This window comes from Phallusia mammillata, chromosome 3 (genome assembly GCF_965637545.1).
Source record: "Phallusia mammillata chromosome 3, kaPhaMamm4.hap1.1, whole genome shotgun sequence".
NCBI lineage: Eukaryota > Metazoa > Chordata > Ascidiacea > Phlebobranchia > Ascidiidae > Phallusia > Phallusia mammillata.
Window position 1 is genome coordinate 19,387,260 of NC_137254.1, and position 143,600 is coordinate 19,530,859.

At 36.7% G+C, this 143,600-nt stretch overlaps 10 protein-coding genes, 1 long non-coding RNA gene and 2 other non-coding genes across 22 annotated transcripts in view; 7 read left to right on the top strand and 6 right to left on the bottom strand.

The window, feature by feature from the left end:
- Nucleotides 1-2,218: 2,218 nt before the first annotated feature.
- LOC145220663 (uncharacterized) lies at nt 2,219-30,366 on the top strand. Its single transcript, XM_080087876.1, has 21 exons — nt 2,219-2,397; nt 2,470-2,525; nt 10,416-10,558; nt 15,723-15,800; nt 15,950-16,057; nt 16,127-16,829; nt 17,019-17,082; nt 17,442-17,670; nt 17,970-18,086; nt 19,568-19,667; nt 19,845-19,911; nt 20,315-20,592; nt 21,590-21,676; nt 21,949-22,191; nt 24,238-24,408; nt 26,703-26,787; nt 27,104-27,277; nt 28,729-28,806; nt 28,891-29,022; nt 29,166-29,271; nt 29,499-30,366. The coding sequence occupies exons 1-21, from the start codon at nt 2,358-2,360 to the stop codon at nt 29,683-29,685; spliced, it is 3,246 nt and encodes a 1,081-aa protein (XP_079944002.1). The 5' UTR covers nt 2,219-2,357; the 3' UTR covers nt 29,686-30,366.
- Nucleotides 30,367-34,087: 3,721 nt separating this feature from the next.
- LOC145220664 (polyhomeotic-like protein 3) lies at nt 34,088-38,125 on the bottom strand. 3 transcript variants are annotated; one of them, XM_080087878.1, is made up of 6 exons: nt 38,057-38,125; nt 37,470-37,580; nt 35,818-35,899; nt 35,090-35,412; nt 34,795-35,011; nt 34,088-34,650 (listed from the first exon to the last, which is right to left on the bottom strand). In XM_080087878.1, the coding sequence occupies exons 1-6, from the start codon at nt 38,117-38,119 to the stop codon at nt 34,493-34,495; spliced, it is 954 nt and encodes a 317-aa protein (XP_079944004.1). In that variant the 5' UTR covers nt 38,120-38,125; the 3' UTR covers nt 34,088-34,492. The 3 variants fall into 3 exon arrangements, with proteins under 3 accessions (XP_079944004.1, XP_079944003.1, XP_079944006.1); XM_080087877.1 differs by having other exon boundaries at nt 37,470-37,583; XM_080087880.1 differs by lacking the exon at nt 37,470-37,580.
- A 50-nt stretch (nt 38,126-38,175) lies between these two features.
- Nucleotides 38,176-39,569, bottom strand: LOC145220665 (enolase-phosphatase E1-like). The gene has a single exon (XM_080087881.1). It carries the CDS (start codon nt 39,519-39,521, stop codon nt 38,721-38,723), a length of 801 nt encoding a protein of 266 aa, XP_079944007.1. The 5' UTR covers nt 39,522-39,569; the 3' UTR covers nt 38,176-38,720.
- A 4,915-nt stretch (nt 39,570-44,484) lies between these two features.
- LOC145218691 (cytochrome P450 2C41-like) lies at nt 44,485-57,308 on the top strand. The gene is made up of 9 exons (XM_080086100.1): nt 44,485-44,835; nt 51,016-51,161; nt 51,571-51,673; nt 53,627-53,730; nt 54,325-54,446; nt 54,682-54,806; nt 55,292-55,436; nt 55,638-55,801; nt 56,441-57,308. Exons 1-9 carry the CDS (start codon nt 44,566-44,568, stop codon nt 56,753-56,755), a joined length of 1,494 nt encoding a protein of 497 aa, XP_079942226.1. The 5' UTR covers nt 44,485-44,565; the 3' UTR covers nt 56,756-57,308.
- Nucleotides 57,309-64,063: 6,755 nt separating this feature from the next.
- Nucleotides 64,064-65,258, bottom strand: LOC145218045 (uncharacterized). The gene is made up of 2 exons (XR_013857538.1): nt 64,995-65,258; nt 64,064-64,928 (listed from the first exon to the last, which is right to left on the bottom strand). It is a non-coding gene; the product is annotated as an uncharacterized LOC145218045 (long non-coding RNA).
- Nucleotides 65,259-65,301: 43 nt separating this feature from the next.
- Nucleotides 65,302-75,907, top strand: LOC145218044 (serine/threonine-protein phosphatase 2A catalytic subunit beta isoform-like). 2 transcript variants are annotated; one of them, XM_080085439.1, is made up of 8 exons: nt 65,302-65,468; nt 65,551-65,669; nt 72,831-73,040; nt 73,370-73,543; nt 73,621-73,710; nt 74,277-74,438; nt 74,702-74,820; nt 75,482-75,907. In XM_080085439.1, the coding sequence occupies exons 2-8, from the start codon at nt 65,553-65,555 to the stop codon at nt 75,552-75,554; spliced, it is 945 nt and encodes a 314-aa protein (XP_079941565.1). In that variant the 5' UTR covers nt 65,302-65,468; nt 65,551-65,552; the 3' UTR covers nt 75,555-75,907. The 2 variants fall into 2 exon arrangements, with proteins under 2 accessions (XP_079941565.1, XP_079941564.1); XM_080085438.1 differs by having other exon boundaries at nt 65,466-65,669.
- Nucleotides 75,908-80,634: 4,727 nt separating this feature from the next.
- Nucleotides 80,635-101,271, top strand: LOC145217810 (cilia- and flagella-associated protein 251-like). 3 transcript variants are annotated; one of them, XM_080085145.1, is made up of 25 exons: nt 80,635-80,863; nt 81,658-81,756; nt 81,949-82,020; nt 82,550-82,657; nt 84,306-84,395; nt 87,307-87,479; nt 87,692-88,003; nt 88,122-88,225; nt 88,741-88,852; nt 89,074-89,226; nt 89,463-89,552; nt 89,665-89,749; nt 89,819-90,041; nt 90,099-90,278; nt 90,492-90,551; nt 90,896-90,975; nt 91,030-91,163; nt 91,552-91,716; nt 91,923-92,149; nt 93,134-93,367; nt 93,706-93,940; nt 94,279-94,369; nt 94,656-94,790; nt 97,701-97,886; nt 101,037-101,271. In XM_080085145.1, the coding sequence occupies exons 1-25, from the start codon at nt 80,653-80,655 to the stop codon at nt 101,150-101,152; spliced, it is 3,675 nt and encodes a 1,224-aa protein (XP_079941271.1). In that variant the 5' UTR covers nt 80,635-80,652; the 3' UTR covers nt 101,153-101,271. The 3 variants fall into 3 exon arrangements, with proteins under 3 accessions (XP_079941271.1, XP_079941272.1, XP_079941273.1); XM_080085146.1 differs by lacking the exons at nt 97,701-97,886; nt 101,037-101,271 and adding an exon at nt 94,972-95,170; XM_080085147.1 differs by lacking the exons at nt 97,701-97,886; nt 101,037-101,271 and having other exon boundaries at nt 94,656-94,807.
- Nucleotides 92,614-92,687, bottom strand: Trnas-gga (transfer RNA serine (anticodon GGA)). The gene has a single exon. It is a non-coding gene; the product is annotated as a tRNA-Ser (tRNA).
- On the top strand, nt 92,921-92,994 carry Trnas-gga (transfer RNA serine (anticodon GGA)). The gene has a single exon. It is a non-coding gene; the product is annotated as a tRNA-Ser (tRNA).
- LOC145217812 (small ribosomal subunit protein RACK1-like) lies at nt 99,448-105,358 on the bottom strand. Its single transcript, XM_080085148.1, has 7 exons — nt 105,147-105,358; nt 104,516-104,687; nt 102,907-103,054; nt 102,462-102,557; nt 100,309-100,453; nt 99,704-99,924; nt 99,448-99,542 (listed from the first exon to the last, which is right to left on the bottom strand). The coding sequence occupies exons 1-7, from the start codon at nt 105,256-105,258 to the stop codon at nt 99,465-99,467; spliced, it is 972 nt and encodes a 323-aa protein (XP_079941274.1). The 5' UTR covers nt 105,259-105,358; the 3' UTR covers nt 99,448-99,464.
- Nucleotides 105,359-106,299: 941 nt separating this feature from the next.
- LOC145219222 (THO complex subunit 6-like) lies at nt 106,300-108,756 on the top strand. Of its 3 annotated transcripts, none has more exons than XM_080086615.1 (4): nt 106,300-106,572; nt 107,111-107,627; nt 107,696-107,890; nt 108,138-108,310. In XM_080086615.1, the coding sequence occupies exons 2-4, from the start codon at nt 107,124-107,126 to the stop codon at nt 108,231-108,233; spliced, it is 795 nt and encodes a 264-aa protein (XP_079942741.1). In that variant the 5' UTR covers nt 106,300-106,572; nt 107,111-107,123; the 3' UTR covers nt 108,234-108,310. The 3 variants fall into 3 exon arrangements, with proteins under 3 accessions (XP_079942741.1, XP_079942739.1, XP_079942740.1); XM_080086613.1 differs by having other exon boundaries at nt 106,309-106,572; nt 108,077-108,756; XM_080086614.1 differs by lacking the exon at nt 106,300-106,572 and adding an exon at nt 106,607-106,909 and having other exon boundaries at nt 108,077-108,756.
- An 8,373-nt stretch (nt 108,757-117,129) lies between these two features.
- LOC145219220 (solute carrier family 12 member 8-like) lies at nt 117,130-138,516 on the top strand. 3 transcript variants are annotated; one of them, XM_080086609.1, is made up of 18 exons: nt 117,131-117,307; nt 126,721-126,858; nt 128,824-129,018; nt 130,478-130,610; nt 130,754-130,852; nt 130,911-131,112; nt 132,684-132,771; nt 133,131-133,197; nt 133,275-133,354; nt 133,440-133,640; nt 133,832-133,954; nt 134,254-134,299; nt 135,153-135,253; nt 135,756-135,818; nt 135,920-135,985; nt 136,521-136,616; nt 136,692-136,870; nt 137,712-138,516. In XM_080086609.1, exons 1-18 carry the CDS (start codon nt 117,212-117,214, stop codon nt 137,905-137,907), a joined length of 2,169 nt encoding a protein of 722 aa, XP_079942735.1. In that variant the 5' UTR covers nt 117,131-117,211; the 3' UTR covers nt 137,908-138,516. The 3 variants fall into 3 exon arrangements, with proteins under 3 accessions (XP_079942736.1, XP_079942737.1, XP_079942735.1); XM_080086610.1 differs by lacking the exon at nt 135,920-135,985 and having other exon boundaries at nt 117,130-117,307; XM_080086611.1 differs by lacking the exon at nt 133,440-133,640 and having other exon boundaries at nt 117,130-117,307.
- Nucleotides 138,517-139,498: 982 nt separating this feature from the next.
- The window catches only part of LOC145219221 (tetratricopeptide repeat protein 19, mitochondrial-like), a gene marked incomplete at its 5' end in the record, with an annotated part of 5,653 nt that continues 1,551 nt past the window's right edge, over nt 139,499-143,600 (bottom strand). Inside the window, 2 exon segments of the mRNA XM_080086612.1 lie at nt 139,499-140,695; nt 140,754-140,928. Of these exon segments, the coding sequence (XP_079942738.1) occupies nt 140,565-140,695; nt 140,754-140,928 (306 nt within the window).

A 143,600-nucleotide genomic window follows, 5' to 3' on the forward strand; every position in this document is an offset into this window, starting at 1 on the left:
GCCTATAGTGAATTGTTGTTCAAGCACGATACTTTAACGATCGAAATCGAATAAAACAACTCCACCGATATTGCTCACAATGTCCACATTGTTGCGCTGAAGAGCTTTAATGTTTTGTTCAGCGAAGTCTGAGACGAGACATGCTGTAGGTTTTGTATTCATTGAATAATCTTTTGTCTGAGACAATTTGTCTCTAATGTCTTAGTCGTAGTCACATAAATTTTACATCTCTGTGACAATGGTAAAAAATCCCAGCAAACCTACCAGATTTTGTCATAGGAATGTCGGTTTTAGCGTACGTAATAATAACAGAGCTGAAAAGATTAAGAACGATGCAGAATATGTATTTGGGTTTATTAAGGTTTAAACATCGCAGTTTTTTAATTGTCAATGCTCTCGACGTATTACTAAATCTATTCAGTTGTATGAAACATCAGTGTGAGATTTTAATTTAGAAAGCACGTGGTTGCAGTTTTGAACCCCTGTCACATCTTATGAAAAGCGAGTTTTTGAAACGTCAGGTCGCGTTCCCTTCCACTTGAACGTGATACCTTACGTTCGACACTGGAAGCACCTTTCAGCAAAATCACAGCCGAGTGAAAGAGAGCACTGGAGAAAGGGGAAAAAGGGAGCGACGGCAAATCGTCGTGTTTCGACACCACGCGCACTTCGCAGGAGCGCTGTCTGGCCAGTCTTGTTGCAGATGGCCGAAAGAGTGTTGATCAATAACCTTCAGTTTTATCGACGTGTTGCCTAGATAAGAGTCAGGTAAAATGCGCATGCATCTGCAGTTTTTGGTTAAGAACACAGGGCTACTTATGCTTGTGTTTTACATAACATTAATAAACTAGCAAGTGGCAGGTTTGGGTTATTTTTGTTAGGTAGCAAGAAATACCAGGTAAAACTTTATCCATTTAACATTCAGTCGGTGTCAAGTTGCCGAACAATCGCCATGAAATCGTTTAATAGACCGACTGTTCATTCACACAAACTCCTAAAAGTTAAAGATTTAGGTCATACATTACAAACACACGATGGAGGCGACATATAAGACAGGTTGCACTTGCTTTTAGTCTAAAAAGTGACCGAATGTAGTTAGGTTTGAGTCTTTAAATTGCATGCTTGAACTTGCCGCCACCAAAAGTAGGTTTAAAGTGTAACTGGAAAATGCTTCTACTGGTAAACAAACATCGCTAAACAAACGCGATTTACTTCTTATTCGTCTGGAATTAAACCGTTGGTGCGTGACGGAGAATGTGCAACTATCGGTCGTAATTACTGTTCCGCTTGTTCCTCTGAATAGTTTCGAACGACGTAATATTAACAGTCTTTTGTTCGCAATTGTCGACGTGCAAAATCGAAGTGTCAGTTACCGTTTGCATTTACAGCAAGTAGAGTGTCAAAAAGCGTTGAACATTGTTTTGATATAGCCTAAGGCGCCAGGTTATTTAGTAATTAAACTGCTATAAAGTAGACACAATGTTTCGCTTAAGATCTGTGATTATACCCACGAGACAACAAGATTGTGCCGTGTGGTAGATTTTCTGCAGCATGGAATATGTAAAACAGTGGTAGAAGCAAACAAAAAAGAGAGTTGAGACTTGAGAGTTCGCCCTCTCCGCTAGCTTGGTGACGTCCTTGGATTTTTCATCCACAGTGACCGAGTCTTTTTTAAAGTTTCGCAACAAAGTTCAACATTTCGATTTGTAGTCAAATTATGAAAGACAAGAAAAGTACATACTTCAAACTTGGGCAGTCGTTGGCAATCCTGCGTAATTGTACCAAATTGTTCTCACTCAAAGGAAATGCAAACATTGATGTGGATTTTATTCAGCCTATGTTTTGTGCGGAAGAGATATCATGTAAATTATCGTTTCAGCCAGGCGGCAAATTGTTACATACACATCCGCTATGTAACACTTAAGCCAACCTTAAGTGCTAGTGCGTTGTGGACTGTTATCCGCAATTCAAGAATAAAAGTCCAAGTGAATTTTTCTTGAACTTTAAGGTTGCTTTTACCCAAATAGGTTTTCAACGTAGGGCGGTGTAGCTAAATTATGAATAATGATGATGTCGTGCGTTCTTAATACAGCTTTGAGCTCTGACGAGGAATAAATAATTTAGCACCAGTTTGTTTAACCACTGTAGTTCGTCTTTGTCAGTGTTAAGTATGCTGCGGTATACGCCTTTACGATCCTTGTTAATCTATGTGCTTTTGTGTTTGTGCAGAATGTACTGTGGTATAATGAACAAGAAAAACGCTAGAAAGTTTGCAATTTAGTAATACTGAGGTACTGCAAAAGATTTTGGACGGCTCAGGATTTTTTTAATAAAGAAAAAGTTGGATTTAATAAGCCATGAAGAGTCAAGACAATTACCCAACCTGGAAAGGATACTGTAAGTTGTAATATAACAATTTCTGTTGGAAGATGTTTTCGTACTAATTACATTTTACTGCCCATTTTGTAGTGTTTCGACTACAACAAGAGGCACCAAAACCGAAACCAGTTTATTCCCCCCAAGAGGTAAGACATATTTAATTAAACTACCGTTGTAGAGTTCCTTGCTTTACGGGATCAAATGGTTTAAAACTTTAAATAGGTAAATTTGAATAGTTGGGATTGGGCACAATTCTCAATAGTCAGTAGTTCTTGTCGTTCTGCCAGACGACCGCGGCCACCTATCTCATAGATTGCTCATCTCCGCAACGGCCGGGTGCTATTCTTATCGCACATTTGCCGCCGTACGACATTTAACAGCTAATGACTCACTGGTCACATCGTAAGTTTTATTTTGGTCATCGTTGTAGGATAGTTGGGTTCAGGCGTCAGAGTTTTGCCCTACCAGTTTGGGCCAAGTAATGCCCAGTAGCAACTCTGTGTCGGTCACTGTAGTCATCATTGATGCTTGCCTATAACTTCACCGCTAACAATGGCGTGGCAAACCGATTCATCACGGTAACGACGTCGGCCAGACACGCGTGCGGTCGGTTGCTTAGCTTTGATTTGGCTACTAACTAGAACACACCCATTTACATAGCTTCTATTCCTGCTCGCTCAATTAATTTTGATTAATGACACGTGCTTTGCGAGTTGCGGGTGCCCTTGGAACTTGACTTAACGTTTTTAGCAAGTAGTCACAGCAAAGCTCCGGTTAATGCGTTAAAACGTGGTGTGCAAGCTGATTAGTGACTCGCCTGATTGCGAAGTGTCTTTAACACTGAATTTGAAGTGAGACGTAGAGCTTTTATTCGGTTTATGATTGTTTTTCGTCCATATGTGATCTCAGCAGTTTTCTTTTTACTTTTTTTGCTTTAATCTGTGTTTAGAAATGATGTTTAATATTTAACCAAGCAATAACTGAATGTGATCGTTTTGGCAATGACGTGTGTGTTGTGACCTCAAATTTCGAGTGCAAAATGTGCAGTAAACATATACACTACGTCGTGCAAGTCAAAACCTGGTGACCACCTATTACTCATTACCACAAAAAAACCTGTTAACCTGGTTCATTTTACCTCTAAAATATTATAAAACTGTTTGGACCAAACAAATCATCCTAAATTTGAAAAAACAGCCGTTCAAGGTTTATTCTGTTTGCGCTGCTTGTGAGATGAAATCAGTCAACTGTTTTATGAAAGCATACATCTTCATTGCAAAAAACGTAGATTTTGACGTTTTTATTGTTTGCACTTGTCCTGTTCCACGCGAAGATATTTGCGAACACATTGTTAAATGGAAAATTATTTCCAACGGACTTTGGAGATTTGGCTGTGGTCCTTTGACGAGTGATGATCAGTGCAAATATCTACGGCCCATTGCCATACAATATATGCTGTACGTAAACTTACCACCTTTGTTTGACGATGTTGGGCACTCGTTCATTGTTCAGTCACGCCTCCTTATTACGTCTACGTTGGGAGAAAATAAATGTTTAATCAAACAACATGACCCTTAATAAGTCGCTGGATTTTAAGGCGTACTGTCTATTTGTCAAACTGTTAAACTGTGATAATGTCCCATTGGGTTAATTTCTTGAAAGTTTTTGTTGTTGTCAGTAAACAGGCATGTGCCCAACACAGGTTCCACGCACTAGCTGTTCCTCCCTAAGGCTAACTTCTGATTTTTTGCGCCGTGTGGTCGCTATGATCGGAGACGTTTGGAATTTTGCGGTTTCGGCGCGGGCTTTATGCCGGCAGTCTCAGTAATTCGCTCTAAACTTCGACTTTGCTCCCAATCTGCAAACAACAAATTTGGATCGCGATGTGCTTGTGGTACCAAACACACTACTTTGTCCAAGAGATTTTCACTAAAGCTTTTGCCGCACGAGATGCTTAGAAATTGCAGCAAACACGTGCAGGGCAACAGTATGAGAAGTGGCCACGATAATGTCAACACCTCACTACTGAGCTCTGTAATCCCGAGCCAAAGCTTTTGATCCGAAGTCAACAGACGTAAGCTAGGCACGATTCGCGCGATATTTTTGCGGAAAACGGAAACTTTATCAGGCTTTACCTTGAAATACGTTTTTAATGTGCCGGTGGTTGTTTTACGTTTGCCATGCACGTTTCTCAACAGGCATTCCCTCCGAACTACGTTATCAATCAATGGCGAGATTACTGACATATGTCATATCGACGTTTTCGCTTAACGTTGAGTCAGAGGCCAGCGTGCGTCGATCTCTGCGTGTGGGACTTACCGTGATTACCATAAGCCCGAAATATTGCTCTTCAAACGTGCCCAAACCATCGGAGATTCGTTGCCGCGTTAAATGCTAAACTGTGACATTTTTGTGGAAACAAGTGACAGAAACCTCCTTTACTGCTTGTGAATACTTGGAAAACATGTCGCAACTTGTCGCGTTAGGATTTCTTTACGGTTTCGTATCCTTTGTTCAATTAGCTGGTTAGTTGGGATCTGAATTGCTCGCTTTGACTCGAAAATGCTTAGCTTTGGGGAAAATGAGCATATTGCGCAACGTTGGGTTTGGGAACATAAATGTGCGTTGCTTGGCAACTTTATTGGTCTAGAATTTCCTGCAATAAATCGCCCGCGGACGACTGTTTAATATTTGAAAGAGAAATGAGGATGTTTGCATTCCTTGAAGCCGTTCAAGTTCTGTTTGAATTGTGAATTCCGACCCTAAGTAAGGAGTATGAAACGACAATTGGGGCCAGTGAACGACTGGCAAACAGTCGAATAACATCACGGTAGGTCCTCCTGCGCCTTTTAATAAAACTCCACTAATCGTTGTTTAGTTACTGTATCGGTGTCGAACAGCCCTTTCATAAAGCAATGATTTGGCGGCGATGGGGCGACGCTGTAAAGTAAATAAAGTCGCGACGCCTGTCGCATCAAAGTTCCACACTTCGTCTGTGGTAGATAAGACGAGTTTTAATCTGACGAAGTATGCTCATGGTGCAATGTATGACCATCCCCAACAAAGGACGATATGCCTCGCACTTATTTAAACACACTTTACCAACCGAACAATAGCAACTCTCCCGGGGTCACGTCTGTTGTATAAGACCGCGTCGCAACTCGTGAAAAAGCGCGTTGTCGTAGATAATGGCAAGGCAAACAAACGGGTTGAAAAGCTGCGCACATCACAAAGTAAAAGTACGACCTGCTGTAAGCTTTGTACCATCAGGACCACAATATCTCATTTTAGAGATTTGAATCCCAAACTGTTCGAATCTAAATATTTGTGAGCTGTAATTTCGGCACCAATTATATATTGTTATTTAATGCGTTTTGTTGTTTGGCTTATTTTTCTTGCCCATTCCCATATGTGCACAATTACTCAAATATTCTAGCATTAAACTTTGGTTTCAGGAATGCGCGTTGTGATTTTCAGGTCGCAACCGTCACTGAGCCTGCAGGGTTTAAAGTTTTGGATTTGGATTGCGCTTAAGTCGGCTGATATCTTCTCAGCATCGCCAGCGCGTACCTGTTATCAACGCCCAGATCTGTTGATGTGACACACAGTTCGTAGACCGCAAGCACGAACGGCCAATACACTCACTGCGCGCCTCGATACCCTGCTTTGTCGCATCGTATTACACCAGAGATTTATAGCCGTCGGCAAATCTAAACGAGGCTATATCCGACCGAAAAAATTGCAAGTTGCTGTTTTTTGTACAGCCTGCTAAGCGGAAAAAAATTTAGCAGTTTGGTGGCAAACAGCCAATGAGCTGACATGGGTTCCACTTGCGTGTTGCTTACGATGTAAATATCAAAAACAACTGTTGCAAAAAAGCGTTAAATCCCCAATTAAAGCGTGATTTAAATTATAAGCTGTAACCTGTCTCGTTTGTTTCAAAAGTTGCCCTCGTGGAATTGAAATTCGAATCATAAATCACTTAAACTGTAATTGCCAAGTTGCTAAATAATATACAATCGAAACAAGGCACAAATTCACAGAACACGGTTTTCTGTCACAAAACTCTAGCAGCAAACAGGTGTTAATGCGAGCACAAGTGGAATTATACTAATGCCAAGGGCTGTTGTGATCGTGGATCAGCAGTTAAACGTAGTGACGGAAAAGCAATAAGATTATTGTGGGATCACAAGAGTAGATTGACGTGCGGTCATAATCATCTTACGTCTCACCAAATTGATATCTTCTTGCCCAACCGGGTTGTGTTGCTTTAATATGTTTGGTGGTTCGATAACGTTGGAACAAGAACGCTATTTTGCCATTGAATCTTAAATACTGTTCTATTTTAGAGTTACAATAATTCTTTAAAGTTGTATTATGTTTCGGCCACTGTTTGTTGCTTGCACCGGGTAGTTCGTGAATTTTCACAATTTTCTTTCCGCTCCAGAGAAGTCACTGTATTATTTAAAGGCGTTGAAATGTGGAAACTGAAAACATTATGTCGGTAATGCGCAAGGGATTGTTGGCCGTGCGGGACGACCTTTACGAGTGCACATAGCGAAACGAATAAAAGCGAAAAGTATTTCGAGATAGAAACTCTCTTCTGTAAATATTCTCCCCTGGCGGCAGGCGAATGATGTCATCATTACTAAACTCGACGCGTGTCTGTTCATTCCAGTGCTTTGTTCTGTCACGAGATCGTCTTACCTATTTTGAATAGTTACTAGGCATAGAGAACAATCGGTCTCACCTCTAATGAAAAGCTTATTCATGTAATCCCTTAATTCCCTTAATTCCCACGTGTGTTAGCACCGCTCGTCTGTGAAAACTTGGTGAGGCGAGATCTGGTTTCGTCATGCTATTAACTGTAACTAGTGTGTTGCGACGTGTTCCATTGTCTTTAGTTGTCGCACAGGAAGTGTGAGGTGAGATGATTTCAATTCCCCGTGCCCACTCTGGCGTGTGAAACAGCAACGTTGAAACATTTTGCGTTTGTGGCGTAAACCTGCGATGCTGGATTTCGCCAGCATGTGTAATAAACATTGTCTGCGAATTTTATTGCTGTCTGCCCGCAACTGCATTTGACCCAGCTAGAACAATTTAGAGGATATATGGTGGCGATCCCGCTGTATGCAAATAGGTATATATATATATACACTGTAAACGTCCACATAGTTAAATTTAGAACCCTGTTTAGTATTAACGCCTTCGTAAAAAGACATTGTTGTACAATTTAGAAAACTAACTACCATGTTAATGTGCATAGCTCGTGGTAGTAAATAATGTTGTGTATTCTTTAAAGTTCTTGTTAACTGCTTGCTGTACCATGAAGTGTTGTTGAATACACACGATAATTCCACGGCATGCGTTAAGCAGTCGAACTTTTTGTTGACTCGACTCTACAGAACAATGCTGCAAACTGTTTGAAACTTCCAACGCGGCATCTTAGCTCCTTGTTTCCACAACATAATACGCGTGTGCGCATTTTTTGCCCTAGATAGTGAAAGTCAGTGCAAACGGCCCCACGTCTGAAATTGCGGCGCTTGTGATGGCATCAGAAACTCCGAAATGGGCCACAAGAATTTCGACCCCTTGACACGAAGCTTGCACACTCGCGACAACCTGTCGACTGTGCAAAGCTTTCTAACCCTGGGTTACGACACCGAGTGGCCAAGGCCAAACGTAGATAATAGGATTGAACTAGGCTTTCATCGCAGTTAAATGTAAACAGCAAGCGACGGGTTCGTAATCCTCGCGTTTCGTGCTCATCGCGACGCCTTCACCATAAACATGAGCTAATCCACGCTGTTGTGCTCGCGAATGCTGCGCCAGCGCGATTTTGCAAATATTTACTGTCTACTTACAACTTTCCCTGCACGGTTTGCTTTGCGATGAAGCTACTTGGCATTGGCTCTCATGCCCAAGCATGTGATCAAAAATGTTCTCTACTTTATATTTATATCCGGAGCCTAAAATGCAAAATCGTAATGGTTTTCCGCGCCCTAGAGGTTACACAGTTTTCTTAACAACCGAACATTAAAGAAATTTTAATTTGCTATTATAATTGTTGTAAAATTTGGGTTTTCTCAGTTTGAAGTGATCAAATCCGTTGAAACCGAGAGGGTAGGAAAGTTGGCGTCAGATGTCCAAACAGTGTAAGGACATACCTATAGTTTCACAACACGCGACGAAATGAAACTATTTGAAGCCGCTGACCCGGTGTTGTAATGTCAGAAGGTCACACCAACGTTTTCATCCGTCATATCGCTAGCAAAACAACAACTTTAGAAATGTCCATACTACTGTCTCTTATCCTGTCATCTCAAGTGCATGCTTATATGTGCTGTGTTTTCGGTTTCATGGGTTCAATGTTGGTTGGCACTTCACATCCTGGGTTATATTTAGAAGTAACAAACCTTTCGGACGAGGAAACTTTTATTTTTTTAAATGCGCTTAAGCGTATCGGTGTTTCGAGGTTTTTGGTCTTGCCCTTTCAAACCTGATCAAATGCGCGGTCGAGTTGAGAACATCATTCAGGAAATTCCTTTCAAGCTCTCTCAACTAGTGTAGCCGTAAATCCTCAACGGTGTGCTTCGCGCGTAACCTCCAAGTGCAGATGGCCATTTGCGGGTGGTCAAACGTATCGTGTGTCGTGGTTTTGTGGACAGTCAGCTCATCGCCTTGTTTTGACTCGCTATAGAGGTTGGACGCACCCGGCTTAAACGTAATTCCTCGTTTGTCTCAAGCCGACTGATTTTCTGACCTCAATTGCAGCCGACGTCAACTGTCAATGTTTTAGCTGATTTTCTTGGTGGGTATTTTGCATCAGACGCTGTGCAGCGATAATTTAATCCCCCTATGAAACGTTTTGTCCTATATAAGCCTATTGTTATCGGCCCGTGTCACCCTATCGCCGTCACTACTATGTAGCCGTCGTGTGTATGCAATATTGTTTTGGTCATGGTAAATTTACAGAACAAACCGCCTTGTGCTTCAAAAGTTGGTGTCTTATATTGCGTCAGTAACTTGAACTAAAATCGATACGTGCTTCGAAGGCGAAGCAAAAATTGGTTTTGTACAACAAATGTCATAAAATGGCTTGTGGTTTCCTGAAGCGTCCTACAGAGCATAGGTGTTCCAACGTTATGATAAGATTCTGTCCCCGCGACGAACCTACCTCACTAATCAATCACAATCTTCGGGAAAGTCGGTGTCAATTTTCTGCGATTTCGGACTTCGTTGATTCGGTTGTCAGTTTGTTGGAACTCATCTGACATTAAATAAGATGGTTTTACATCGATTGCTGTATTGATTTCATGTCAGCTTGCTGCTTTCCAAAGATAGTTAATTAAAGCGCATCTCTTTAAAATCTCTTTTAAATCGCTTCTTGATGCTAACCTGAGCTAGCCATCTGGTCAGTGACGTAATTCGTTCAAATTCGTTGTTGTGTAGCACAAATGTAAAGCGTTTTGCAAGAACATAAACTATGCATAATTAAAAATGGAGCTAAAAATAAAGTGTAAATTTAATCATGTTTCGTGTTATGTGTTGTATATCAAAAAATAAATGCACAAACTTAAAAAAAATCATAATTCCGTCAGCACACACTCTAGTTATATCACAGAAAATACATCCTGATTTTGGGGTAATCGCAGAAAAATAGTTGTGTTTTAAATTTCCAACCACTTATGCTGTTTCCGTGAAAAGGAATTGCCAAAATCAATAAGGATGTATTAGGTTGCGACCGTCGTATGAATTTTGTGATTGGCCGCATCGATTGCTTGTCTTAAACCTGGCACCCGTGTGCTAGTTAAGGTGACACCATATGCCAATTTTATCAAGGTTTATTAGTTTACCTTTTCCTCTTGGCAAGCCGATCGATACACTTTTAATGTATTTCGTGTTGAAGGGAAACCACAAACCCACTGTGTTTTAACAGATATTATGCGAGCCATTTAAAGCGAAATTTTAAACTGTCACCTATATGTAGTTGAAGATGACATCAATAATCCTATTTTATCTTTTTACGTTTTTAGATTGCAAACCGTCCTTACTTCTATGGCGGGGAATACCACGGCCTAATCACCAGGGAAGACGGGGAGAGATTATGTTTGGAAGAGGGAAACTTCCTTATTAGGGGATCGCAGACGGAACGAGGGCGATTCACTTTGGTTTTAAGGTTTGTACTCTTTTCTATTCCTGCCCCGAGAAAAAGCGTGATGACTCGCCCAATAATTATAGACTTAATTATCAGAAATTGACTTTGTAAGAGCAGTTTGTGTTAAGTGCAGATTACCTATGACTAGAAACTGATTCGAGTCCATCTTGTTTCGAGAATAGGAAACGTCTCTTTTACTTCATACGCATACAAGTGGTTTTAATGTAAAATGTGATTACGAGGTGTTTAATTCATTCGTAAGGCTTGTGGAATGTAGTTACAGTTTTCGCGTAAAGAAAAACAATACAATCCCACGTTGTGACCCCCGCAATGGTCAAATTACAAGCATGTGCATTCCTGCGACTTGATTGACGCATAACGCGCTGTGGACGTAAAGTTTGAATCACTCAAGCATGGCAGGAATTTGGATGTGACCGGTCTTGTGTGGCCTGCAAGACGAAATCATTACGTTATATCCGCGAATAACAACGAAACCTACCACAAATGTAACCGGATAGGGGATTGAGGCTAGGAAGGAAGTTTGCTTGGGAGTTGGGGGCGGTGTTACCCTGCCCCCATTTTATGTTACGTCATGCAAACAAGGGGTTAAACGTGAATCACTACGGGGAGTGCAGTGAGGGCGTGTGAATGAACTCAACTCGTTTCAACTTCACTAAGCGAACAATCTGTTTTCGTCCGGTGTAGTGATTTGTCTGTTTAGTTCAAGTGATTAAGTGGATTGGCATTTTTTACCTTCGCGTTGCTTACATTGAAAACTATTCGTAAGGTAGCTATTGATTTCATCATGTACGCTTATCGTTGGAAAACGGTTTGATCTTGTGTATAGTATGTATATGCAAATTTGAAAGCCTTGGAGTCGAAATGAAAATTGCTATTCGCGTGTTCTTTTAGGAAATATTACACCCAACTTCCTGCCTTCTAAACCCTTACCCCACACATCACACACACACGCTGCACCACCACCTGTTTTACCCACATTTTTTCTCTCGACCCAAAACGTTAAATGATTGCGTCTGAGATATCGTAGGTACTTGACTCGTTTCCGCTTCACTGGGCACACTCATTTCAACATTTCAGATTTTCATTATGCCACAGTTTTGTGTGACCACCTGCGCACCGCACAGAATAAGTCGCTTTATTGAAATCAGGGCCGTCTGATGGATTTATATTTTTTGTCTTTGTGTTGATAGAAAAACTTTTTTAAAACTTTGTGCGTACAAACAAACTTTATTTCCATCCACAAAAATCTAAAATTTGTAATATTATTTACAAAGACTTGGTTGTACCTACTCGGGTCCAAATGGCCAAAACTCGAAAGGTGTTTTTGCCCGTGCGGTTTAAAATAACTTGGCATGTCGAAAATGAGATGAACCTGCAAGTCGAGGTCAACTGACACAACAAACTTTATCCATGTCCAAGTTCACTACATATTTCGATTCCGCACTTTCAATCACTGTTGCATAAAATTATCTTTGGGTTTTCTTAACTTTGGTTCAAGCACCTTATGAATACCTATCAACAGAAAACGATAGGCATTTGAAAATCGCGTTTTGTTTCTCACGTGCTTTACATTTCGGCAACACTTACGATTTGAAATGTTTGAACAATCGGCACTCGACCGTGTCTGTTTTGAAACTGGCTCAAGTGCGTTTTTGAAAATAAACCAGACAATGGCATTGGAGGTATGTGGAGCACACATTGTCTGTCCTCTAAAAACGACGAGAACCGGTTGAAGTGAGTTGATCCTTTAATTAATGATTCCAAACTCATTCAAATGAGACCCCCATGACCTGTGAGTTCAAGCTAAGCACCAACAGCAAGTTAAATATATCCAGTTCCTCGGCAAACTGAAAAAGTATCAACTTCAATGTTGCTTGTTGCTGGGCCAACTTGTTGTACTCGCAAAGTAAATCAAAGTGTCAGCTTAAGTCGTTCAAAGAGCCGCACCGTGTTTTAGTTTAATTTAGCCAAACCCGCCGAGATTTGGGGACCCACAAGAGCCCAGCAACTGCCGGTTATTAGGTTACCTCCGTCTGTCGCCAGAAAAACTTGTAAAGGAAAACCTTGTTATAAACGAGTCGCCTGCCACCGCCGCTGTCAGTCTTTACATTCTTAACATCCAACACAGCTGTGCCCGATGTCGACAGTGTTGTTTTAGGCCGGGCCATGTATGTGACAACCAAAAAGCGATCATTTATAACAATCAAAATTCGCTTGGCGTGTGGTCCACACTGGCACCGCCGTATTCCATTGCTTTGTGATTGCCTATCAATCGCATTTGATTTTCCTGTTATTGCCACCTGTAATATTCTGACAATTGGTAGGTACACAATCCAATCAGCTCAATAACTTGAAAACATACGGTCGTGGGAAACTAAAAATATAGCAAAACATGCCTGTAACGACAAATTGAATAGGTTGTTTAAAGCAAAGTCGTAGCGAAAATATTTTTTGGGAATTCAAACAATTTCTCGTGTCCCAGCACCAGGTTTTAACCAATTTCCAGTTTTATTTTCACAAAGAATTCACTGAAACATACGAGACTTTGAACCTTAGTTTTAATGTTTGTACGTCACTGCCAACACATTAGTCACACTGGGGACAAAACGAAGTGGCGTCATAATGGTTTTCATTTCTTTGTCGTCGTTGCCCAAGTGGCAAGTAGTAAACGGATAAAACGTGCCGACGCTTACCACATAAGTACTAGTAGAAACCGTAAGAGCGAAACACGATTTTGATGGTGTCACAACGAGCCGGTCTTCAAATACACCACATTTTTGGTGATTCATTATTTTTCTAACCCCTTTCAGCGATTCCCAGGAATGTTGTGGTTTGAGCTTCAGAGCGGCGCAGAAAATAAAAATGTTTTATGTGTACTGCGTTGTTAGAGAAATGCAGAGACCTTTAAGGTTGCTTTTGTTCCTATCGTTAAATAGTAATTATATTCAGATATAAGGACAAACACTTGCAGCAACATCGATGTTATTATTACATATCTAACACGATTTTCGCAATCTATGTTTCGTGTAGTCCAAAATGGCACATCGGCTTAAGATCGGTGAACGTGTGTGGCACACATCACTCTAAATATACTTTATTTTCATGTTGAGGTCTGCGAAACTTGCTTGCATATGTCGTGTCTGGTCAATGTGTATCCGTATTACCTGAAAACCTATGTGAAGTTGTGTAGTAATTCCGGAAGGCACGATCGCCAAGCTATGTTCTGCGTGTCACAAATCTCTTCACACTTAACCGCTCGCAGTTTTACGACAGCCGCAATTTTCGCTGGTGGCTGGAAAAATTCCCTCCCAAACTCGCTATTAATTGTAATCCACCAGGTTTAACGTGACAAAGCGACACTTGTTGTGCAGCGCCAATTACAATGCATTTCATAGATAATTATGACGATAGACAATAACCTGAACACGAACCTGCCGTTTGGTTGGCATTCACCGGTATTCCCTGGTCATTCACATACCTTGAGAGGGTTTGCGTTTCTGTGAATTTACTTTGATGCGATTATTTTGTGGCAAACTTCATTCATTTAGTCGCGACGAGTTTTCAGCATTGAAAAGATTACCTACATCTTGTATCGGGTTGAAAAATGAACTACTATTTGACGTGGAAGTCAACTTCAGGTAATTGCCAGTGGGGTTTCGGCAAGCCCATCAATCACGTGATCTATTGCTAGTTGGCACCATGTTGCAGGGCTTTTATGTCGTAACAAGCCCAGCAATTTCTTTGCTGTACATTTGTTTACGTTAGTAGGTAAATTGCCCGATACGTGCCAGCCTTTATTTAGAGGTATGCGAGAATGCTACTTTGTGCTTTTTGGCCCTTTTTCGCCATCTGTCTTAATTACATACTTACCGTTGGCCGCAAGGGATTTTACGCGGAACAGTCTGTTTTCCCAAGCCACTTCTCCTGTTCATCAGTGTCACTGTTTCGAGTTAATGTTTGTTCTGTGACGGTTTATCTTGTCACATTGCTACAACCGCCGCACAATCGTTTTGTCATAATATACCGCTTTTCAAGTGCCAATACATGTTGGTAATCCACTAACAATTTGGTGTTTACAATACAACAGTGTGGTTTGGTGAACAAGTTACGGATCCAATAAGTACCTTGGACAACATCCTAATTTTATTATTTTACTGATGAGAAAAGTTGTTTTATCGAAAAGTTTGAGTTATAGAAAGTCATGTTAAAGGCTTTTCCAGTGGCAATTTTTGTGCAATTTTAATCCTTGCTCAACGTCCGAACATCAAAGCAAGCAAGCGGGCGGTGAAATGTTGTAGTGTGGTGTCTGCGGTCTCGACCACGGAGACATTATCGCACCCGGCAATTATTCTTTGACAGAGTGAGACTCTACTTTGCGTGTGGCGCCATTGCGCAATTCGGACCACTTGCAACGCTTAGATTGTACCCTAATGAACCGTTTGTTATGAAACGATATTATATACTCTTCTATCTGCCCAGTTTTTACACAACCCAATACCAATATTTTTTAGCCAAAACGTTTCGTTCAATTGCTGTCAAATAGCTTTTTATGGATGCCATAACCTTCCAATTTTCATTAATATGCCCAACCCGCATTAAAGTGGGGTAAAGCATACACTTGCTTCGTCCGGGTCTCTTTTTCGTTTTCGAATACCTCACATCGCGTGCAGTGTAGCATTCAATTGTTGAACGCGACAGGCGTGTTTGCCTAAAGCTGGCATGCGCTATTTGAGAACAAAGCAAATCCAGATTTAATCGTTTACGCGTGCTACTCCCGAACAGTGAGTCTATTGACACAAAGCTTGTGCTAAAATTTGAAGAAACGTCAGTGAAAGGTAACTGCTCCTCGTACGCGTTCACTGATCCCAAGTAAATGTACTTAATGTTCTTTACAAATCGACGTATTGCTTTCAAAGTGTACCGAATACCTCTGATATCCTAATATCTCTGTTTCGCTTAATTTCAAGTAAAATGTGAAATTGTACGGTTTTGTGTATGTTATTTATATATCCGTTGCAGTGATATGTTTCAACACAACAACGTTACGAACAGGGTAACTTATTAAATAGTAATCTAATGGTAAATTTATAAACAAGGCCTAAACAGTGATACCAAACGCTGTTGTTGCATGCAAATTGACAGCGACTTATCATTGTGTTTACAGAGTTCTGGGAGGAGTGAAAAACTTCAAGTTGTATTTTGATGATGGAAAGCATTACGTTGGCGAGAAAAGGTTTGACAGGTAATTGTGAGGCGACCGTAAACGAATTGACCCCCTTTAAGTTAGCTTGGCCACAACAAACAACAGCGGCGTTAGACTCCTTTGCTTTAAGCTTGCCAAGAATCCATGTAATTTTTTTAATCTAAAATGTGAAATTTATTTTGATCCAGCGTGTATGCATTGGCGGAAGATGGTTTGATCACAATGTATGTGGAACATCATGCTCAAAATTACATACCCAACATGGCTAGGGAACCAGTGTACAACAGTTTAAGCAGGTTTGTTTTAAATTATAGTAATATTCTAAATTAGACATAATGTAGGTAAACAATATTTTTCCATTAAAGATACTCATCCATTGGAAACCGTCGATCCGCTGAAGGGCGCCATCACCAACGCAGAAAAGGTAGTCACTCTCCGCAAAGTGACAACCTAATCGATGCTGGAGATGCTGTTGTGCCAAACATTTATCCCAACAACACTGGTCACTATGACCCGAAAGACAGCTCCCCTGTTCATTTTCATAATCCTATTTTTGAACAAAAAATTCAACAAGCGCACCACTCATCGGATCTCGACTACGGCTTGGGTTACGTCCCACCCGATGTTCATGCACCCGAATATTTGACCACACAGTACGGGCACATGGAGATAATGGACCCTTACAGTTGCTACCACGATGATGCTAAAGAACAGAGCGGAAGAAGGGTAGAGATTGGCAGCAAGAAAAACCTGACCCCAACATCATCCGATGAGCGCAAACGTACAAAGAAGCGGGTTGCCACTGAAGGCCACGTGCTTCGCAACAACGATCAGCAGGATTTGCGTCAGGATAAACTTTATTTGGATTTGGCCAACTCGATTGAGTCATCACAAGCGAATTTGGCGAAACCTCGTCGACCAAGTTATGAACAATACGGGCGTCAGGTGAGCCCCGATCCACCAGCCCGACGTCTGAATTCAGCAAATCAAAGACCAACTCCAGCGCCCAGACAAAATACGATGGCACATGTCAAACAGTTAAGCAGCGGAGCACTGGTAACATTACAGGTACAACACGTATGTTAATACATTTCGGATTCAAATCAAACATATAAATTTTAACCCGCGAGTTTGAAACGACAAAGACTAATTTTATAATGTTTACAACTCAAAATGTGTTAGTTAGTTGTGACATGGGCCAGTTAATACACGATGATGATATTGAAATCGGTCGTTTGAACCCTTTTTTCTATTTAGGATTGTTCGTATTCTATTCAGGGAGAAGCGCTTTCGGATAGTTCCTCCACATTTGGCTTTCAAGGTATTTCCCACATCTACATAAAAGTCTTGACGAAACCTATGTTACTCATGACTTATCATCTATTATGGTTCTTGTCATACATTTCCTAATCCTACAGCATTTTCTGTTTGCTGCGAAATAAGTCTTAAACTTACGGGCTTTGTTTGAATAAGCAAGTAATTAAATCGGCCAAATTGCAAAATATGTCGTATTGAACTGCTTAACTTAGGTTTATATACTCAGAAAATTGCATGTTTTATAGTTTTATAGTTTAAAATTTAAATTGCTGATATAATCTACGCTAACCGCCGGGAAAGAAAAATTACCAGTTATTTTTAAATAAATTAAAAAAAAACTATAAAAATCACGTTGTAATGCAGTTCCCACAACAACCGATGAAATGAGCCCATACAAAGGAGCTTACAATAAACTTACAAACGCATCATCGAATGAGGGTACAAGCCTGGAACAACTCATGGCCGTCCACAAGCACCTAGAAGAAAACCCTGACGACTTCGACCATGACGCACCAGTGACGTCATCAGTAGTGAGCCACGTCCGACAGAGTTCGGAGCCGGTCGAGTGGATGTATCATCACTCTCGGGGCAGGTAAGCATCAATTTTCGAAACGAGGGATTAGTTTATTTAGAGTCTGTGATCATTTTTGTTGAGCTCTATAATTAAAATTTATCAGAAAAGTCAATTAAGTATCTACTCCAAAAATAACTTTCTTTTTTAATCACATTCTTTAATTACAGAGGTTGCCCTTTTTGTTTACATTGACTCTCTCTGTGACTTATTTTGTGCAGTTTTTCATATTGTTTAGCGGCGTTCAATAATTTCTGACATTGTACGAAAACACTTGAAAATATTAAAATACGGCCAAAATCAGTAATATGTTTTTGTAGCTCAATGGATGGAAGCGAACCCCGCGAGAATCCGGTCTACCGTGACGGACACGGATCACGTGATCCACTATTTCAGGTCAAACATAAACAACAGCGCAAGCAGACGTACATCGATCGGTAAGACATGCCTGTCAACTCAGCAAATAATAACATTCACAAAATTGCGTTTAACACAATTAAAATCCTGGTATAGACTACGCTTGGCTGCCTGTCCCAGTCTTTATGTGAATTATGTATGCGCAGCAGCTGACTTATGCCCGAGAGTTGTAGGATGGTTGAGATTGCATCACATATGATAAATGGCATAAAATCGATTTACAGAATTAAAATTATATTCCCAATACAGTTACATATTCTGATGTCGGGTAAAGCAAACGGAGTAAGCGATTTTGTCGTTAGTGTAAATACTGCTCTCTCCCAAACGAGGCATCAATATCTGCTGCTCTTAAAGTCCTGTAAAATAAAATTATTCAGCAATTTTTAAGTAGTGTTATAGCGTCTCTGCTTGCAATAATCGAACTGTATACATGTGAGTGACCTGTTCTGATGACCTCGCGAATTTGATGCCCGTAGAAAGAATGATGAGACGGTATCGGATATCAAAATGTTGACGTCTGGCGCCCGGGTCGATACAAACAACGGTTGAATCGCTGGCACTCGCTTTTAGCGCCTAGCAAGATCAGACACGCTACCTATGAGACGGTTCAATTCCCTTGCATAGCTGCGTGGTGTCGAGCGTCGGCGTTTGCCACTGATGTTTTTTGTTGTGTTACCGACCGTCATCGACTTACTGCACGCTTGGAATAATTTCGAGCCCAAGGGATAGCAATGTGCCAGCGACGAAACAATAATAGTTTGTTGTTCTTCATTTGAGCGAAGTATATGAGGAAATATGCTAGAAATAATGTAAAACCCACAGGAGAACTTCACACGCCAGGTGCCACGGTTTCAAATCTTTTAAAAACGTTTTCTTGCAAATGGCTTAAAAAGAACACATTTTGTCACACTTGTTCGCATAGGTAATTAATTAAGCCTGCCAACAAACCATTACACACTCTTGCATGTAATCGCTCATGCAATCCAAGGGTTAGGGCGTTAGAGGATTCGTTTTTTTTGGTGGTGGTGGGGGGGGAGGGATAATGATGCCTTACGGGTCCAGCGCAAGAGTATACATCCTTTAATAGGACGTTTGAAATGACTATTTGTCGTTTAACTTTTGCAATGACATGCGGAAAGAATGCACCAGGTTTAGTTGCATCGCTACTATATTTGTATGCATTGCTGCCCAAGCGTTGTGTTGTGTCTGCCATGTTACGATAACATCAAATACTTACAAGATAAGATGGACCTTAGACGGGCAGATAACCACAATTCGTTTCAGCTTTTAGCCTTTGTCGCTCCAGCGACACCTGATAGCGCCTTGGCATTAGCTGTAATTGAAACCAAATGTGTCGACCTAGTTTTTATTGATATACCGCCATACAGTCTCATTCTGTTACTGTAAATATTGGATCTGTTAAAAACCGTTTCTTCATACTTTAGCACTCATACGAATTAAAATGTCGAGCATATTGACAATTATTCATATTTTAAAATAGATCTGGAAGCTTGGGATCATGTGAATCGGAGATGAGCAACGTTTCAAGTGTAAGCAGTGCAAATACTGGTCCCAGTCATGACACGGCAAGCAGTTGCACGGTAGGTAACCGTCTTGGAATATTATTTTGCCAACAAACTTTATGAAAACTTTGAAACTGTTTTAAATTGCCGTTGTGCCTTCTACCCGTAAATAATGAACTGTATATATATAAAAATATATATCGATACTGTATATCGATATATCGACCGTAGCATAAACGAGCTATTTTTGTGTAGCATGAGTCGATGAGTCGCTTGTCTTCGGAGGATGACAGAAACACGCCGTCGCCACGTCATATGTCTGGTAAGCAAATTACATGCAGACCCTTATTCATTGCTAATGTTAGATGTGGTAATACCATAGTAATCTGCGCCCGACTACCCCACTCGACTGACATAAGGCAAAACCAATGCTGGTCACTGTTTTGCTTATGCAACATTGACTTTTTGCCATACAATTAAGATGTTATAGGCTCACATATTTATCCTGTCAAGAAACTGTCATATTTCTCGGGACCAAAACTGCATTATGTGTTTCAAAAACTAAAAACAAAACCTAATTGTTTTCGGACAACGCTCTGTAACCAATATACGCATACAGGATTTTTTTCAGCCGGAAAGATTTTTGTAAAGAGTCGAAACTTGGTTGTCCTTGGACGCTGACTCCAGAATCTTGTTCTTAAATGTTTAGATTTGATTTTTTTTAGGATTGTTGAGGCGAGCTAGTGAATCCCCCATCCGTGCTTGCTCGTCCTACAATGCGGGTGAATCGCAACACCGGGTCTACCCCAACCTAGCGATTTTACACGACGAGTCGCCATGGAAACCACGACGCGAGATGAAAGAAGAACAAAAACATTCCCGAAGTCGGTCCCCTTCAGCTGCACGCAAGAGGGCGCCCTTGTCATTGTTAAATGCAAATAATAACGACAATCAGAATGGAGACGAAGTTGTTCCTAAACCGCGAATGGAAAAACAGCGAGAGGTAAAACAATAATTTATTTTAATTGATGGTTTGAGATGAGGTAAATAAAAGATAACAACTTGCAATACAATGAAATAAAAGGTACAATCATCAACGTTTAAGCGCGATGTTTGTGTGGAAATATTTAGCTTTGAGTCATTATTAGCTTAAAGCGAAGGTCACAGTATGTTTGAAGAGCAATGTTTGATCACGGGGCGTTTATACGATGTTCAGGACAATAAATCAAATAGCAATCATATTCCCCTGTGTAAGTTCAAAACAGATAATTTGTATTCCAGCACTTATTTTAGTGTATAATTTTGACAGTTTGGCTCTATCCTGTAATGTCAATTTGTCCAGACCACTAACACTTATGCGTCAGTTTGTAAACGTTATTGGGTTTTGTCACTGATCAACGCAGTCCTACAAGAGAACTGCCAGTCTGCGTTGCTTTCAAGTCGTTTGCTTTCATTTTCATTACTTTTAAAAATCAGCATGTACTCAATTTAGGATTATAAAGGAAAGTTAATTTTTCAGTGGATCTATGTTTTAAATAATTGATCAGAATGTGCATTGCCTAAATAAACCAGGCAGGAACAAAGAGTGAAAAAGCATTCAAGTTCATTTTTTGTGTTTGTGGAAACTTGATAGGATATACGGTATTGCGATTTTCAACACGTCACGTAAATTTTCAACACGTCACGTAATATTAGGTCATGCGCATTGCGGTCTATATACAAGCCATTTCCCAAACTATACTCATTCTTTTTAGTTGTTTATTTTGTATATCGATTTTTTGTCATTCCTCGTTCATTGTCGCCGTCTGAGTGGTAATACGTTTGTGACAAGCCAGATCCGTGAAAAAGAGTTTAAATTTAAAAGTGTTTTTCTTCTTTTAAATACTATCAAGGGAGAAACCTTTACGCCCCTCCCAGTGTTGTCTCTGACATTAAAGTCTGTTTAATGGCAGAAGGTTTGCAGTCCACATAGTTCCTACAACCTGTCATTGTTTTCGCAGCCCAACAAGGAAAGGAGAAAGAGTGGTGAGACCGCACCAACCCTAGCCGAAGTGAAAGAAACGGAAATCGGCTCGCTATCTCCCGCGGTAAGTTGCCACTGACTTTTAACACTTGTTCTCCGCTGAATGTCAAGTGCCAATTAACCGACTTATCAACCCACCATTAGTGACGTCTTCTAATTTCACTGAAGCGCGGAAATAAAATCGTTTCAACTTTAAACAACAAAAAATGAATTTATTTGGCGACAGATGAAGGAATTTACACATTTTATTCGCCTCTGTGACAAAATGCAAAAAAATTATACAACGGCTCAATGGGAGTCTTGAGTTAAATATTTACTCAAATATGTCACACGCAGGTACGTCACAAGTCAGAAAGCGCCATGCGTGACCATGATCACGTGAGAGCCGATGAAACAAATTTGCGAGTCTCTCGCACGCCACCTACTGCCCGTCGTTCCGTCACTGCCTTTAACAGCGCGAGTGACGTCACCAAGCCGAAAGTATTACAACGGAGAGCTACGACAGGTGACGTCATGAAGCAGAGAAACGGTGCAGTGCCATCTCGTTCCAAAAGCAATGCAAAGGAACGTTCACCAGTGGTAAGTAAAAAATAACATTTGCCAGAAGAGCTTTATAAGCGGGGTTGCCATCGACATGGACGCCAAAATAAGGACTACCAAAAATTAAATTTTCATACATAACGAAACAAACGTTTTTGAACAAATCTTTGCATTTATACGAGCCATATTGCTATATTTTTTGTGTTCTAGCAACTCCTTGTTCGTAGAAAATACTTTGTGCATCTCACGACAGCTCAGGTCTAGGTTTACTTTTCCCTGTAGCAGGGATTTGACTGTCATTTCACTAAGTTGTTCCTTGTAATTGTTGAAAATAAGACAAAATTAGGACGCAGGTCACAAAAGGACATTTCTTAGAAATAAGGACAAAACTTTTACTGAGACATTGCCCTTCAAAATAAGGACAAATCTTAGAAATAAAATATGGCAACCCTGTCAATAAGGTTTAAATTATGCCTGGCAGCAACAGCTTTATGTGCGTGTAGAGCATGGATTTGATACATAGAATAATTATGGGTCCCCTTCCCTGAAGGGGACACATATTGATTTTACTCAAATTGTTTTTTTGTTTTTTCTTTTTTTTTCTTTTTTTTTCTTCCTTTTTTTTTCTCCCCAAAGTTTGTCCGACTCGTTTTTCCATCAAATGTTTGATGGATTTGGCTGAAATTTACAGAGATGGTAGATATAGTTATGTAGATGTGCATCCCACTTTGTTTTTGTTGATAACCCCAGTATTTACCCCGCTAGCCCCCTAAAATGGGTATTTTTTCCCCGAAGTTTGTCCGACTCGTTTTTCCATCAAATGTTTGATGGATTTGGCTGAAATTTACACAGATGGTAGATATAGTTATGTAGATGTGCATCCCACTTTGTATTTGTTGATAACCCCAGTATTTACCCCGCTAGCCCCCTAAAATGGGTGTTTTCACCCGAAGTTTGTCCGACTCGTTTTGCCATCAAATGTTTGATGGATTTGGCTGAAATTTACACAGATGGTAGATATAGTTATGTAGATGTGCATCCCACTTTGTTTTTGTTGATAACCCCAGTATTTACCCCGCTAGCCCCCTAAAATGGGTGTTTTCACCCAAAGTTTGTCCGACTCGTTTTTCCATCAAATGTTTGATGGATTTGGCTGAAATTTACATAGATGGTAGATATATTCATGTAGATGTGCATCCCACTTTGTTTTTGTTGATAATCCCAGTATTTACCCGGCTAGCCCCCTAAAATGGGTGAGTTTTTAAACAGTGTCAGAATTGGCTGAAATTTGGATTTCTTGTGTAGTATGTCATTTATAGGTGTCAATTGTTGTGTTCAACCCTGTAGTCCTAACATTTACCCCACAAGCCCCTAAAGTGTAAAACGTATTTGGATGGTACTGGGCACCACAAACGAAAGATTTCTTTGGAGCAATAGTGTTACAAGGGCAACTAGTTGTTTGTTGCTCGTTGGTGGGTTACTTGGTGGTCGTTTTTGCGCCATGGCAGTTAGGGGCTTGTTAACAGCCCTATGACGTCAGAAACATTATCGGTTGTTGCTCAAAACACCTCTAGTGGTCAAAATTTTAAACATTGGCGGATTGGGCTGAAATTTTGCAGTACTATTGATTGAGTCATTGTGGTTTTTATATATTTTTTAGTTTGTGTGTCGAACCCAATTAGTTACCCTACTAGCCCCCTAAAATGGGTCAGTTTTTTTTAAAACGGTAAATAGGACATACTTCAACCAATATCTGGGGTGAATCTAATTTTATAGTTTGTATTCTACATAGTATTATTATTTAAGCCCAGTGCCGATCACTGATCACCTTACAACACCCGACTTTTGCATGGTTATCTCTTGAAATGCATTATCTACAACTTTGCATGTGTCGGGACCCATGAGTTTTTGCCTGCAGAAACAACTAAAGTTATAAAAGGCGGTGACTAATATGGGACCCAAGACAAAATAAGCACAGGAAATATATTTATGTTTTAAAATAGGTTATAGTGCATATGCAAGGGCAATATGTGCTAAGCCACCCTTCTAGTTACATCTAAATTTTGCATGTATTTTTTTGTTCAGAATGAACCATCATCGCCGGTAAAATCCATTAAGATGCCTGGTACACCAGCATTAAGACCTCGCAACGTGACGTCACCATCCACTCGTCATCGCAACTTGACGTCACCGTCGAAGTCATCACGTGGCAAGTGCGCGGTCGCCCAGCAGTACGACAAGGAACACCATTACAAAGTAATTGCATGAAAAAGATATACCGAAAACATAATGATTATTATGGGTCCCCTTCCCTGAAGGGGACACATATTGTTTTTGTCTATATTTTTTTTTTCTTTTTTTCTTTTTTTCTTTTTTCTTTTTTTCTTTTTTTCTTTTTTTCTTTCTAACGCAGATTTGTTCCCACGTTTTGGTCAACAAAGAATGGTTCAATCTTTTTCAAATTTACACACATTGTAGATATTGGTCTAAAGATGGTCCATGTAAATTTTGACCCCGTTTGATCCCTCGGTTCACCCACAGCCCCCCAAAACGTGAAATTTTTAGCGCGGCTATTGTTCCCACGTTTTGGTCAAGAAAGAATGGTTCAAACTTTTTCAAATTTACACACATTACAGATATTGGTCTAAAGATGGTCCATGTTAATTTTGACCCCGTATGACCCAGAGGTTCACCCACAGGCCCCCGAAACGTAAATGTGTCTAACGCTCGTTTGGTCAAGAAAGACACTGTAGGCAGAAGTACCAAGAGAGTAACTCACTGGTTTACGATAGCGGGAGGGCTCAGCTTGACGTCGGACAGATGTTTTACGAGACGTCGTTTCAGTGATTAGCAATCAGCTGTTTTGCACAGCAATGCTATTTCGTTTTATTAAGTTATCACTCACATTTTTAGTTTTGGCGAAGGTTTTACACCTATGACGTGATTTAAACCTAATAACCATGCTTCGGTTTTGTATATGTCAAGAAAAACTTTGTTAATCAAAGTTAAGATGAAAAAATTAACTTGACTTTATTGCCAAATAAATATTTTTTTAAATGCTCGTTGTCAGGTTGGCCGCCGCATGATCACGGGTTACTTAAGGTCAACTAGTCGGTATTACAAATACAGCTCAGAACTTTCTTCATAACTTAGCGTTTTTTTGACATTTAATTTAGGAGTCAATACTCAAGGCATGTATAAAATAGGCTTAACAGTATTGTTGAACACGAATGACGGCGAGCTTTTGAAAACGGTGTCAAAAGGTCAAACAGTCGTTTGGCGTGTGCACCCTGAGAGGTTACTACAGGTCAATGGTACTCGTTTTGCAAAACAAAGTTAAATGAAAAACAATTTGTTATGTATACACTTGTAGCAAGTTGCTTTTTAATTTAAAATCTCTGCAAAACAACTGTTACAGCTTTCTAAAAAAATTGTGTTCAAAACCCGACCTTGGAGGACTATATCAGGGTCAAAGCAAGAGATTAGATTTAAGTCTTTGTTACGTTTTTTTAATGTTTTTGTAATTACATGACAAAAAAAATGCAAAAAGAATACGAACAATTTTTGTTGTTGTTGGGTTAATGCTTTCTAAAAATTTGTCCTTAAGAATCTAAAAATCACCGCAACATTTGTTTACTGTAAATCCGCACAAACGCGCGTGTGGGGACCCATTAGTTTTTGTTTACAAAAACAATCATATGTGTAGATCAAATGATGTGTATAGTAAATTGGTAAATATCGTTTAGAATATATAAAATGGAAGTATATCAGAAAGCCACTCTTCTAGTTAATATCAGAGTGACTTTAAACTTTGAAATATCATCAGCATTCAGTTTTATATGCAAGAATCGTACACAGTCTATGCAGTCTAAAATATTATTCGGGTTATTGTATCCGTAAAAGGAGAGGCTTAAGTCGGTCGAGGTGTGGCCGTTCGGCAAATCACGTGTTGTCAGATATTACATGCCGCGCATGTCAAGAAACCAGTAATTGCAACCTGTGACACCGTAACTATTCAATGCGAACAACTGTCTTTGCCTGGTGGGCATCCGGCTGTCTTTGTTAACAGACTTGTTGCAATTTCAGCGACATTATAGATCCAATTAAGGCTTAACAATCTGAATTTTGAGCTATTTAAGATATGTGATACGTGTATTGCCGTGATTAATAAATTGATAAAATCTACGAGCAGAAACTAACATAATTGGATTTTTTTGGAAAAAAACTACATTAATTTTATAGCATGTGTTGACGTTTCAATACAAGTGATAAATTGAAGACTTCATGAAAGTCTTGCAAGATTTTGTTATGTGATAGTCCACGGCCTTCAAAGGGAGTTTAATGAAAAAAGTGTTAATGTTGAAAACAAATTTCTCAAAGAAAAGTTTTATACGAAGTCTGAAATTTATTTGCATGATTCTCATGAAGTTAATCACGTTTTGTGAGGTTAGCAACTGGATTTCCAATAAAACTTGGTGCAAATATTTCACTTTCCCATTTGTTTATTATGGCCCTCTCTTCTCACCTGTTTGCAATTTATATATTTACAGTCGCATACATACCGTGGTCTCCAGTGGTGCGAATATTGCGGTAACTTTATGTGGGGAATCATACTGCAAGGCGTCCAATGCATTGGTATGTATTTATGCATTTTTAGTTGTAAATGTACATAATTGTTTCAAAGACATTTTATGACATAAAATCGAAATAGGCTTGAAAACATTAATAAACCTGAGCGCTTTATGATATTTCAAAAAATATGCACTCTGTTTTACCAACCTGATTGAGACCACACTGAACAGTCAGTTCTTTAAAGTGAGAAGTGAGTCATGGATTAGACGACGTGTTTATGTCACAAACAACTTGTTTTCTGCGTAAAGCACCAATCTTCAAAGACCTTTGTAGTCCGCAAACCGTAGCCTACAGTTTATGGATGTGTTTTGTTGATCAGATTGTGGATTGAATGTACACAAGCAATGTGCCAAGTTGGTACCCAACGACTGTCAACCGGCATTAAAACACGTCAAACACGTGTACGGCGTTGACCTTACCACACTTGTCAAGCTGCATGGCACACAGAGACCGGTGGTGGTTGATATGTGCATTGCTGAAATCGAAAAACGAGGTGAGTGGCATAAAAACGATCACATGTAAATACAGCGTCATCGTGTATAGTTTCAACACGCAGTTTGGTGACATATTTGTGTTCATAACTACGTCGCTTGTGTTTTCTGACACTGCATTTTACTCGATTTTAAAAGATTTAATTTCTTCCTCCCTCTGTATTGGTTGTTAGACAGCAGTATAATTTGTATGATGAAGTAACGTAGTCCAAAGTGCACCAAAGAGTCGGCGCAATGACGCATACCTGTGAAGTCAAAAATGTAGCAAATTTGCGATTAGGCACTCTCCAAAGTGTATTGCAGATAATAAACAAAACACCAAATTCTGTTATTATTGCAACAAATAACAACTAATGTTACGGATTTGAGTCGGAACGTTTGTTTTAGTGGTGACTTAACTATGATCAGCATGTGATTTACATCAATATGCGTTTGTAATTTGATCCACTCAATTCGTTACAATTTTCCATAACATTAAACCATTAACAACAAATAGCAAAAGCCAGAGTTATGACGTCGGCATATTGGTTACGACTGGTCAAAGGCGCGTGCGCACTCGGCTTAAGCGTGTTATTGTGGCAACAGTACTTAAGTGATTAAACGCTGGTGGATTAAAATATGCCTCACAGGTTTAACTTTGAGTGACGTAGTTTACTGAACTTTGGTGCGATTTTAAGATTGATGAATCCCAAATTCACACTATAATCCGCTCCACACAGTAATAGGACTGTTTATGGAAGTATAGATTTTAGGAGGTTACCCACCAAGTGATGTCATACATGTGTGACGTCGTTTAAAATTTACTAACAATCGCCTTCTTTCAAAGTTGTAGTTACGTTTTTAAACTACTGTGACCTATTTGAGAAGTTGTAGGTGGTAAAACGGTACAAACCATACCGTGAAAAGTACAATTCACAAGTGCTAGAAATGTAACGTTTGCAGTTTGTTCACACTTACACTTACATGACACCTCAAAACACAATACGATTGATTTGCCCTTTGACAAATATAGTGCACAATCATGCCATATAACTCAAGTGGAATAGGCCACTAAAAGGTGGGTCTTGGTAGAAGTCCATCAAGTCATGTTTGTTTGCATTTACTACGATTAGTGTGACGTCAATCAAGTCGGAGTGAGATGAGCGAGTTGTGCCACCGCATCTACCCACTACTTAATAATCCGCATTTAATTACTGTTGCGCCTGAAACCTGCGTCGCTTGCATTTTGACATCTTATGTCACAACCACAAAAAAAGTCTGTTGATTTTGCAAGTTACACCCTTTTTCTGTTTTAAAAAATGTGTAAAAATCAATTTCGCAACAAAATATATTTACATATTTTTGTATAGGTTAGCTGAATTTGTGTTGAAGAGAAAATATTACTAAAAAACAAATTTTACGATTTATGGGTTGAGCAAATTAAAAAATTCGTAATTATATGTTTTTCTTACAGGAATGACGGCAGAAGGAATTTACCGTGTTCCTGGATCACTAGACGACGTCATTGAACTGAAAGCAGCATTTGATCAAAGTAAGTTAGAACGCCAAGTGCTAAGCGTGTCGTGTCGCAAATAGTTATCAGGCAATGAATTAATCCACATTTGTAAATTGTTAGATGGCGCAGACGCTGACATTTCCTGCTGTGAAGATGTGAATACGATTGCCGGCGCACTCAAGTTGTATCTGAGAGAACTCCCAGTTCCCCTTATTCCATATCAGCTTTACTCGAGGTTCATCAACGCAGCAAGTAAGTATTTCAGTAAAGACTGTCCGTAGTTTTACATTCGACATAAATAATTTTGCTGTTTGTTTACCGTACAACAGCTTTGTAAAACCCATAAGTTGGAAAATCAATGGATAACATTTTGAAACTTTTCTGTTTTTTTTTAGAAATATCTCACAGTGATGGAAAACTAAGAGCGATCACGATGGCGCTTCTTGCGATGCCACGCGCACATTTTGAGACTGTCAAATATATTATCCAACATCTGGGAAGGTTTGTTCAGCTTTTGTTTAATCATTCGTTTTTTAAGGTTGTCTGTACTTTTTAAGTTGTAAGTTAGTCAATTTTTAAATTCTCTCATAGAATATTGCCAAAAAAACAAAGTGTTTTTGTTTGACGGTTTTGTAGAATAAATGAACCAAAGTGCTAGCTTGCAAACAACAAGTGTTATATTATTATTTACAATTTGCAAAAGCTTTACCATTTTTGTCCTCATGTAGAATTACCGAATTTTCTTCGGATAATCAGATGTCAGCTCACAATCTCGGAATCGTATTTGGTCCCACTATTCTTCGCACACCAGAGAAAGACATGCAAGCCCAATACAATTTGAATGACACACATTGTCAACAGGGGGTCATCGAAACTATGATCGAATTTCGCGAAGACCTGTTCGCTACCGAATAAAAAGTTAAATTTACGCTGTAAGCTTGCTGTCTTCTTCTGGTCACATTGTGTTGACCTTCAATCAGTTACAAGTTCTGTAGCCATAAAAACATTTTCAACAATTTATGGCAAAGATCTGCTAAGTTTGTTGTCCCAAAACTCTGTACTGTTAAATGTAAAACGTCGTGAAACAATTATTTTATTTTGCTTTTTGTATTTTCAGTTGTTGGCTAAACATACTGTTGCTGTTTCAGATTTTTATTTATTGCATCACTGCTGCGCTTTTCCGCGTTTGTTTTACTTCTTATTTTTCTGATCTCCGTTTCTGAAGTTCCCTATTTTAGTCAACCTGATTCCTGGCGCTATCGAACACAAAACGTGTTTGAACATCCCACGTAGCACCGGCAACTGTGCGTAATTCATACATTCAGTAATCGTGCAATATTATTGGGAATCAAAAAAGCATCGAGTGTCATTACATAATACATGTGTTTCATACTTGGCATAAACATAACACGAGTATTTGCCGGAACTACTGAGATTAAACTTGGTGTAAAACCGTGTTGTTATATCCGACCCCCACCACTGTGCTTCAGCAATCTTTCCTTTTGTTTGCGCAAAATACTCTGTACCGGCTTGCGGCGCCAGACGAAAAAATATCGCGCCAAATAAAAAAGTTGTCACACGTCACAAAATCCACAACCTCGTTTGTTGATTCATATGATATAGTGTGTATAGAAATCAGCTTATTTTGAAGGTGCAATGGGATAGCTTTGACCACTTTGAGGGCAGTAAGTAATATTGAGTAAATGTGCACACTCCCAGCTCCCAGATGCGTGAAAGGGCGAATTAAACGAAATCAAAATCAGACTAATAGGGCCTAAGAGATAAGGGAAAATGCGTTGAAACAGTTTTAGTTAAGTTATGTTTCAGTCTAAATTTTAGACTTTTTAGACTCTAGTTTTAGACTCTAAAACAAAGAAGCAATGTGTGTGTGTCTTAAAAAATATGCCTGTTATTTCGATCATTGATTATTATAGAATACGGATAATTATCCGTTTTTCAGGTGTTTCAATTCTGAAACATTTTGACCGAATTCCGTTTCGGCCCGAATTTCAGTTACAATTTTGCTGAAATCAAATTAACCAGATTGTTGAAACCAAATTGTTTGAGTGTAGAAAATTGATACTAAAATTTTCAATATCGCTAATTTAATACATCATAAATTAGCTAAGGCAATTCTTAACACAAAAGCAGCTTTTCAACCGGACATACTGTATACCGCATCAAAACTAAGGTACGCAACTGAATAATGCTGCAAAGGGAATACAGCTTGGGCCAGTGTTACTAAGTGTCACAATTGTCTTTTTTATAATGCTTTACTTTTTTAAAAAAAGGAAGGCACCGCATACTGGCCTTTCCGAGATTGACCTGCTTGTTGTAAACATTGTGGTGTCAAATATTGATATAGTTTCGCTAGAATTTTCCAATCTCCGGAATTAGAATCTTCGGAATATAAAAATATTGCACAAAAGGTGCCATTGTTGAGATCAAGTTAAACAAATAAAACTCGATGAGGGGACTATTGAGAATGAATTAACACCACGTTATGTCCAAAATGCAACAATTAAGCTAGCCATTGAACTTTTCAGGATTTGTACACATTTGTAACTTATGTTAAATTTCCTGTGCCTTGTAGAATAATAATATAGGTTTAATCACTTGACCAACCAACTAAATATCAGTGATTTTTTACATTGTGTGTACAATTAAGAGATTGCTATGTGTGAGGTAGCATATAGGCTACAAAGTGTCTAGAAATTTTCAAAAGGTGTACAACAAAAAAGGTTGAAGAGCACTAATCTAAAGACACGAGCAACGTGTTGACGTGATGTCGGCTAAAGCAGGGGTCGGCAACCTTTTTTGCACTGCGAATTTATCACGGGTCGGCCTTCAAAAAGTACAAATATTCATCAATAAAAACGTCTAATTAGTTTATCATCCCCAGGATGCACGAGGAAAATAATTTAAATATTTTACCCTGAAAATTACACGACACGGTTAACGAACTTCTCGCAGACCGGCACCGGGCGGTTGTCGACCACTGGGCTAGAGTTGTTTTGTAGTGTAGTGTCATAAATTAGTTCACTTGCAAACTACACGATGTTCAGTTGAAAGCATCCTACAGAAAAAGGGACTAGGCCCGGACCCCTTAAGGCGGTTTTATTTGTTTCAATGACTCGAGAAATATTCCATTGATAGATATTTTTAATTTTTTTAAACTGATTTAAATCGTTCGATTTAAAACAGAGTATCCAATCACAACGACAAACTTTGTGGCGCTAAGAGTGTTTTTTCCACAGCGGATGTTTATAGGTAATTGACAAATTTTTTCGGCGTTTTTGTGAAAAACCTTATTGATGGTCGTAAATTAGGCTAAACTATAATCAAGGATTTTTTTCGTACACGTTTTGTAGCGGTGTCTTAAAATAGTTTAAAGGAGGGCCGTTTCTATACCGAAGTAGGAGAGTGCAAAGTGCAAAGACTGCTGTGTAAGCCCGTCAAGTATCTTTGGACTCAAAAAAATTCTCGGGAATAGCTGTTATCTCAAGATTGCTGAAACAATTCGGTTCCTATCAAACTGTTCAATTTGTTCGCTCCAGTTCGACATACATTTGCATTTTTAGGCAGCGTTGAAATTTTTGGTGGATATGGTAATATGAAAGTTGCTTAATGGGTTCCATTGCCAAGCACCAAGTATTCAAAGGGCATTCAGATATAACTAGAAGGGTGGCTTAGCACATTTTACCATAGCATATACACACAATCTATTCTGCAAACTGTAATATATTCTCTATATTTATTTTTATTGGGTCCCATATTAGCCAACATTTTTTATAATCTTGATTTGTTTCTGCAGGCAGAAACTCATGGGTCCCCAAAACCGCAAAGTTGTAAACAGACAACCATAAGAAACGTTGTTATAAAGTCAAACACAGTGATTGGTAGTGTTACTTAAAAAAAGAAGTTATGTAAAGTACAAACTGTCCAAATCTCATGCAATTGAGACATTGTTATAAGTTTGTGTGCCTAAATAGCATAAAACACTGACATCTCAAAACGGCATATTATACAAACTGTCAAAATGTATTGTTGATTAATTCACCCATTTTGGGGGTTAGTAGGGTAAATATTAGAGCTGCAGTATGGTGAAACACAATATTCGACAGCTACAAATGCCAAATTCAAAAAACTATCAAAAATTCATCCAAATCGGACGTTTTATAAACAATAGGTGGCTTAAGCAGTAAATATTGGGCTACATGGTGAAACACAATAATCGACGCCCTAAAATAGCATAATGAAAAAACTGTCCAAATTGTATTCAAATCGGACATTGTTTAAAAAATCACCCACTTTTGGAGTCTAGTGGGGTAAATATTGGGGCTACAGGGTAAAACACAACAAACGATGCCCTAAAATGGCACAATGAACAAACTGTCCAAATTTCATCCAATTCGGACATTGTTTAAAAAATCACCCATTTTAGGGGGCTAGTGGGGTAAATATTGTGGCTACAGGGTAAAACACAACAAACGATGCCCTAAAATGGCACAATGAACAAACTGTCCGAATTTCATCCAATTCGGACATTGTTTAAAAAATCACCCATTTTAGGGGGCTAGTGGGGTAAATATTGGGGCTACAGGGTAAAACACAACAAACGATGCCCTAAAATGGCACAATGAACAAACTGTCCAAATTTCATCCAATTCGGACATTGTTTAAAAAATCACCCATTTTAGGGGGCTAGTGGGGTAAATATTGGGGCTACAGGTTAAAACACAACAAACGATGCCCTAAAAAGGCCCAATGAACAAACTGTCCAAATTTCATCCAATTTGGACATTGTTTAAAAAATCACCCATTTTAGGGGGCTTGTGGGGTAAATATTGGGGCTACAGGGTAAAACACAACAAACGATGCCCTAAAATGGCACAATGAACAAACTGTCCAAATTTCATCCAATTCGGACATTGTTCAAAATTTACCCATTTTAGGGGGCTAGTGGGGTAAACACTGGGGCTATCGAGTCAAACAAAACAAATGGCACATCTCCATAACCATATCTACCATCTGTGAAAGTTTCATCCAAATCCATCAAACATTTCAGGGCAAAATGGGGTGGACAAACTTCAGGGAAGAAAAAAAAAAAAAAGAAAAAAAAAGAAAAAAAAAAAAAAGAAATCGAGTAAAATCAAGATGTGTCCCCTTCAAGGAAGGGGACCCATAATAAACACATCGCATATTTGGGGAAAAAATGTTGAAATGGTTATGTCCAGAAAAGGATTTGTGCGCGAGAAGTCCTACTGTTTAACTTGAACTAAATCAAACCGAGCGGTTTTAAATTAGTTCGGTGCACCAAGGTCAACAATTGATTTTTCAAAAACACACCATACATGCTCGGCGTTGATAAAAAATCCAACAGACGGCATCAGGCCAACAGTCCATACCAAAAATTGGATAACCTTTTTTTGGCCAAGATGATTTATCCATTTCACACATATACGCTCAACAATTTCATTCAAGCGAACAACGACGAATGGAAAAAAACACGATCAAAACAAACGGAAACCTTATGTAGCCTATTGTTGATAAACCAAAGTTTAACATGCAAGTGCAATCGCTTTTGTCATAACATCGTGTTGAAGAATTTCATTTAGTTAGGATTTACTTTACAAAATTCTTCATTTAAACCACACAGGTCAGATCGCGCTGACGGCTTCATTTCAAAACACTTGAAACGTTGAATAACTCATGCAAAAATTTAAACAATCTGGCGTAATTTATCAATATGAGCACACAATTTAAGAGCAGGTCCCAACGGAAGGTTCATGGAACCAACTAAATGCTCTTCATGTAGCAAGAGGAGTGCAGATCCATCAATTTCCTGATTTCGAAAGTCATTAGCATGTTGCCAAGAATCTGTTGTTTCAGAGGTAAAAAGGGTAGATACATTATTTGCATGTCCGCTTTTATTATCACAGGTGGAAAAAATGTCTGTGTTATACTTATGCAATGCTATTTAAAAACAATTTGAATTAAAAAAAGAAAATTTGAAAAATTTACCTGGCAAGGATCGAATGTATTTCCACACATCATCCACTGACCACAACATTGGACAAACTTGTTCATCTCCAGCAAATGGGACAACTGGTTGTGGTGAAAGAGAAGGACTACAGCTAAAAACTGAACCATCAGATTCATCAGCTTCATTTTCACTCTCTGTGAAACTGTTGCTGTCACTTAAACTGTGTGAAGGTGAGGATTCAATCCTTGGACGTGACTGCAAAAATGTAGGAGTACTGATAACAAACAATCAGCTTAAAGAGTAATTACTTTGTAAAATGATGCAAAAAATTACCAAACCAAAAGATTTTCGTCTAGCACGTCCAGGCCCAGGATGTCTTCCACGAAACATTCTTGTTCTGACTGAGCTCCCCCTAGGTCGACCTCTTAATCCAGAACTAGATGTTCCACGTCTCATTTTATTGCCGGATAATGGAGCAGTTAAGCATCCAGAGTTAAATTTTCTTGCACAACCGAGTGAACAGAAACGATGTGCAGGTGCTGTAAATCGACACTTTGGACCCGAGAAGCCGCATTGTTCACATGTTGCTGTTGCAACCTCAAGAGCATCGCTGCGATCACGCTCAACACTCCACATACTGTTGGTTTCGTCATTCTCTGCAACATAACATTATTTAATTATAGGTAAAGACAGGTCAAAGTAGCTTTCCCATGTTATTTATGTGCAAGAATAAAACCTTTTGCAATGCATCTACAAACAAACTATTGTTCATTTACTTCAGTACCGTTTTTGAAACAGTGGGTAAACCACTGGGTCATCCAGGATCAAACCATCCGAAAAAAATCTTTGCACAACTAACCATAATGTGTGCAAGTTCAAATAAGCTTAAATGCTCATTCTGACAAAATGTGTGGACCAAAGAAGCATTACACAAACAGAAAATAAGATAACACAAAAATAAAATAAGATAGAGAACCTGAAATTTACTGTAAAATTGTTACATTAATAAGTGGCATGAAAACAGGGAATAAAAGCTTCATAAATGTGTAAAACTAAATCACCTCTTTCTCTAAGCATAATTTCCTGTTGTCTTTTGCGAATCATATTCAGTTGTCTTGTCGTTAACATACAAGAAACTTGGAGCTAAAAAATACAAACAAACAAATTATAGTGTATCCAAGTATTGCTATCATCGATCCAAAAGCAAAAGTCCACTTTTAAGGGATTTGAGGATTTTTTGGGCAGTTTTTGTGCTTTAAAAATACCTTCTTTGCAGAAGCTTTTTAAACTAACAATATACACTGTATTCATTAAAAGATAGTCAAGAATCAAAAATCATCCCATCAAAATAAACGAGATAGGTGGCTTTTACCAATTTACTATACACATTATTTGATCTACACATATGACTGTTTTTGCAAGCAAAAACAAATGGGTCCCAAGTCCCCACAAGTCTGTTTGTGCAGATTTATGGTGAACAAATGTTCCAGTTATTTTTAGATTCCTAAATAAAAATTATTAGAAAGCATAACCCAACACAATGTAATAAAATGTTAGAAAAATCCTTGGGATACTTTACATTGCACCAACCAACAAAGCATGAAACTCCTAGATTACGTACTTTAGTCAGTACAGCCGGTTTAAAAAAATACTTTTGGGGGGCCTGTGGGTAAACCACTGGGTCGTTCAGGGTCAAAATTCAGGAAAATCAAATTTGGATCAATGGTTAACATCTGTGTAAATTTAAATAAACTTAAAACACTCTTTCTTGACAAAACGAGCATTACAAACCAGCCTTAAACAAATATTTTAAGGTTGAGGGATAAAAATGGGTGAATCCTATTAAAGGTTACAAAATTATTTAAGAAGTCTTACATTGCACCAACCAACAAAGCATAACTCCCAGATAATGTACATCAGTCAGTACAGTCATTCAAAGAATTTGATTTTGGGGAGCCTGTGGGTGTCATTCTTGATCAAATGCGTATAACAAGCCAGCGTTAGACAGACACAAATATTTTGGGGTTTAAGGGGTGAAAATAGGAGAATCATATTTAACGTTACAAAATTCTTAGAAAACCTTACATTGCACCAACCAACAAGCATAAAACTCCTAAATGATGTCCTTTAGTCAGTACAGCGATTTTTTAAAATATGTTTTAGGGGCCTGTGGGTGAACCTTTGGGTCATTCAGGGTCAATTTCAGGAGGGTTAAATTTGGATCAATAACTAAGAGCTGTGTAAATTTGAAGCACTCTTTCTTAACCAAACACGTATAACAAAGGGGACCCATAATAAAAGTGTTGCTTGCATATGCCGTTGCAGATACACTATACCATGTTTTTTTTAAAGAAACATATTCCCTATGTATACTTGACATGTTCTATGAACTGTACCCAATGGGGTTCTAGACCCAACATAATAAAAGCCCAAACTACAGTCCTGTAAGTTTTTCCCCAATCAGCCACAGTTTAAAGTTTTGACCACTATAGAGTAGCAACTGCTAATGCTTTTGAGGTCATTGGACTGTTCACACACCACTATCTGCCTCTGCCAAAATAGCCACCATGTAATGCCATCAGATAACGAAGAAAGAGTAAAATTAAGATGTATCCTCTTTGGGGAAAGGGCCCTGTATAAAGTTAGGGTGACCCATAAAAGCATAGTTTTTGCACTAGTAATTTGTTACACACAATAAACAAAAACAGCTCACTGGAAATGGCACAATAGACTCTTCAATCACAAATCCATCAATAATGTGTGTCAAAATCTTGTTCTTGTTTGGACTGTTTGCCAATGAATCACCATTGTTCAAATTCATCATCTGCTGTTAAAAATTTTACATCAAACAAAAAAAAAAACAGAAAACTATCAGGAACAGTTCTGGCAAAGATTCAACTGTAATTTTTTATGATGGGAGTGGGACCATACCAGATTGTCAAGCAAGTGTCAATACTATGTACCAATTTGTACACATATTCACTACTGATGTGCATGCACAAATTGCACTGACATTTTATTTGTATGAAAAATGAGCGGGAACATATGAAAATTTTACAAGCTTGTTTTGAAATAAAACTCAGTTTTGTGGAGTCTGAAGTAAAAACTGGCTGATAGTTGTCGACGTATCATAAAGGGGCATTAAAGGGTCTTGTTATAAGACATAGGTGGTGTAGAATAAGACAAAAATATATTTCAATACAGGTATGATGACAAGAATTTATTCTTAAAACACCATCAATATTTGATACTAAGTGCTTGTCCTATCAAAACTAGTGTTTGTTAAAAAATTAAACTTACTGATGGTGTTGGATCATTGGGCTCCCAATGACTATCAATCGTTGGACAGTCTGCCTCATCCATGTCAATCAGATTGCAAAATTAGAAAAAAAAATAAATATTTATGACTTTGAACCAAACTGAAAAATAGTAAAAAAACGTGAGGACAGAACTCGGAACATTTTTTCATCAACAAGACCATTCTACAATGTTCAAACTGACATTTAAAGATTGACCAGACATACTTAAAGATTTGTGTAAAAGCAAAATAAAAGGAGGTATTCAGACTATTTTCAAAGGCATACAACCTTTTCAAGTTGGAAAAAATATTACATCCTCACATACCTAATTGAAACTGTTATACAACAGACTAATTTATTTTATTTTTTTTAATTTATATATATACACTTTCTCATAACATTTAACACTTCTGGGCACCATGTTTTAATGATTATGGACTATTTTGCTTGATAAGATTCAATATTGCCTAAAATTATGATAGTGCACACTTATGGTAGTGTTAATATGAACATAAATAAACATGTCTGTAAAAACCAAGTGTTAATGTCGCACATTTTAGATTTTACGTGAACAAACATAGCTTTAAAAGCAATTACTTCAGTTACACTTCTTTTGTGGTTAATGTTACACTATTTATCTGAACAGACGTTTGGCACAATTTAAATCAGCTACCTATTAATGAAGTAAAGCTGGTTATGTTGTGGTAATTTTCAATTTTATCAATTAATTTATTGCCAGGTCTCACAACAATACAAGCATGCATTCCACTTTCAATGGCAGCAACAGCTTCTTCTTCTATATCAGTCAAAAACAGAATTTCCTGCAATGAACAACCAATAGATTCTGCTATCTTTTTGTAGCTGGAAGCACTTCTCTTGTCACCAAATTTTGTGTCATAGTTCCCACCAAACAACGAAAGCATGTTGCCAGAACATGTATGGCCAAAAAGTAGTTTTTGTGCCTCAACACTACCTGACGAATATATACACAGCCTTTTACCCATTTTCTTTAACTGCTCCAGAACATGTTTGACATCCTTATACACATGTCCAACAATCTCTTTATTATGATAGCCATCTCTCCAAATATAACCTTGTAGCTTTTTTAAAGCAGTTGTCTTTTGATTTAGGGACATCTGCCATTTAACATACTCAACAACAGAGTTGATTGCATTATCTTTTTGAGATCTTGTTTGAGTGGTAATAATTTGAGGAACTTCAATTCCATACTTCGATTTATCCACTTCAGATTGGATTTTTAGTTCACTGACCACATTTAAAACTTGGTCGTTGTGCCAATTGTCCTGCAGGTAATCCTTCAAGTGTAATTTGGCATAAGGAAACAAAGTTTCCGATACAAATGTTATTGCAGTTGTAGTTCCTTCAATATCAAGCAAAACCACTTTTATATTTTCCCTAACAAGTTGACGTAGTTTATTATTATGTTCTACCATTTTAATTTCCATATACTAAACAAACAAAAAGATTTTGTTTGTTGTGGTGTAGTTTTCAGTTTTCATAAAACCGTACCTTTTAAATTATTTTTTTTTATGCCACAAAGTCGTCAACATTATAAAAAAGGGGTCCCTCTTCAAGATTCAACAACAGAAACAGAATTACAGAACATCAAACAATTTACCAAAGTACCAGTGTCATTCTGGCAGAATAATTTCCCCAAAATACAAACATTTTACCACAAAATTTCAGGTATCATATCAAATGAAATATTAATAAAAACACAATTAAAAAACGAAAAATAAATGGAAAAATGACATGATAAAGAGCATTGTAATGTGATCACGCGTCAAAGAATATAAATACTCAAAATAAAATAGAACCATGCTAAATCTTGTGCGTCCATTGTGACATTTTTTCGAATTTTATTGTCATTAATAGAAATCATAGCTCTCAGTGTCAAAAAACACAAAAATTAGCCGTGAAAAATCTTAATTTTGAAACTGTTCCAGAGGGGGGCTTTTAACCAGCTGGATACCATGTTGTAGCCCAGAGCTTAATCTTTTCTATCCCGTTGCCGTTACGACACACCCTTTGCGCATTTTTACAGCAGAACGCTTTACGCGAGCGACCTTTTTCAATTTTTCAAACATCTGTTTAATTTTTTCAATGCGAATATATTGGCCGTAAACAACCTTAATTTTGAAACTGTTCTGGAGGGGGGCTTTTAACTAGCAAGATACCATGTTGTATTATCAACATGCAAAATTTTAGTTTGTTTGAATAATCAAAAATGAGAAGCGAACATCTTAAATGATCGATTGGCACGACTGCCCGACAACATAACCGCGCATTCGGACCATAGAAGCGGAAAGACCTACCGGCGCTAAAAAACGAACGGTTAGCACATATTCAATCAGTTTTTGCAGACCAACTCGAAATTGCATCCATTACCAACGTGCAAAGTTATAGTTTATTCCAATGAGCCAATCAAAAGGATATATGACTTGTGTTTATAAACAGACTATACTTCAGTACCGTGCTATGTTTGCAACCCCGATGTGCTTTTCTATCACGAGTCGATTTAGTATGCATTTGTTTTGACTTAGGTTTTATTTGGCCATAAAAATTGGAAACCTCACTTCAGGACAAGGGACAAACCTAAACGTGTCAAGAAATTACTTTTTTACGGAATAATGCCCATTGTTACTGATTTTTGCAAGAACTTTTGCACGCGTGGCACACACACTGCAAACAGGAGATAATTGCCGCATGTAGTGCAGTTATATTTTCATGCACATTGACCTAATTTGTAGTGAAATACGCAGTGATGATTACAAAAAAGCTTTGAGGGAAAATAAACACATTATTTGTTTGTTTAATATATTTCCGAATTAGAAAAAATCTACATGTCTTTGAAAAATTGAAAAAGGTTTCTCGCGTAAAGCGTTCTGCTGTAAAAATGCGCAAAGGGTGTGTCGTAACGGCAATGGGATAGAAAAGACTAAGCTCTGGGCTACAACATGGTATCCAGCTGGTTAAAAGCCCCCCTCCGAAACAGTTTCAAAATTAAGATTTTTCACGGCTAATTTTTGTGTTTTTTTGACACTGAGAGCTATGATTTCTATTAATGACAATAAAATTCGAAAAAATGCCACAATCGACGCACAAGATTTAGCATGGTTCTATTTTATTTTGAGTATTTATATTCTTTGACGCGTGATCACATTACAATGCTCTTTATCATGTCATTTTTCCATTTATTTTTCGTTTTTTAATTGTGTTTTTATTAATGTTTTATTTGATATGGTACCTGAAATTTTGTGGTAAAATTTTTGTGTTTAGGGGAAATTATTCTGCCAGAATGACACTGGTACCAAAGTGATTACCATTTCCCAGCAGTTACACAAGGGAAACTCAAAAATACACGGTTCACAAATACATTTTACGGAAACTACTAAACAAATACAACGCTTAGGCTTTAAATGCTAGTATTCTCAGTTCTCATTCTCATCATTCTCATGATCTCATCTCATGTCATGTCTCTTCAGGCTGGAGTGCGGTGGTTGGGTTGCAGACAATAGCGCTGAACATTCCATGTACCATATGTCATTTAGTCCTACTCGGTACAATGTGTTGTATGTTACCACATGTTACTTCACGTTACTACATAATATTGCTTGTGACCACAAAACGCCGCATGTCAAACAGCATAATACCGCATGGTATGCCGCACAGTATGATGTATGGTTTGAGGAATGTAAGAATATAAGCACCAACGAAGATGAATGATGTCACGTTATTTCAATTTAAAACCCTCACCACGACTGTAAACCGAATCGCTCTAATCGTCAGCGCTTTCAAAATTCGACAAATTATACATTTTAGTGTAAGTTATGTTTATGTCCATTAAGTTTGGTTGTGGAACCCCAAAATATGTTTCCCATGAACCAACGTCTTATGTGTTATCGGGCACGATCAGGCAAAAACAGATCGTATCACGAAGTACAAATTGTATCATACGGTCACAATTTCGTGAGACGGTTCTATAGGACCGGTGCAAACCGGCTGAATCCCACTACTGCTTGTGGGTAAAGCAGTGACCATGTATAATTGTATATTGTAACAATTTTATTGAAAGACGTGTTGTGTTAAACCAATTTTAAATTCAGGTTGTATGAGCGAACAAAATGTTATCTCAGCCATGAACAAACGCTTAGAAAAATTCCATCATCGGTTCTTCAAGATTACAGTTGGATTGACCTGAAAAACGTTTTTTTAGGAACGAAATGTAAAACTACTCATTGTTTCAAACTAAACACAAATTGCGTTACAACCGGAAGGTTGTAAGCCTAAGATTAAAAAAATCGTTAAAAACAATGGTAGATTATATTTTGTTGTTGTACCTCGCATGCCGTCACGATCCAACTGAAATCGACCTTTGGTTACCAGAAGTGGACAGTTAGCTCTGATTGTGGGTATGTCTCGTCAGCAATTGTTTAAAATTTCAGCAGACGTGCAGGTTTTTTTGCATGTAGATAAATTTACATTTATTTATGACATCCAAGATTTGAGTTTTATTCTAACCACTGCTCGAACAAGGGTATTTTGAGTCCAAATACACGCGTTGAAAGCTGCGTTAAAGATTTGGTGTGTTTCAAAAAACAAAATATTCAGCCGATTTACGCGGTGTTATGCAACGTTTTGCTTAAGGAAAGGAAAATGCGCGATCTGACTCCAAAATAAAGAACTCTGAACGTCACCTGACTAATAACAACTAGAACGTTAAACAAAGTTTATTAAACAAATACATAAAGCGACAACAAACGTATAACGTTAGCGATAACTTCGTTAGTCTAAAGTGAGTGAGTAAGTAAGTGAATGTTTTATTGGATTAGCAAACGCAAATATATAGTCAGGGTTGCCATACCGTCCTTATTTCTAAGATTTGTCCTTATTTTGAAGGGCTGTGTCTTAGAAAAGTTCATTGTCCTTATTTCTAAGAAATGTCCTTATTTTTGACTGTAGTCCTTATTTTGTCTTATTTTCAACAATTACTATAGTCAAATACCTTCTACATAGATAGTGAAACTAGACCCGGCCTGTTATGAGATGCACTAAGTATTTTCTATGAACAACGAGTTGCTGGAACACATTGTTTCTAGCCCAAATATTGCAAATGATATGTCATGGCTCGTATAAATGCAAAGATTTGTTCAAAAACGTTTGTTTCGTTTCGCATAAAAATGTAATTTTTCGGTTGTCCTTATTTTTGGTTTCAAGTCGATGGGAACCCTGTAGGCTATATAGTCAAGCGACAACGTATTGTAACTCGGCGCAAAGGTAGGCTAGTGTTGCTCCGAAACAAAGAAAATAATTATCGTACGCGGAAGGCGGCTACAAGATACGTTTTTACGATTGCGAAAGTTTTAGGGCGTGTGATTTTAGAAAACGCAAGATCCAAGGCCAATCGCTAGACTTTAAAGGAAAATACAAAATTGCCTTGACGTTTCTGATGTGCCGCTGAAATAAAAATACACAAAAATATAAAATACACATTGCTACAGTGCAAAAAAGTGCGGAATACGATGATTCGCGTCCTGTGGCAAAGAGCCAACGAAAACCGCAAAAAGAAGTTTACAGCACAATTTATACTTTCAAAACTGATGTTACCAAATAATGCGTAAGATGACATGCTAATGTGGCCCTGGAAGTGGAAGGATATAATAGTCTAGGCTACACGTGACGTAACTGCAAAACAACAGTCAAAAAACCAAAAACGCATTAATTTTAAAGCAGTCACTTTGTGCACAGGAGGTTCGGTACATTGTTCGATTTCGTTTAGTCTTAAAAAATCGGGAACTATAGCCAAGGTGTAGTTTTCTTTTTTATCACAAAATATACAAGAACAAGACATTTAAGTCCCTGGTCCTAGGCACTAAATTAACTATAAGTTGACGATTGCTTATAAGAAAGCAAAATGAGCGACGCCACTGCCTTTTAGACTTTGTAATGATTTGTGGAGGGCATTGGGCGGGTTTTTAGTTTCACACTGGATCCACAATATGCACCTAATCTACAATTAGAACGTAATACTTAAAGCATGCATGGATTTTTTTGTAATACAATGTCCAATCAATACAAAGCCTTCGTACAAACGCATTGTTTTCCAGTGAACTCGCAATTTAACATGACTCAAGAAATGTAAAATCACCATCTACTTTTAAATGCGCATTTAACTCTAAAATAGTCTAGTTAAGTGTGCATTTTAGTGTGGATTGCATATTCGGGTGTAGATAGTTGGAATTAGATTGCTTTTAGCCTCGACCAATGCTTGCCGTAGTTTTAGGCTAGATTGCGTATTGTAGGGTGGTAAACCGTTTCAGACGGTAGGCCCTCTCTGACACATTTGACACGATTTCCACCACGATCTATTACTAGTATTTTGCATCTCTGGTTGACTATGCAAACACAATTTGTAGGCTACGCATACACCTCGTTGTGTATGAAAAGTAGGTCATTATATTTTAAAACTAGAAAAGCTATAATATCAAAATGATGGAACAAACAGATTTTGTTCGAAGTTTCATGACATTGGCAGCAGCTTTAGCTGTCCTGATTTGGATTTGGTGGAAACGTCTTGTCCCGGCGAATTTTCCAAGTGGGCCATCGGGATTGCCGCTGTTTGGCTCGATTTTCAGTGTTGGAAAATATCCATGGAAAACCGTGAAAAAATGGAGCTCAGAAAAATATGGAGCCGTCATGTCAGTTCGATTTGCATTTAAGCACATCGTGTTTCTTAACACCTACGAAACTGCGTACCAGGTAAGTTTCCTACAGATAGTTTTTTAAATATTTTCAACTCTATCGACCTATTGGAACGAAGAATATTGTTTATCTGCTACTTGAATGCATTAAACTCATACATTTCATAGTGGCATAGCACTTTAAACCTATGCAGAAGGGGCACAACCTTTTTTGTCCATGGTCACCAGTATGTCCATGTTTTTGTTTATAAATAACAGCCATAGAAAAAAATTACAATGCCTCGTCCAAAAGTCAAAATTGCTGTTGGTGTTTAACCTTCGGTACGTGGCGGCCACTGCAGCTAGTGGCACACTGGAGCTTTCCTAGAGTCTCGTAAGGGGTTGAACTATCCAGGTAATGGGTGTAACCGGTCAACTAATTTTTTTTCTACAGACATGCGAAAATATTTTTGTCGGTTAACCGGATAACAAAAGGGTAGTGAAGAATTTTGTTCATTATGGGTCCCCTTCCCTGAAGGGGACACATATTGATTTTACTCGAATTGTTTGTTTGTTTTTTCTTTTTTTTTCTTCCTTTTTTTTCTTCCCAAAGTTTGTCCGACTCGTTTTTCCATCAAATGTTTGATGGATTTGGCTGAAATTTACACAGATGGTAGATATAGTTATGTAGATGTGCATCCCACTTTGTTTTTGTTGATAACCCCAGTATTTACCCCGCTCGCCCCCTAAAATGGGTATTTTTCCCCGGAAGTTTGTCCGACTCGTTTTTCCATCAAATGTTTGATGGATTTGGCTGAAATTTACACAGATGGTAGATATAGTTATGTAGATGTGCATCCCACTTTGTTTTTGTTGATAACCCCAGTATTTACCCCGCTCGCCCCCTAAAATGGGTGTTTTTACCCAAAGTTTGTCCGACTCGTTTTTCCATCAAATGTTAGATGGGTTTGGCTGAAATTTACACAGATGGTAGATATATTCATGTAGATGTGCATCCCACTTTGTTTTTGTTGATAACCCCAGTATTTACCCCGCTAGCCCCCTAAAATGGGTAAGTTTTTAAACAGTGTCAGAATTGGCTGAAATTTGGATTTCTTGTACAGTATGACATTTATAGGCGTCGATTGTTGTGTTCAACCCTGTAGTCCTAACATTTACCCCACAAGCCCCTAAAGTGTAAAACGTATTTGTATGTTACTGGGCACCACAAACGAAAGATTTCTTTGGCGCAATAGTGTTACAAGGGCAACCAGTTGTATGTTGCTCGTTGGTGGGTTGCTTGGTGGTCGTTTTTGCGCCATGGCAGTTAGGGGCTTGTTAACAGCCCTATGACATCAGAAACAGTAACGGTTGTTGCTCAAAACACCTCTAGTGGTCAAAATTTTAAACATTGGCGGATTGGGCTGAAATTTTGCAGTACTATTGATTGAGTCATTGTGGTTTTTATATATTTTTTAGTTTGTGTGTCGAACCCAATTAGTTGCCCTACTAGCCCCCTAACATGGGTCAGTTTTTAAAACGTTAAATAGGACATACTTCAAACAATATCTGGGGTGAATCTAATTTTATAGTTTGTATTCTACATAGTATTATTATTTAAGCCCAGTGCCGATCACTGTGTTTTACCTTACAACACCCAACTTTCTCATGGTTATCTCTTGAATTGCATTATTTTCAACTTTGCATGTGTGGGGACCCATGAGTTTTTGCCTGCAGAAACGACTAAAGTTATAAAAGACGATGGCTAATATGGGACCCAATACAAAATAAGCATAGGAAATATATTTATGTTTTAAAATAGGTTATAGTGTATATGCAAGGGCAATATGTGCTAAGCCACCCTTCTAGTTTTCATACAATTTGAAAAACCATGCAGTTAATGTGAAGTGATAGATGCAGCGAACGACTTTCTTCTAATTTGAGCGAAAATTTACTTTGTCATACGTATTCTTTGCAGCTGGTAAAAAGAATTTATTTATTCCCATGTCACAAAGAACCACAAACCAAAAGTTATTATGCCAAGCGCATCATGCATTGTAAAGAAAGTATTGAACAGCGCTAAATTAGCAAAGCTATTCAGTCAATGATAATGTCAAATTTTAAGATTTTGAAAAAAACGTATGAGTCAATTTTTACGATTAGAAAATGGCGACAGGGCTAGATGTTCAACGATCGATGTATCGCGCCTGATTAGAAATACACTGCAGTAAATGTTAAAACCAGGGAGTCGAACCGCTTGTCATATGGGTTCAGGTTCGGTTCGGGTTCACTTGGTTTTGTTTTTAAGGGTTCGGGTTCGGTTCAGGTCTTTAAAAATGTAAATTTTCGGGTTCGGGTTTTGTTCCGGTAAAATTAGCAAATTATCCGGTTCGAACCGGTTTGCGGTTTTTAAACCGGTTCAAATTTTTATTGGTTTCAATTTAATTCTGCCCATCATTACCTGGCCTTATCAAACTCCAAAAAAAATTTGCCCGTGCACTGTTATTTTTGACACGCCCTATAAGTGTTATGTCGTGTATTCTTCAGTGTGCTGTTTTGAAAAAAAATCACAAAATGTAGGCTAAATCAGACTGCATTTTTTACTGGTTCGGTTCCGGTTCGGGTCGAACGCCAAACAAAATACGGGGTTCAACACCGGTTCGGGTTTTAAGAAAATCGTAATTAGCGGTTCGGGTTCGGTTCGGGTTTAATGAAATTAACCGCTCAAACCGGTTCGCGGGTTCGGGTTCAGTTCCGGTTCGACTCCCTGGTTAAAACACGCAAATTTGCTGTGTACTAGAACAGTGGTTCCCAACCTTTCTACACTGTGGGACCGGAAAAATTTTTTAAAAAAATCCACGGACCGGCAACATAAGATCGCAGTGAATGCAACAGATATTTTCAAGCTTTTTGTTCACCAAAGTTGTCGTTGCGCAACATAATGCAAGATATAGTCATAGACTATGTATTTAGGACGAAAAATACAACCAAACGGCAATCAACTAAACTCAAACAACAAAACACCAATCCATTTATATACAAAATCAATGCTAGTGGGATGTTTGCTGTTGTTTCGCTGCCAGTATGAATCTCAAAATCATCTTAAAAGTAAAAATAGCTTTGTTTTACAAAAAAAAATGTTGAATGCTAGGCACAGTTTATGACAAAACAATCATAAACGTCACAAATGCTTTTTTAAACAATTTTGCGGGTATTAACAGTGGAGAGTTACCCCAGTTGTACAGTCAAGCCTAAAATGAGTTTCGCAGATACCAACAACTTTGCAATAGGCCTACTTATCATTCCATTTTGAAAAGTAGCTTGGCATATAGTAAGATAATTTGCGGACCGGCAAAATATTTACACGGACCGGCGGTTGGGAACCACTGCACTAGACAGCTGTAAACATACGAGACAACAAAAGAAACTGTAACACAATTGTGAGATGCCGTTTTAATACATTCTATGATCCGGTTAACCGGATGACTAAAGCAAAAATATCCGTTATCGGGATAGTAGATTAATTCATATCCGAACTAACCCTATTCACGACCTTGAAACAATTTAAGTTCTTAGTAATTCAGTTCAATAAAGGCAACGAATTACACGTAGGGTTGGCTGAACACGCGCCTTTTTTTCATGCAGCAATAAATGGCATTTGTGACAATAGCGGTTTTACGTTAGGTTAGCTGTTTAAGTCGCATCAACAATATGTCCATTTGGTATTCTCTCCCACCTGATCAGATACCAGATTGGAAAGTTTTTTTTATGCGCGGAGGATATTTTTTTCGTCAAAATAATTGCGCGGATTTTTGCGCGAAATTAAAATTTTCTGCCCGGATTGATAAACTTTTGATTGACAGGTGGATTTAACGATTAACGCAACTTGTATGTAACGCCTGCAACACTATCTGACAAAAAAAAACAAAATAAACACTACGAATCTTCAGTTTTGCTTTATTGCGCACGCAGCTGCTGTGCTAAACTCTACAAATTTGCATTTTCATAACGGTTCAAACAAGTTTTTTTTTTGCTGTTACATTTCTTTCTTTTGAAGTAATTTCAGAATGCCAAACTGCTTTTAAATAAATGTCAAACAGAAAACATTATTTTCTGTAACTTGTCTAGCCGGCAGTCACTTTAATGTCATAACTACGGTCTAAAAACACTGATAAAATGTACTTTTAACGACTACGTTAGAATTAGAAACGTCATTGCAAGCGTGACGATCGGTCAGTTACGATGCGCTTGACTGATTTACGTGGATTATTCGCGAAATAAGGCTTGTGACGACATATAACTTCATTGTGCAACATAAATATAAAATTTTACAGAAAGTTTATTGAAGTTATATGCAAGCTGTGCTAAGTTGCGCGGACGAGATTTTATTGCGCGGATTACACGTCAAAAGCCTAAATTTGCGTGGATTACGAGGGAAAATCCAAATGGGATTTATCCTCCCCGCAGGCCATTCTTTCCGATCTGGATCAGATATGGCGTTGGGCAAAGTACAAGCATTTTCCTTAGAATGAGCCTGCTACATTGTTGGTTTCCGAACAGACCAACCTAAGGGATTTACCATTTTGGCCTACCATTTACCTAATATGATTAGCATGTACGACAGCAAAGTCGCCAAGTGGTACGCAATGTTTGTTTGAAAAGCAATGTTTCAAGACCAAGGGCCCTGAATTTCACGTGGGACAAAAGCAAAACGGAACAGATTATTGCGGTTGTAATTTTTGGGACTCTGTATTGTTTCTGAACTTGTCTGTTGTCTAAACGTTTACTTTGGCCGATCTTAAACTGAATAGGGTCCGTGGTCCCTTAGGTTAGGTGTCCTTGGGACAATTATTGTAGGGACCGCCAAGAGCTTGTAGTTATTCTACAATTTTATTGCATGTCAGATCGTTCTACGAAATAGGCGAAAAACAAAGTAGAATTTAAGATGGACAGTTTATATTGCTGAACAATGACCTTCATTCCATTACAAGTGACTAAAAATGCAACTTAAAGCGCAATTATTTAAAAATGCAATTTATTTAAATTTAAATGACCACTGGTGTATGTGAAACCTGTGATCGGCGACCTTTTTTGCACACCGCCGGACCTGTTTAAAACTTAAATTTTTATCATGGACCGGCCTAAAAAAACCACAAATGTTTAGCACTGAAAACAGTTATTAGCTTATTATAACTTTGACTCAATGTGAACCTTGAGTTTTTTGCGGCTTGGCAACAAATAACCCGGTGGTTGCCGAACACTGTGTTAAACGACATGTTTCTTCTTCTTCTTTACGTTTTTTATTTATACGTCTTTTTTTCTAAAAAGGAAATCATTGTTTATGTGTTCGTTTTAATATATTTTTTGGTATTCACGAAAAAACAGGACTAGAGACTGTGTGGCGAACGAAATATAATGCGTAAATTTAAAGCAAAGGTGTGACGACTTAAATCAGAGGCGTGCAACATACGGCCCGCGGGCCAGTGTCCGGCCCGCGGCACCTATTTTCGTGGCCCGCGCAGACTTCAAATTACTCTATAAATTATGAAGACTTTTTACTGTTAGAGCATGGAATGCTGCCATTTGTACACCAACACTGGCATTTTTGACTTTGTACAACGTCACACCCTTATAAGGTTTTAACCACTGTGACGACATATTCCCGTTGTTGCATCATCGTGTACATTATGAAAGAACAGCCTTTAATGATTCAGTAACAAGATTTATAGGTGCAGTAAATATATTGAGATTTATTCTACGAAACGGTTAGCACATATCCCATTGATCAAAGAGTATTCAAAGAGTTACTTGATTGTGTGCCCCTTTTAAATAAACTATTAAATAAACTGTTGAAAAAATGTATATGTTGCTTAATTGTCTGGCCCTCAGCATTATTTTAACTGTATGTTGTGGCCCACTGCGATAAACAGTTGCACGCCCCTGACTTAAATCATCCACACAACCTTTTCGTCAAAACATTCGTCAAATAGCAGCTCTTAGACCAAAAAATTTGTGAATCGAAAACTTTTTGTTTTGTAAAACAAATCGGGATCAGGCCGGGGTTGAGCCTCAAAGTGTAACATTTCATTTCATCATAGCAAATTTGCGTTAACAAAAAGCGCAGTGGAAACAACGAAATCGGAATATTAAAGTTGGAATTTTTATTCGAAGTTTTGATTTTCTTAATTTTTTAAAGCAAGCTTCAATCTATGTCAAAAAGCCCGGACCAATTTAGAACGTGTTACTTTTGTTTTTTCAGGCTTGGGTAAAACAAGGCAGTGAGTTTTCGGGAAGAGCTTTTCACGCAGTATTGGGATCTAACAGCGGAAATCATGGTATTATTCTTCGAGACTATGAAGATGTGATGAAAAGCCAAAAACAGTTCGGCTTGAAAGTGATGAAAGGGTAAAGTTTTTAAATTAGTCAATTAATTAAGTTTTTATGTTACGTTTTTCATTACCGATAATTGAATCAGTAAACAACATGAACACTTTCGTGGCATGTGCAACTCCACTTATTAATCCTTTAATAAACGGGTGAAAAAAAAAATTAAGTAACCTATAGCGTATCGGTCTGAAACTTCTCTGAAACTTCGAATAGAATAACGTTTTCTGAAATTGTCAAAACATAAACGGTGGTGCGTTGACCGTAAAATTTTACATTACATTGTTTTGGTTGTTTGTGTTTCCAGGTATCGCCTTAAAGTATTTAAGAAAATGTTATTTTAATAACGTGTTGCCATATTGTTACCGGTAACAAATTTGTTGATGTTTTCTACAAACTTTTCTGTTAATATTGCTTTAATTGTTTATAGATTTGGTTTTGGTCGTACAACATTAGAAGAACAAATAAACGATGAAGCATTAAAATTGACATCGGTTTTGCGGACAAAGGTTGGGGTACCTTTTTTGTTAAAGGTAAGAAACATTTTTTTGTTGGTGAAATGCAAATAAATTTTAGATTCAGAATATATGAACTATTCATGAACTTTCGTGTGCTTTATCTATAGATTTCCTGTGCTAAATGTGTTTTGTGTAGCCTACTTTTAACATAACAGTAGGTTTGTTCCGGCGGCCCATTTATCATCCCAATGTCCATAGCGTAGGGTTGCCATATTTTATGATACACAATCCCTGACAAAATTTATCTCGGTTAACCCAGTTTTTAACAAACATTTTCGTTATTTCTAAACGGTCCATTATTTCGAGGGCTCGCGGTCCGCAAGCCTGAATGTGTATTTCAGAAAAACGAAGTTGATTGCAGGATTTTTGCAAGTTATGCAAAATTGCGCATAACAATGATCCAAATTTGACATCACAGACAAGATAAAAGCATTACCATTGTGCGCGAACAATTGCATTTTTGTTGGTTATCATGCAATAAAGCCTATTGTTTAGCAGACGGTAGATCCTCACTTTAACTTTGATTTAAACTTATTTAGTTGCACAAACTGACGACAAATATAAATATAGATTTACTTCCACCTTTCGCGGTCCCCGCAAAATGCCCTAAAGCAGGGGTCGGCAACCGTTTTGCGGACCGGTTTGAAACTGAAATTTTATTTAAAAACCACAACCTTTACCACTCAAAAAACCATTCGGACCGAGTTTACACAGAAAAAAACTAACAACGGTAGCCACAAAGACCTTTTTAAATTTAAAATAAAATGCCACTGAAAACAACGTTTTTATGTCTCACGACATTCGACTTTTTGTTGTTAGTTATAACGAACTATAGTTCCTTGCATATTAGTTACACAGTTAAAGCAAATGAAATTTCCCACGTTCCCACGTAGCATCGACTGCTGTGTTTCCTTGAAACGCGGATCTTTATTTGTGTATTTAACGCGTACTGTTAGACAACTATAGTAACAAACAGGTACTGTTACACGCGCGCGCACAATGCAAAACGAAACAGTAACTTTGTGCGTTAACTTGCGCGCCGCCAGTTTACCTCTTTACGTTTCATGGAATAGACGCGGTTGTAGCTAACTAGGCTTCTAAAAACTTTCTCCGTTGATACATTAATTTTATATTATATATATATAGATATACATATATATGTTAAAAAATTCCTGACTTTTAAGTACATTTTAACATTGTTCCCTGACGCAGATTTAAACACTAAATTCCCTGACATGTCAGGGAAATCCTGCCGTATGCAACCCTACCATAGCGCCCAATGGCAAGTTCATAGAGTCTATTATCTTCTGCAAAGCCGCGTAACAAAACATTATTTTTGTTGTAATGGTCGTAATATGACCTAAAATTGCTGATAGATATATACTTTTTTGACCAAGTATTGCTCATCCAGCAGTTTTATTGTAAACAATCGACGTTTCGAGTGGTTTAAAAGGTCGCTTTTTTAATTATCGGTCGCTTTTACACCACTGAGCTTGTTTTATCGCTACGGTGGTGCGAGTTTGCAGCCGCGCGATCTTGTTATCGCTGTTTTACATGCGTGTGTTTTGCATTTTGTCGCTTCAAAAGAAATTTGTCTTGCAAGTTATGTCATTATCCTGATGAAGGCGTCTTGTATAGGACGTCGAAACGTCGATTGTTTACAATAAAACTGCTGGATAAGCAATACTTGGTCATACATTATGCCTGGCAGCAATAGCTTATTTCATATACTTTTTTGTTTAATAAAGCCCTTGCGGTCCCCAGTAAAACGGCAAACAACCCTCTGGGGGGCACGACACACAGGTTAAAAATCACTGTTCTATACAAAGGCAACGTTATCTCAAACTAAAAAATTGGTTCCTGTACCAGCCGAGTATCACCTCAACTTTTTATTGGTGACTTTAATATTCTGATTGCAATTTTTAGCCTAGTAAAAACCAAAAGCAAAATATTGTCTTGTTCTCACAGGAATACATTCACAATTCCGTTTTGAATGTGATCACTCGCCTCATATGCAGCAAACGTGTCAAGTCCGGCGAAGAAAGTGAACTCTATAACGCTTTGAAATTATTGTGAGAAAGGAAATAGAAAAATATGTCAAAGGCCGTGACTATGTTTGTCTGTTGGTTCGAATCAGAGTTGTAAGTTGGCCTCAGCCCGGCACAAACCCTTTTTATAAATAAAAACAAAACATCGAATTATGTCCGAAATATTTACAAACCTGAAATACCACTCAAATGTGGCCGAGTTTGAAGTTAGTCCACAAACAAGCCCATATTAATAAAACGAATGTCCACACCGTATCTGACTTACAACTGTGATTCGATATTTGTTTGTAAAAAACATAACCAGTCAGCGTCGTCTTGTGTCTCGTTTCACGAAAGGCATCGTGGAATGCCATAAATGAGCTTACTTGTATTTACAACGTATAATGTGTCACAAATATATTTTTAGTTCTATTTTAGCGGGTCGAATATGCACTAGCTTTAATCTTCTGCAGGCAAATTCCAAAACGTATCATCGATGATAAAAAATAGAAAAACAAACCGCTTGTACAATTTTATTTAATTTAGTTACAAATTTTAGTTATATGTATGTTTGATGCATGAAAGTGGGATTCTTGTTGAAAGCTGGAGATTTAATTACTCAGGTTTTTACTTTACCAGGTTTACAGATCCAGCCGACAAATCTATGTCTCTGATAATACTCATGTTTCCTGAAGTTCGCAAATTGCCATTTCTATCATCTATCTTCAAACGTTATTCGAGCCGCGACAAATTTGTGCACGGTGATTTTATTACCTACTATAATTGCATTTAATTTGACCAACGTTTGTTCCCAACATAAGTTTTCTCGATAAGTTAGTTGTGAATGTGAAATTGGAACAATTATATTTATAAGTTCAAAATGGAAGTGAAAATGCAGTCGAATAGGTTTGCAAAGACTTTGTAAAGGCTCTGTAAAGGCTTAAAATCACATAAATGTGACTTTTTTGTGATCTTGATATATTTGAATATTTTCAGATTATCTGGCCGAACAAGTTCGGGAACACAAGAAAACTTTTGACAAACACAATCTAAGAGATTTTATTGATGCATTTTTGTTTGAACAGATGCACGGGCACAGAGCGGATCGTGATGATTTTACGGTGAGTGTTGTTTTAAAAATTAACCCAATATGTTTCGTCTCTTCTATAGCTTTTTTATGTCAATCTTTCTAATTATCCACATACAAACGCCCTCTTAGTCCCCGAATGTGTGGTACAACGTAAGTGCGGCGTTGTAACTTGTAAAGATTTTTTTTTACTAATTGATGCGCTGAATTAGCCTGAACTATGCCATTTTGACCAGGAAATGGTTCGTAAGTGTTTACTGAACAATCATGAATCTAATGCCTAACCTTAAACGTTTGTAGAACGCTTTGACTGTATTTTTTTGTAAAATTCCGCCAGGACTGTTTTTCTTGCACTTAGGGTCAAGCTGTGTAAAACCCCATATAACAAGTGTAACGTATTTTTGAGTGTGATTTACGAAATAAAATTTTTTTACGCCGGATCACCGGGAATTTTATACTGAAATGATTTTTTACCATGTTCAATAAATAGTGTTTTTTTTTGTTTTTTTTACATGGCAGGATAAACAATTGGTAAGTTTCTGTCGAGATCTGTTAGTGGCAGGCAACGACACCACAAGAAGTTCAATATTGTCTTTTATTTTGATTCTTCTACATTATCCTGAGCATGCAGAAAAAATCCATGTTGAAATTGATCAAGTTTTTGGTAAGTACGACATTTATAGTTTTTAAAGTGCAAGATTTGTCACGCAAAACCTTAAACCTGATATCCAACGAACCGTTTTAAGCATTAAGCATGTCTTTTTACGCAACTTATATGTTTTGTGTATATGTGCGTATAAAATGCGTTTAGTTTTACATCAAAAAGCAAAACTTTTTTTTGGATTGAAATTGTCTTGTATTTCAGGAAAAGATGGAATGATATCAATGAAGGAAAGGCCGAAAACCCCATTTACATGTGCATTTATACAAGAATGTTTAAGGTTTTATGCAGTGGCGCCGATTGGACTGGAACACAAACTAACTGAGACTACAAAATTTCAAGGCTACGTCCTTCCCAAAAACACTCCCGTAAGTGCTTACGGTTTGATGAAGCACAATAAGTCAGTAGGCTAGTATAGACCCTAGACTAGAGAAATGGAACCTTTTTAGCTACGCTATACCTTTATCAAGAGAGAGTACTAAAGTGCCGCAAAATATTCTATATCAAACATGCGTGTTAGTTCTTGTTTTTAATACGTGCTCATGTATAAAGTATGAAGTTTTCGTGCTACAAATAAATTTATCTTTGCGACCCCCTTTATTCCCAAACACTATACGTGTGCATGACTAATCTTGCTTGCAATTCCTTTCAACGAACGAAAGTGATATGTAGCCTATGTTATGTGTTAACAGGGGACACCAAACTTTTTTACAGTTGGCCGGATGAGTTTCAAGTATACTTAAAATCTTATCTGTGATGTAATAAACTGACTTTGGATCGATCCTGGGCGTTGTAATCGTACGGGACTAGGTGCAATTAATTTTACATGTCTTGCAAGAAATCGTTTGTTTTTTTGGTTATTACAAAGTTATTGATACGATTTGGCAAACCAAAAACGCGGTTGCGGGCCTGCTGATGAACTGACCTCGCGGGCCGTATTTTGGTGGTCTCTGTGTTAACCCGATGGATACTTATTTGAGAAAAAAAAATTCATGTATTTTTGTTAGGTGAATATCAACTACTGGGGTGTTCACCACGATGAGGAAACGTGGCCCGAACCAGAGAAATTTGATCCATATCGCCATATTGATGAAGAAGGTAATTTTGTCCTCAGCCGCAAAGTAATTACCTTCTCCTTCGGCCCAAGGTTTTGTTTCGGGGAAAGTCTTGCACGTGTTGAGTTGTACGTATTTTTTGTGGAGATTTTAAGAAAGTTCGACGTCTTACCTGGCGACAAACCACTACCTTCGTTGAACGACGGCAATGTTTCAACACTATTTGAGCCCTTGCCTTTCCAGCTTGTACTCAGGGAAAGAAAATAATAAAAAAATTATTTGTTTTATCTGTACTTTGCTTGTTCGGATTTACGCAATACCATGTAATCACATACCTTCTTCCATCACAACTTCTTTTCAAGGTGTATTTTTTCAACTAAATTGCAAACCTCAACGTTGTAAATACGGACTTGCTTCTTTTTTTCTCTATGCGATTTTAAGTTGATATACAACAAAAAAAACATGCCAAAAATAATGCAACAACAAACTTCATGAAGCTATTCTGGCAAATATATTTTTGCTCCCACGTTTCGACGTCTTACACAGGTCGCCTTCATCAGGGTAAATAACACTGGATGCGCGTATAGTACGCGTTGCTTGCTTTTTTTCCTGTTGGCATAATGTATATCACTACAGAGTGCGGAAGATGTTTCACTGCTAAATGCGTTTTGCGCGAGTCTCTGATACCAGATGTATCTTAATGAACCAAGAAACATTACTGACTGACTCTTGAAGCACGAGTCAGATTGTGACGTAACAATATGAAAATTGTGAAACGTAACAATGCGCATTGTGATGCAATAAAAGTAACTTGAACAGTTGTGCATTACTACTCTATTAACAAAAAAATAAAGCAAACAACAAATGCCACTTTTTCAGAATGAAAGTTCGCCATAAATTACGTAGGCGATTAAGTTGCCAATATCAGTCATTTCAAAAAATACTACGCGGGCCACTCAGAACCTTTCCAAATGTGGCCCGCGGGTCACGGATTGGACACCCCTGACGTATATAAATTGTCGTTGTCCACGGTAATCGTGCCACGGTTTGTTGATCTTACAACTATACAGGCATTTGAGGCTTATTAAGCTACAGTGACCCTCGCGTGTCATATCATAGAACAATTAAGTCTGCATATGCTACCGCCGCGCTATTTTCAAATACATAGTTTTGGTCAAATGCGCACCAGTACAATCCGAATTTTGTATACGCACGGTTATATAAGCCAACAAGTACCGGCATGCATCATCATTTCCGCTTCCACAAAGCGACGTCCTATTTAAGGCATGTGAAAAAAGATGACTCATTCCAGTTCAATCAACGACTCTAAAATAACCAATATTTCTTAAGGGGATGCAGCGAATATGTCACAACACAAAATAATTATGGTGACACACAAAAAAAACATTGTAAACAATGACATGGCGGTTAAAGCAAACAAAAATGCATGTACAAGCAAAAACTTGCTACATTGCAAAGTTATTTATTTTATTTAACACGCCGAACTGCTGACAACGATTCTCATTCTATTCCTTTTTAAAAGATTTTGTGGTTCAACTATATCCGACCCATTCTCTTCAAGGGTCAAAGCTCTTGCCCAAGGTGGTTCCTATCAAGTGGTCGAAGTGAAAAACAACAACTATGTGAGAACAAGTCGGATTGACAGCTCATGCACTCGGTCATTGGCAATATACAACAATCACATGTGGTTCGAATACCTTTATCAATTTATTGAAATGAAATTAAAATTGAGAACCAAAAAATCTACGTAAAAAAGTACTAAGACGTCGTTCGGTTTAGTCGAAATATCATTTAACTTCAAACAATTAGAAAGTGTAGCACAATTCATAAAAGGGCATTTTTGAATTTATACGCTACGTTTTTTAATACTATAGTAATATGTATACATATTTCATGCAAAAATACCGAATCTGCAGACAGATGTTCTTTTGAAAGATTGCGATGACCAAAACGCGTGAAATAGCTCACTTAAAATAACAAGTATTTAAATTAGTACCATCACTATGTGTCTAACGCAGGGGTGGGCAAACTTTTCAGTGCAAGGGCCGCATTCAGAGGTTTTTAATCTTATCGGGCCGCATAGTATTTCACCAACGTACGCCAATTGCTTACTTGTTTTTTTGTTTTTTTCACATATAAAATCAAATTTAAGGATGATACAAAAACTTCGCAGTTTTTGAAGCGCTAGCAGACCTACAGAAAGTGTAAAAGTGAAACAAGTTTGAGGGAAAGCTCGTTACCGTTATATTAAAAAGGTATAGCCGGTCACCATACATAGCTTTAACAAAGCGTCCACTGTGGTCAAATAAACAGCCCAACCTTGCTCTCGAGATCGCAAAAAGTACAAACAAATCGCCACAAGCAATTTATTTAAATGGAGGCAAAAGCTGATGCCCAACATGTACCCGGTGTTTGCAAGACAAATAAAATTTGCTCGTAAGTCAGCCTAGTCTCACAATTCTTGTATATTTTTAAACAATCAGTAATTTTGAAATCGCCCCCCTTGGAAGTAAAATCGCCCCCCAATCCCGAAAATGTCACTATCGCCCCCCGGGTGGACGAAATCGCCCCCGTTGAAGAACCCTGACCTAAACCAAATAGAATCAAGAACGTCACAATTACAATACAGTTCAAACAATCAAACTGATATAACATAAAATTATTCCCCACAGCAAATTTAATGCATACACCACAGACTTTGATACCGCTATAACACTAACTAGGCTACACGTGTGGAAACAAAGAAAACGGTGAAAGCAGGCCACACACAAGGTTGGCAGTTATGCCGTAACAATGGACGTATGGTCCAATGGTAACAACGGCGGGAAAGTTTTTTGCTAGTGGGGAGCGTTACTGTCCGTTACAACTATAATTTGACGTAGTATGCAAGTAGTGGGGTATTGCGGCAGACTGTGGCCGCGGGCCACATTACCATGTAAATCCCAGAAACTGTCTGCGGGCCGCTCAAAATCCCGTCGCGGGCCGTATGTTGCCCGCCCCTGTCATAAACTGTATTGTGACGATTGCGGTGCCTGTTCTTTCGCATTGTTTGCACACAATAAGCGGATAAAAAGCCTGGCGTATATGGTCACTAGGCTGGTAATCTTTTTTTCCAGTCTCACGAAAGCTGTTTTTAGCTGTTTGAAAATCAAAATATTAGGCAAAATAGTTTTAGTTACGTCACGGCCGCCAGTACATGTATTTTAACATACATGGCAACGACCGCACAAACTTGTCTCCGCGGCCGCATGTCGCCTTACGGCCGCACGTTGTGTACCCCTGATTTAGCCCAAAATATTAACATAGTATATTTTCAGCTATGTGCAAATACGTTTGTTGTCACTTTAATGATTGTACACACATTGGTTGAAACGCTACAATTGTAATTGTTTTCAAAAATAAACAAGCATTTGTTTTAACATAGGCTACACCACGTTTTTTTGTTAATAAATTCCTTGCCCTAACATTAAACAATGCGAGCCACTTTTAATAGCCGTGTTTAATGTTCGTTTGCAAAGAACTGCAACGACCTAAACTTGATCCAAAGTGACCAAAGTTTTGGCGTCAACATTGCAAAGTGGGCTGTATTTGAAAACGTAAACCGCTTTTACTTTATCGAACAAAGAAATTGTGTCAAGTGACGATTTGCATAATAACGTGGCAGAAACAACCGGCTAAAGCACATAAAAAGTATCTGCGTTTAGGCAAGTCGCATCCCCGGTATTTTTAAAACTCTACGCCTGTGCTTATAATTCTATTCAGCGTTGCTTGGTCACTTTCTCTTCAAAGTTTGCGAACATTTGGCGGGCCGCACAAACTCCTTTGCCGGGCCGCATGCGGCCCGCGGGCCGTAGTTTGCCCACCCCTGGTCTAACGCGAGGTAAATAGTAAACGAACACATTCACTTGCCGGATGAAAAATTGAAACCCTAGTGCAGAAAGTTTTCAGTACAAAAAACATCGCAAAAACAGCAACTCTTTTTTGAAATTGCAGAACACGTAATGATGTAACAATTGCAAAATCAGACCAATTGATCGATCCATTGTCCTCTGCGCAACATAACAAGTGTCATTAAACGATCAGATCGTCGCTTAGACTCGTTATACTTGTTTCAAACAACGTGCTTAACAACCATTCGACGATAAGTTTAAATGTTTAAAGTACATTTCTATCTGCTGATGACTTTGGATAACATCTAAGTTCATCTGAGCTAACAATGTGAAGGACAGCTAATGACGTCTATATTTTCCACTGTCGGAAAATGATATATGAAGTATCTTTTTATCAAGTGCTGAAGTGTGTATATATTCGACCTGTTGGAAACTCTTTCCAGTTGGGTTATAGGTAGCATGCTGTGGATTGACTTTTGGACATTAAAAACCAATTTTCTTGTGTAGAAGCAGACTTCATATACAAACATTTGTTACATATTAAGTTACACAATGAAGTTGATTGTCTCACTTATCGTCATTCTGGTTGCAATTGCTGTTGTGGACTGGTAAGAAGTGTTTTCAAGCAAAATAAAGTTTCTATGAAAATTATGAAAGACCTAGTTAAAGTTGCTTTAAGAAGTAAGGGAGTACAGCATTTTCTATGTATGTATTTTTGCGAAAAAATTAGATTGCTGTCAGTGGGTCATTTCAATCGAGAGTGTCCCAATTTTTTTTAGTGTCCCAATTGGGTACTGCGACGGGCAAGAGTTTGGAACTCATCCAGTGATCCCCAACAAACAAGGATTTGGTTCCATAAACCATCCCCTCAAGTTTGATTCACCCGTTAAGGGTGGGGTGGGAAATTTTGACGCACCTGTGCCATGTGATGGATTTCTCTAAATTTCTAGTAGAAATTTTATGTTAACAAAAGACAAAAGTAGAAACGATAGCATGAATAAAAGACTAACCTGAAATGAAATTGGTATTACATTTTTATGTATACGAATTAAGTGCTTTTGTTGTAAGATAGACCTCATGATTTTATGTTTCAAATTTGTCACAAAGCCGAAAGAATATGCATGGCAGATAAAAAGAATTGGAACTGCGACTACACAAATAAATCGTACATCCAATTGCAATCCGCAACAGTTTGAATAAATGTTGGTTCACAAACACGTACCAATAGGCTACAAGGCTATTTTAATGACATCCACACTGTTCGCAGCCGCGGGTTGTCCAGTCGTGATTAAAGTTAACCATTTTCTGGCCTGTTTTGATAACCTATTGCTTTTTCAGTGTCCTTGTTGTTCACGTATCCGTTTAACAATGGAACTGTGATGATGAAGTGACTTTGCAAATAAAAAATTAATTGACTTGACTTGACTTTCAATTTTGGTACCAAAACATTGCTTCAAAAAATATTACAACACCAACATTAATTAGGAAACTTAGTTAGTTCTATAATTTAGATACAAATAACCCCCCGTTTTAACTGGTATACGTGTTTTTGCTTTCAACTCCTAATTTATTAAACGAAATGAAACAAATATATCAATGCAGTAACCTCAAAGTCGCCCTCGATTGTAAGCCGCTCTCGATGGCAAGCCGCACAAACGGCAGGTAAAAAACAGGCTTACAATCGAGTAAGTACGGTACCACGAAAAACGTTACTATCTACATCAGTGGTTCCCAACCTTTTTGACTTTGCGGCACCCTATCAAAGAGATAAATAGTTTGCGGCACCCTGGCAAAACTGGATCAATTTTATGAGGTTTCTGTATTTCAAATAACTGTATAAAACAACACAGAATGAGTTGTACAGTATAGCACGCGTAAAAAATGTATTTATTTAAAAGTCATTGTGAAAATTGGGCTTGGCTTCTTGCACAAAGTCCATTAATATGTGAAGGCGTATTCGATAAAGTCACCAGCATTTCTTCCTCGACTATAAGTAGTCGTTCTCGTTTTTAAGTTTTTATGTTCGTTAATACGGAAAATCCACTTCCACATAGGTATGACGAGGAAAACTGCAACAGAAGCACAGTAGCTTTCTTTCCAACGCAAGGATATTCATTACATTTTTATCCAGAACGCGTCGAGGGGCATCTGCTTGTGCATAAGCTTAAAATTTCCATCGTTATGCTATTCAAACTTTTTTATGGAAAGAAAAGCAACGAGTCGAAATCTCTTTCACTCTGTTTTTTTCCTGGGCGAGAATCCAAAGGCTTACCGCGGAGTATCTACTTACCGCCAGCGACTTCCCCACGAAGCGACTCTCCAGAACGGAGCTGGGAATAACTGCGAGACGCGAAACTTAACTCACACTGAAACTCGGTTAGAAATAAATAAATTCCTCACTTATGGGGTTAAAGTTAAAATAAAGAATAGGTCGCAGTATTGCAATATCAATATCTCGCGGCATCCCTGGTCATTGCAATTGGCATCCAATTTGGAAACCACTGATCTACATGTTGAGCTCAGCAAAGTTATGCCTCATTGGCTCTACTGCAAGTGTGCTGCGTTACAAAACGAGCAAAACAGATGGAAACCTATATCTTTAGTTCTATTTGGATCGAAACCACTGGAGATACCAGGTGCTTACCCGATCCGATACTATTTCATGATTATACTTGCCAAAATCAGCTTTTATTTGTTTGTAGAGGTAGAGGTATCTGTGCCGATAGAGCATTATCGGGCCATACATGTCGAATAGGTTACTGTTGTTTTGTTCGTATCTATAATTTGTTTGAATAAACACATAACTAGCTGCAATTTTATCAGTTAAACAAGTCGAAAGTGCTGTCAAGCTTTGCAAACTCACACATTTTGTTTACAAACTCAAAATTAAGTTGTTTAAACAGCTAATCCGATTATTTTGCAAATAACGAATAAAAAGTCAATTGACAGTCATTTTTTACAAATTATGTTACACACAACCATTTAAACAAAACAGTACCAAGCCAGTTATTGACGGATTTCTTTTAATTCCATAAATGATTAGCGTACATAGAAATCATAATGAATAACCCACAAATTTTAGGTAAGCACTTAATGTAAAGCGGCAGGTACTGGGATACCGTTGATACACAAAAATAACAATCAAAATGAAATGCGCTTATGACGTCATAACCGCACTCCCGCATACTTGTTCAAGCTATTTACTATTTGCAACAATGTAAATGATGCGGTTTAAACCATTTTTGCTATCTGTTTGAGCATTTTTTAGTGATTTCTTTTAATAAAATAACAGCATTTAAAATTAAAACAAGAGTAAATCTAAAAAGATAGTCGCTGTGGGATATAAAGATGTAAATTATTGGGTCTTTAAGTGTTTACTGTTTAACATTAAACATTTTTTTTGAAAATACATTTCCGTTCGAATGCGTGGCAAATGACGGAATAAATTGTTTAAAGGTTTTGTTCTGCCCTTGGTTGTGTCCTATGTTAGCTGTTTGACTAAAATCCGAATCCCCAATCCTACCCAATGTAGAGTTAGTTTAGTAAACTTGCACAAAAACGTTTTGTGCATATTGGCTGCATAGAACATTAATATTTGTATATTTGCTTTTGCTTCTTGGAATTTATTGGTCACTGTTAACTTGAATAGCAATATAACATGAAAAAACGTTGCATTATTTTTATTTTGCAGCATATTAAAATGTAACACATAGTTGTTAAAAATGTTATACTTAAACAACAGTACAAAACACAACAGAATAAAACTTGTAAAAGATCAACCAATGCCTTTCATTTTACGAATAAAAGCATTAATCGTTCTCCAGGGATGATGAAGTAATACCACCACATGAAATGTTAAACATTTTTGTAATTCACAGTTGGCCAAACACAAAGAAAATGATGCAGAAAGTTTGAAAATTGATTCCTAATCAACCAATATGATGTTAAGCTTAAAACCGTACTCAAAATTTGTAGATTATTTTCTTTTGTTAAACTTTCTCTTATATCAGTTTAATTCACCTCAGTGTGCCTGTCATAAAATAAGTTAGGTTAGGTTTAGTTAGGTTGGCTTGTACTGAGTTTTGATGTTTTGGTAAAATAGTGGTAGAGCATAAGTTCTTGGGTCACATGCAAACAACAAGCATCCTGACAATAACAAAAAAGAAAGGAAACATTTTAAGTAAAACTGATGCCGAAGTTTGACTAGAACTGCAGTTGTTATCACCAATCTTTTGTGGTTGAAAGATTATCTTAATTAATCCAGAATTTTTCAAATTGGGATTTTAGTTGGTAGGCATCCAGCAGGAATGAGATAATCAATTTATTACAAATAACAAGTCAAGCTGTTCTCCCAGTAAATCTTACTTTTACACATCTAAAACAAAATAAAAAGTAGGTGGTGACATGTATTATTAGAATATGCCTGACATGCATTAGCTTTCATGGATAGGGATATACAAAGACTTATCACAAGTATGATGACATAGTTGGACAGGACATAACCTTCGAGTTGTTTAACAGCATCGTTCCTGTACAAACAGACATTTTTACTTGAAAATGATACAATAATCACAAACATATCACTTGTAACTTACCACTAGCAGGCTACAATTTAAAATCGTATAATCTACTCCTGCACGGTCTAATTAGGCGTAGCACAGCATTAATGAATGTTTAAAGCATGAAAATTGAAGCTATGAAGCAAAAAAAGACTTGCTGACTTTTAAAAAATAACTTACCAGCCGTTACAATACATTTACCTCTAGTTTGCTACAGCGAATAACCTCGATAGGGGTCACGCACAAAAAGGACGCCGTCTTTAAACTCAAATAATTGCCAATTTTCGCTTAATAGCTAATTTAAGAGTTTAAACTAGGCTTAAAACATCATTTTTAGTGTTTCGCGCCAAATTCGTTCATTTTTTCTTGACAACGGTAACCCAGTACCTGCCGCTTTACATTAAGTGCTTACCCAAATTTTACTCGTTTCGCTTCACTTCTTCTTCCAGACTTGTCGCGCTTGACTGAAACCGAAATTAAGAAGCCTGAACAAAGTTTTCATTATTAAAGGTGGATTTAATCTGGATTTACGTTTCAAATTGCCTTTGTTTAAATTAATGGCCAAAATATAAAATCAAAATGTCGGTAACAGCCATGGATGAAAGTCCGTCCGGGCCCCAACCATCGAACAAAGATTTGGATGAATGGATTGAACAACTTTTTGAGTGTCGACAATTATCTGAAAGTCAAGTAAAAACAGTATGTGACAAGGTAACATGATTTGAAAAGGATTGTTGATTGTGTAACAATAATCTTTGTTTGAATCCAAGATTAGCTAAATCCCACAAATTTTGGACCGTACAAAATTTTAGTTTTAATTTACAGATTCTCATGTTATTAATCCCTTCGAGTTTAACAGCTATATTCTGTATTCACATTTTAAAAATTTGTTACATATTATATTCTGGAGTTTGGTAATTCTGCCAGAAGGGACACATATTGTTTTTGTCTATATTTTTCTTTCTTTTTTCCCTTTTTCTGTCTAACACTGGTTTGTTGTAAGCATTTGGTCAAGAAAAAGTGTTTCAAACATTTTCAAATTTGCACACATGTCACTATAGTTATTCAAATTTGCCCCCAAGTTGATACAGAATGACTCAGCAGATCACCCCCAGGCCCCCAAAACATAACATTTATTTTAAACCGGCTGTACTGATCTAAGTGTTTCATGTTTTGTTGTATGTAAGGTATTCTTAAAATTTTGTAACTTTTTATTGGATTGACAAATTGGATCATGTGCAACATCAGGGAAAGGAGGAGATGATTAATGGGTTAATGAGCCAGCTTCGTGTGACATGAAACAATGCCTCCACGCAAATACAAACGTTTTATCACATAACCCTTGCAGATGCTGTTTTTTTAAATATGTCTTTTAACAAAAAACAGGCGTAACAGTATCTTTATTGCAATAACCAACAAAATATCGCTCATTTCGAGGTGTGAAGTGTTTTGTTTAAATAATTTGTTTTTTGGCATTTAATGCGAATGATGTAAAGCAACGGATGAAAGTCGCTAAAGGTTAGCATGTGCATTTTTAGTTTTGGAGAAGGTTTAATACATAAGACATGATATAAACTTGATAACTGTATTTCGCTTCATTATATGTCATGCAAACTGTTGTTGCTTAACATTAAGGTCAATACAGTCAAGTGGGGTAAAAAAAAAACAATTTTTGGAAACTTTGTTGCCAAACTTTTATTTTAGGCAACAAAAGGTCAGTTTTTCTTCCCAATAAAGCTGACAATACTACTTTTATAGTTATGTGACAAGTTTTTGATTTTACTAAAAAACAAAAAAAATATTTGACAAAAACTGTTGTTCTTTTTTAACCCGATAAAGGTACAAAAAAAACAATGTCGGGGTAAAAAAAAACAAGTGGACATTAGGACCATTGGAAAAAAAAGATAAGACAGAAATTTCATTAATAACTCTGTTACAATAAATAAGCCAAAAAAAACACAAGCCACATAAAATTCTTAGTTTCCGAAATTTTGCAAACCAAACTTACAGCAGTTAGAAAACTGTTTGTAAATTAATAAAACACTTTCAAATTGGTGCTAAGACTTTCCATGGCTTTGTACCTTTATTGCACTGCATTTATTGCCTTTGATTTGGTCTTTTTTTTCATTCACTAGTCTTTTGTTGGTATGCAACTAGGTTTAAATATAGCTCACCCACTTGCTGACCGGTCATGTAACCTTATTGAAATAAAGTTTAATTTTCTACCCCAAACTGATTGAATTACCACATAATGATTTGATAACCTCTTTTTCTTACTTTGTAGCATTTTTCTTTAGGCCTGGACCCCAATTTGTACTTTTAGCCATGCAGGTATACGTTTTGGTAAAAAATCCTCCAAAACTGGGCCCCGAAAGCAATTTTATACAACTTTGGTTTAAGTACATGTTTTAGAGGCTTTCTTTTTTATTTTCTAAACTTCCAGGTGACAAATAAAAATGTTTGGGCCCAAAAAATTTTTGGGGTGTAAAAAATACATAGTTTGTTATTACCCCATTCCTATACATCCGTTTGGGGTAAAAACGAACAACAAGATATCTGAAAAAATTTAGAAGCTAGCCAAGTGGAGTCTTTTTTGTTTAATAGGTCATAGTTATGACACAACACAGAACAAAGGTCATTGACACCAAACTTGTAATAAAAAATCTGCAGGAAAGTTTCTAAAGGTTGTTGAAGACTTTTTAACATACAAATTTTACTACTGTTGTTTCAACCTGCAGAACATTGCCTAGAAACAAAATCTGGTTTATGGCTTATTTTTTGAATGGTTTATGGCTTATTTTTTAGGCAGAGAATAAATACATCCTATGAAAAAGAAAGCATTTAAAAAAAAATTTGGTTTAGCTGTGAGGGTATTGTTTTTTTTTTAACCCAACTTCAGCAAAAATTTTTTTTTTACCCTATTTGACTATATATATATTAGACAAAAGATACAACAAATGGTCATTGGACAGTCATTGTCAGCCTGACTGCTGCATGACGAGAGGTGAGAGAGGAACTTGTAGGCATAGGCGCCGAGTTTTACAAAAATGCAAGGTGGCGGATGAAAAATATGACGTCAAACTTTCCATAGAATGCAACGTTCGTCAAAATCAGAAAAAAACAATAAAATTGAACTAATTTTTGCTGGCAATTGGAACACGTTGTTGTAGCGTTTAATTGGTTTAGCAACGTTTAAAAAAAGTTAGTCAAGTTTTTGCTGCCTAACATAACCTCAGAAAACAATTTTACAACACATTTGCATTGTACACAACAATGGCCGACATTAACTGACAGACAATTGTGTGTTTGACGTCTTAAACAAGCATTAACCACAACAAGTTGCAGTTTCAAGCCACGTTTTGTGGCTAAATTGCCAGCACGCTTGTTAAAAGGCCAAATTGTTGCTAATATTCTTCAGACTTTACGATCACCGCCTACTCGGCGCCTATGCTTGTAGGTATGGCAAAACCCTGTAAGAACGATTTATGTCACAATCCTTCTCTGAAGGAGACGCATCTTGATTTCACTCAGTTTTTTTTGTCTTCTTTTTTCCGCCGAAGTTTGTCCATGCACTTTGGGCATGAAATCTTTGGTGGAATTGGATGAAACTTTCACAGATGGTAGATATAGTGATGTAGATGTGCCATCTGCTTTATTTGACTTAATAACCCCAGTATTTACCCCACTAGATCCCAAAGTGTAAAATGTTTTTGTATGTTGCTGCGCACCACAAACGAAAGATTTCTCTGGTGGAATAGTATAATATAGATAACAGAACATATGGTACTTGTGTTTGTGCATTACTTGATGGACGTTTTTGCACATGCCAGTCAGAGAGGTGTTAACAGCCTTATGACATCAGAAGCGTTAACGAATGTTGCTCCTCCAATGGTCAGAATTTTAAACATTTACCGATTTGGATACAATTTTACATGACTGTTTATTGGGTCATTGTGGTTTTATATTTTAAACTTTTGGGTTTTGAACCCCATTAGTTACCCCACCAACCCCCTCAAATAGGTGAGTTTTTTAAACGGTGTCGGAATTAAATAAAATTTGGCCAGATTGTAGAATATGTAATTTATAGGTGTCAATTGTTGTGTTTAATTCTGTAGCCCTCTAGTCCCTAAAAAGAGTGTATTGTTTAAACAATGTCCAAATTTGATGAAATTTGGACATCTTATAGGTGTGTGCTATTTATAGTTGTTGATTGTTATGTTCAACCCTGTCGCCCCAACATTTGCCCCCTAGCCCCCCAAAATGGGTCCATTTTTTGTGCAATGTCGGAATTGAATGAAATTCGGATAGCTTGCAGAGTGTGCCATTTATGGGTGTAGAATGTTGTGTTTCACCCTGTTTCCCCAACATTTACCCCACTAGCTCCCCGAAATTGTTGAATTTTTTAAACAATGTCTGAATTGAATGAAACAGCTTGAGAGTGTGCCATTTATAGGTGTTGATTGTTGTGTTCAACACTGTAGCCCTATCATTTACCCCACTACCCCCTACAATCATGTGCAATTCACCATTAATGGGAGCTGATTGTTGTGTTTTAACCTATTTTCTTACTATTTCACACTTTTTTCTCAGATAGACCATAAAATAGAAAAACCTTCAAAAATGCATGAATGGAATTAATTAAAATAGCATGCACAGTACCGATCACTGTGTTTGACGTTAGGATACCAAACTTTCTCATAGTTATCTTTTGAAATGCATTATTTACAACTTTGCATGTGTGGGGACCCATAAGTTTCTGCTTGCAGGAACAACCAAGGTTATAAAAGACAATGGATGAAATGGGACCCAATATAAAATAAGTGTAGAAAATATATTAAGGTTCCAAAATAGGTTATAGTTTATATGCAAGGGCAATATGTGCTAAGCCACCCTTCTAGTTTTAAAATCAGATCATTTTATTAGCATAATTCATTCCCATAAACACATGTGTGGGGACCCTTTCGTTTTTGCATGCAAAAACATTCATATGTGTAGATCTAAAGGTGTGTATAGTAAATCAGTAAATAGGACATAGAATATATAAAATGGAAATATATAGAAAAGCCACCTTTCTAGTTAGTCTTGGTTGTCTGTGGTCCAGCTAATTATGCAATATTGTATGTGGAAAAAAATTAAACAATGATACAGACTTAAAACGGCTTTTTTGAGACACTGTTTGATCTAGTACAGTGGTTCCCAACCTTACTTTTGAGCATCGTTTTTAACTGATCTTTCTGTTTTCTCCATCCTCTGACCACCTTTTCAGATACACTAAACTCTCTTTCTGCTCCCCTGTTTCCGTGTTCTTCTGCATAGTCCACTAGTTTTAACTTGAAGCCTGTTTCATAACTCTTTCTTTTGCCAGTACTCATTTTGAAGGCTTTTTGTTAGATGTACCAATTATCTGTAGATCTATTTAATTCAGATATAGTCCTAATACATTTTCTTAACGTTATAAAAAATATTTTACAAACTCTTCGCTCTTTTGTCTTCTTTTACGCGCCAGTGCATTTACTGTAATGGTGCACATGCAGAAGACAAAGTGGTTTGTTTGCGTAAGCAGTAATTACTGGTGCATGACTTGTGCAATTGGTTGTTTTTAGCATTGAACTGCATTGCATTGAAACCGCAAAACCATTTTTTCTCAACAAAGCGGGAAAATCCAACGCATGCTGAGCAGTCACATGTGCGTGTGCGCACATAAAACTGTCTCGCATTGGTATGTGCGTGCACGAGCGCATGCGACCTCTATTCGATAGAATCACAGTGGCAATAGCACATTTCCACTACAATTCTCGTCTATAACGCGCACCCTTATTTTTTATTGAAAATTAGTATGAAATTTTGCGCATTATACTCGAATAAATACGTTATATCCGCCCAATAAGCAGACCCCAGAAAATTAGGTCGAAAACGTAGGTTCTGAAAATCGGCTTATTAGCAATAACCGGAAACTTTCAATTTTGTTCCGACTTGGTGGCAATTTGCACTTATGTCTAGCGGATTGGTCGCACCTATATTTTTTTAAAAATATAAGGAAAAAATTGTGACCTATCTCTGAGTATGTACGGTAATTGTTGTGATCACTGGCATAAGACTTTGAAGACTTAATGGAGGCTTTACGCTTAACTGCTTTTTGACTGGCCAATTACCAACGATCTACCACTAAGTATTGCTGACATGCGGGTTTTTATAGCCCGCATAACCTTCAAGAATGTATGGAAAAATCTAGCATTGTCTAAATCACATGATATCGCACAAACAAAATTACGTCACAATTAGCTCAATCAAGTGACCTAGACTTGCACAGTAATTGGTAAACAAGTTCAAAGCTCTGTATTTTTTAATTTCTCAAAATTTCTTCGTACAACCACTTTCTGCATTGCTGCCTTAAATCGATTATTCAAGAACTTCCTTTTCTCAGCTCATATACAGCAATAATGCATAGCACAGAAAACCAGTAAGAGATTAATATTTTGACACAAATTCCCCCCTACAAACTACAAAATTCCCCTCTAGAGGGAAATTCCCCCCCCCCCCCCCCCCCCGGTTTGGAACCACTGATCTAGTAGATGATTGCCAAGCTTCTTTTACATGATAAAATTATTAGCTCTATTTTTACAAGACTATTGCGATAAACATTATACAAAGGCAGTTTATCTTGGTAGTTGACAAGTGTTACCGTATTTACTCGATTTTAAGACGCCTTTGTTTATAGGCTGCATGTTGAGGAATAATGTAAGCCACCCTCAGTTGTACGCTGCAGCTGGGATTTCAGATATTATTATTTCATAATACACTTTTCTATTGTTACATAGTATAACTATTTGCCTTTATCTGTTAGTTACTTTGATAATTGTCCCCAGCAGAATGTATATATCAACATATAATCTGTGCATGCATACAACTTTTGAACCCCAAATAAATTAAACTGTTAAAATGAGTGCAGAAATATTATCGGTATAAACTTAAAATGTAAACCGCCCACAATTGTAAGCCACACCTATGACAGGTAAAAAAGCAATATAAGCCGCAGTTTACAATCCAGTAAATACAGTACGTAACTTTAACGAACAAAAGCTTCTAACAAACTGCATTTCAGTTAAACCATGTTAATAGTCCTTAAATAGCTATTGTTGGCATGGTTACCATACTGCAGGTCAATAATACAGGTCAACATAAAAACATTGTGATACTTAGTCAAGAAATTTGAGTTGTGTCTTTGCCATAAGTTTTTTCTAACCTGTCAGGGTTTGTAATATTTTTCAGTTGGGCAATAATATGCTGGCTATAGCACCTTTTTTGAAATGCAGAAAATTAATTGTACCTAAAATGTACTAATAAATATAAACTTTTTTCTAGTGTGTCTTTCTTGATCTAAAAATGCCATTTCCAATTAGCATGCAGACATGTATGAAGACCATTTGTTTTGACATGCAAAATCAATACTGTTGTTAAATTAGGCATAAAGATCCCCTATTGAAAACACTATCTGTTGCATGTATATGTTGCAATTGGTTAACATGGTTATTTAATAGGCTGCAGAACACATAAATTTGTGAAATTACTGACGTAAACTGAAGGGCTTGATCTGGAACACAATGTTACATTGTATTTCAAATTGCTTACCAACAATGATTTCAATGGAGTAATGTCATGTATTTTAACAAATACAACTAGACACATACCGGAGCAAAAAGATTCATTGCTCTGGCTAACACATTTTAGTGCAAAAAAGGTTTGTCTTTTTTGACAGAGGGATTGTACCACACATGTGTTATCAAATATTGCCTTTTGACTGTAATGAACTATCCATGCTATTATTTCCCCATTGTGTGAACTGCTTGGTTAAAACACATTGCTTATTGACAGGCCAGGGAAATTTTGCAACGTGAGTCCAATGTTCAGGAAGTGAAATGTCCAGTTACTGTTTGTGGAGATGTCCATGGCCAATTTCATGACCTAATGGAGCTGTTTAGAATTGGAGGAAAATCACCAGATACCAACTATCTATTTATGGGTGATTATGTTGATCGAGGTTACTACTCTGTGGAGACTGTCTCACTTCTGGTTTCTTTAAAGGCAAGTGCTTGTTATTCTTAACATTGTGTAAAAAATATTTTAGTTTTCCTTGTGAAATTAGAAGCATGAACATATACATGTGAATTGCAATGAAATAAATATCACACGGAAAAAAATAAAATATGTATGGATCATGGTAGATGTTGAAGTAAACATTTTTAATGTCCATCAGACTTTTGTGCACGTATAATAGTGGTAAATGTTGCCTGCAAAAAGTGTTTTCGAATCTTTGCATAGCCACAGCTTGTAGCTTTACTGATAAAAGTCAACTACTTTTGTTTTGGTGTATTATATTTTTAACAATATATTTTTGAAAATAAAAATATTAGGTAAGGTTTCAACACAGAATTACAATACTGAGAGGAAATCATGAATCACGTCAGATCACTCAAGTGTATGGATTCTATGATGAGTGTCTTAGAAAGTATGGCAATGCTAATGTTTGGAAATACTTCACTGACTTATTTGACTACTTGCCATTGACTGCATTAGTTGACAGCCAGGTATGTTGTTAAGTTCTGAATCCTTTGTTGCAGTATCTTATGTCCTGGTAATTCATTTACTAATTATTTGTTGACAGATTTTCTGCTTGCATGGTGGTCTTTCTCCATCTATTGACACATTGGATCATATTCGAGCTTTGGACAGACTTCAGGAAGTTCCCCATGAGGTATTTGCATAATGTTCATTATAAACAGGTAGTTAAGTTTACTGTTTGAACTTCTGACAAATGGGAGTTAACCAGAGTTTAACAGTTTTGTATTGGTTCTGACATTTATTAATATCCTGGTGTCACTAAATAGTGAGTTATTATACATTCCTTTCCTGGTAACTACACCTATTGTTTTTGCCTCTTTCTTTTGCATTTGCACTGTTTGTTTCCTGTACCAGCACGTTATGACCCTGTTCAACCAATGATTTCAACAGGCCCTCATGTTGTCAATTTTTAAATGACTGCACTCAATAAATTACATTAAAGCAATTTGTAACTTTGCAACTAGGATTGTTGCACCTTCAGACAAACTCATTAGTTGTCTGTACATGGTGAAAACAACTGCCTAAGCAAACCTTTAAAATATGGTTGCTACAAAAAACAACCAACTTTTTAACAACTGGTGCTACAAATACCTGGTAGTGCATAAAGTTACATTTTTTTAGTGGTAAGTTTCACCCAAAAACATTTGCAATTTAAATATATATATTTTTTCCTATTCTTGAATTTGATGTGTATTTTAGGGTCCTATGTGTGACCTTCTGTGGTCAGATCCTGATGACAGAGGTGGTTGGGGAATTTCCCCACGTGGTGCGGGATATACATTTGGACAAGACATTTCAGAAACATTTAACCATCATAACAGTCTTACACTTATTTCTCGTGCTCATCAACTTGTTATGGAGGTAGGACAAATTAAGTCAAAGTTGTCAATTTTTTCTAAGGGTTTTATGACACTTTGTTGACACACAAAGATGTTCCAACTAAACCTAAAGACTTTGTTTTTGTATTCAATATTTTGTTGTTTATGGATACAATATTGGTAAAAGCTTCAGTCAATGCAATCTTTAACATTTGTTCTATTTACTCACAGTAACAAACATATGACACCTCAAATAACACATGATTGGTGGTTAGTAACTTAATGTGTTTTGGTTCATATGTTCAGGGATACAACTGGTGCCATGAAAGAAATGTGGTGACAATTTTCAGTGCCCCCAACTACTGTTATCGATGTGGAAACCAAGCTGCATTGATGGAATTAGATGACACCCTAAGATACTCCTTGTAAGTGTATTTTTTTGCTTACTGCAGCTTTATTGTTACAGACACCAAGTAAGATTCTCCTGATTAGACTGAAAACTTTGACAAGTCTGAAGTCGTCCACCGTTTTATTAGACATATATATATTTCGCCTAAGTAATAGGCGTCGTCAGTATCTAAAAACAAAACAGTGCTAAAAATGATAAATTAGCTGTTTTTTATCAGTAATGTTGGCACTAACCGGTGTAACAACAGAATTCTAACTTCAATAAAGACAACTTGTAGTTTTTGAAAAGACTTTTTGAATATCATCTTTACCAAATCAGTTAATGTTGTATAAGGAATTTTTCTGAACAACTAGAAATAGTTCATGCTGTGTATTTTACCTCAATCAACTATTTTGGTCATTTTCTGCAATTGGGGATTACTTAAAACTTAAAACAAAAACTGCACCAAAAACCAAAACTTTACTTTGATTCCTTCGGTATACAACTTGCACCTGAAACAAAAGATGTGTTTACAACGTTAAACTTCAGACTTGTTAAAAAAATAATGCAGAGATAAATTCAATGCTTTCAATCTTTTTGCCACACATAACACTTTTTATTAGTTGTCACTGGCCAAATATTTTTTTGCCACTAAAGAGACAATTTTTAGACGTGTAAAAGAGAAGTTGTTTTTACAGTCTTCAGTTTGACCCAGCTCCTCGACGTGGTGAACCTCATGTCACAAGACGTACACCAGATTACTTTCTATGAGATGTATTCCAGTCTTTGTCACTGTTGTCATCAATTTTGTATGAAACTTCACATAGATTTACTAATTCATGTAGTGTGCTGCTTGTATGTTACAGCATTAGCATACTTGAAATGGTATGGCAATTTCAAAAATCTGAACATCACATTCACGACCAATATGTTTTTTTAGCCAATTTTTGAGTAGTTTATCAGAATAATATCTTTTGTACTTTTACACATCAAAATTTAGGTGTATACAACTGAATTAAGGGGGTTTATACAAGCAAGTGATGATAACATATGGTTGATTCCAAGCAAGGATGATTTTATTACGTTTATGAACACTTGTGTGAATAAATGATAATCATTATGAAGGGAATTTGGATTTGTTAGAAAATTTAAATGACATACAGTTTTCATGAAAAGGCATTGGCATTTGACAAAAAATGTGTAAAAATTGAACACCCAACTCTGCAGTCAAAAACTTGATAAATTTCTGTAAATGTGACTAATAACTCAAAAAACGGCAGAACTCAAATTAAATGTGAAGCGACAATACTCTATCAAAAAAAACGTGAAAAAATTCTAATGAAGGAAAAAATATAGTTCAGGAAAAACGCAAAAAAAGATTCGGTTTCGGCCGAATCGCAACAAATTATTGACATTTCAGGGAATTCAGTGTTTAAATCTGCGTCAAGGAAAAATGTTAAAATGTACTTAAATGTTCGGAATTGAAGAAAAAATATATTTATTTTATGAAATTAATGTACCAACGGAGAAAGTTTCTAGTAGTTAGCTACAACCGCGTCTATACCATGAAACGTAAAGAGGTAAACTGGCGGCGCGCAGGTTACTGTTTCGTTTGTCACTAGTTGTCTAAAAATGAGCTTTAAATTTAGATAAGATGAACATAAATTCATAACTGGGATCAGCCCTGAAGCGTCTATGCAGACCAGCGATCACGGCACACCTTCAATGGGCCTGGCGTACTGTGCTTTAAATTTAGAAAGCCTATTCAATGGTACGTGGGAAGTTTCATTTGCTTTCACTGCTGACGAAAATGGTTTGCCAAGTGTACCTAATGTGCAAGGAACTAACTAACAACAAAAAGTCGATTGCCGTGAGGCATAAATTAAAAACGTTTTCAAATTTGAAAAGGTCTTTGTGGCTCCCAGTTTTTTTTTAAACTATGTGAATTGGTCCGAATGGTTCTTAGATTGGTAAAGGTTGGCGATCCCTGATATATGATTTCAAGGATAGCGAGAGTAGTGAGCTTAGCCTAATTAAGTCAACTAAACAGAAGCCTACGCAGAAAGAATTGACAAGGACCAGAGTATCGATCGTATCTAACGTTTTCTGGCTTCGCCGGCCGTGTGACTTTTGAATATTCTAAATTTATTCCGCAATAGAAGTGTTTGGGTCGTAAAAAACGCAACTGAAATAAATTTGTCAGGGATTGTGTAACATCAAATATGGCAACCCTAACCTAAGCCCCTGAGAGCAGACCATATAGCGCTATTTTAATTACAAACTTACACCCATATGGCCCTAAACGTGTGCATTTTCGAAAGAGTTCTAAAATAATACTTACCCCCAGGGAATGGAAACGTTTGATTTAAAACCGACTCAGTGGACAGAAACGTACAATTAAAAAAAAGTAAAACTGCGCGTCCCTTGTCGTTTGCTATTTTGTTTTGTTTTTAACCTGCCGAAACACACTGTCACGAAGATAGCGACCCCGCCTAATTGGGGCCTTATGGTGTGTTATTGGATCCTATTTTGATGCGCTGTTGACCGAGTCTTGTTCAGCGATCTTTTAGCTGTTTCCAAACCAATTTAAGCCATGTTTTCAGTTTTACCGCCCTTCTTTTAATTTTCCTCCGCCATAACAGCAGGAACATTTTTAGCAGCCATTTTAGCACCCAAGCAGTTGTCATTGTGATTTATTGCACATGAAAACAGGGTGAATTTAAAGAAAATAAAGTTAAAAAGTTAGTTTTGGCAAACATGGACTGTTGTAGTGAAAGCAATGTTAGAGGGCCACTAGCAAGGAAAAATTCGCCACCAATATTCCAAAAAGGACCTTAAAATGACACAACTGACATGGTTAAAGAAGAGCATGGGTCAAGTTTTAATAGGCATAGTGCTTGGACACCAAATCAATTAATTGCAACGGAATTGCCCATGCTTGAAATTGTTACTGAACAATTGTATTCAGTCACCACAGACCCCTTTTTGGTTGAAAAGCAAAGCAAACCACCTGCAGTCATACACAAATTGGGGCGCAGAAAGCAAAACGCTGTTTCGAAGCAAAATGCGTTGGTGAAAACTCTTTTATTCAAATGTAAAAAATGGCCTGTGCGGCACCAAAATGGTGCTAAATGGGCAGGTATTCATTTCAATTTGGGCATAGCCTAGGGTTGCCATACGTCAGGATTTTCCCTGACATGTCAGGGAATTTAGTGTTCAAATCTGCGTCAGGGAGAAATGTTAAAATGTACTTAAAAGTCAGGAATTTAAAAAGAAAAAAATATATACTATGAAATTAATGTACCAACGGAGAAAGTTTCTGATAGTTAGCTACAACCGCGTCTATGCCATGAAACGTAAAGAGGTAAACTGGCGGCGCGCAAGTTTGCGCACAAAGTTACTGTTTCGTTTTGCAGTGTGTGTGCGCGTAACAATACCTGTTTGTTACTAGTTGTCTAACAGTACGCGTTAAATACACAAAAAAAATCCGCGTCTCAAGAAAACACACAATTCGATGCTACGTGGGAACGTGGGAAATTTCATTTGCTTTAACTGTGTACCTTATATGCAAGGCACCAACTAACAACGAAAAGTCGAATGTCGTGAGACATAAAAACATTTTTTCAGTGGCATTTTATTTCAAATTTAAAAAGGTGTTTGTGGATCCCGTTGTTAGTTTTTTTTCTGTGTGAAATTGGTCCGAATGGTTTTTAGAGTGGTACTGGTAAAGGTTGGAGACCCCTGATATGTGTGCTTATTGTTTCAAGCATAGTAAGAGTAGTGAGCTTAGCCTAACAAAGTTAACTAAACAGAAGCCTACGCAGAAAGTTAATTGACAAGGATCAGAGCACCGTATCTAACGTTTTCTCGTGTCGCCGTCCGTGCGACTTCCGAATATATTTTTAATTTATTCCGGAATAGAAGTGTTTGGATCGCAAAAATGGTTAACGCAGCGGTTCTCAAACTGGGATCCGCGGTCCTTTAGGGCAGGGGTCTCAAACTCAAACTGCTTTAAGGGCCAAAAACAAACTTTTAAGTAAGTCGAGGGCCGCACTATCGAAACATTTGTTACAGTGTAACATGACAAACATATTGCGTGATTTAAATCTAAAATGTTCATTTATACCATTAACCACATTAAAAACAACACAATAAGAAACATATATATAGTGTAATTAAGCACAAGAACCAACTGTGCTTTATTGCTTTGTGTGAAAACAATGACCTTTAATGACGCAACAATGGAAGAATATGACGCAACAATCGAAATTGCTCATTCTAAAGAGGAGCTTTTTAATTTTTTTCTATTAAAACGCTGCATATATACCACTAACAGAAAGTGATTGTATCTTGTAAACTTACTGATCTGACAGGATATTACGCCTGAGTAAAACACATAACTTCAAAAAGTGACTTCGCGGGCCGCACAAAAACACTTGGAGGGCCGCATGCGGCCCGCGGGCCGCGTGTTTGAGACCCCTGCTGTAGGGTATTTTGCGGGGACCGCAAATATATATTTCTATATTTGTATTTGGCGTCAGTTTGTACAACTGTACAAGTTTAAATCAAAGTGAAAGTGAGAATCGACCGTCTCCATTGCTAAACAATAGGCTTTATTGCAGGACAACCCACGAAAATGCAATTGTTCGCGCACAATTGTATTGCTTTTGTCTTGTCTATGAGGTCAGATTTGGATTATTGTCATGCGCAATTTTGCACAACTAGCTAAAATCTTGCAATCAAGTTTTTCTGAAATACAAGTTCAGGCTTGCGGACCGCGAGCCCTCGAAATAATGGCAAAGGAACCGTTTAGAAAAAATGACAAAAATGACTGAGAAAAACTGGGTTAACGCAACCGAGATAAATTTTGTCAGGGATTGTGTATTATAAAATATGGCAACCCTAGCATAGCCAATTTAAATTCCACTTTTCCACTTTTCCTCACGTCTATAATTTTACAGAAAGGGGAATTCCCAATGTTACAAAGGTAAGTTTTGGTATCCAAGGTAACGCAAACGCCCTCTGTTGGATGTGGTCACGCAAATTAGAAAAATAACAATACGAGTCGAAACTTAATTATCGAATTTGGTAATGGTGTAGTATTATATCAGTATTAGCAAAAACGTCATTTCTAATTGATTTAGCCAGTAGTAACAGTTTTAGATAATTTTTAAATAGAAAAAGCTGCTCCCTGTTGTTGTTACGAAGTATTACACAAAATTGTTTGGACTGTTCTGTATGATAGATCTTTGTGCTTGGTGCTTTATTGGTTTGGCTGTAGAATCCCCGTGCAAATCACCCAGTTTGCCCCCTAAAATGGCTTAAAATTGTAAATAATGCCTGAATTGGATAATGTTTGGACAGTTTGCAGAAGATGTAGTTTTTAGTTAAAAGATGTGATTATGTTTTACTCCATAGGCCCACCAGATAGCTAAAATCAGTACTAATATTAAACAATTTATGAATTCGTGGGGTGTCAAATTCTGTCAGCTGTTGTGTTTTACCCATCAGTTACTCCACAAGCTTATGTGATCTGTCACAAATAATAGGCAATTAGCCTTTGTGCAACTATCCAGAATCATATGTTATTGTGTTTGTGTGTGACATGAAAATTTTTTTTGAAAATTTATCATGACTTAAAGATAAAACATGCAATTGTTCACAGGTCACAAAATTACATTAATAATTGGGTTATTTTCCAAAAATACTGGAAATCATTGGCCTACACTATTGTTGGCTGCGAATGTTTTTTACCTTTTGCTTATAATTTTTGTTCATTGTCAAACATAGCGTTAGATATCTGGTAAGTTGGCTTTCAATGACATTACTTTTTTATGTATGGTTTAGGTTGCATAATTTAAAAAAAAACATGTCATCAGCATCTGGTAATGTTGGTGATGTTGAGGAGCAGACACAAACCAGTGTCTCCCATACACCAACTGCAGCAGGTGAAAATCAAGATTCCATAACAAATGTTACCAGCAATGCAGCTGATGGAACAGAAGAATCCCAAAACAAGCCAACAGAAGAATCAGCTGATGGTTCAGTGCAAGAAGCGACAGAACACCGTGAAACAATGGGTGGGCATCATTTTTTTCATTAAATATTTATATATACATGAAAACATAACACCTCAGTTACCTCATAAACTTATCACTTTAAAATTAGCTTCTTAACCCCCTGAATTGCATTTTTATGAAGGAAAAATATATATTCCATCTAATTACACCTGTGGTTCTTAAACTTTTTATTCTAGCATCACACTAACACAACGGTCACGTCTAAAACTGCGGGCCCGCTTGGATCACTTGGCCCGCTTGGTCCAGCACTTGGCCCGCCTCATGCAATTGGAAAACTGCGGGCCCGCTTCTTGCAAGTATAAAAACTGTAGCCCCACTATATCCAGTGCTTGCTTGGCCCGCCTCTCGTATCGAAAAACCGCGGGCCCACTATATCCTGTGCATGTCGCGTCTATCGCAAGGAAAAACTGCGGGCCCACTACATCCATTGCTTGCCGTTCAGATCTTGTCGAAATCAAAATTTAATGACATGTGACAGGCGTGCCCACGGCTTTATCAAGTCGGCCCGCAGTTTTTATACTTGCATGGGGCGGGCCAAGTGCTGGGCCAAGCGGGTCAAGTGCTGGGCCACGTGGGCCAAGTGGGCCCGCAGTTTTAGACGTGACCCCTAACACAATATTTTTTATATACTCATTATAAATGCACAAAAAACACAAAAACTTGTATTTTGCCATTTTAAAGTGTTGAGTGACATAATTGGAACTTTGCTCACAGAATTGATAAAAGTCCTAAAAAGTTCATTTGAAAGTTATTTGAACTGCCTTTAATTATTGTCATTGTCAATCCTTTTGAAGGTGAAACACAGCCAGGAAAAGAACTACCTAATCAGGATCAGGAACAAGATAAACTACCACCAACTCTGGAAGATAAGGAAAGCAACTTAGTTGAAGCTGGTATGTTTTTACAACACAAACTGCAATAAACAGCGTTATAACAAATTATAACTGTTTATACATGGTGATTATTATACTCCTGCATATCAGCAGTTTTTCAGGATAAATAAACTAATCTGCTGATGCAAAAATTGTGGATCCTGATATTGTTGTATTTATGTATGTATTGTACTAATGATTCATATCGAACAGAAAAGTTGCCTGACCAAGACCAAGACAATTCGGTACCAACTCCGAAACAAAGCACCGAATTGCATGAATCAGGTATGACCCATTTATGCAAAATTTGCTGTAGAAGATTTGTGACATTTCATTTTTACGTTTTATTGGTGTGTACACCAGCTTATAATAGGCTTACAACTGGGGTTTTAATAGTCTACAACAGTGGGTAGGCCTATCACCAACCCCTACACTCAAAATTCTTTACATAAAATAAATTGATATATTTGGCAAAAACACAGTTATGTTGAAGATGCAAGTATATATGGTTTGGCCTGATTCAGCCATAATCATACGGCCTTATTGCTGAACATTCCAATTTCTTTCCAAGCCTTTTAAGGCTGGTTCGGTGCATCACTGGTAGACAGGACTACAATCATGGACTGTGCAGTATTGTTGTCATTTTTATGTTTTTTTTCATTGTTGCCATTTATACAGTATGGTTGTCATTTTTACTAAACAGATTCTTTATTGTGGAGTTTCAAATATTTCTTTGTATGTATGAAACACCTTATCTGGAGTTATTGTTTTGCGCTTTGCCTATTCTTTTTACATGTTTGTGTGTGTTGGACAGAACCTTATACACAAAGAAGTAATTCAGAACCATCCAAAGATGAAAATGTTGAGCAATCAGAACCAGTAGATAACGCTTTGCTTACTGAAAATGGTCCAACTTCCACAGGTAAATTTTCTGTTTTTCTACTTTTCTAAAATTTAGGATTTTATTCTACCTGTAAGTTTGTCCAAGTACATTAAGCATAAGTGGGACTGCATATGATGCCCGAGTTACATATCAATATTGATAAAACACTTGTTGGTTTATCTATAGTCATAAAGAAACCTAAATTAATTGAATTGTTGAACAATTTGTAAATAAAAAATACTAAATACAATATGTTGGTACACCAATGGTGTCGCAAACTAGTTGGGTCACATATCCCAATTGTTGCTAAATTTGTGTTGAACACTGTCTTTTGGCACACCAAGAACTGTCGAGATGTTTACTGTATTCTCTCCACAATAGAATGACCTCATTTAAAAACGCACACCACAGCACCCAAAACCACAGGTTTCTTCAAACACACGGTGTGACAAATTCGACAAAACTTGGCTACACGCCATTAACAGGTGCTTTTGGCCTTGCCTTTGCACTCCGGGCTGCGCCGTCGTTGTCTAATATTTGCGAACCTCTTGCCTCTGGACGCCGACACGGCGTGATGATAGAAACTATTAGATGCATTGTTACATCATAAGATGTCTAGGTTTTAATGCACTATGCAAGTTAATTTGTGGCAAATGACTACAGTTGGAACAATGACCCTACTAGCTATCTATACGTCCTAAACTGAAAAAGTATTTATGTAACAAAACTTATTGGTATTAAATGCTGTTTCAGTGTGTGAACTTTTTTAGTGTAATAAGTTGTCTTGTTTGCTTTCAAATTATTTGTATAGCTTGTACAATATGACACTCTGATATGCCAGCAGCTGTGTGTGACCCAACTAGTAACCAAGCTTTCTCTATTGAACAAAATTTAAGTCTGGGACAGAAGAAATTTGTAGTAAATGTCTATTCAAGTGAACAACTATTAACATTAAAATTTAAATTATTGGTTTATTTACAAAATAAATTTTATTCCATTGCTAAGCTGATGCAAATCTATTTTATTTAATTATCTGTAATATTTACTCATGGAAAATTAAGCTTCGTTTCATAATCTCATTGTAATTTACCATAATATCTGTACGTGTATGCTTTATAAGAGAATATACTGCATGTCAAAGTTTAATATGATGTATAATACCCTCTCTGGTTGTACCAGATTTTTGCTCCATGTTTTTGGTCAATGCAGTTTTTATATAAGCATGATGTAACTTGGAAAACTGATAGAAGCTACATGTCAAATGTTATTCATGTTTGAGATAAAAACATACATGAAACAATTTTACCTAAACCAGGAGTGGGCAACCTTTGTTACTGTAGGGCCAATTATAAATGTCAAAATTGGATCGAGGGCTGCACATGTGCATCACACAAAGTGATTTTGCTTTGTTTCTTACCAAATATGCTTAACTACAAGTATAATTCGTATTTGATTCTAGCCACATTTTGCCAGATCGCAGAAAGCTATCATCAGGCGCATTAATCAGCTCAAAAATATGTAATAATTGGACCTGTTTGCCAGTACTTTTGAAATCCAAGCGTCTCTGCGGGCCGCACAAGCTTTAATGAAGGGCCGCATGCGGCCCGCGGGCCGCAGGTTGCCCACCCCTGACCTAAACAGTATTTGTCACCATGATACCCATATGTGTTACAATTTTCACAACTAGAGTTGGAAACACAAAAACTAGAAACAGATATCCAAGAGGAAGAGTCAAAACCAGAGTTGATTGCAGATGAGAAAAGAAAAAGTATTTCAGGTAAAGTGTCATGTGATGTTGACACTAGCTCTGATAAGCAGGGGTCACCAAACTGCGGAGGTCATTTCATCCGGCCCGTTACCCAATTTTTTGGTTTGCCAAATCGTGTTGATAATGTGGAAACATTCAAAAATTAATCTACTCCTTAGTGAAAGTTTTCCTGTTGCGACATGTACAATTGATATTACCTAGTTTCATAGGATTACAACGCCAAGAATTGATCCAAAGCCGGTTTGTTATGTAACAAACAAGACTACAAGTGTTAATTGTACACAAACAATTGCCTTTTTACTTGTGGCGTAATATACCAGCATTTCTTGTAAGATGAGACTAACTATACGGTTTAAAAGTTGCATTACCAGATTTTCAATAGGATTATAACAGGACCATATCTTGGTGCCCCTATAAAATTCACCTCTTGGTCTAAGTTTGGAAAGACGGCGCTAGGGCACGCAAATCATTTTTAAACTTATCCGGCCCGCAGTGAAAAAAGTTTTATGACCCCTGTGCTAGAGCAGGGGTCCGCAAATAGTGGGTTGCGACCGGTGGTACTAAATACCGCATGTGGCCGCATGTGACCACATGGTATACCGCATGCTACTGCATGTGACCGCATGGCAAGAATCTATGAAGGACTTGAATATGCTTTTACGAAAAAATAATTTTGCGGACTTTTGAAAGCGCTGACGGTTAGAACTATTAGGGTTGGGTGAAGGTTTGTAATTAAAATAAACCTAAATCTGGTCTATTTTACCCTTGATGGGGCTGGCATTCTTACATTTCACATACCATGGTGTATTTTAAGAGGAATCACATGCGGTCACATGCGGTATTTAGTACCACCCGGTCGCGACCCAATTGTGGGTCACAAGACCTCCCAGTCTGGGTCGCGAAATATTTTTAATATCCCATGAATGTAAGCATCGCATCTACAGTATTAACGAACTTCAGCTTCTTTTCATTATTATTGCATTGTTACATATGACTACGTAACTGTTACATACAGTCTATGTAACAATGCAATAAGTTAAGCGCACCTTTGCAAGCAGTCATGTGTTTTCTGCACTATTGTAAATCAAAAGCAAATACAGATCAAGACCAGTGGTGGGATTCATATTTTTTGTCAGCCGGTTCGCTGATCTAATAAAACCAGTGGTGGGATTCCAATTTTCATTGGTGGGATTCCAATTTTCATTGGTGGGATTCCAATTTTCATTGGTGGAATTCAAATGTTTTTCATGCTAACTGGTTCGCTGATCTCAAAACATTCCGTGAGAAGGTTCTTTAGAACCGGTGCGAACCGGCTGGATCCCACCACTGATCGAGACTACAAGTAGAGGACGATCTTCGGTTTGCCGTCTCTCAAATTAAACCTCGAATTTATTTGTTAGAATAAACATTTGCTTATACCTACTGTTTTATGTAAAAATAGCAACCGACAACAGCATAATAGCAGTCTTAATATTGATATTTAGTTTCATAGTATTTTCCAGAAACCAAAAAGTATTTGCGGACCCCTGTGCTAGAGAGTTGAAAAACAATGTTTTAAAAACTAAACTATTGATGTTAAAACTTGGTTAAGTTTGAAATGTGCGATTAGTAGGACGCCAATAAAATTCATGTATTCATGTACTGTATCAATTACAAAACATGCAACTTTGAAAACATACTGTTTCCATTACATAGACTTGTGATAGCCTAAAATAATAGTTAAATGTAAGTTACATACAAAAAAAAACCTTGAAGCAACACAGATCTTGGGTGATATACTGCATAATTGAAATTTGAATCAAATTGCAAAACAAAGTTGTAACAGCTAAAACGAGTTGTACTAAAGCACCTTGACTAATACCTAATGCGGTAATGACTAAAGTTACTTTGCGTCCTGGTTTTACAGACCAGTATTTTTGTCAAGTGTTTTCCCTTTATCCTAGCAGTTATGTGACTTATGCTATTAACTGGTTAATTTATTTAGATCAGGGATCTTCAACCTTTTTGGCGCAATCGCTCTCTTTCCAAGGCATCGGCTCAAAATCGCCCCCTATGAGAGTGTTATTTGTATAAAAGTTTTTAAGCAGATGCGGGCGGTTAGCTTCGCCTAGCAACACGAAAGCTTTAGTCAAAGCGTCAGTTAACAAATAATTTAACTACAACACGCCAACTCTATTTTACGCAATTCTTTAAACGCATCTGAGAAAAATCTGTTCAATCATAGACAAAACAACATTACGATTATGTGCAAACAATTGCCTTCTTTTGTTGAAAACAATGGGGGAGAATCCTAAATGATAAATCTTAAATGTTTGGGAAGCGCTTGTGTAGACCTACAAAAGCGAAACAAATGTGAGGTAAAGCTTGTTACCGTTGTTTTTAAAAAGTATGGCCTCTCACCAGTCAACAACACATAGCCTCAATAAAGTGTCCCCTGTGGCTAATTGAATGCCCAACCTTGCTTTCGAGATCAAAAACGTACCAACAATCCCTAGTAAACACAATGTATTCAGTTAGCAGCATGTTTATGCTAATGCGTCCCTTGTCCCTGGTGTTTGTTTGCAAGACTTATTATATCTGCTTGTAAATTAAAGGTAGCTGAGTCTCACAGTTCTTGTACGTATTTATACAATTAGTAATGTTGAAATCGCCCCCTTTTAAAGTCAAATCGCCCCCCAACTTCCAAAATTGTCACCATCGCCCCCTCGGTAGACGAAATCGCCCCCTGGGGGGCGATATCGCCCACGTTGAATAACCCTGATTTAGATGATAAGCATTTACCATCCCAAAGCAGTTAAACAGAATTACAATGGCTATGTGTGCAAAATGATCTAGTTTAGTTTGACCTATAGTTTTTTTTAATATATTTTCATTTTAAACAATATCCTTGCTTAAATGTAAATGGCATTTTTTTGTCTAGCAACACCTCCCCCAGTGTCAGATGTAAATGCAGTTGGGGAAACAGTGGCACAAAAGGAAACATCTGAGAAAAGCCTTACTCCAAATCAGGTTGAAGAGGAAAAAGGAGATATCCAAGTTATTTCAGGATTGGCACCACACCCATCATATGGTGCTGGTTTAGAAGACCAAAGTGTAAGTACAGACTCTTTTGATTATGTCTTGAAACCTAAATTTCTTAAAAATTGATTTAAAGACATGACATGTAAAAATTACATAGTTGTTCAATTCTGTGCTAAAACATTTGTTGTTTTCCTTTGTCTTTTTTACTGCCTTTGTCTTTAGGTTTGTTTTTTCCTCATCACTGTATCTTATTTTTCCTAGTAATCTAGATAATTTAAATTTAGGATATGCCAACACCAAAAGAAAATGTAGAAGCACCATCCGCAGGGTCAAACCAAAGTGTAAACATTCCAACAAATAAATCAGTTAATGTGACCAATGAAACAATACCAAAAGGAGAAGAAACACCATTGACCCCACCTGTACATCATGAGGATACCCAGCCTATAAATTTGAATTGGGTATATGGAATTAATTGCAATATTCCAACCATCAATCTGAGTGATGAAAATCGTACAATTATTTGTTATGCTGTTGCCCATGTTGCTGTTCTCTTTGATTACGTCAATAACAAACAGAAAATTTTACAAGGGCATGTAAGTACATTGAACTGCGTTGATGTTTTTTGGTAGAAGATAGTTTTCTATTCTAGTTTGAGTGACATGTTGTTTTTGACCTTCTATTGATCACCTTCTTAAGAATTTTCTTGTTTAGGGAAATGCTTTATCATGCTTCACATGTAGCCAGGACAAACGTTGGTTGGCAACTGCAGATAAAGGGCCTGGTAGTTGTGTGATAGTTTGGGATACTTTTACATGGTAGGAAATTTTTTTTTTCATGTTTCTGGAATATTAAAGTTCAATTTTAGTTACAATCACTCTCCATTTCATTTTGAATAAAAATTTGAAATTAGTTTAAGATAAACTTAACACAAAAAATATCATACTGTATGTTAGCAAATGCATAATATTGGTTTGAAATCACAATGTTATGATTTGTTATTTAAGTTTTTCATAACTGTTACAAGTCAGATTGCCCAAAAGCTTTTTTCAGGCATAAACAAATGGCTTGCTTATGGCTCATATTTGAAGTCCCACTTTATTACATTGTGCCACTATTCTTTTGGGTCCCTTTTCTAAAGTGTATGGCAGTTAAGGGGTGTAAAAACCTGACGTTGTCAAAACCTTTACTGGTTGTTGCTCAAAGGGGGCACTGCAAGGAGCCTACGGGCTTTCTAAAAAAACATTACATTACTCATTATGTCTTATTTGACTGGAAACTGTCCAATGTTGGTTGTGTAGGTCAACCATATCCACATTAATTTTTAATACAGTGTTCCTGTGCAAACAATATTTGATGCTGATGGTGGATCTGGTTTTGTTGCTTTGGCAATTTCTTCAGATGCTAAATACATTGTAACACTGAGTGCCGATTCCAGCCAGGTGGTAAGTAAACCTCATCCATTAAGCCTCACATCTTTAACTGAGGGTTTCAGAAATCTTGATCAATTATTATACTTATTTAGTACATTTATCAATTGTTTTTTTTTTGTGTGTGCATATACAAAAAATGTTAATATTGCTTTGTAATATTTTGTACTCTGTAATATTTTGTGTTTTGTATGCTTTTTTATGTATAAATAAAATAATACAATTTATTATTGTAGGTAAGTTTGTGGGATTGGACATCATCTGAAACACCTATACATCAAATTGAAATTAATCCCGCTCATGGGTTACAAACCAAAGTGAATTTTCATCCTGATGACAACTTTAAGTTTGTTTCAAACAGTGAATCACAAATCCTTTTTTATTCATGGGTGAAGATTGAATTTGTATTATTTTTTTGTTTTATTTTTCATGTTACGAGCATTGACTTGTAGATGGACTGTTGTTTAGTCACAATATAAAAGAAAATCATATCAGAAATTTGTCAACAAAAATGTCATTGGTTGAAGTTTTGCTGTTCATTTTGTTAACAACACACCCTATTTTAAAATGACCAGCAAATAAAAAAAACTTTGCCATGCAGTAAAACTTACTGCTTGCATTTTAGGAGTACAATGAGCTGATGGTAGATGCACCCTTTTTGTCAGATTCAGTCTTTAACAGACCAGTTGGATTTTTTAGTGAGTCAATATTCCAGGTATATTATCTCTATTTCTGATCTGTTTAATTGATCACATTTTTCCAAACCAATTAAGCATACATATATATATGGGTTGGGCATTATTAACAATGTTTTTTTTTCTTAAAAGGGTGGCAAGTCAAATAGGGCATTAACAGCAACATCAATTGGCAATATTGTTGTTTGGATTCCAGCATACACACAAAAAATTAAACGTATGTAATTTGTTTAAGATCAGCAAATACTTGCAGCATTTACACTTCTTATATGTTAACTTAATGTAGATAATCACCACCAATGCAAATATCGTCCACTTAAACTGGTCAGAATTAAAGAAAAGGGCCTCACTGCACTTTCACAAGTTCAAGGAATGGTGGTTGCTGGAGATGTTGTTGGACATTTAAGATTTTTTGATGAAGATCTAAACTTGTTGTATTGGTTTCAAAATTCTGACCTTGGTGCGATCATCGGAATGTCATTTAGCTACAACTGTGATGGGACTAAAGGGTATAACAAAGTCATTTTTAGTGAATATGCTGGTACCAGATTTACATTTTAATTCAGGTTCAATGAGTCATCTCCCATTGATGCAACCATAAAAGGAAATGCATTTTCCGTGTGTGATTTTGTTGTGTCCACAAAATCTGCTGAAGTGGTGAACATACAGTGCAGTGGGACAAAGATGTCACATATTTTGCAGGAACATGATGGGGCGGTCCATGCAATTGCAGCTTCACCAACAAAGTTTGTTGCATACATAGTCGGATTTAGTTTTACTTTTAACCTTACAATTGTAGACATTTTTTCAAACTTAGTAGTTTTAACACAATATCAACATGTTTTTGTCTGTAATATATAGGTAAATCCATAAATGCTTGATGGTGTATATGTATGAAAACAATCATAAGTGAATGAAAATCAAACCAGTTACATATTTTGAAATGCTTTTTTTTGCAGAAAATGGATTTGTATTGGTAGCCATGCTGGCCTTCTTAAATTGTGGGATTATGAAAAAAAGTAAGAAATTTTGGGATTATGTATGCTAAAAAGTTTGCCTGCGTCTTAAACTTCCATAATTTTTGGACTAAATGTATACAACTTTTACTTTCAATAAAAAGTAAATCTTTATCACAAGCATTTTACCAAGTAAAATCTACTAACTTGAAACACCCAAAATACATTTAAAAATCCCTGGGGTGCTTAAAGGCCTGAACCTAAAAACTTAAATTTTTCGCTGAAATATTGTAGCTTTGTACAATTAACTTACATTTGATTTGGGACAGTTAGAAGAAAGTGGTATTATTGTTGCCAACCATGTCTTCTTTGGTTTGATGTATTTCTGATACGAAGTTATTTTACAGGAAAGTTATTGCAACAAGGGTTTTCAAAAACAAAGAAAAGGTTCAATCTCTTGCTTTTAACCACAATGGACTCCAGATAGGTATTGTTTTAATCAAAATTTTCGAGATTTGGGTTTAACCTGATTTTTATGCAGCAATTGGTTTTGTCTCTGGAGCTGTTTATATTGCTGATGCAATGTCATTGAAAGATGAAGTTCAGTTTCATTATGCAAGAAAGTCTGTTACTCATTGCAAGTTTTCACATGACTCAAAATATTTTGCAACAGCAGTAAGTAATACATAAAAAGGTTTAAGTTACATCAAATAAAGTACAAGACTGACATTATGGATTATTTTTTTTGCAACCATTTTGTTCTAAAATCACATTGCTTTTTTCAAAACATTATTTTTGTCCCTTTGAATCGTATTGACAATATATACTTAATAACTTTTGAATGGATGTAAGTTTAGTCTTCATCCACCAAGCAACGGACTGGGTGATTCCAGCTTTAAGTTTCAATTACGAGTATAACTTTTGAATGGTGACAAATCTTTACATGCTTGGGGTTACCAAATGTAGTGAGTTTATTAATTATATCAAAATATAATGTGATAAATGTACAAACGTGCTACAAGAAAAGCAAGTTACAATTTTAACTACGACTAATTCGAATTAGGATGCTGAGTGCACAACAAGTGTCTTTGTTTATTCTGGAGAATCTGGTTGGGTTTATCTTGGAAGGTACCGAGCCCATTATGAACCTATTCTTGACATGGTCTTTGGAGTGGATCTTGACAGCAACCAGCAAAGGTTGCTGACACTTGGAAAAGACCGAGTTTTGGTAGTAAAAGTTTTTATTAAATGTGGTAAAATGTGAACAAATTAGCTTACTTCAAAAATGGTTTTCATTTGTTTGACACCTAAAATTGGTTTGTTTCTGCTTGAACATTTTGTAAAATTTTACATGTGCTTGCTGTTGAGATTATTGTTGTGTATTTAAATCTACCAAAGGTTGTTTTTATAAATCTTGACACCATATTTATATAGGTGGAATATGACCTTGCATTAAGCACCACAGATGACCTTAAACTACTTCAGTACAGCAGAATAGAACAATCCGCTACACCGTTGTGCATGGATTGGTATCCTAATATTACAAAAGAAAATTTTCTTGTTGTAAGCAACAATGAATACAAAATGAAGCTACTCAACACAACAACAAAAATGTGTAGAAAGACATTCCTTGGTCCTACTTTCGGCTCTCCAGTTAAAAGGTGGTTACATTTATAAAATTCCTCTCATAGCAGGATGTTTTGTATTCTTTCCATATTATTTTTGTTTTTTATCAAACAAACATTAGAAAGTTTTAAATTGCATATATTTGAAAATTGGTTGTATTTTATTTGTGTAATTAGTTTTTCTTTGAATTGTCACTGCCTGACCTACTTCAGGTTTCAGTTAGGACTGTCATTTGCCAGGTAAATTTGACTGTAGCTTAAATTAATGTGTTGTACATTTAAACTTTAATTTATTACTAAAAGATACAATACTTTATTACTTAGTTAAGATGAACATAAATTCATAACTGGGATCAGCCCTGAAGCGTCTATGCAGACCAGCGATCACGGCACACTCATATATAAATCACAGTACGCCAGGCCCATTGAAGGCGCTATACCGAATCACCAGGTCACCAAGCATTCACCACCATATGGCAAGGCGTAGGCTAGAAAAATCTAGCCTGCGGTGGGATTCGAACCCACGACAGGAGTCTTTCCGGGACTCGCGCTCTACCAACTGAGCTACACAGGCCCAGTGGAGAATCCGCCGAAAGTCGAATCACAAGCACCGTTGCCTGCCTCGTATGCTGCAGACCAGCGCTCACGGCCTGCATAGACGCATCAGGGCTGATCCCAGTTATGAATTTATGTTCATCTTAACTGATACTGGTCAATCTGGCGATCCCCTACTACGAAGCTGACATGTGCAGCATACGAGGCAGGCAACGGTGCTTGTGATTCGACTTTCGGCGGATTCTCCACTGGGCCTGTGTAGCTCAGTTGGTAGAGTGCAAGTCCCGGAAAGACTCCTGTCGTGGGTTCGAATCCCACCGCAGGCTAGATTTTTCTAGCCTTCGCCTTGCCATATGGTGGTGAATGCTTGGTGACCAGCTGATTCGGTATAGCGCCTTCAATGGGCCTGGCGTACTTTATTACTTAGGTAACATTAGTGAATAATTAGTAAAAACAATTTTTTAGAATATCTGTTGTACCTGCTCTTGATCCATCTGCTTCATGTTATTTAATGGCTTATGCAACTGAAAACAAAGTTGGATTACAACTTCTTCCTCTGGATGGAAATCCTCACAGATCCATCTCCTTAACTGCACATCCACAAGGAGTTTCACAGATTGCATGTAGTCATGATGGTAACCACATATTTACATGTGGTGGGAATGATGCATCCATACACATGTGGTCTATTAATGCCAAGTTAGTCGTTTTGTTTGTGGTCCATTGAGCAAGTCTGGTGTCCCCCACTTAGTTTCCTGTCATAAGGATGTTTTTATTTTGCATACATTTCCATTATTTAAAAACCTCAGTAACACATGAAGTTTATCTTTGCAATGCTGCAAAAGCCCCTCAATGAAATGCATCAATGAAGACAGGACTGAAACCATACATCTTTGCCTGAGTTCAAGGCAAAATAAAATCAATATGCCACTTTGCACACTGAGAACAAATAAATTTTCAACAACAGTCATTCAATCCTAGAAAAAAATCAGCAAATAATTAACATTATTTATTATACAATGTTTTTATTTTTACAGAGCCATGATGGCAGTTGAAGCATTGGGTGGTTCCGGCCTTGAGCCATTTTATGGGTTAATTGAAGGTGGAAAGGAAGGAGAAATGTTTGCAGAACTAGAGAATTATTTTTACTATGCCCAGTTACAAAGTCAGGGAATGGTAACTACAGAGGAGAGAAATGTTTCCAACAAAGTTCAACTTGATCAAGTTCCGGCATTAATGCGAGCTTTAGGATTCTATCCATCTGAGCAGCAGGTCTATTTCTAAGATTTGCAAAAGAAGTATTGCAAGTTATGTCATACACAATGTCAAGCTATTTTTGACAGCAAAACATTGTTGACTTTCAAATGTAATAAAATTTATGTTTTTTTCCTGACAACTTTTTTTTGTTTCATTATTACGCCCTCTTGTAATGACATTTAAAGATGCTTTACATTACTTTTCACATATTTTTATAAATGGCAACAAGATTTGCATTTGTGCAAATGCAAACAACTGTTAAAAACAAGCTTTATTGGGCAGCTGGTTTTACTTAGCTGCTTGTTAAGTCGTTTCTTTGCATTGTGTAAAAATAAAATTGTCTTATTTTGCAGATTGAAGACATTATCAATGAAGTTAAATTCAGTAGATTTGTGGAAACAGGCGAACATGTGTTAGAGATAGATTTGGCTGATTTTATCAAGTGTAAGTATTTCACAGTGCATAGCAATGTTGTGTAGACATGGTTTTGTGTCAAGCTAGTTACACCAATGTTTTCCAACTTTTAAGTTGTCTAAGTTTTAGTATGAAGTACATTTTGCAGGTGAAGAACACCAAAATTTACAGATAATGGTATTAAATAATAATCTTTAACAAAGACATTTTGCCCTGCACTGAAAAATCAGTCACACTGTTCCTCTATATACGAAAATATAGCAACACAATGACACTAAAACTTATTTAAAAACATAACTTTTCTCTTTGTTGGCAGTGTACATTAATCACCGACCTGCATTTGGATTGTTGCACAGCGAGATACAGAAGGCATTTAACCTACTCTGCAAAGGTACTGACTCACAAAATGAAATGGATCTCCAATACCTGACAGAGATTTTGCAGAAAAGAGGTAAAACATTTTCTTAGTCTTGAAGCTATTCTTATGATTTTTTCCTTGTCTTGTATTTAGTGTTTGTCCTGTAAAATATTTTGATTTGACTCTGTTTATGTCTTTTTTTGTGCCTTTTTGGTGTGTGTCAACAACTCTTTAGCCATAAACTGTTTGATAAATTGAAATGTATCTTTTACAGCTGATAGATATAGTCTTCTGGATGTGGCTTTTAAAATGATACCCCCAGTGTTTGGCATGGTGCCACTACAAACAAAAGTTTTTTTGGTGCAATAGCCTTATAAGTGCAACTGAACATATGTGGGTTGTGTCAACCTGATGATATGGAAACCTTTACTGGTTGTTCTCCCACCCCTTGTGGTTGAGTTTTAAAAGAATGGGTAAAAGATTCAAAATTATACATGGGTGTAGTTTGGGTCCTGTGGTTTTTAATGTTTTAGCTGTGGAATCCCCCAATTACCCCACCAACCCCATGAAATGGGTCAAACTTGTTAACAATGTCTAAATTGGAAACAATTTTAACAGTTTTAAGCATATACCATTTTAGTGTAGAATAGTATGCTTTACTCCAAACCCCCACCAGCCCCCTAAAATCGGTAAAATTTCAAACAATGTCTGAATTGGAATAACATTGGACTGTTTGTGGAGTTTATACCATTATAGGGTGTCTACTGCTCTGTTTTACTCAAAAGTCTCACCATCCCCCTTAAATAGGTTAATTTTTTAACAATGAATAAATTTCATGAAAATTGAACAGTTAGATTATGCCATTACTCCACCACTTTTCTAAAATAGGTATCATACTTATTATGGGTCCCCTTCCCTGAAGGGGACACATATTGATTTTACTCAAATTGTTTTGTTTTTTCTTTTGTTTTCTTTGTTTTTTTTTCTTCCCAAAGTTTGTCCGACTCGTTTTTCCATCAAATGTTTGATGGATTTGGCTGAAATTTACACAGATGGTAGATATAGTTATGTAGATGTGCATCCCACTTTGTTTTTGTTGATAACCCCAGTATTTACCCCGCTAGCCCCCTCAAATGGGTATTTTCCCCCCAAAGTTTGTCCGACTCGTTTTTCCATCAAATGTTTGATGGATTTGGCTGAAATTTACACAGATGGTAGATATAGTTATGTAGATGTGCATCCCACTTTGTTTTTGTTGATAACCCCAGTATTTACCCGCTCGCCCCCTAAAATGGGTGTTTTTACCCAAAGTTTGTCCGACTCGTTTTTCCTTCAAATGTTTGATGGATTTGGCTGAAATTTACACAGATGGTAGATATATTCATGTACATGTGCATCCCACTTTGTTTTTGTTGATAACCCCAGTATTTACCCCGCTAGCCCCCTAAAATGGGTGAGTTTTTAAACAGTGTCAGAATTGGCTGAAATTTGGATTTCTTGTATAGTATGCCATTTATAGGTGTCGATTGTTGTGTTCAACCCTGTAGTCCTAACATTTACCCCACAAGCCCCTAAAGTGTAAAACGTATTTGTATGTTACTGGGCACCACAAACGAAAGATTTCTTTGGCGCAATAGTGTTACAAGGGCAACCAGTTGTATGTTGCTCGTTGGTGGGTTGCTTGGTGGTCGTTTTTGCGCCATGGCAGCTAGGGGCTTGTTAACAGCCCTATGACGTCAGAAACATTAATGGTTGTTGCTCAAAACACCTCTAGTGGTCAAAATTTTAAACATTGGCGGATTGGGCTGAATTTTTGCAGTACTATTGATTGAGTCATTGTGGTTTTATATATTTTTTAGTTTGTGTGTCGAACCCAATTAGTTACCCTACTAGCCCCCTAAAATGGGTCAGTTTTTTGAAACGTTAAATAGGACATACTTCAAACAATATCTGGGGTGAATCTAATTTTATAGTTTGTATTCTACATAGTATTATTATTTAAGCCCAGTGCCGATCACTGTGTTTCACCTTACAACACCCGACTTTCTCATGGTTATCTCTTGAATTGCATTATTTTCAACTTTGCATGTGTGGGGACCCATGAGTTTTTGCCTGCAGAAACGACTAAGGTTATAAAAGACGGTGACTAATATGGGACCCAATACAAAATAAGCATAGGAAATATATTTATGTTTTAAAATAGGTTATAGTGTATATGCAAGGGCAATATGTGCTAAGCCACCCTTCTAGTTCAATTGTATGCCCTGGCTTTTAAAGTTTTTCACAGTTATTTGCTTCACAAACAAAATGTGGCCTGAAAACATGCAACATTTGTTTCTCAATTGTCCATTATTGGTTCGTTCTCGCACAAATTTGTTCTCTACTGTTTCGAATATTCTGACAGAAAATGCTAAGTTCAATGCATCATTTCTTTCCAATCTTTCTCCTGGTGCAATTATTCATTTCATGCTATTTGGTCATCCTGATTTAACAGACACTCACACACTGTCATTATGCCATGCCGTTCACAATATCTGCATGCATGTAATACATTTTGTTTTCCGCTGCCGATCTATTGACATTTAACCTCTTTCGTTTACTATTATTATCGACTATCCTTAATCTGAAAATACGTTTATTTCTTGTATGGTGACACGGCAAAGGACAGTTTTCAGTCTTCGGACTGTCGTCTGATTGTCATGAAGTAGTGATAAAAAAAACAAATGTGGGCAAATAGTTTTACTACATTACAACTAAAAGAAATGTTATTAAACTATAGTAAAGTAACCAACAAAATGTGTGAGAACCTGTGCGTTTTTGCTTGTAGAAACAAATAAAGTTATACAAAACAAGGTGAAGTATGGGACCCAATGGTAAATAATATAGTGAGCTATGTCCTTTGAAAATAGGTGACACTTTGTGTCCAATAGCTATTATGTGATAACTAAGCCACCCTTTTAGCATTTGTCCAGAATTTTAGTAAACTTTGTTTTTCATGAGCAGGTGAACACATGACTGAAAAAGAGCTCACAGACCATCTGATGACATTAATTGGTTTCAATCAGGAAGGGGGAAACACAGAAGAGGCAGACGCTGATCAAAGTCAAATTGATGGTCTTGCTGGTTTGCTATCAGATCCCATCAATTGTAATCAATTTACTAATGAGTTGCTTGGTTTGTTTTCACACAGTAAGTAGATCTGAATTATTTGTTTTTATCAATATGCTTTTGTTGACATGTTTGACACAAATAAAAACACTAATGGAATGTTATCATGGTTTGTACACTGCCATTGTTATTCAAAATACGGGAACAGAAAATAAAGTTTGAGATAGTGTAGCATTTGAAAAGCATACAAGTAACTTATCCCAACTTTGGGATGGCTCACACAAATATATTTCGGGCTTCGATTAAAGCAGTGGTTCCCAACCTTTTTGTAGTCACCGACCCCTTTTATAAATTTTATAGGTCCGCAGACCCCTAATGTATTTAGTCTTGTTATGTTTTTCGTTTCCTGCATTATATGTTCGCTTTTGGGGGCAGAATTTAATCAACCTTCACAGTCCTTTAATCTCAATACATTTCTGTACTGTAGCACAGTGCTTGTTAACCTTTTTTGAAATGGTACACCCTTTTCATGTTTACTCAAAAATTAGTACACCCGGTCAAAAATGTGTTCACTGTTGTAACACACTGATTTTGTTGTCCTAACAAGAAAAAGGATAAGCACAATGCAAATCCTTTAACATTGTTTGTAGCAAATAACTGAGTGAAAACTGTAATTTGTAATTCATTTTATACTGCAAAAAGAACCATAACCAACCATTCTCAAGAGAAACATTGAATTATGATATCACAAATAGAACATAGCAACTCACAAGCTATGTATAATTAAGATACATGTGGTACCATGTACTGTACGCTCCAGTCAGCCTGGTTTAAAACGTCAATCTGCCTATTGTCGAATTGAATCTGGTACACCCAATTGATAATATACCCGGTTGAAAAGCACTGCTGTAGCAGTCAATGCCACGAAGAGATACATTTTCTGGTGTACAATACTTGAAACAAAGCACAATAAGTTCTATTGTTAATGTGTGTTGTGATGTCACAATGGAGGTAACAATCACAAGTTTTCCTGATCCAAAGATGCAATAAAGTATACAGTTTGCACTCATATGCAGGATTGTAAAAATGGTTTGGGAACTTAAAAATATTGTACTGCTGTTAATGCCACGTACAAATGTTTGCCTCCACGGACCCCCAAGGGGTCCGCGAACCCCAGGTTGGAAACCTCTGGATTAAAGTTAGGAAACCACTCTCCTAGTGGGAATCACAAAGTGACATGACCTTATTCACCACTATCTCACATAACATAAAATTAGGTCTAATTTGAGTAGGTATTTTTATTTTATACAAACCCTTTTTGTCAGTTATTGCAGGTCAATAAACTTATTGCGTTCCTGTTGCATATATTTCTGTTAATATAAACTGTTGCAGTGTTTAATAACTTGATTGCTCAGTCAGTTACTGATGTTTGTCCCTGGGTAACTGGACATTGTTAAAGTCAACCATAGTGTATTTATTTGGGGGAAGAAATCCCCTCAGGTTTTATATATAGTATGAGAGTGTTGAATTTTGGGGGGAGTTTCTACTTTAAAAATATACCAAGGAGGTATATAAAACAAAATAGCTGCAGTAGGATTCTTTTGTTCTACTAAATATTGCTAACAAACACTGGAGAGAATCACACAATTTTTGTCTGTTTTATTGAGCAGACTGGGAAGCAAGAATTGAAACTTGCCACACTCGGATAAGGTTGTCCTTGTAACCGGCAAACAGCGTCTGCATGCAAAAACAAGACAAAATTGAGTGGTAGCTATGTTGCCTGCAATTTGCACTTGTGTATACAGCACAAATATGCCACAACAGTCAGTTTTATACCCAACATGTATGACTTTCGAAAGTATTATTAATTAAGTAACAACCAGTTTCATATTACTCACCTGACCATCTGGCGACCAAGCCAATGACAAGCACTCTGGTTGGCCTGCCTTGCTTGTCAAATTGAGCAATTCTGGTCGCAGTTCATCAAGTAGAGCTTTACCTTCCAAATCCCATATTTTAATGGTTGGACCACATGCAGCACAAAGCCAATAACGATTGGGTGAAAATGCCAAGGCATGAATTTCACTTTCTCCATTTGACAATGTGTAAAGGTGCTTGCCTGAAAAAAGTATAACTATGTATTATCCAATATTTAAACAATCGGAGCAATAACGCAAAACAATATAACCAAACTTTTCATGGCCATCATAATTGCAGAACTTGTCATCATTGATAGTCAACGAATATGTATTGTGTGTAATCATAGGCCATGGATCATATCAAGGTTGCTAGTCACATAACACAGATTATTACAAATGCTTAAACCATAGCTGATGTTTTCCCAATGCAAGTTATACTTGACAGTTGGTACATGTAAGGATTTGATTTCACAAACCAAAAAACAGTTTGACCAAATTTTCTAAAAAGTTTGAGACCAAATTAGACTTTGGTGGATCTCTACATTTTAGTATTCAGCTCTAATGTAAATAATTCCTGTCCTTGCCTTCACTCAAGTCCCACAACATTGCTTGCCCGTCTTTTCCACCAGAAGCACAGAGAGAACCATCCGGTGAAACGGTCACAGAGTTGATATAAGCAGTATGGCCATGGTGGTTGGTCTTCAACTTGCAGTTAGTAAGATTCCATACCTAAGTAAATTCATATTTTTTAGACATTTATGTGAAGATTGAAAAATGACAGTGAACCTCCATTTGGGGGTGAGGGCAGGTTAGCAGGTTATCTGTTACAAAAGGATAAACTAGAAATTGCCAATTTATACACTTTATATACTATATCCTATTTACCAGTTTACTATACACACAATTTAATGTACTAACATGATTGTTTTTGGATTTTTCATCACTATTATTAATTTACAAAAGTAAGAAAAAGGAACGGCAAACATACTCCTAGTTCTTTGAGAATTTTAGCTCTAGCTTTAACCTTGATATTGCTGAAAAAAACTGAAGTCAATGTGCATAAACTTTCAAACACACCTCAGTTGAAAAAAATGTACGCACTGAAAATGATTTTTATCGCTGTTTACAACGAAGCATCGGCGCACATTCACCTCCAGCAGTGAAAGGGTTAAGGGGTGAAAATAGGTGATTCCAACTGGAAGATCCAACATCATTTAAATATTGCTTTACAATGCACCAACCAACGAAGTATGAAACTCCTTAATTATGTACATTAGTAAGTATAGCTGTTTTACACATTTCATGTTTTTAGGCCTGTGGGTGAATCGGTTGCTCATCAAAAGTCAAACTTTGGAGGATCAACTTAGGCTAACTTATCAACGGTATATGCAACATTTAAAAAGGATGATCGTAATGATCCATCTTTAGAATCAGCTATTGCGATTGTTGCATCATTGTATGCCATTGTTTTCACATAAAGCAATAAATCACAGTTGGTTCTTTCACTTTGCTACACTGTATATCTTTTTTTTTTGCTTTTTTTAATGTAGTTAATGGAATTATTGAATCGATTACTTTATAATCATGCAGTTTTGTTGTTGTCATGTTACACTGTAAAAAATGTTTCGATAGTGCGGCCCCTCCACTTACTTAGAAATCTGTTTTTGGCCCTCAAAGTTGTTTGTGTTTGACACCCCTGGTGTAAAGTATGTCCTATGTAATCAGGGGCGTATCCAGAAATTTTTAAAGGGGGGTCCAACATTTTTTGGGGGGAATTTACCTAATGACTTCATTAGATCTGGAAAATTTGCCACACAAATGTCATAGACCGCATGTGATTGAATACCTAATTCACACGTCAAACTGCCACTAAATTGTCCCGCTGCATATTTCGTTTTCTGGTTCGAAACGACGCATTAAGCGGCAAAGCACTTTCTCCAAAATTGTAAGTAGGCCCGAAAGTACAAGACCGAAACCCGGCCTAACTTTCGACTTTGGCGGTTTCTCTACCCGTCTAATTGACAGGAAGAACAGTTAATTTTAGTGAAAACTTTGTAGTTTTCTGATTTCGCTGCTGCTATCTAGCTTACTCAGCAAAACTGTGGACTGTCAGGTAATCAAAATCGTTGCTTAAAAACACAGGAGCCAATTTCTTAAGAACTACATCCCTTGCTGAAGCAGTAATCCTACTGTTAAGTTGCGCAATGTCACAAATACAGTAAAGTTGGTAACTGCAGGAGGCATAAATTGTGCCTGGCAAGTAACAAATTACCCTAATAACACAACTCGATATACATTGATTTAATGTTTGTGACAAACTATTATGTGTTTGGCGGATCAAAACAATACAACATTAAACGTTTTTAACTACAAGTAATATGTCCAGTTGCCTTTATAATACCACAAAAACCATTCGTTTGTGGTGCACTGCAACAATGTTTTACACTTTGACAGTTACTGGGGTAAATAATACACAGCTATATCTATCTATAAGCTATTGCTGCCAGGCATAGTATCAAGTTTAAAGAGCTCTTTAAGCTATATCTATCATCTGTGAAAATTTTATCCAAATTTCATGGCAAAAAAGGAGGACAAACTGCATAAAAAAACAAATCAAGTAAAATGAAAATGTGTCCCTATTTGTCAAAACTATTCTTGTTTTTGTATTCTGAGTTCACTGGTATGGGTTTCCTAATTGTTGTAACTTCAGAAGATCAGTCAAAGTTTTTGAACTTACCTTTACAAGCTTATCATGGCCACATGAAACAATGATAGGGGTGTTTGGGTTTGGTGAGAACTGAACACATGATACCCAATCAGTGTGGTTGTCTTCCTAAAAACATGAGCACAATGTTAGACAACACACACCCAAATGTGCATAAAAAATGCTTGTTATTTTAAAAAGGATATCACTGGTGTAGATTTGCACCCTGTCCAAAAGCAGTTAAATACAAAAATTATACAAAGTTTATAATAGTAAAGTAAATAATACTAGTATAAAATTAGTTTTGCGAATCTTGCATGTTTAACTTTATCAGATTTTTTGCAAACCTTTGAACGACACTAACCTGACTCTCTACTTTTTTGCAAAAACTTATTGTGTGTTAAAGTTGAAATTTAAACTCCTAAGAAAAAATGCCAAAGGCAAAACTGCAAGCCAAGACAAAAACATTTGGACATACCATAATTGTATACTTGCATTGACCCAGTGTATTCCACAGTTTAATGGTTCGATCCCTTGACGAGGAAATGATCTGACGATTGTCACCAGAAAATGCAACCGACATCACGTCCTTGGTGTGGCCAAAGAAGCGTCGAGTTGTAATTCCCCTGAAAAGAGCAACAACTTTTTGAAAAGTGGAAACCACCATTTCAGAACAAACAAATGTAGTTGTGTTAAAACACAGCAACATGGGATAAGAAGAATTTTGTTTTTAGACCATGTTATATTAGGGTTTAAGGGTAGTCCGTAGAATAAGTGATTGTTTACAGCAGTGGTTCCCAACCTTTTTTGTTACATTCCTCCCTTTGCCAATTTTCGAACTATTCATTCCTCCCCATAAGATGAAAAACAAATATAACATTCAAAATTTTAGCAATTTGAAATATCAATTTATTTCACATTACTACTCAATGCGAAATTTGCTCTCGTTTGCGCTCTGAAAGTAGTTGTATTGGCGGCGCAGTTCTTTTTATACTACTCGTCTTTTTTAAATACTGCTAGTTGACTAAAACTTAGGCTACAACTAAAATTTACACAAACAATGATATTAAGAAACTAGGTTCATTACACATACTGTTTACTAACTGTCGACTGTTCAGTTTTTAAGCAACTAAGCAACAACCAGAGTGCCAAAAACAAAAATTTTGAAACAATGGACTTTGTTACAACAATAATCGATTAATTTTAAGCGCCTGAAATGTAGCATGCGGCCGTATGTACAAGAAGACTTTATAATTAGATGCCTATTTCAGAACCCTTTACAACCAACCGGTTTCAAATGTGAACCAGGTCCAAATTATAATGCATATCCCTAATGTATGTGCAAAAATATTCTGTTACATTACCAACAGAATTTTTTTTAGTTTTTATGAAATTCCTCCCCTGGTTTACAGTTTCCACTTAATTCTTTGCCAATATTCCAAAATATGAGTTATTTTTCAGACTGACATTAGTAAGGATTTTGCAACTGGGTGCTTCAACAATAGCCTCATTAATAGTCACAAACCTTACAATCCCAAGTGAGAAGTCTGCTCAAAAACACACAAAACAGCACAAAAACCATATTGCAAAACAAAGGATGATAAAAGAACCAACATGATTATGGAACATGTTCATGCTAACTGTGCTCAGGCCACATACAGTAACAGGTAAATCGTAATGAGTACTGTATCCAGCATACTGGTATATTATGTTGAATTAAGCATTAGAAGATTTAAATTTTCAAGGGTTAAAATATAGCTTGTGAATATATAGGCTTTTAATTATCCCATTGATATTGCATGTGAAATAATGTCATTTTGATTTTGGTTTCTTTTAATAGTGGCGTTTATAAATTATGCAGACGAAAAAGGAGCAGTAGAGGAAAAAGTTGAGAAATACTGATCTGGAGGAATAGACAAAATTTTTCCAATCTCAACCAGAAAAGGCCAGGACATCTTGTCCCAATGCAGGCAATTTAAAACACACATATACAAAAGAAAAGTGCAAAACAAATACAAGCTGCACAATGAAAATTCAGGAAAATAAAATCTACATGTGTACACATTACAAACAACTTATTAACTCACTGTTGCAAGTTCCATAGTCGAAGGTCACCGTCCCAAGAGCCTGAAAGGGCAAATTGTCCATCCGAGGATATGACAACATCCGAGACGAAATGGGAGTGTCCACAAAGTCTTCGGCTCATTACTCCATATGTGTTTTCATCTCTTGTCAATTTCCACACAATCAGAGACTTATCTATAAGCACATGTTTATTTATATATATATTTCAATTGGTGTTCCTTCCCAATACAGTTAAACATGAAAGCCTGATTATTATACCTGAATCCATGAGTATACAAATTTTTCTGTTTCTGAACCCTAATGTCCTTACTTTGCATAATTTTTGGGGGGCCAAATTTTGATTATGGCTATTGGGGTTGGGATGATTGTTTGTATTGAAATACCATTATCATACAATCTAAGAAAATATGACCCTAACAAATGATTGACCCTTTTTTACATTAAACAAGTTAAGGTTGTCCAACCAAATTTTAATCAACTCTGTTCCCTAAAAATTAAATCCTGTATTATTTTACTGCACAATGTGTATGCCTTAATATGTATGCAAATTACATCTTGTACGTATAGCCTGTCCCTGGTGTCAGCTCATCGACAAAGAGGAAAGTTTCAAAATATTTGTAGTTTTGTACCCACCGCGAGAGGCGGACAATATCATCTCTGGGATGGCTGGCGTCGTCGCAATCTTCGTTACCCACCCTTTGTGACCCACAAGGGTCCCTCTTAAAGTCATTTGTTCAGTTGCCATTTTTCTACTGTCGGGATATAGACCCGATTTTTTAGGATAAGTACCACTAAAACGAGATCACCCTCTCTGCCTCCATGCAACTCTACCAAAAAGACAGTTTTCGCTACAGCGAATTCTCACGGCGACAGTATTTGGCAGTGTTTCCCAACGTGTTTTTTTGCATCTACATTGTAATATTGACTTTTCTTACCGCGTCGTAAACAGTTTTAATGGACATAATAAACTTCTTTCAAATTTATAAATATCTTTTGAACGGGCTGACGGTTAGAGCGGTTCGGGTTGAGGGTTTGTACCGTACGGTAATTGAAGAAATCTCACGTTCCTCAAACCATGCGTCATCATATCTCTGGTCATACTATGTGGTATCACAAAATAACATACGGTACAAACCAGTTGCGGTATCCTGACTGACATACAATCATCTGATGAATAAAAAGGTTTGCACGGTAAAGCTGCTTCCGTGGCCAAATTGCAACTGTAACAATTAAAGCACCACTTTTAACCCCTTTGTCGCCTGCGATTGAACACATTGCCATTAAATTGCGCAGTTTCACACTTTCTGCGTGGAATTTTTAAGTGTGGTAAATTAACTAATCATGATCTCTACAAAAAACATACCATTGGCGCGTGAAAAGCCCAGATAAATTATGCGTACAAAAAACGCACAATATGCGTACAAACAAGTCTGACACATATAATACTCGTTCTCGTTCCAGTCCCACAAAGTTTACTTTTTGAAATCAAAATACTTTTTTTTACGGCCCTACATATATAGAAATACAATTATACATAGTATTTTTGACTGGAGCAAATTCTCGATAAACGAATTGCATTTTTTGGTGTTATGTCGACCGTGAAGTTGCGACGCGATTGGGCGATTTTCAAAGTAAAATCGTAAATAGGATTTTTAGTCAATTTTTTCCATTTAAAAATGTAGGATGACTTTTAAGTAATTAGGATAGGACGTAAATTAGGGATTTTTAATTTGTAGCCGCTCACATATTTGTGATAAATAATTAATCAATGGTGATAATTTACCAAAGTAGTTTGCACTTGGTGTTTTAAACTAATGAAATTATGCAACAATCAATGTGCAAAAACGTGGTAGTTATCATGAAATAAGCTATTGCTGCCAGGCATAATGTATGAATTATCAGTTTTGCTGATATATCAGCTATGTATAAAAGCCTAAAGCTAAATGTGACGCTAAAAACAGAGGAAGGGAAAGTCTTGTGCATGTAGGGGCAAACATGCCCACACTGAAGATTTGTTTGGGGACTCCTCACTTATTTGTCTTTAAAGAAACAGAAGCTGGCATGTATTTTTTTAAATTCCTTTGACCCAGCATTGCATTTTTGTTTTTATAACAGGTTTTCCAGCAAGGTGTGAAAGGTTTGATGACCTGCACTCTTCTGGCAATTTTATTAGCCCGGGCCGGATGCAGTTTAAGACTCTTGGAGAAAATTTGCAACTGTTTGCAAAAGAGATTACTGATACTGATATACTAACAAACAAAACATTGTGAAGTCTGTGTCAAAACATGGTCAACAAATAAAACCTTTCGTTATTCCCGTGTAGTGGCATTCTCAATTTTTTTCCAAATCGATAGTTGAAGCATGAACCTGCAAATTCACAAATTAAGACTTTAAAAGTAATTTTAAAGGTGTATGCTGTTTTGTGATTAGTTAATTTAATTGTTTCCCAGTATATTATCATACATTCATAGGCGCCGAGTGGGCGGTGGCGGGGTGGCACTTGGGTTTGTCAAGCATGGTGGCGGCCATGGGGGGATATTTTGGTTTGTTTGTAGTGGTATCAGACGAAACAAATATAAGTTCTTATTTTGTTTTAGATTTACTTTGAAAATGGAACAGCGTCATTTACTGCATTGCACAGTGTATAGTTCAGCAGTTTCTGCATGTGGGGAGTTTTTGGCTGTTGGCAACAATTTTGGAGATGTTTCAGTACTTGATTTTAATTTGAAAAGTCTTTCTTCATCAAAACCAAAACTTATAAACTGTTTTTCTGCTCACAATGGACCAGTGTATGCTTTATTGGGAATTAATAACACCTTGATAAGTGCTGGTTTGGGACCGGTATTAATTTGGAATTGGAAGGATATTGTTTCATTTGATCCAAAACCAGTACACAAACTGGAAGCTTGTGGACCAAAAGCATCAATAACGTGCTTGTGTTATGATAAAAAACATGGATTATTGTTTGCTGGCATTGAGGACTCATCAATAATGATATGGGACTTGAGTAATTTATCATGTTGTAAAAAACTAACTGGACATACACAATACATTCATGACATCTGTTTGTTATCAGATTCCTTGGCATCCGCATCAGAAGATGGTTTAGTAAAGGTAAGGTAATACTTGTAGGCCATATTTTTGTATGTTTTGTTTTTATACCCTTAAGTTGTTGTTTGCAGATTTGGGATACACACAACAATAAATGTACAAAAACAATTAAACCATCAAACTGGAATGAACTCAAAAGACCATCGTTAGGTAGTTGGATAGGATGTGTGGCATCTGACTCGAGTACAGAATGGATTGTTCTTGGTGGAGGTCCTGCACCTGCTTTGTGGCACACAAGATCAACCAGCATGGCGCTACCTTTGAATGTAGGTGGTGTGCTTAATTATAAAACTTAATTTTAAATTAGAACCTGACATATTATTTTATACTGTTATATATATCTTTAAGTGAAAAAGATAATTTGCTCCTGACTGGACAATTATTTAACAATTTGGTGTTTTAACATAAGCATTTATTGCCTGATGTAAACTTGTTCATTTACTGTTGTTCAGAGCTCAAATGAAGCACAAAGTTTTATTCCTTTTACATTGCATTTTTATGGTGATGAGATAGTTGGGGGAGGAAATGACAGCATGTTACACAGATGGACATCTAATGGAGAACAGAAAGCTGCAGTGCCTTGTGCAATTTCCAACATTTTTAGCATAAATTTTGCTTCAGAAAATTCACTACCTGCAATACTTACAGGAACAGGTCACAAAATACAACTTTTCACCAACCTGGGGTATGAGGGTCCTTGCATTTCTCTGTAACAGATGATTATCTTTACTCCTAGAATTATTTCCAATGATACAAATTTGTTACTGACAAAAAAGAAAACTGTTGACTATCACCCTGAAGGTTTCATAATACAATTTTGTTTTCTGTTTGATTATGAATTACGTTTTTGCATGTGTTATACCAACAAACTGGTTAGTGGTTATGAGCAGTAGCTCTTAATGGGGGCGTTTGCTCTCACTAAAGGGGCGCTGGAGAATAATTGGGCGATTGGGGCCGCTGGGAAAAGATAGAGCACGTAAAACGAAACGGCAAAGTCATTTCTGTCATATCTCTTCCATCAGCGACTAGTAAAAGTACATTTGACAAAGTATTCACTGTATTGTGTACTTTGTTTGCTGCGTGTTGTTAATCGTGATGTCATAATGCATTTTATACAAATCACAATGCGTCATTTGTCCGGGCTTTGAAAGCAAAATTTGCAGGTAGCAATTGACTTGTACTAGGCCGAACCGAGCTAGAACCCGAGTACTTGGTACCGAGCACGCAATTTTTGATGCTCGGCCGCATTAACTAAGCCGTTAGACCAGGGGTCACCTAACAGCGGCAAACTACGACGTCATTTCATCCGGTCTACGACAGTGTTTGGTCCTAAAATATATCTTGGAAAAATTAGAGCTTGAGTTAAACGTTAAAAGTTGATTTACTGGAAAAGTATTTCTGCAACAACATGTAGGACTAAGTTCACCTAGTTTTACAGAACGCACAAAGTGATCTAAAAGTTGTTTGTTATATCACAGACCAAACTAAAACTATTAATGCCTTCATTATTGTGCGCGAACAAACGGCTTTCAATTGTTAACTGTGATAGAATAAATTAGTTTTGCCTGTAGAAGAGATTCTATAATTTTCAAAACAATTTTACTATTTAACCCCTTAACGCCGTATGTGACGAATTCGTCACACTGTGCCTTACACCAATTTTTACAGTGCGTTTGGTGTTTTTGGGGCGGAAAACGGTTGTCTCGAATTCGTCTCGTCCAACTTATTCATAAAACATCACATTTGACCACCTAGCCAGAAAAACTAAAATTTTATGTATTTCCGGATTTTGTATTCCAACATTAGCAGAAAAATTTTTTTTTTATGAAACTCGCTGTCAAACTTTTTTGATTTTTATCAGTTATATGAGAAGAAACAAATCGTGTGTACATACAAGATGAATGCCTATTCTACTGCGCAATTTTTTTCAAAAAAATTCAAAAGGTGTACAAAATATGGGGGGTGAATGTCGTGTACCGAATTCGTCCCATTCGTCATTTGCGTCACGAAAGTACACGTAAATAGTCACGTGATCGCTAAAACATAAACACAATATTCTGGTCCTATACCAGCATTTATCAACTACATATTGTCATTTTGCACAATAATAAATAGTGTCATTGCAATGACAGCCAGTTACGTGTCAACCAATTACGTCATAACGGAAAATCTCCTGTATGACGTCATACTACCAAAACCCTAAAACATCGTAAAATCAAGTTTTTACGTTGTTTACCGAGAAAAAATACACATTTTTGGAAGCAAAACATAGTTTAGATTCAGGCAAACACAAGCGGTTGATGTGGTTTCATTCTTACGTTGTTTACGTGCAAGTTTTTGCAACCGGTTGCGTAATACTTGGCCGTTGAATGAATTATTTTTTTAATTTTATTTGCTGACATCACCTCTTTAACGTCATAACCATCGTGCTTTGTCCTAAATCCTAAAGTGTTAATAACTGTGTTTTCGCGAACAATTACACAGAGGTCTCCAACACAAGGTTTACCACCACGCGTTGTGTGTCTCGACTATCGAAACTTGTTACATTTAGTACAACTGTTCTAGAACAAATGTATTTACTTTGCATTTTTCGTAAAATTGCATATTCCAAAATATTAAAATTTCTGGCGTCTGGGACGTTTCGTTTCGCTTTCACTAGAGACGCACAAAAAGTAGGTTACGAGTATTGACAAGGCAATCTCAAAGTGGTTTTAAACGAAACAAAATGGACAAATAACAACGGCATTTGAAATTTTTTATGACGTCATAGAAGTATGTGACGTCATAAACCGATTTCGATATCGTCTTTGTCGATATAATAACGTAATAACACAAAACTTTTCATTGAAACCTAATAGTGTACGAATAACTACGAGATACATACGCGGAAATGTTTGCATTAGTTTAGTCTTAATGGACGAATGTGCCGAATTCGGTACAGCAGGCTAGCACCCCCCAAAACGCGATAAAAAAAATTTGGGGGTGCAAATATTTTTTCTTCTGCCCAAATGCTTTACAATACGCGTAACAAAGATTTTTTTCCCAAACTGATTTATATCGCCGTCGTTAAGGGGTTAACAGTAGCACGATCTCTAACAAAGATTGCACTTTTGTTGGTCCCGGAAAGACGCGCGTTAGAGCTTGTAACCCATGTGGCCCTCGCAAGATATTTTTAATGTTATCCGGCCCAAAATCCATAGAAAACACAAGTTGTCGCACGAACTGGATTGCAGTGTTTCGGATCATGGGGATGAAAATGGGGCGAAATTAGCGCGAATTTTGCATTGCGCCTTATGGGGCCGATTTATAAAATGATTAATTTGAATACTTTTGCGGTGTTTGATTTCGCAATTTCTGCAAAATTTTGAATAAAAATATAACTACGCTCAACTTATAATGTTTAAATGGAACTGATGAACATGAAATAGAGTTTAAATCAGGTTTTAGCGGGTAAATTTTCCAGTAGATATACATGTAGCATACTTAAGTCCCGAAAGATACAAAGGTTGTGATGTTTATTCATCTAAAATTGGAATAATTAGTTTGACTATGTTCCTCCAAGGTCAGAAAAGTCATGACGTAATAGTGACGTCATCGTTTATTTACTGCATTTTGACGCTTTTAGCACATACTAAATTTTGAAAGCTTTAGGCAGTACCTTTAAAGGTGTTGTACAATCTTTCCCTCTGTTTTTGATTTAAAAAAAAGATATTTGACACTTTTTAGTGATAAATATATTTATTGTATCAATTAAGGACCATATACCATGTTGAATATGTGTACTGTCATATGCAACACAACCGCAAAAAAATGCAAGATAAACAAATACAACTAACATTGATACATGAAACAAACAATATCAACAAAATTGTTTAATCTTCTTTAAATCTAATCACCTGTACAGCATAAAAAGTCTCCTGGGAAATTTTGCATCAAAAGTGGCACTTTTTTCATTTATTTCAGTTTTAGCTGGTACTTCCCACAATACATGTTATGTGAGGATATCACAAATTTTTTTTTAAATGATTTCATTAAGGGCATAAAATAACATGCAAGAATTATTAGCAATTTTCAAAATTGGTAATTCCATAAAATCAAAAAAGTCAAAACTTAAGCGAGAACACTGCACAGTATGACATGTTTTTTTTTGTAGCTTCATAAACTCAAACACAGTAGTTACATGAAGTCCAATAGATCTTGTGTCAGCCTACTAAATGTCACAAAATTACATTTAAATCAATGAATGTTATTTGCTTTTCCATCTTGTTATGCATTACTATTTTATGTCATTAATTGTGCCTGTTTTAATCAAAATTTTCACAAAATAAAACATTGGCATTTATGTTGTCCTTTTTCTGAGTCTCTATGCATGTTGGTATTGCAAGCTAGGAGCCATGCCAAACATCAACTTCTTACACAGGTTTGGTGCGATGGGACACTAGATAATTCTTCTTCAGTAAGGATACTTTGAAATCAATGGCTTGTTCATTTAAAAGCCCAGCCATCCACCAGTTTTTCAGCATATTGGTGCACTTAACTGGCCACCAAACCACTTTTTTCACTATTTTAAGTTGCAAGTTTATATATGCACTAATGCACACTTAATTAGTTCATCTTTTAATAGAACTGTTAAATGTATTGTAAATTTCTGTAGGTTTGCACTTTTTCCAGTAGCAAAAAAATAAGTATAACCAAAATAAAGATTTTAAAAAGTATAACTTTGATAAACAAACTGCTTTGGTTAACACTTAATATTTCTTAGTTTTTCAAATATCTGTACAGTCAACATTTTTTATTACTAAAAACGGTCGGGATCATTTATATTTACTACATTTTATTACTTATCATAAAGATTACTTTCACAAAACGATGTAGAAAAACATTTTCGCCAAACTAGTGCAAATAAAACTGCTTTCCTGCAAATATTGCGCGTTGCCTAGCAACCAATGACGTCACTTTTACGTCACGCATACATTTTCTTGTTAGCAAGGCAATTTAGAAATAAAAAATAGTTGGTCGTTAAGGCAGGTTATTGAAAAACAACCTATCCTTTGCGTTGTTAAAAGCGTGCAAAGTCGCCCCATTTCACGCTCCATGAATTCTCGTGCGACAACTTGTGTTTGATAGAGAGACTTTGATCCGGCCAGCAGTGAAACAGGTTTGGAGACCCCTGCGTTAGAGTATTACTACAATACCGTACTACGAATTGATTACTTGCTTACTACACAATAATGTGACGGGCGAGTCATAAACGGTTTTTGTGACATCACAACTGACCATGTGATTTGTTTACTACTGACGTACAGTAGTAGGGTCCCCAAGAATAAAAGTGACTGTTTTCAAAAACGTCAAATAGGGGTAACACTCTCAATTGCCGTTTGTTACATAAAAACGTTGGTATTTCACTTGGCGTTGGCCTCCCTTGCGTGTTATGCAGAGAGAACCTATATTGTAGCGGCACATCTTAAACGCGGCCCTGGGGGCTAAAGAGGGGGCAAGTAATTTACGATTAAGTGCTAAAACATAGCTGTTAAACAGTCGGCTCTTAATTATTGCATTGATATTGCTCGTGAAATAAAATTGTGTTTTTGTCAGTTTTGAGGGGGGCGTTTATAAATAACGAACACGTAAAAGGGGCGGTACAAGAAAAAAGGTTGAGAAACTGGTAGGGGTTTCCCATGCACCAACCAAGTGTTTTGTCCCGATTATTTGAATCCTGTGTAAACAATACTAATGTTTAGCAGAGTTGTTAATTTACAATTCCCCAGCCGAAATAAGGTGGCCATAAAGCAACGGTGTGCAACCCATAAAGTCATTCAAGGCACCAGAACTGCTTTCTATTTATTTGTATAAGTTCAAAATTAAAATCTCTCTTGGTATCCTATGTGCGTCAGCGCTTACACCATTGCCACAACTGTAACATCACGCCTTTAAACTGTGTTGGTGATGCATTTGTTAAAGTAAGTTTGTATAAAAGGTTAGCAACACCAATTTTAGGCGTTGCACATACATTTGCTACATTGTTTTTGAGATGGCAAGTGGGGCACCCTCCCACATAGGAAATTGTGTTAAAATTATCTACACATAAGATGTCGCCACACACAATCTCATACAATTATGTAACAAAAAATGGTCATTTACTTTATTTTCCAGAAACAAAATAAGGTGAAGAATTTGGTGGCTGAAAAAAATTCGGGAGTCCAACAACATTGGATGTAAAGTTGAAAGTTTATGTGTTGGCATTTCCGGTGATGGGGAGACTCTAGTCAGTTGCTCGACTCGAGTCACCTTTTTCAAAGACTTATTGACTTGACTCGTGTTTTAGCTGTGAAAAGACTCGACTTGACTTTGACTCGTCACACCATGAAACATGACTTTCACTCGGACTCGGTATACCATCAACAAAACGGAAATTTTTTAACAGATAACCTGCTCCTGTGCTGCTTCCAGCCCACGGATCGTAGTTTGAAGAACCAACTAATACTGCACAAACACAGGCACATTTCTTCGTTTATTTAACCTGAAATCCACAATTTTGAATTGAAGTGACTGTAAATTTAGCGACATATAAAATTTGAATACGGCACAAAACTCGTCAAATATCGAGTTTTGGGTCAAAATTATCCGCCCCTCTTCTGGAAAGAAATTCTGGATCCGCCCTCGAACAAGTTAACGCTGCTTGAATCTTTGTTCAAACAACAATACAATCCCGAATTGACCAGGATTTTTTTCCGTTTATGGTTAGGAGCTCTTGGGAATAGGGCCTACCTCAGATACAACTGTAGGGGTTGGTCTAGTTGACGTCGTACTTATTACTACCGAAGTATCTTTCGCTGTAAATGTTTATAATCTAAGTCCCTAGCTATCTGAGCTACTGCTTGTCTGAGCTTAGTCAGATAAGGAAGAAGGCGTTTAACCTTAAAGTTGGTTTATTCAGTAAAGAGAGATTTGCATTAGATATTTTATGTGTGAGAGAGATGATAGCGTCTCTGGTATCGTTACAACACACATGAACATATATAGTGAGAAAGGTGACGATGACGTAACTGTACAGATGGTAAAAGGTGTTAATAGCGACAAATGACAATCGAGGTCGAGTACTGAAAATGTGACGATGACGAAATAAAACGTTCATGCAATCACAGTCACTCGTATGATATTTGCGCTTATTTGTTCTGTAATACACGATACACCACGGTGGTGTACCACACAACCGCGTGTAGCCACGTCTGCCTCGATGACGACTTGTTAAGGGCGGCTACAATGTGGAAATTGTTTGGAGAGTCTGATCTTTGCATCTCAATAACAGCTGACTGATTATCAGCCACACATATGTCTCTTCTTTCTTTGTATTCTTGAATAACGTTAAAGGCGAACGTCCAAATCAGCTACACATCCACATGGGATAAAAATAGAAGCCCCAAAATAGCCTAAGAATAGACCCAGAATTCACCCAGAATGGACCGGCGACAAAGTCGAAAACAAGCTATTTATAGAAATGCGAAAACTTGGTTTTACAGTAAACCTTTTTTCCTTTCAATTATAGAATTTATTTTATGGCAAAGGTGCGATTTATAATGTCATAGCGCCGCCTAACCGAGCTGCTATGCTTCTTCTCAAGTACGATCGGCTGCGTTCTACTTTAAACTTGAAACGGAAACGACAGTATAAACAAGAGGAAGTATGCGTAATGATAAACGAACACCTTATGTTTGTGCAGAACATTCTAGAATAACCAAATGACTCAAAATATCTTATGACTTGCATGAGAACGGAAATACCAACACTTGCATCCAGTTATAAAGAGGTTAAACACTTCCCCTACATGCTGTGCAACGTTATTGCAAACAACATGCTAACGTTAAACATAAACTTTGTGCACATTAATATCATGACCGCTACACGCGTCTGTCCATTATTTGCCTGCGTTTTTTACCGCCGCCTTATTGCTTGCATCTTGTGACGCTCCATTTTTTGTTGGTGTAGATTACATCTCTTCTATTGGTTTTATTTCACCTGGCGATAACAACACTCAATGCCAAAACTTTCATGCGTAAATATTGCCATGTAGCCTACTTTATTGACGAGATAATTTGGAACTGTACATCGTGTACCCATGTGCTGTAGTTTGGTTCTGGACTGTTAGTTGCTTTCTAATATGATTGTTTGTGTGAACTAACACTAATAGTGTTTCGTAAGCTGATCAAAATGATAAAACATAGAAACACATCAAAAAAATGTTCGTGGTTACGCTTGACTAAAATCGAAATATTTTTTCACTGGACCAGAACAAAACTATAATGGATAAGGCGGGCCCAGAAGACGATGTGGTAAAACTTTTGTGCAAAGTTTAATTTTTGACTGTTTTTTTGTGTGTGTGATGTGGCAGAGCGAGAGCACCATGATCTCCGAAACTTTATGCTGTCTTGGGCTCAAAGCTGGTGAAGTTTTGTTGTTAGACGTGTAACAATTAATTTGTCAAAGATAAAAATATGCAAAGCGTTTTACCGACAAACATAATAGATCACATCCGTCATCACTTTCACTTGTAAACTACACATCGATTCACCCTGAAAAAGTCTAACTTTGAGTGTTGTAGTGAGCATATAAATTGAACACTTTATAGTTGTTTTGTCTGGATTTTATACGCTGGCTGCTGAACAAACTTTGTGGGTGTGTACAATCAATTTGACACAGATGGTTTTATTTAATTGATGTTGGGTTTACAAGTACATGTATTGATGTTTTTCAACATAAAATACTCTATAAGTCTTATTTTTAAAACCACACTTAGATATATCACTACTTTTTAGCCTGCGCAGGCAAAAAGGTTGCCCAACTTTGCACTAGATGATTCCGGATATAGCTGAAATAGATGGTATATATTTTATACAAACAGAATGTGATTACAGTCAACTAAATTGCATTAAAAAGATAGAAGGTTTCTTCTCAAGTTTTCTTACTGTTTTCCAATTTAGCAAACTGACCTTTTTAAATAAAAAGATTAATGTGGTTTGAGTGGAAAGTGACCACACTATTACTTCAAAAACATTGTTAAAAGTGCTTTTGCATCATGTGTGCCAAGAGTGTGTGTTGCTAACTTTAGTTGTAGTTCATGTGACTGGTTGCATCTCAACCGGGACAGGTTGTTGTCATGACCTTTTATGCTGCTGTGTAAGTGTCAACCTAGTCATGATATTCGCTTAAGACTATTAAAGTGAGGAAACATCCTTGTTGCCTTGAATAATCTTATAAGCAACTGTATTTCAGCTGGGAAAGTGTAAATATAGCAACTCTGTTTATACAGCATTCAGATAATTGGGAAAACTGGTCAATAAAACCAAATGCTTGGCAGGTTGACATCACACTCAACCAGTTTCGCCTGTATGTGCTAATGCTAATGTGTGCACTTGTTACTTCCGCAAATCAATCATACATGTTTTTATTTTAAAAAACTTTAATTTTTTCAAAATAGGCTAGTCATTTTATAAATATTCTTTGACCTAAAAGACTGTTTTCTGTGTTTTTAGAATATATGATTTAAGAAAAGGCTGTAGTAATTACGGTTTCATGTTAAAGGCAATTAAATGACTGATACGAACTCTGAAACTGTACATTTTGCTGCAAACGAACATGATTCCACACAAAATAAAGATCTGTTTTTTGAGGAAACCTCACATCAGGTTTGTTCTAGGTGTTTGGGAGAAATTGTAAATTGTTTTATTTACTCATTGGGAGTAGTCCCCTCACCTCAATGCGTGCACTTTAAGCATTTTTCCTATTGTGCACCCTTCATAACCAATCCTGCGACCAGGTACATGGTTTGACTGCTGAGTGGGAAGTTGTGTGGTTAGATACTGTGTAAAAATATGAATCTTGAGTGCAGCTTCACATATATATATTTCAAAAGTTTTTGATCAAAAATCTGGCTGCCTTTTAATGTACGTTGAGACCAAACAACCCACGCCATATATGCATAATCAGTGTGTATTTAGGGCGACGGTAGTGGGCAGTAAACTTACAGTGTGAATGTGAATGGAGTCTTGTAAAATCGAAAATTTTGACAAATTTGATGTGTATGGGGTAAAACAAAATTTTGCTGAAGTTTGGGTAAAAAATAAACAATAAGCCATAAATCATTCTCAGATTTTGTTTCTAGGCAATGTTCTGCAGGTTGAAGCAACAGTAGTTAAATTCGTATCTTAATAAGTCTTTAACAACCTTTAGAAACTTTCCTGTAGATTTGTTATTACAAGCTTGGTGTCAATGACCTTTGTTCTGTGTTGTCATACTATGACCTATTAAACCAGTGGTTCTTAACCAGGGTTCGGCAACGCCGAATCAGGGGTTCGACGAAGGTCTTTTTGAAGTACAATACAAATACTCGTTTTTGTCAGACTTTAGGGTCTATAGTGGCCGAAAACGGCAATTTGTATTTGCTCAATATCAAAACACTGGAAAGTTAAACTTAGGCAGGGTTGTTTTAAACTGCCCTAAATAGTTTTTGTGGTACTAAAAAGAGTATTACCAGCCTAATAACCGTATGTGTCAATCTTTTTGTACGCCTATTGTGTGCCAACAATGCGAACAAAACAGGTACCACAAGCATTACAATATAGATTATGACATCATAAATACTTAAGACTGATCTCCTTGCTGTGCAGCTCAATCTGTGCACCGAGCTAGAAATTAATCTGGGCTTTGTGGCGCTATTAGATGGTAAATACATGATATAAAGCAAGTATTTAAAAACAAAAATAAGCAGGTAAATGACGGCCGTTGGTGAAATAAGAATCTGCGATGCAGCCAATCTGCGATCCAAGCAAAATGGGTTGTGCACCCCTGCCTAAGGTTTTACTTTCTTTTTTTTGACAAACAAAGAGTAACAAAGAGCATTGTTCGCGTTGTTTGTAAGCAGAAAAACAACGAAATTTTGTTGACAGCAAAAACTTATGACTTCATCTTTTTATGTTTGTGTACAGATGCTAAAAAAAACAATGCTTTATTCAGGTAAAAACTAAAAATTCCTGGAATTAAAGCAATCATGAAACAAGTTGCTTGTATTATTATGTCAGAATTTAACAAAGTGACAAACAGTATCTGTTGCCACTACGTTTGAACAAAAACATCATTATGACCCACCAAGCAAAATGGGTTAAAAACATAGGATGTAACTTTGGGGTTCGACCTAAGGCTGAAGAATATCCCCTTCCCCGAAGGGGACACATATTGATTTTACTCAAATTGTTTTTGTTTTTTTCTTTTTCTTTCTTTTTTTTTCTTTATTTTTTCTTCTCCCCAAAGTTTGTCCAACTCGTTTTTCCATCAAATGTTTGATGGATTTGGATGAAATTTATACAGATGGTAGATATAGTTATGTAGATGTGCATCTCACTTTGTTTTGTGGATAACCCCAGTATTTACCCCGCTAGCCCCCTAAAATGGGTTATTTTCTTCCCAAAGTTTGTCCGACTCGTTTTTCCATCAAATGTTTGATGGATTTGGATGAAATTTACAGAGATGGTAGATATAGTTATGTAGATGTGCATCACACTTTGTTTTTGTTGATAACCCCAGTATTTACCCCGCTAGCCCCCTAAAAACGTGTTATTTTCTGCCTAAAGTTTGTCCTACTCATTTTTCCATCAAATCTTTGATGGATTTGGCTGAAATTTACAGAGATGGTAGATATAGGTATGTAGATGTACACCCCACTTTGTTTTTGTTGATAACCCCAGTATTCACCCCGCTAGCCCCCTAAAATGGATATTTTTTCCCAAAGTTTGTCCGACTCGTTTTGCCATCAAATGTTTGATGGATGTGGCTGAAACTTATACAGATGGTAGATATAGTTGTGTAGATGTGCATCCTACTTTGTTTGTCCAGATAACCCTAGTATTTACCCCGCTAGCCCCCTAAAACGGGTGAGTTTTTAAACAGTATCAGAATTGGTTGAAATTTGGATAGCTTGTAGAGTATGCGATTTATAGGTGTCGATTGTTGTGTTCAACCCTGTAGCCCTAACATTTACCCCACAAGCCCCCAAAGTGTAAATCGTATTTGTATGTTACTGGGCACCACAAACGAAAGATTTTTGTGGTGCAATAGTGTGACAAGGGTAACCAGTCAGGTGTTCCTCATGTTTGGCGGCCTCCCCACTAAAAATCTCTGGGGTGGCAGCCATTATAAAATAGCTATGCTGCCACCCCAGAAATTGCCTGGCCGTATTTATATTCGTGCATTACAGATATGCGTTTCTTCCATTCACATGCGCTCTTTGTAATGGTTGGTATATTTCGAGCAAGTGCAAAGCAAAATTTCTTTTGTTTTTAAACAACGCATGGGGAAAACCCATTTTGCGCTACTCGCTTCAGTGATGTTTGTCAAGTTTGATAACAAGACTTGTGACGTAACAATGGCAATTTTTACGTTTCATATTTTCTGGATGTTAATTGGCAGTTGGGGATTATATTGTTAAATGGAGAGTTCCTTGTCCATGTGCGGGAAATATAATTGCAACGGCAACCCATGTGCGCAAATTTCGTCTCGAAACTGCAATGCCGATTAGATACTTTTGCAAAATTAAACATGTAAAATTAATTTACAGATCCCTGTTAAAGTATTACAAGCCACGTTTGCATTTTGTGTGTTATGTTACCTTTTGTACCACACTACTTCTTATGGATAAACAACGCTACCCAGCACGGGATACACTTTTTCTGCCACTACTACCAGTATGCTGCTGTGATTACATCACTAACACATTGTGACATCATAATTCAACAACTAGATAGACGATTTGTGACGTGACGTTCAGAGGTTTTACGTTTACCAAGTTAAGCAAGATTGCGTATCCGCGAAATGCCATCTCCACTTAATGTGTAACGTAGTGTGGTTTGATCATGTCAAGAACCACTTAAGCAAATTTTACCACCCCACAAATGAAAATTTATGCTAAAAAATCATGCCTATGCTTGTAGCCCCAACATTTACTCAACTTACCCCCTAAAAAAATGAACTTTAAAAAAAGGTCCTATTGTATGAAATTTGCAAAGTTTCTTGAACATACTAAGTCCTCAAATGTTATGTTTTGCCCTGTAGCACCACAACTTAACCAACTAATCCCTAAAATGGGTGACCCGTTTAACAACGTTCGAATTAAATGAAAATTGGACAGCTTGAATTTGCTATTCATAGGTGTCCATTTTTTGTTTTACCCCATTATGCCACTATTAATACTCCTTTTCTTTGAAAAAGAATGTTAAATAGGACAAGCCCACGCCATATATGCATAACCAGTGCGTATTTAGGGCGACGCCTAGTGGGCAGTAAACTTGTGTAAATGTAAACAGAGTCTTGTTTCATAACAATGGAACAAAACCAACTGTTCTTGCAAAGGTTTAAGGTAGTTATAATTAGGGCGATTATTTTTTGACCTAAAAACGAAAAATCTTGACCTAAAAAAAATGTTTTTGACAAATTTGCTGTATGAAGAAGTTAAATTGCGCATTATTGTACAAAACGTTAAAATATGGCTGTAGGCTAATCTAACTAAAGCAAAAGAATGTGCAAAAGTCTACCAGAAGGGTAAAAATCCTAACACAGACCTAGCCTATTCTGAAAAGGGAAATGAGCTAATTACAAATCACTGCCAAAAAACTGAAGCTAAGACACAACAAAAACTGTTCAATACATATGTCTTCTAAAGATACATGAAGTATCTAAAGCAAAATCCAAGCAAGAGGTGCACCTAAGCTACAGCTGCCGTAAAATGACTTAGGACCTAAAATTTTACATGTTTTGAGGAGTGTTGAGCATCACACTGTATTAACCTAATTATTTCACTTAATGGCTTATGATTCACAAAAAAGAGACAATGGGCCTGTGGCACAGGCCCTTTGCTATAAATTTTGACACATTTTTGACTGTTTTGACAAGTAAAAAACTATTCGCCCTATTTGTAATGTATAATTTGCTATCACAGTGAGAAGTTGTTTGTTTGGGACACAGTGTACATAATAAAAAGCATTACTTCATTTTGGGTCCCCTTCCCTGAAGGGGACACATGTTGATGTCACTCGATTTTTTTTTCTTCCCTAAGTTTTGAAGTATAAGCAGTGGTGGGATTCAAATTTTTTGTCAGTCAGTTCTATTACAAAAGTCTTATTATGGGTCCCCTTCCCTGAAGGGGACACATATTGATTTTACTCGAATTGTTTTTTTTCTTTTTCTTTTTTTTCTTCTTTTTTTTTCTTCCCAAAGTTTGTCCGACTCGTTTTTCCATCAAATGTTTGATGGATTTGGCTGAAATTTACACAGATGGTAGATATAGTTATGTAGATGTGCATCCCACCTTGTTTTTGTTGATAACCCCAGTATTTACCCCGCTAGCCCGTAAAATGGGTATTTCCCCCCCAAAGTTTGTCCGACTCGTTTTTCCATCAAATGTTTGATGGATTTGGCTGAAATTTACAGAGATGGTAGATATAGTTATGTAGATGTGCATCCCACTTCGTTTTTGTTGATAACCCCAGTATTTATCCCGGTAGCCCCCTAAAATGGGTGAGGTTTTAAAAAGTGTCAGAATTGGCTGAAATTTGGATTTCTTGTATAGTATGCCATTTATAGGTGTCGATTGTTGTGTTCAACCCTGTAGTCCTAACATTTACCCCACAAGCCCCTAAAGTGTAAACGTATTTGTATGTTACTGGGCACCACAAACGAAAGATTTCTTTGGAGCAATACTGTTACAAGGGCAACCAGTTGTATGTTGCTTGGTGGTCGTTTTTGCGCCATGGCAGTTAGGGGCTTGTTAACAGCCTTATGACGTCAGAAACATTAACGGTTGTTGCTCAAAACACCTCTAGTGATCGAAATTTTAAACATTGGCGGATTGGGCTGAAATTTTGCAGTACTATTGATTGAGTCATTGTGGTTTTTATATATTTTTTAGTTTGTGTGTCGAACCCAATTAGTTGCCCTACTAGCCCCCTAAAATGGGTCAGTTTTTTAAAACGTTAAATAGGACATACTCATAGGCGTAGATTTAGGGGTGACCGGGGTGACATGTCTCCCCTCCTGAAAAAACAGGGGTGACAACATATGTATTGTCTCCCCTGTTTTTTGTTTGAAATAAAGTATTCCCAGAAAAACCACATACACGCCTATGCCGTAAACCGGCTGTTTGTACGATCGAACGTCACAATCAATGACAAACGCAAGTGTCTCGTGGTTTTGTTGTGCAACGTAACAATGGTTGCAGTAACAATCGGCATTGTTATGTGATAGTTAATTGTTTTATTCTCAGCACAGGCTGGCCGGCCAATTGGCTGCTTGCTTGTGTTTGAAAATTACTGATGTAAAGAAATATTATATATTATATGTCAACCATCTAATGGCGCCTAAAATGCCTAGATTAATTTCTAACTTGAAGCGCAGATTGAGCTGAACAGTCTGACGATCAGTCTTAGCTGTTTATAACGTCATTATCTATATTGTGACGCTTAGGGTATCTGGTTTTTCGCATTGTTTGCACACAATAGGCATAAAAACGTCTGGCGCATATGGCCCTTAGGCTGGTAATACTTTTTCAGTTACATAAAATGTGTTTAGAGCAGCTTGAAAATTGTAATATTTCACGAAAGAGTTTTTATTTAGGCCACGGCCGCCAGTACATATATTTTAATAAACATGTTCATGCCCGCAGGTTGTGCACCGCTGGACTAGTCAAACTAATGTGTAGGCATTTTTGCAGCCAAAACGCAAGCAACCCTCGAAAAATACGTTTTCTGTTTAATGTTGAGTCATTTAAAAATCGTCACACGCAATGTAAATGAACATCTTGAACAACGTATACTTGAATCCTGTCGCAACTTTATTATCTGACTGCGTGGAAGTTATATCTGCAAACTTTATTTTGTTACGTGCAACCGAATATGGGTCATAACTTCGTGCAGTCGCCAGGACAACGGAGCAGTTAACGCAACTGCTTTGTGTTCCTACGATTGTGGGTTTTAACTGCTGATGTATGTTTTTAAAACATGGATGGAAAGGTCTCCCCTAAAATTTTGCAAATAATTAAAAAATCGACGCCTATGGACATACTTCAAACAATATCTGGGGTAAATCTAATTTTATAGTTTGTATTCTACATAGTATTATTATTTAAGCCCAGTGCCGATCACTGTGTTTTACCTTACAACACCCGACTTTCTCATGGTTATCTCTTGAATTTCATTATTTTCAACTTTGCATGTGTGGGGACCCATGAGTTTTTGCCTGCAGAAACGACTAAAGTAATAAAAGAAGATGGCTAATATGGGACCCAATACAAAATAAGCATAGGAAATATATTTATGTTTTAAAATAGGTTATAGTGTATATGCAAGGGCAATATGTGCTAAGCCACCCTTCTTATTTTTCAACCGGTTTTGTTACAAAAAGTTTAACAGTAACCAGTAATGCTAACCGGTTCGCTAAACTCATAATATTTCGTGAGGTGGTTCTTAGAACCGATATGAACCGACTGACTCCCACCACTGAGTATAAGGTGTTTTAAAGTTTAATACAGGGGTGCAAAAGTTTTTTCGGAGTTTGGTAGCGCGCCATAATTTTTGGTAGCGCATGCATTTTAGCCTTATCTTCATCAACAGTGTAGGGCCTAATGTAACATACATATCTGACTTAACCCACTTCATACATGCCAGAGCCAAATGCTTTTTTTGACTGGAGGCCAATCCAAGCTTGGTTTCGATGCAGTTTATCCTGCTAAAACCCTTTCACAACTAGCTAATAAACTTGGCAAAACCAAAGCAATTGGCATCAGTTTGGACAGGGGTGCACAACCATTTTGCTGTTAATGGCCGCATCACAGGTTCTTATTATGGGTCCCCTTCCCTGAAGGGGACACATTGATTTTACTCAAATTGTTTTGTTTTTTTTCGTGTTTTTTCTTTTTTTTCTTCCCAAAGTTTGTCCGACTCGTTTTTCCATCAAATGTTTGATGGATTTGGCTGAAATTTACACAGATGGTAGATATAGTTATGTAGATGTGCATCCCACTTTGTTTTTGTTGATAACCCCAGTATTTACCCCGCTAGCCCCCTAAAATGGGTATTTTCCCCCCAAAGTTTGTCCGACTCGTTTTTCCTTCAAATGTTTGATGGATTTGGCTGAAATTTACACAGATGGTAGATATATTCATGTAGATGTGCATCCCACTTTGTTTTTGTTGATAACCCCAGTATTTACCCCACTAGCCCCCTAAAATGGGTGAGTTTTTAAACAGTGTCAGAATTGGCTGAAATTTGGATTTCTTGTATAGTATGCCATTTGTAGGTGTCGATTGTAGTGTTCAACCCTGTAGTCCTAACATTTACCCCACAAGCCCCTAAAGTGTAAAACGTATTTGTATGTTACTGGGCACCACAAACGAAAGATTTCTTTGGCACAATAGTGTTACAAGGGCAACTTGGTGGTCGTTTTTGTGCCATGGCAGTTAGGGGCTTGTTAACAGCCCTATGACGTCAGAAACATTAACGGTTGTTGCTCAAAACACCTCTAGTGGTCGAAATTTTGAACATTGGCGGATTGGGCTGAAATTTTGCAGAACTATTGATTGAGTCATTGTGGTTTTTATATATTTTTTAGTTTGTGTGTCGAACCCAATTAGTTACCCTACTAGCCCCCTAAAATGGGTCAGTTTTTTAAAACGTTAAATAGAACATACTTCAAACAATATCTGGGGTGAATCTAATTTTGTAGTTTGTATTCTACATAGTATTATTATTTAAGCCCAGTGCTGATCACTGTGTTTTACCTTACAACACCCGGCTTTCTCATGGTTATCTCTTGAATTTCATTATTTTCAACTTTGCATGTGTGGGGACCCGAGTTTTTGCCTGCAGAAACGACTAAAGTTATAAAGACGATGGCTAATATGGGACCCAATACAAAATAAGCATAGGAAATATATTTATGTTTTAAAATAGGTTATAGTGTATATGCAAGGGCAATATGTGCTAAGCCACCCTTCTAGTTTACTATATGTTAGATTGTGTGCTGACTGCATATTTAGCTTTGTTTGCACACAAATTCTTAAAGTTAAAATCAACTCACAGCCTACAGCACACATAATTAAATGTAAATTTTCACAGCTGGACCAGTTTATCTCCAAACCCGCAGCTTGTGCACCCCTGTGTTGCATAGCATCATGGCACAGCATAGTCTGTTGGCAGTGGTGTTTCTGTTGGCACGAATTCCGTGGGTTCAAATTCCACAGGGCCTTGCCACATGGGAATGTTTGGGGATAGGCTGATTCGTAATGACGACTTTAATAGGCCTAGCATACTATGAATAATCAACATCATATTACATGTCAATGCGTTAGCATAGAAATTTCCCCTACGCACGTTTATTGTGACCGCACAAAAAAGTCTGAAATACGACTACAACGTATGATCTGTGTTTTCCGACACACCATACGAGGATGGGAAAAAAGACCTTAACTTGTGTGTTGTGGTATTCGCGTTGAGTTTTGCTATCCTAGCATTTACTGGATGAAACACAAGTGTATGTTAAACAAAAGTGTTTTTGTGGGAGAGAATGTTGCTTAATCCTTTCCATTTTCCGTCAGTTGCGCCATTGCCTCAGTATTTCAGAACTATCTGAGTAAATTAGTTCAAAAAATGGAAACCACCTCCAATTAGGTGGCAAGAAATTACAGTCGCGCATGCCAATTTTATAGTCGCGCGACCGTATTTTTGCACCCCTGGGTTAATAATATTTTTTTGTTTTTGTCCGTATTTTATTTCTTTTTTCTGTCTATCGCTGGTTTGTAACGCTCATTTTGGTCATTAGGAAAGAGTGCTTTGAATTTGGATAGATGTTTAAATGTAATCCCAATTTGATCCTCCTTAAGTTTTACCCCCAACAACCCGGCGGTTTACCCACAGGCCCCCAAAATGTAAAATCTTTAAAACTGCTGCACTGACTAAAGCCTCCTTTCTAGTTCTAAGGTGAAAACGAGTTTACACTAACACACAGCAAAACTAGTGTTGATGTTAACATGTAAAAATCAAAAATGAAACATTTTTAGGTGCATAGGAAGCCTTGGTGGAAGTCCCAGTTTTTCGTAGTGGAGCCAGTTTTATTTGGAACCTGGGATGGAGTGTTTACATCCTGTTTAATAAACATCTTTGGAGTTGTTCTTTTTTTACGGACAGGGTGGATGGTTGTAAGTTGCTTTTGAGCATTTTTTCACTAATTAATAATTATGGGTCCCCTTCCCTGAAGGGGACACATATTGTTTTTGTCCGTTTTTTTTTTTTTTTTTTTTTTTTTCTTTTTTTCTTTTTTCTTTTTTTTGTCTAACGCTGGCTTGTGAGACCCGTTTGGTCAAGAAAAAGTGCTTGAAATTTATTGAAATTTGGACATATGTTAGATATTAATCCAAACTTGGTCCACCTGAAGTTTGACCCCAAATTACCCAGCGGTTCACCCACAGGCCCCCGAAACGTAAAATTTTTAACGCTGGGTTGTAACGCTGGTTTGGTCAAGAAAAAGTGCTTTAAATTTATTGAAATTTGGACACATGTTAGATATTAATCCAAACTTGGTCCACCTGAAGTTTGACCCTGATTGACCCAGCGGTTCACCCACAGGCCCCCGAAACGTACATTTTTTAACGCTGGTTTGTAACGCTGGTTTGGTAAAGAAAAAGTACTTCAAATTTATTCAAATTTGGACATATCTTAGTTATCAATCTGAACTTGATTCTCTAGAATTTTGACCCCGAATGACCCAGCGGTTCACCCACAGGCTCCCGAAACGTAAATGTGTCTAACGCTCGTTTGGTCAAGAAAGACACTGTAGGCAGAAGTACCAAGAGAGTAACTCACTGGTTTACGATAGCGGGAGGGCTCAGCTTGACGTCGGACAGACGTTTTACGAGACGTCGTTTCAGTGATTAGAAATCAGCTGTTGTGCACAGCAATGCTATGTCATTTTATTAAGTTATCACTCACGTTTTTAGTTTTGGCGAAGGTTTTACACCTATGACGTGATTTAAACCTAATAACCGTGCTTCGGTTTTGTATATGTCAAGCAAAACTTTGTTAATCGAAGTAAAGATGAAAAAGTTAACTTGAAATAAATGTTTTTTTAAATGCTCGCTGTCAGGTTGGCCGCCGCATGATCACGGGTTACTTAAGGTCAACTAGTAGGTATTACAAACACAGTTCAGACCTTTCTTTCGTCATAACGTAGCGTTTTTTTGACAATCAATTTAGGAGTCAATACTCATGTATAAATTAGGCTTAACAGTATTGTTGAACACCAAGGACGGCGTGCTATTGAAAACGGTGTCAAAAGTCAAACAGTCGTTTGGCGTGTGCACACTGAGAGGTTACTACAGGTCAATGGTACTTGTTTTGCGAAACAAAGTTAAATGAAAAACAATTTGTTATGTATACACTTGTAGCAAATTGCTTTTTAATTTAAAGTGTCTGTAACACAACTGTTACAGCTTTCTAAAAAAAATGTGTTCAAAATCCGACCTTGGACGACAATATCTGGGTCAAAGCAAGAGATTAGATTAAAGTATTTGTTACGTTTTTTAATGTTTTTGTAATTACATGACAATAATAGTGCAAAAAAATACGAAAATTTTTTTTTATTGTTGGGTTAATGCTTTCTAAAAATTTGTCCTTAAGAATCTAAAAATCACCGCAACATTTGTTTACTGTAAATCTGCACAAACGCACGTGTGGGGACCCATTTGTTTTTGTTTACAAAAACAATCATATGTGTAGATCAAATGATGTGTATAGTAAATTGGTAAATATCGTATAGAATATATAAAATGGAAGTATATCAGAAAGCCACTCTTCTAGTTAAATACCTGGAAAAGTTTTTTCCGAATTCACATTTTTGGGGCCCAATTTGTTTTTACCTTACAAAAACAATCATGTTAGTAGATCATATGGTGTATAGAGTAAATTGTTAAATAGGGCATAGAATATATAAATTGGCAATATATAGGAAAGCAACTTTTCAACCTTTACTTGTAAACCAATATGTAACAAAAATATTCTGGTTTCCCCTTACATAATGGTAAGTTGAAAGAAATATATAGATGTCAATTCAGATTTATTTTGCATTGATTGCTGCCAGGAAACTTAGTTTTTATTTTTGTTTGTAGGGAAATGTTGGAATTGGCCTATCCATGCTAATTGTAGTAATTACAGTTTCTGTTGCTTCATTTGCTGCATTATCTGCTATCGGTTTATGCGAAAGACTTCCTGATATGACAAATGGTGGGGTTTATTTTTTGGTATCCAAGGTTCTGGGAGGTAAAGTGGGTGGAACAGTTGGAATTATGTATGCATTTGGTTTGGTAAGTTTCAATTGTTTCTTCTTTCAATCAACAAGAAGAAATGTGTTTGCTTATTTTTGGTGCAAGTTCGTCGTTTTTGTTTTCAACCATAACATATTGAACAGTGTTAGTATGTTTATTTGCATGTTGTGTGTTATGTTGTCATACATACATACACTGACATGTTTTGTTTTGGGATTTTACAAGTTGATGTTGCATACTTGTGTACAGCGTAGAAATAGAACCCAAACATGCAGATTTTGTCTGTTTGTGGATATAATCTGAGGTGTTTAGTTCTATCTCCCTCTCAGATTTATTTTTTACTTTATACTGTCCTCTGGGGTTGGGTATGGATCCATTAAAAAACTCTGGTCTATTGACTAGTCAAATCCTTAGCAGACATTTACAAAAATAAAAAATATTGAGAAGTTATTACATTGAAAAGTCATAAGATAAGCCTTGTTATGAACCATAAGTTATGATGTGGTTTTTCGCTCAGTGGCTTTTAACATCTTTGTGTTCATATTCATTGACTGTTTAAAAAGGCATTTAACAACCATTTTTTCCAATTAGTAGTATATTTGTAAATATTTAACCGTAACTGAATTCTTAACCTTATCTGAAACTTCATGATCTATATTGTTGCCTGCTTATTATACATTTGTGAGCAAACAATAACTGTACTGAACAATTATTGGTAGGTTATTGCACCACATAACATTTACATATGGACATAGCTATGATTTTATAACATCATAATATATGGAACATTTTATTTTATTATGGCTCAACTTCTCTGTTAAATGACCAGCCCGAAATTCTAAAAATTGCAGTGTTTTGCAATACTTGTACACGAATAATATTTTTACTTGTTTGCTCCATTAACCCATTCAATAATCCAGTTAGTCTGCTCCATGTACTATTACATGCTGCAATTTTGTCTGCATCTGATTTTGTTTTCAATTTTCAAGAGAAAGTCAATGCTAGCACTTTAAAACTGGCTCCCTTTTTCTAATTTAGTTATAATTACTGGTTATGTTTTGTGTTTATCTCACCAAAAACAACTTGTTGTTTTTTCGATCAGTGACATGATTAGTTTTCTTCAGAACATGTTAACCGGCAAAACGAACCAGACGGCCTTTTTCTACAAATTTTAGGCTTTGATTTGGCAAGTGGCAGAGTTGCTATTATATTGCTGGTTTATGTATAAATCAGACATTTACTGTGTCCTGCAAAGCAGACATATAGTTTTGAAAGAAAATATGTAATTTCACATAGTATATGTATATGTGTAAATGACCACAATATTTTGTTACTGCGTTACTTTGTTTTCTCTGATCATTAAACCATTACTTAAATACAACCATTTGTCTAGAAATAAGATTTGTATGTGGTGAAACTGTTTACAGCATGTTTCATGGTAGCATGTTTATGGGTGTAAATGGTAACATTGACACATGTTTGCATGTCTTTTATTTAGTGTGTTGTTTCGGCACTGTATTGCATGGGATTTGCTGAGTCTGTTACTAAGGCTTTACAGTGGAACAATGAATGGGCAGTCCGTGGTGTTGCTATTGGCACCCTTTTATTGCTTTCAGCAATTAATTTGGCAGGTACCTTTTCTTTATACTTGTTTTATTGCCATGGAAACATTCATCAAAATGTTTTTTATTTCTTTGTTGTAAATTAAATGACTTTGGTATATAGGTGAAACAATACATGTGAATACATAAATGTTGAACAACTTTTATTTCAGGAGTAAAATGGGTGATTCGATTGCAGTTGCTTCTATTACTAATTCTGGTCATTTCTACCAGTGATTTTATAGTTGGGACATTTGTTCATACCAACCCAGGTAAACTTTTAAATTTGAAATTTTCTATTGTGCGATAGTGTAAATCCATGTTTTCTAGATGCTGGATTTATTGGCTATTCATCTGCTCTTATGTACAACAATTCATATCCCATGCTGCAGGAGGGAGAAACATTTTTTACAGTGTTTGGTGTATTTTTTCCAACTGCAACTGGAGTTATGGCTGGTGTCAATATGTCAGGAGATTTGAAAAGCCCCTCAAAAAGCATCCCAGTTGGCACACTGTCTGCAATCTTTATTAGGTGATTATTATGGGTCCCCTTTCCTGAAGGGGACACATATTGATTTTACTCGAATTGTTTGTTTTGTTTTTCTTTTTTTTTTCTTCCTTTTTTTTTCCCCCCAAAGTTTGTCCGACTCGTTTTTCTATCAAATGTTTGATGGATTTGGCTGAAATTCACACAGATGGTAGATATAGTTATGTAGATGTGCATCCCACTTTGTTTTTGTTGATAACCCCAGTATTTACCCCGCTAGCCCCCTAAAATGGGTATTTTTTCCCGGAAGTTTGTCCGACTCATTTTTCCATCAAATGTTTGATGTGTTTGGCTGAAATTTACAGAGATGGTAGATATAGTTATGTAGATGTGCATCCCACTTTGGTTTTGTTAATAACCCCAGTATTTACCCCGCTCGCCCCCTAAAATGGGTGTTTTTACCCAAAGTTTGTCCGACTCGTTTTTCCATCAAATGTTTGATGGATTTGGCTGAAATTTACACAGATGGTAGATATATTCATGTAGATGTGCATCCCACTTTGTTTTTGTTGATAACCCCAGTATTTACCCCGCTAGCCCCCTAAAATGGGTGAGTTTTTAAACAGTGTCAGAATTGGCTGAAATTTGGATTTCTTGTATAGTATGCCATTTATAGGTGTCGATTGTTGTGTTCAACCCTGTAGTCCTACATTTACCCCACAAGCCCCTAAAGTGTAAAACGTATTTGTATGTTACTGGGCACCACAGACGAAAGATTTCTTTGGAGCAATAGTGTTACAAGGGCAACCAGTTGTATGTTGCTCGTTGGTGGGTTGCTTGGTGGTTGTTTTTGCGCCATGGCAGTTAGGGGCTTGTTAACAGCCCTATGACGTCAGAAACAGTAACGGTTGTTGCTCAAAACACCTCTAGTGGTCGAAATTTTAAACATTGGCGGATTGGGCTGAAATTTTGCAGTACTATTGATTGAGTCATTGTGGTTTTTATATATTTTTTAGTTTGTGTGTCGAACCCAATTAGTTGCCCTACTAGCCCCCTAAAATGGGTCAGTTTTTTAAAACATTAAATAGGACATACTTCAAACAATATCTGGGGTGAATCTAATTTTGTAGTTTGTATTCTACATAGTATTATTATTTAAGCCCAGTGCCAGTCACTGTGTTTTACCTTACAACACCAGACTTTCTCATGGTTATCTCTTGAATTGCATTATTTTCAACTTTGCATGTGTGGGGACCCATGAGTTTTTGCCTGCAGAAACGACTAAAGTTATAAAAGACGATGGCTAATATGGGACCCAATACAAAATAAGCATAGGAAATATATTTATGTTTTAAAATAGGTTATAGTGTATATGCAAGGGTAATATGTGCTAAGCCACCCTTCTAGTTTAAGTTGCAATATTGTTTAAACATAGCAACATTTTTTTTGCATGAATGAAGTGATAAGATGGTTTCAGTTTAATATAGTGTTTTTCTGGGTTTAAAACTTTTGAGTACATTCTTGTAAAGATTTCAGGTTGGTTACAGGCAAAAATGGTGTACCAACATTGTGAAAAGTTGTGTAAAATTAATTTCGATCATTTCACTCTTTTGCAGTTTTATGCTTTATGTTGTCTTTGTTCTTTTGCTTGGATCAACCTGTTTGAGGTCTGCAATGCAACTTGATTTTATGATTGCTGAAAAGGTAACAGTGATTAACTGACTAATACAGACAAAACATTATGTTACCCTGAGATGAGTTTTTAGGAAGTAAAAATGCTATTTTAACAAGTAGAGAGAATTTTAATAAGAGTAAGAGAAGTTAAATTTTTCACCCACATGTAACTCAACGATCCAGTTTGTGAAATTGAACATTTGAAATCACCATAGTTTTTATTTCCTAACAACTGATAGGCGATGATTTGAAAAACATCCCCAGTAACTGATTTTTTATTGATAATTTATTGCATTTACCCAGTTTCATCTGTACCAACTATTACACAAATTAAATAAAGTACTGCTACTTGGTAATAAAAATATTAACTAGGTTTGTTTGACATTAAGGTTTCTGCAGTTGGGGTACTGTGGCTTTTGGGTGTGTATATGTCAAGCACTTCATCATGTAGCACAGGTACTAACTTTTTATTTCATTAAAAATTTTAATTTATTATCTGTTCTTAAAAAAACAAAACAATATTCTACTTACAGGGTTGTATGGTGCTCCCAGGATTTTACAAAGTATTGCCAATGAAAATGTAATTCCGGCAATAAAGTTTCTGGGAATGGGGGTAAAAGAATGTTCAAAGTTTTTTATTTGCTGCATGTTTCTTTGTTTGTTTACAACTATATTTTGCAAGTTTGTTTGTTTTGTAGTTTGGAGCAAACAAAACACCTGTTTTGGCCATTTGTGTGATCGGTTTCATTTCTCTTTTGTTCATACTCATTGGGAACTTAAATGTGATTTCCCCAGTGATCACCTGCAACTTTATGTTGGTATATGCTGCAATTGATTACTCATATTTTGCTTTGGCAATGAGTTATGATCAAAACATCAAAAACTTTAATCGGTATAAGGTGAGGGATGATTTTAATAACTTTTTCCACTTTCGGTTTTAAACAGCCTGGGGCCCTAATTTAAGAACTAACTGTTTTACTGGCACTAAAATAAAGTATATTGCTTTGAAAAAGTGATCTTGGGTTTCATTTGAAGGCTTTGTATTTCCGAATTTAAACTTATAACTAAATTGACTAAACTTGGGTTTTAGCCGGAACAGGACACCCCAAAAGTTAAACAATCTGGCCCTGATTACATTGAGAACCACAAACATCTGCCTGGGACAATGGATGAGTTTACAAAAGATCTCGACACTCTGATCAACCAGAATTCTGTGAGTATTTCAAGTTGTGCTTTCTTGCATGACTACATACTGTTGTCTTCATATGTGCCACTTATTATTTGGGAAGGGGATTTGTGCCAGCTGATTTAAATAATATTCAAAAAGTACTTGAAATATAAACTTGCAAATTGTTTGTCATGCTATGGAAAATTGCCCTGTGTGCCAATGTTGCCACAGGTATCAAATCCAAAAGATCAACGCTAAACTGTCTCTGTTTAGCATTGATTGTTCTGTTTATATTGGTTGTGTTTTACATGTAACTAAGTAATATTCATTTTTTATATTTACAGAATGGAAAAATAGATGTTGAAAATACCCCAATTGCCCCTAAATCAGGTAATTTAATAAAGACTGAATTCTGTATGTTGTCTGCTTATAATGTTGGGGATATGCCTAACGTAAAAAAAGCTGATTGTTCCAAACCAGTATATTGAAGCATTTCTTGTATCTCCAGTTATGACTAACATTGCTAAAATGAGTTGCATTATGATTTTATCGGGTTAAGTTGCTGTCATGTACAGTCAAGTTGCTTTTTTCTTTTATTAGAAATTTTTTACTTCTAAAACTTTTCTCCATTTGGTGATTATTTTTATCACCTGAATGTGGATCTTTTTATTTTGGACATTCTTAAAGAAAGGGCTCAATGTCACCTAAAATCGCTGTGCATTAAGTGCTACTATTGCCAACCTGTAAATCACATCCTTGGAACTCCATGTAAAGGTTCCACTGAGTCCGAGTCTTTCCACTGAGTCAGTCTAAAATTTGAAAGAAAAAACACTCTACAAACAACTGTTTACAATTTCAGCACATACATATTTCTGACCTTAAGGACTGGTACACCAAAAACGATATTTTAGGTTTAAGTAAACAATGGATGAATTCGAGTAAAGTTACAAATTCATTTGAAATGCTTTGTAATGCACCAACCAACAAAGTATCAAACTCCTGGATTTGGTAGGTATAGTGGGTAATGGCTGGGTCATCTGGGGGCAAACTTCAGGAGGATCAACTTTTGATAACTTACTATCATGTGTGTAAATTTAAATAAGTTTTAATTACTTATGCTTGACCAAATGCTTGGAACAAACCAGCGTCAGACAGAGAATAAAATCGGCAAAAGCAATATATGTTACGGAAAGCCCATGATTAAATTGTATAAAACAAGTAAAAATTTATAATTTCATTACAGGTAAAGAATATTTGGAACAAAGCTATATGTTGAATGGAGAAAAAACTGAAAGTATCCCTAACAAAGAAGATATTGACGATGACAAAAAATTGCAAACTGAAGTGAGAACAAAAGTTTATGCTATATTAATTGAATAAAAATGACATTGACAACATGTCATAGTGTTGAAGTTTAAAATATGACCATTTATAATTGTCATATAAATACTTTTGCCCTGCATATTGTTAAATATAACTTAAATTATGCTTTTACTACTAAGGGTGTTTAGTCCTAGCTTGGAGCATAAAAAAAGTTGTGGATTTCAACTTGAACTGCTTTAATTAAAAAAATCTCACTAAAGGCTGTATTGAATTAAGTTTGATGACCTTAAAGTCATACTATTTGTTCTGTTAGCTCTCTTGATTAGCCAAGTTATTAAACAATGAGGAAATAAATTAAAGCTAGTTTTTAACTCACTTGCTCCCCGATATTGGCCAAAGCCTGACAAAATCAGGATTACTTAACATGGCACATATTTGAGAATAGACAATAGACAGATTATATTTGGAAAATGATTATTTGATGAAAAAACACAAACACGTTGAAATAAGAGTTTTATTTTAGGATGGTGTAGAACAAGATGCTAGACAAGAAAAAGCAACATCTGAAACACACTCCTCAAGCTCAGTAAGAAGTTAATGCATTCATTAAACTGTTATTAGTTTAGTAAGAAACACAATTTGTGATGTTTGTGAAAGATGCCTCTTTCTTTTTTCTTGAACACACAGGATTCTGATGATGAAGTTGACACAAAAAGTGTTGATTCAAAATGCATGAAAGAAAATGAACCAGAGGTAATTCAGGGAAGGGGACCCATATCGTTTCTGTCCATATTTTTTTCTCTCTAATGCTGGTTTGGTCAAGAAAGAGTGCCTCATATTTATTCAAATTTGGACATATGAAATTTTCTAAAATCTTTCTAAATCCTAAAATGGTTGCTTAATACTAAATCCATTACCATGAGCATAAACATCTGTGCTGTGCCAATTGGTTTATATTTTTGAATGCTGTAGAAAGTACACATAAACTAGCAACATGCAGGAAAGCCACTTTTCTAGTTTTTAGATCAAGACGTAAGTATTTTTTATTTTATGTTTTCTTATGGACAGAATGATGTATAATGTCTTTTCTATAAAAACAGAGTTACCTGCCCTAGTATAGGATTACAAATGTGTCATTTTTGTACAAAACAAAAATAGAATAAAACAGCCAATGAAAATAGAATAAAAACACATGACTTTTTTTTAGCTGGGTAGCATAAGTGTGGTTATTATTTGCAAATTTTACCTTTACTTCATGCTTATGCTAAACAAATTATTTCATTGTTAGGAGGCTGATGATGGAACATACAAGGAAATTGACATTTTGCCACTGCCAAAATCTTGGTATTCAAATTTGTGTAACAGATGGAGCTCGTTATTTGGGGTAAACAAGTTTTATGTTTCTTAGTTGGTTTTTCATATTTCTTTTTAATACAATGTAAATTATGAAATGTTTTAGGTCTTCATGAGTCTTACTGTGATGTTTCTGATCCACTGGGTTTATGCACTTGCCAACATTTTAGCATTTTTATTGATTTACTTGTATACCTCCCTCTTCAATCCTGGATTAAATCCAGGTGCTGCTGCACAGTTCAAATTTATTGATTGGGTGAAATCTCTTGCACGTGATGTTTGCAGGTCAGTTTTGTTTTAATCCTTTCGTTTATGATCTTACACAATAAGGTTCAGATGCATGTGTAGTTAATGCTGATGTGCTGAACAGACACTTAGTTCAAAAGTTGCCTGACTCCTAAACAGTATCTCTCCAACCTTTCTAATATTCTAGGATATATGTATATACCCAACCAGGCCCAAGATAAAAAAACTAATCACCAAGCATGATATATATATATAATTATACTGATGTCGAAGGTGGGGATAGTTTGAAAAATAAATTTCGATTTAGTTTGTTATAGCCCAAAGCAAGATTGGAATAATTGGAAGTGGTTTTCACAAATTAGTTAAAAACAATCAACTTTATTGACCATTAAGAACAAAGCAATTAAGTGGACATACTATTATGTTGAAAATGTATATCACATATGTTTACTTGATCACTTTAAAAAGTTGTGGCTGATAGCAAACAAAATTTACAGTATTTAATTGTGTGCAAGCAGTCAGAGACAATGGCTGAGATAAACTGAAGCAGATAACTCATCTTGTTATAAAACTTTTGATATTTAAGCAAATTTTTGCCAAACATAACATACACTTTTTATGCCACTGAACTATGCACAAACTAAGAACATACTTCCTATGTGTGTGCTGATTATTATATATATATAAGTAATGCAAATACCATTCAATTTGTAGAGATTGACTCTGTGCAAAGAAACCACCACTCCTTAACCTTTTTTATTTAAAGGGCTCAATTAGCTGAATTTAACCATTTCAAAACATTTAAATGAGTGAATTAATGAATCATTAACCTGTTTTAATTTTTGTAATACAACAAGTGTTACACTACATTGGTCAACAGGAAAGATGAACCAGTACAGGAAGAGGTTGTTATTAACTCTTTCCCTGTTGCTCCATACACACTTGTATCAACCCAATTAACACAGGATAATGAAGACTTTGCAAATCGTGTGCGATTTCATCAATCGGCAGTGGGGGATTATGATTATGCATCATTGGTGGCTGACAATCGTCTCTTGCTAACAGAAAATAAATAGTTGCATATTTTATAAACTTATTTAAATTATGTGGTGCTAAAATTTGCAATATGTGTGGTGTTTTGTATCATAAATATACCTTTTTGTTTTATGTTTAAGCACAAATGATATGTGTCTAATGGGGATGTTCAGACCCAAGCAATTGTGTTGTTATATTGTTGTCTGTTTTGCTATAACATTTGCACAAGTGTATTTGTAGTGTTGATCATTTTTTCTGAATATTGTTTATGCTCTTCAAACATATTGAGCAGCACTTCAAATTATTTAATATTTACTAGTACATGCATCTATGTTTTGTATATTTTTGAAAAAAAGTAGCATTTTTTTTAGAATCTGTTGTTTTGATTGTAGCTATTTGCAGAAACCAGGGTACCTAAATAATATCTAGCCAAACATGATAAGAAAGCATATGTTAGTTATCAAAGTTTTTGAAAAATTCTTACATCCTTTTTCATGCAGTAGTGCTGGTTGACGCAGTACATTTTATTCTCTTTGGGTGTATCTTTTTTATGTGCCAATTTCATTTGTATGCAAACCATGTGGGGCATTCCAGAGGTTTTTGAAATGTAATTTAGAAAGCAACTGACCAATAAAGTGCAGTAGATATTTTGTGGCGTGTATGTATTTCTTGCTATGACAAAAAATTCACATTCAACCAATTAGAACAATCTATAGTGGTTATTGACATGTGACCATTTAATGGTGACATATGGCATGGCAAATTGACATTCTGATTAATTGGTTCTCTGCATTCTGCAGGAAAAGTACAAACTGTCAAAAGAGTTGCTAATTTACACTTCCACAGCCAAAATAAGGTTGTTGTGAAGCTCATTCAAGGCAAGGTATGTTATCTCTTTCTATATTTCATAGCCCAAAATGAAGTAAATAGTGTAACCAGTTCAGTGCTTGCACCACTGCACAGAAGGTGACATCATACTCGGGTGTGTTGCAATCAGTCAAGGGAGTTTTAGTACAAGATCAGCAACACACACTCCTGCTGTCTGGCAGCAGTTATGGTCAGTTACCCATTACACATTATTTAGTCCATTTTTTCTTACCATAATCGCATACTTGTTTGTTTAAAATACCATCTACCCCTGTGGTTCTCCACTCATTTCAGGCTATGGATCACAAATTTAGTCAAAAGAATATTTTCGGCCATTCCATTATTAAGTAAAGTTATACAAGCACATTAGCTTGAAATATATTTCTTAAAAATGAAATTTCTGTGATCAATATAAAAATAACTAGAAGGGTGGCTTAGCACATTTTACTATAGCATATACACTACAACCTATTCTGCAAACTAATATATTCTCTATATTTATTTATATTGGGTCCTATATTAGCCAACATTTTTTATAATCTTGATTTGTTTCTGCAGGCAGAAACTCATGGGTCCCCAAAACCGCAAAGTTGTAAACAGACAACCTATAAGAAATGTTGCTATAAAGTCAAACACAGTGATTGGTAGTGTTACTTAAAAAAAGAAGTTATGTAAAGTATAAACTGTCCAAATCTCATGCAATTGAGACATTGTTATAAGTTTGTGTGCCTAAATAGCATAAAACATTGACATCTCAAAATGGCATATTATACAAACTGTCAAAATGTATTGTTGATTAATTCACCCATTTTGGGGGGTTGGTAGGGTAAATATTAGGGCTGCAGGGTGAAACACAATATTCGACAGCTACAAATGCCAAATTCAAAAAACTATCAAAAATTCATCCAAATCGGATGTTTTATAAACAATAGGTGGCTTAAGCACTAAATATTGGGCTACATGGTGAAACACAATAATCGACGCCCTAAAATGGAACAATGAACAAACTGTCCAAATTTCATCCAAATCGGACATTGTTTAAAAAATCACCCATTTTTGGGGTCTAGTGGGGTAAATATTGGGGTTACAGGGTAAAACACAACAAACGATGCCCTAAAATGGCACAATGAACAAACTGTTCAAATTTCATCCAAATCAGACATTGTTTAAAAAATCACCCATTTTAGGGGGCTAGTGGGGTAAATATTGGGGCTACAGGGTAAAACACAACAAACGATACAAAACAATTGACAGCTAACCATAAACAGATAATAACTTAGATAATTTTTTGTCCTAAATACTCAATAAATATATGTACCTAGTTTATCAATGCAGACCACTCGGAGATTTACAACACAATAGAAATTTATAACATATCCATCGCTGAACATACATAATTGACACTTCTTCGAAATAACAACGCATTTTACTGTAAAAAGAAAAAACAGCAACCTTAGACTGAGTGACTTCCACAAAGAAATCAGCTATCCAGTTACTGAAAATAATCGTAAAAGACTGGGTTTTCCGATAAAGTGGATTAATTTTATGGAAAAGCTGACAAATAACAGATTATGTCACAAACATTGACCATTTTGTGTCAAAGAAAGTTGTGATGAAATTATTATTACACAACAGCTTAGTCTGTGAGAAAGAATATATGCTTGAAGTTAAGAAGAAGATGGTCTTATAAAAAAACAGGTGACCAACAGAATTTTCAGGCTACCCAACTTTGGGTCACAACCCTATAGTTCACTAAACCACCCCAATTAAGTGATTTTTTAATAACTATTGTAGTATGTGTATACAGGTACATAACAGAAAGTTCTTTATTTTAAATTTGGGTTTTGTTAGTGAGTATTTTTCTTGCTAAAGATGCAATGTGTGCTTTCAGTTGAGTGTCATTGGATCTTGCTGCCTCCAACAAGGCTTGTTTTACCACAGCATTTGCCTCTTCCTGTTTACCTTAAAACATTGGTGGAAGTTATTTATATGTACTAATCTTACTAAACCCAAAATTTACCAAATTGAAACAAAATTTCAGCATTATTTCCATAAAAGACAGCTTTATCTGAAGCAGTATATTTTATACTTGGATCCTCACAACATTTTATCACCAAACTCATGAAGCCAAGGGCACCAGGATAGTCTTTCATTGCAGTTTTTATAGTTGCGATATCATTGTAGATAACTGCTGTCTAAACAAATACTTCAGTCAAATTTAAAACAAAAAATGTTTAAAATTCACACACTTTTTAACCTTGTTAGCTTCAAAATTATGTACTTAGAATTCCCAAACTTTTCATATACCACTATGAGGTTTCTCGCATTGTACATATGGTAACTAAACTCAGAAAAAGCACCACCTACAACTAGAAAAGAAGCTATACTCCAGCAGCTATCATCAATACCATACTCTTTGTTTCGTTTTGAACATGTGAAATGTTAACAAAAGTAAATATGCCACAATAATGCATACTGCTTCTGCAAGTTTTTGTCAGTTTTATAATGTTTATTGGAGCAAGCTGGGTAATTGTGTAGGGGTTCTGCAAACAAACTAATCAACCAGAGGTGTTTGGAGAAACAAGTGTTAATGCATGAGTCTGTTGTAATAATGCCATCTACAATACTAGCGACCTATATCAAGTACAACCATATGTAACATATGTTTAGTAGCACTCTTTGACTATTATACCACAGAATTTTTTTGTTTGTGGTGGCTAACAGAATACAAAGCAATTAAAACTAGAAGGGTGGCTTAGCACATATTGCCCTTGCATATACACTATAACCTATTTTAAAACATTGATATATTTCCTATGCTTATTTTATATTGGGCCCCATACCATCCACTATCTTTTATAACCTTAGTTGTTTCTGCAAGCAGAAACTCATGGGTCCCACACATGCAAAGTTGTAGATAATGCATTTCAAGAGACAACCATGCGAAAGTTTGGTGTTGTAAGGTAAAACGCAGTGATCGGCACTGGGCTTAAATAATAACACTATGTAGAGTACAAACTCTATAAATTTAGATTCACCCCAGATATTGTTTGAAGTATGTCCTATTTAACGTTCTTTTTCAAAGAAACGAAGGAGTAAGTAGTGGCATAACGGAGTGAAACAAAAAATGAATAGCAAATTCTACAAGCTGTCCAATTTTCATTCAATTCGAACATTGTGAATAGGGTTACACATTTTAGAGATTAATTGGTTAAGTTGTGGTGCTACAGGGCAAAACATAACATTTGAGGACTTAGTATGTTCAAGAAACTTTGCAAATTTCATATAATTAGGACGTTTTTTGAAAGTTCATTTATTTTAGGGGACTAGTTCAGTAAATGTTGGAGCTACAAAGTAAAACACATCAATCGAAACCTACAAATAGCATAGTCCACATGCTACCTAAATTTTAGCCAATCCAGACACTGTTTAATAAACTCACCCATTTTAGGGGCCTAGTGGGGTAACTAATGTGGTCCGACACACAAACTAAAAAAATATGAAACCTCAATGACCCAATCAATAGTACTGCAAAATTTCAGCTCAATCCGCCAATGTTTACATTTTCGACCACTAGAGGGGTTTTGAGCAACAACTGTTAATGTTTCTGACGTCATAGGGCTGTTAACAAGCCCGCGCAAAAACGTCCACCAAGCAACCCACAAAGTCGCAAACGAGTAACATACAACTGGTTGCCCTTGTAACACTATTGCGCCACAGAAATCTTTCGTTTGTGGTGCCCAGTAACATACAAATACGTTTTACATCAACAAAAACAAAGTGGGATGCACATCTACATAACTATATCTACCATCTGTGTAAATTTCACGCAAATCCATCAAACATTTGATGGAAAAATGAGTCGGCAGACTTTGGGGAGAAGAAAAAAGAAAGAAAAAACAAGAAAAAAACAAAAACAATTTGAGTAAAATCAATATGTGTCCCTTTCAGGGAAGGGGACCCATAATAAACACTAGGGTGGCTAGGCACATTTTTCCATTGCATATGCACTTTTTGAAAGGTATTGGGTCCCATATTAGCCACCTTTTTTGTACAATCTTAGTTGTTTCTGGCAGAAACTCTTGGGTCCCCACACATGCAAAGTTAAAAATAATGCATTTCAAAAGATAACCATGAGAAAGTATGGTTTAAGGTAAAATACAGTGATGAGTACTGGGATTTAAAAATCATGCTATTTCGAGTACAAACTATACAAATCTCATTCAGCCACTTCAGACATTGTTTGCAGTTTGTCAAATTTAATGTTTTATTTTGAAGGAAAGAAGAGTTAACTAGTGGCAAAATGGAGTAAATAACTACAATCGACACCCTTATAATTAGCAAATTCTACAAGCTGTCCAAGTTTCATTTAATTTAAACATTGTTACAAAAATTCACCTATTTTGGGGGGCTAGTGAGGTAAATGTTGGGGCTACAGGGTTGAACACAACAATCTCAACTCCTATAAATGGCATATTACCGTAATTTTCCGTGTATAATGCGCAAAATTTACTTAATTTATTGTCCTAAAATCTGGGGTGCGCATTATGCATGGGTACAACAATTTTTGAAGAAAATTTTCCTCGAAATAAAACTTGAAATCAGACCTTTCTTCTCTGCTGTTCACTACAAACACGCTCCATACGAACACAATGCTCTCGTAGCAGACGCTTGCTCGATCACCTGCTCGTTTGCTGTCACAATGTACCCTACACAAATCCGAAACACGCTATCGAGTTTGCTAGCGCATGCGTAATTTTACATCTACGGACTTAAGAGTCAAAATTTGGGTGCGTATTATGCATGGGTACAGGCTTTTTTCCAGCATCGACATGCCATTTTTAGGGTGCGTATTATGCACGGGGGC

Bases quoted from the DNA above. Each gene is read 5' to 3' on its own strand.
- LOC145218691 (XM_080086100.1), top strand. From the start codon at position 44,566: ATGATGGAACAAACAGATTTTGTTCGAAGTTTCATGACATTGGCAGCA. The intron at 53,731-54,324 runs GTGAGAAAGGAA...TTACTTTACCAG, and splicing joins TATAACGCTTTGAAATTATT to GTTTACAGATCCAGCCGACA. The intron at 55,802-56,440 runs GTAAGTGCTTAC...TATTTTTGTTAG, and splicing joins TCCTTCCCAAAAACACTCCC to GTGAATATCAACTACTGGGG.
- LOC145220665 (XM_080087881.1), bottom strand. From the start codon at position 39,521: ATGGAAATTAAAATGGTAGAACATAATAATAAACTACGTCAACTTGTT.
- LOC145220664 (XM_080087877.1), bottom strand. From the start codon at position 38,119: ATGGATGAGGCAGACTGTCCAACGATTGATAGTCATTGGGAGCCCAAT. The intron at 35,900-37,469 runs GTGAGCTGTTTT...TGTATTTTTTAG, and splicing joins AGTCTATTGTGCCATTTCCA to CTCCAAGTTTCTTGTATGTT. The intron at 35,413-35,817 runs GTGATTTAGTTT...GTTATGTTGCAG, and splicing joins AATTATGCTTAGAGAAAGAG to AGAATGACGAAACCAACAGT.
- LOC145218044 (XM_080085438.1), top strand. From the start codon at position 65,538: ATGTCGGTAACAGCCATGGATGAAAGTCCGTCCGGGCCCCAACCATCG. The intron at 73,711-74,276 runs GTATTTGCATAA...TGTGTATTTTAG, and splicing joins TTCAGGAAGTTCCCCATGAG to GGTCCTATGTGTGACCTTCT. The intron at 74,439-74,701 runs GTAGGACAAATT...TCATATGTTCAG, and splicing joins CTCATCAACTTGTTATGGAG to GGATACAACTGGTGCCATGA.
- LOC145217810 (XM_080085145.1), top strand. From the start codon at position 80,653: ATGTCATCAGCATCTGGTAATGTTGGTGATGTTGAGGAGCAGACACAA. The intron at 84,396-87,306 runs GTAAAGTGTCAT...TTTTTTGTCTAG, and splicing joins GAAAAGAAAAAGTATTTCAG to CAACACCTCCCCCAGTGTCA. The intron at 89,750-89,818 runs GTATGTAATTTG...AACTTAATGTAG, and splicing joins ATACACACAAAAAATTAAAC to ATAATCACCACCAATGCAAA.
- LOC145217812 (XM_080085148.1), bottom strand. From the start codon at position 105,258: ATGGCAACTGAACAAATGACTTTAAGAGGGACCCTTGTGGGTCACAAA. The intron at 104,688-105,146 runs GTGGGTACAAAA...ATGTGCTTATAG, and splicing joins GATATTGTCCGCCTCTCGCG to ATAAGTCTCTGATTGTGTGG. The intron at 100,454-102,461 runs GTAAGTTCAAAA...GAATTTACTTAG, and splicing joins GCCATGATAAGCTTGTAAAG to GTATGGAATCTTACTAACTG.
- LOC145219220 (XM_080086609.1), top strand. From the start codon at position 117,212: ATGACTGATACGAACTCTGAAACTGTACATTTTGCTGCAAACGAACAT. The intron at 131,113-132,683 runs GTGATTATTATG...ACTCTTTTGCAG, and splicing joins CTGTCTGCAATCTTTATTAG to TTTTATGCTTTATGTTGTCT. The intron at 134,300-135,152 runs GTAATTTAATAA...ATTTCATTACAG, and splicing joins CCCAATTGCCCCTAAATCAG to GTAAAGAATATTTGGAACAA.
- LOC145220663 (XM_080087876.1), top strand. From the start codon at position 2,358: ATGAAGAGTCAAGACAATTACCCAACCTGGAAAGGATACT. The intron at 2,398-2,469 runs GTAAGTTGTAAT...CCCATTTTGTAG, and splicing joins CCCAACCTGGAAAGGATACT to TGTTTCGACTACAACAAGAG. The intron at 20,593-21,589 runs GTAAAACAATAA...TTGTTTTCGCAG, and splicing joins GAATGGAAAAACAGCGAGAG to CCCAACAAGGAAAGGAGAAA.
- LOC145219222 (XM_080086613.1), top strand. From the start codon at position 107,124: ATGGAACAGCGTCATTTACTGCATTGCACAGTGTATAGTTCAGCAGTT. The intron at 107,628-107,695 runs GTAAGGTAATAC...TGTTGTTTGCAG, and splicing joins CAGAAGATGGTTTAGTAAAG to ATTTGGGATACACACAACAA. The intron at 107,891-108,076 runs GTAGGTGGTGTG...ACTGTTGTTCAG, and splicing joins GCATGGCGCTACCTTTGAAT to AGCTCAAATGAAGCACAAAG.